The sequence below is a fragment of the Rhinoderma darwinii genome, chromosome 1 (genome assembly GCF_050947455.1).
Source record: "Rhinoderma darwinii isolate aRhiDar2 chromosome 1, aRhiDar2.hap1, whole genome shotgun sequence".
Classification (NCBI taxonomy): Eukaryota; Metazoa; Chordata; class Amphibia; order Anura; family Rhinodermatidae; genus Rhinoderma; species Rhinoderma darwinii.
The window spans coordinates 27,561,013-27,705,191 of NC_134687.1; the positions used below are offsets into that span (position 1 = coordinate 27,561,013).

At 44.9% G+C, this 144,179-nt stretch overlaps 2 protein-coding genes across 7 annotated transcripts in view; both read left to right on the forward strand.

Annotated features, from left to right (window-relative positions):
- Positions 1-48,096: 48,096 nt before the first annotated feature.
- MAEA (macrophage erythroblast attacher, E3 ubiquitin ligase) lies at positions 48,097-112,759 on the forward strand. Of its 3 annotated transcripts, none has more exons than XM_075856800.1 (9): positions 48,097-48,117; positions 60,130-60,312; positions 69,877-70,080; positions 95,907-96,029; positions 99,805-99,881; positions 105,494-105,602; positions 108,507-108,640; positions 110,686-110,881; positions 111,951-112,759. In XM_075856800.1, the coding sequence occupies exons 2-9, from the start codon at positions 60,205-60,207 to the stop codon at positions 112,044-112,046; spliced, it is 1,047 nt and encodes a 348-aa protein (XP_075712915.1). In that variant the 5' UTR covers positions 48,097-48,117; positions 60,130-60,204; the 3' UTR covers positions 112,047-112,759. The 3 variants fall into 3 exon arrangements, with proteins under 3 accessions (XP_075712915.1, XP_075712906.1, XP_075712897.1); XM_075856782.1 differs by lacking the exon at positions 48,097-48,117 and adding an exon at positions 48,944-49,272; XM_075856791.1 differs by lacking the exons at positions 48,097-48,117; positions 95,907-96,029 and adding an exon at positions 48,943-49,272.
- Positions 112,760-122,892: 10,133 nt separating this feature from the next.
- UVSSA (UV stimulated scaffold protein A) overlaps positions 122,893-144,179 on the forward strand; it is a 77,139-nt gene continuing 55,852 nt past the window's right edge. Inside the window, exons 1-6 of one of the 4 annotated variants that reach the window (XM_075856831.1) lie at positions 122,893-122,913; positions 124,667-124,856; positions 127,773-128,103; positions 135,937-136,057; positions 139,148-139,522; positions 142,312-142,421. In XM_075856831.1, the coding sequence (XP_075712946.1) occupies positions 124,759-124,856; positions 127,773-128,103; positions 135,937-136,057; positions 139,148-139,522; positions 142,312-142,421 (1,035 nt within the window). In that variant the 5' untranslated portion in view covers positions 122,893-122,913; positions 124,667-124,758. The other 3 variants (XM_075856812.1, XM_075856838.1, XM_075856821.1) reach the window with 3 other exon arrangements.

The window sequence follows — 144,179 nt, forward strand, 5'->3', positions numbered from 1 at the left end:
TTTTCTGCGGTTTCTACCTTGTCATTACTAACACCTTAGGGCTACATTCACACGCACGTGACCAATCTCGGGTGTGAAAAACTACCGAGGTGCACCCGTGCGGGACACGTTGTCACGCATCCCCTATAGACTAGAGTCTATGGAGGGATATGTGAAGCGCAAAAATATAGGATGTGTCCTATGTTTTCACGCACCCTTCACACGCTCCGTCACATGGGCGACTTCCCTTATGTCTTTGGTAACTATCAATTGTAGCTGCAACTGTTCTTCAATGTTAAAAAATTTCAGAAAACAAAAAGTTTTGTCTTATTATAACACCATGCAAATCCATTTCAGGTATATTTTTGTACAAAAAAAAAAAAGAAGTAAAATATGTTTTCTGGAGTATGACGGAAGGCAGCGCAACCGTAGCAAAGTTACATTGAAGTTAATCATTGTGTTTCCAATTAAGAAGGCGTAATAATTAATAATTTCAGTGATGGTCATCGTCCTGACCATGCAATGTTTTTCCAGCTTCATAATAAACCAAATATGTTTATAATTATTTAACCCTGTAAGGATTGCCAATTTGCTTCTTAAGGCTGGATTCACACGAACGCGACGTTTTGCGCGCGCAAAAATCACTTGCCAGCTCCGTGTGTCATCCGTGTATGATGCGCGGCTGCGTGATTTTCGCGCAGCCGCCATCATAGAGATGAGGCTAGTCGACGCCCGTCACTGTCCAAGGTGCTGAAAGAGCTAACTGATCGGCAGTAACTCTTTCAGCACCCTCGACAGTGAATTCCGATCACCATATCTAGCAACCTGTTAAAAAAAAAAGAGGTTCGTACTTACCGAGAACTTCCCGGCCGTTGCCTTGGTGACGCGTCCTTGGTGACGCGCCTCTCTTGACATCTGGCCCCACCTCCCTGGATGACGCGGCAGTCCATGTGACCGCTGCAGCCTGTGCTTGGCCTGTGATTGGCTGCAGCTGTCACTTGGACTGAATTGTCATCCCGGGAGGTTCATGTATATTGTGATCGGAACTCACTGTCCAGGGTGCTGAAACAGTTTAACTCTTTCAGCACCCTGGACAGTGACTATCTCCTGACGTCGCGTACCGGATATTTTTTGCCGGGTTCGGCCAAAACGAGTTCTCAAAGACACTCCGTTTGGATGTTTGTAAACAGAAAGGCACGTGGTGCTTTTCTGTTTACATTCATCCTTTTGACAGCTGTTGCGCGAATCACGCAGTACGCACGGAAGTGCTTCCGTGCGGCATGCGTGGTTTTCACGCACCCATTGACTTCAATGGGTGCGTGATGCGTTGAAAACGCTGACTCAACGGACATGTCGTGAGTTTTTTGCAACAGACCGACGCAGCGCAAAACTCACGCACATGTCTGCACGGCCCCATAGACTAATATAAGTCCGTGCAACACGCGTGAAAATCACGCGCGTTGCACGCGCGTATTTCCCGTTCGTCTGAATAAAGCCTCAAGGTGATCATTAAGGGGGTTGTCTAGGTTATGCAATAAAAGTGGTTGGTCTTATGACGACAACCCCTGTCCATAAACCCTATTAGGGCATATAGATATCATAAAAAGGGGCACCTTACTCAGGACCCCCTTTTTGAGCCAGAATGGAGTCCGCTCTGGCAGACACGAGATGTTTATTTATTACATGGACAGGGGTTGTCGTAATGCTACATTTTGGTCAGTTTGACCACAGCTTCCCCTGGTAAAATCCGCTGTTTGCTGAGGTTGTCAAGAGCAAGACCCACAACGATCAGCTGATTGCTGCATCGGCGCCCATATGAGAGGGTTTGTCTATGATGAGACAACCCCTTTAATGTCCAATCAGTGGGGGTGCAATGGATATGATCCCACTGTTTGCTGGAACGAAGTAGTATCGGCACTAGGAAAACGCTGTGCTACTCTGTCTTCTGTCGACTCTTCACAGCTTTTCCCGAGGCCGCATGGTAGGCCAATGACTATACAGGAGACCGGCGACTACATCAAGAACATCACTGATCGTGACAATCCTCATAGCACAAAGCTCCAGTTACAGGGGGAACTGTGATAAAAAAAAATATATAAAATAATGGGTATTTTCTGATATTTTGAGGGACATGTTGTAAGAAGTACATGTAAAAATAATAATAATAATAATAATCCTTAATATCTCCGTTTAATCATATCCAAAGCTAACCATGGCGGTTCTCCTAAGACGATGTTATATAATAAATGCCGGATAAAACTGTATATACTATACTCTATTTTAGGATAGCTTTACATTATTTAAAAATATTTAAGAAATACATTTTAATATTTTCACACACTAACAGCTGAAGAATTCTAGAGGAGAGATTTATCGATAGTGTCGCCGGGAGTATGAACTCAGGATTCAGGAATTACACCAAACTTATCAAAATGGTGCATGTGACGTGATGAATTTGGACTCGTTAGGCCATAAAATGATGCACGTCTTTGATAAATTTGGTGCATTTATGACTTCTAGCCACGCCCCTTTTTAAGACTTAAAGCAGATAAAAAAGTGTCCAAAACATATAATATATTTGGCGCACGTCATCTACAGAACTCCATATTTTTTTTCTCCTCCTTTGTGTGGAAAGGTAATAAAAAAAATAAAGCTAAAGTCAAAAACTCTATTCATTGCCACCTGGTGGTTAAAACATGGTAATGGTGCATTCATTACAAGCTGATTTATGTATTTCTATTAACATGACTAAAGAATATATAGCTGACTGTGGCGGTGAATGCAGAGTGTTGTTTTATCAGAAAAAATATTCCCAAAACAAATCCAGCAGAAGTTGACAGAAATGTATTCCCTCCATTGTTGGAGAAAGCGCTGCTTTAGGGTAGATTCTGCACTCAATGGTAACTCCAGCCTAAAGACTCACTTTATACACAGATACTGTGCACTTCTCTAAGATTATTTCTTTATAGAGTACTTAGAATGGTCTCTTGGCAGCATCAATGTTCGCCCTCTAGTGGTGGCTGCAGGCTGGCAGATTATTAACATTTAAATGGGTTCTCCAACCTAGACATTTATGCACTTATGCTCACCCCTGTTCCACTAGGTGAGACGGTTGCTGCTGGCCATGAGTCCCCCCATACAAGTCTTTGGGAGTGCGGCCACCTCTCCATTCAAAATCCACTTTACTTGATGGGACAACAGTCAGGGGACTCCCGTTCTCCTGATAGGTGGGGGTCACAAAGATGTGACCCCCTACCTGTCAGATATTTGTGGCATAACCTTGGGGCTGCATTATACAGAGAGCATTTGGGCATGTTCGTTGTGGACCTAGGGGGCCTCCACCAACTAGGGGTCCTACCTCAAAAATCCTCAAAAAGAGGTGGAGTGGTGGCCACACATTTAGGAGTCACTGTTTCAGCTGGCTGCATAACGCCTATATCCTTCAGTGGAGAGGGCCAAATGCATATATTTAGCTTCAATAATGGGTTAAGGGGGATCCAAGTTCCAGAAGTCGTATGGGGCCCCCCACTAACTTGAATCCAGCTCTCTATATGAATATCCCATAAAGATCATTTGGTCCATGCTGGGAAATCCCTGTCACCTCTCCTGACATGTCTGTTTCAGTCAATAATTGTATTCTCCATGAAAAAAACTATTGTGGAAAAATGTTTCTTAGAGCTCTATGTTGTGCCGTTCCTCTGTTATTCCTCCTTGAAATGTATGACTAAATTGACAACTGGGTGTTACCAGTTGGGGGGGTGTCTATACAGACTGACACTTTCCAGTCAGTGCTGACAGAGTGAGACTGTGTAGGGACACGCCCCCTTGAAAAGTGGAATGGTAACACCCAGTTGTCAATTTATTCATACATTTCCAGGAGAAATAACAGAGGAACAATATAATGCCGTTTTAAGTAAAGGTTCTCACAAATAGTTATTTCATGGGCAATACAAGTATTCACGTAAACAGACAGGTCAGGGAAGATTTAAAGAAAGTGTACAGCTTTGAAAGGGATTGATGTTTTTTTTTATATAAAAAGGTTGATCAGTGTGATTAGTGCAACTTTATAATTAGTTTTTATTATAAATTTGTTTTACTTTTTGAGATACAGCTGCTTTGTATCCTGTATCCATCCTGTGCGCCGCAGGGAATTCTGGGTGAAAACCCGCACTAAACTGTGGTGCAGTGTTTCGTCCCCGGAATGTCCGCTGCTGAAAACTGCAGCACCAGCTATCTTGGCTGCAGCGGCAGTCACATGGGATGACGTTTCATTTCCATTTCATGTAACTGCCGCTACAGCCTGTGATTGGCTGCAGCGGTCACATGGGATGAAGCGTCATCCCAGGAGGCCGCGTTGGAGGAAGAACACAGACTTCTCGGTAATTATCAGGGTTTTTTTTTTTTCTCAATTGCATTTTTTGAGGCAGGATCGCTGCGAACCCGCTGCAAAAAAGCAACAACTGCTATGTGTTGCAGGATTTAGCTCCCCATTGAATTCAATGGGGAAACCCGCAACAAATACGCAGCATTTACGCAAATACAATTAACATGCTGCGGGGTAAAACTCTGCACCGCAGGTCAATTTCTGAGCGTTTTTTTCCGCTCAGTATTTTCACTTTGCTGCTACTGTATTCTGCGTTTTTTCCGTCCTCAATTCCGGAAATCTTAGGTCTGCACATGTTTTCCGCCTCTCTATGTAAATAGGAATATTCCCATTCAAAGCCAGCAAGCAGAGAGCTTGAAAATGGTAAGGAATTAAAAGTTGCAGAACTTTTTATTATAAACTCTCAAAGCAGAGAGATAGAGGTGCCCCACAATAGACCCTGTTCACACCTGCATCATAGGCTCCATTCTGAGCCTCCGTCGCAGCATGCAGCACAATTTTTATCCGGTAAAATCACAGTCAATGGAGAGCGGCGTAGCTAGGTTCTCCAGCACCTGGGGCAAAGATTCAGTTTTTTTCCACTTTTTTTATGTGTAACTCGAGCATAAAACCATTTGTACATTTTACAAGCGATATAGTTCTATATACAACACCAGAACAAGGCTCATTACGTATATAAAGCACCAGAACCAACCACAGTATCACGATGGGTTGTCACGATGGGATGCGTGGACCCACTGGGCCGTACCACCGTAGCGGGATAGCAGCTGGCTAACAGGATATTAAGTCAAAGTCCATAGTTCGGATAAGAGTACCTGTGGTAACTTCAGACAGTAGCGGCGGTAGGCACGGATGGGACTTTGGCAGCTGTCAGACACCAGGCGTGGTGTAACATGGAAGGCGTAGTAAACAGCACAACACAACTCCAACTCTTTACGGCACAGGAACAAGGTAGCACGGGATACAGGATACAGGTAGCAGGAACGGGAACACTGGGAACTGGAAAACACTAAAGGACCATTTGCAAAGACTAACACGGGTAACACAACAATGCTCAGGCAATAAAGGAAGAGGCAGGGCCCTTCTTATAGTCCAGGGTGATCATGGCCTAATTTGGTATATTATTCATGCGCGTGCGCTAGCCCTTCAAGGCTGGGCTCGAGTGCACACCCTATGGGACACTGCAGAGTGAAGCGGAAGGAAGCGCTGGCTGAGGAGGAGATGCGGGCCAGCGCTCACTGATCCATGGCTGCGGCCATCAGTGGGGGAGTGATCCCGATGGACCACGGCCATGAGTGTCACACTCAGTACATAAATACAGCACCATAACCAAGCTCAGTACATATATACAGCACCAGAACAAAGCTCAGTACATAAATACAACACCAGAACAAAGCTCATTACGTATATACAGCACCAGAGTAAACCTCAGTACATATATACAGCCCCAGAACAAAGCTCAGTACATATACACAGTACCAGAACAAAGCTCAGTACATATATACAGCACCAGGACAAAGCTTAGTACATAAATACATCACCAGAACAAAGCTCAATACATATATACAGCACCAGAACAAAGCTCAATATATATATATATATATATATATATATATATATTTATTTTTTTTTGTAAGTTTGCCCATTGTCAAAGTCATGAACAGTCTAGAATTTTTTTTTAGGCTAGGTTAATTTTACCGGTGAGAGATAGATTATATAAAAAAAAAAACAGAAAATCACATAGTCAAAATTATAGATATTTATTTGCATTGTGCACAGAGAAATTAGTATTTGATTCCCTACCAACCATTAAGAGTTCAGCCTCCTCCAGACCAGTTACACGCTCCAAATCAATTTGGTGCCTGCATTAAAGACAGCTGTGTTAAATGGTCACCTGTATAAAAGACTCCTGTCCACAGACTCAATTAATCAGTCTGACTCTAACCTCTACAACATGGGCAAGACCAAAGAGCTTTCTAAGGATGTCAGGGACAAGATCATAGACCTGCACAAGGCTGGAATGGGCTACAAAACCATAAGTACGACGCTGGGTGAGAAGGAGACAACTGTTGGTGCAATAGTAAGAAAATGGAAGACATACAAAATGACTGTCAATCAACATCGATCTGGGGCTCCATGCAAAATCTCACCTCGTGGGTTATCCTTGATCCTGAGGAAGGTGAGAGCTCAGCCGAAAACTACAGGGGGGAACTTGTTAATGATCTCAAGGCAGCTGGGACCACAGTCACCAAGAAAACCATTGGTAACACATTGCGCCATAATGGATTAAAATCCTGCAGTGCCTGCAAGGTCCCCCTGCTCAAGAAGGCACATGTACAGGTCCGTCTGAAGTTTGCAAATGAACATCTGGATGATTCTGAGAGTGATTGGGAGAAGGTGCTGTGGTCAGATGAGACTAAAATTCAGCTCTTTGGCATTAACTCAACTCGCCGTGTTTGGAGGAAGAGAAATGCTGCCTATGACCCAAAGAACACCGTCCCCACTGTCAAGCATGGAGGTGGAAACATTATGTTTTGGGGGTGTTTCTCTGCTAAGGGCACAGGACTACTTCACCGCATCAATGGGAGAATGGATGGAGCAATGTACCGTCAAATCCTGAGTGACAACCTCCTTCCCTCCACCAGGACATCAAAAATAGCTCGTGGCTGGGTCTTCCAGCACGACAATGACCCAAAACATACAGCCAAGGCAACAAAGGAGTGGCTCAAAAAGAAGCACATTAAGGTCATGGAGTGGCCGAGCCAGTCTCCAGACCTTAATCCCATCGAAAACTTATGGAGGGAGCTGAAGATCCGAGTTGCCAAGCGACAGCCTCGAAATCTTAATGATTTACAGATGATCTGCAAAGAGGAGTGGGCCAAAATTCCATCTGACATGTGTGCAAACCTCATCATCAACTACAAAAAACGTCTGACTGCTGTGCTTGCCAACAAGGGTTTTGCCACCAAGTATTAAGTTTTGTATGCCAAAGGGATCAAATACTTATTTCTCTGTGCACAATGCAAATAAATATATATAATTTTGACTATGTGATTTTCTGTTTTTATTTTAATATAATCTATCTCTCACTGGTAAAATTAACCTAGCCTAAAAATTCTAGACTGTTCATGTCTTTGACAGTGGGCAAACTTACCAATTCAGCAAGGGATCAAATACTTATTTCCTTCACTGTATATATATATATATATATATATATATATATATATATATATATATATATATATATATATATATATACACACATACACAGTACCAGAACAAAGCTCAGTCCATATATGCAACACCAGAACAAAGCTCAGTACATAAATACAACACCAGCACAAATTGTAATGACAGGGTAGGGAGACAGACAGGTGAGCCCTAATCTACCCGCCCCTCAGTCCCTGCCTACTTGCAACGACCCGTCCTAAGCGACGGGGTACAACTGGGCGACGGTCCCTACGCTCAGTAAGTGCAAGACAGACAAAACAGACAAGGGTACACAGAAGCTAGGGAAACGGGGCAGCTGCCCACGGAGACACCGTGAGCAACAAGAGTAGTGAACGAGCCGAGTCAAACCAGGAGAGAGCGAGGTACAAAACGCTGAGCAGGAGAGTGGTCAGAAAGCCAAGGTCAATAACAAGCAGAGGATGAGTAGTACAAGCAGCAGCAGCAAGCCAGGAAACAAGCATAGAAGAATCACAGGCAAAGGAGGAACAGGGAAGGCAGGTATAAATAGACAGTGGGCGGGAACTGGCTCCGTCTGGCCAGGCTGTGATAGGCTCTCCCACTCCTAAGCCTGCCATCCTGAGTGGTGGAAGATGGAGTCAGTCTCACAGACATAGGAGCAGGTGCAGACTGATTGCCCACGGGCGTCGACACAGAAGCTGTTTCTGGCAAATCCTTTACACAAATACAGCTCAATTTAGTGCAACCCCTGCCATATAGGTTTGCAGTAAATTGTATACTGCTCCCAGAATGGCCCAAACATTGTTAAGGATATGCTGGGAGATGCTGTTTCACAAAAAAAAATCATACCACCCATCGCTGCAGATTATGCAGTGATTACAGTGCAGATTAGAGGAAAAATAAACATTTACATTAAGTGACTCACAGGTGACATCAGATTCTGGTTGTTATTTTCCTCTTTTCTACTCCATCTGGTCCAGACCTCTATGATGACTTCTCCCCACCACAGCCCATTCCTGCAGTTTGCCGCTCAGATGTCTTCAGCTTCTCACTTTTTAAACATTTCTGCACATATAAACGAAGATAAAGTTCTCATGAAGCCATACACTGCACCTCTAATTATAATAGCTCCATACACTATGTACCACACACACACACACACACACACACACGCACACGCACACGCACACACACACACACACTGTGCCCCCCATAGAGCCCCCTATGGATAGTGCCCTACATAGATCCCCCTGTAGATAGTGACCCCCATAGAGCAACTGTAGATAGTGCCCCACATATAGCCCACCCCTGTAGATAGTGCCCCGCATATAGCTCCCCCTGTATATAGTGCCCAAAATATAGCTACCCCTGTATATAGTGCCCCACATATAGCTCCCCCTGTAGATAGTGTTCCACATATAGCCCACCCCTGTATATAGTGTCCAAAATACAGCCAACCCCTGTAGATAGTGCCCCACATATAGCTCCCCCTGTATATAGTGCCCCAGATATAGCTCCCCCTGTATATTGTGCCCCACATATAGCTCCCCCTGTATATAGTGCCCCACATATAGCTCCCCCTGTAGATAGTGTTCCACATACAGCCCACCCCTGTATATAGTGCCTTACATATAGCTCCCCTATAGTGCTGCACATATAGCCCACCCCTGTATATAACCACCCTGTAGATATAGCCCAACCTTGTATATAGTGTCCAGCGTAAAGGCCACCCCTGTAGATAGTGCCCTACATATATCTCACCCTATAAATAGTGCTCCACATATAGCCTACACTTGTATATAGTGCCTCACATATAGCTAACCCTATAGTGCTCCACATATAGCCCACCCCACCATATATGGCCCCCTATAGATAGAGCCCCCCTGTAGATAATGCCACTTACATTTTTATTAGGATAAAAAAAACAAAAAAAACTTTACATACTCACCTTAATCCCATTCCCGCACCGCCCAGTGGCAATGCAGACCTGCTCTCTTCTGAGCAGGTCTGCTGGGGTTGAACGACGCAAGCGGCGCGATGAATCTTGTATCATTGAAAGGCCCTGATTGACAGGGCAAGTCATTCTGCCCTGCCAATCAGGGCTTTCATAGACACAAGCGGCGTGATGACGTCATCGCATCGCTTGCGTCTATGAAAGGCGCTGATTTGCAGGGCAGAATGACTTGCCCTGTGAATCTGCACCTTTCAATGGCGCATAGAAGTAATCGCACAGCTTGCGTCGTTGAATGGCCAGGCACGGAACGTACCCGGCCATTCATCTCTTATCCATAGGAGGGGGTGGCGGCAGGTGGTTTCAGTGGCGCCGCCGCCCCCTTAGAGAGGCAGCAGGCCGCCGTCATGGACGGTGCGGCCCTGGCGCCCCCACCATCCCACTTAGTTCTGGCTAGGGCACATTTTTAAATCTGGGTTGGTTCTGTTTTCTTTGCTTGTGATATTCCTTGTCTCCATGTGTTTGATCAAGCTACTGACTATACCCTGTACCTTTGACTATTTGCACTTTTTGGAACTAGACCTCGGTTTTCCTCTGGATTACCCTTTGCTTACTGATTTGGACTTTCTGCTCCCGGCTGGTTTTGACCTCTGCAATCCCTGATATCCACTAGCTTTGTGATTTGGACTTTCTGTTTATCCTTGGGCTGTCTTGTTATCTGCTCTGGTATTGCCTGCATTTCACCTCTTATCCAGCACCGAACTCTGTTAAAATAACCTGGGTTCTATGCTGCAAAGTCCAACCTGCCTTGCGGTGGGCTCTGGCGAAAGTCATAGCGTAGCCTTAGATTCTGTTGATCAGAATTTTGATGGATTTCGGGTTGCAGATTTATTTGCACGCTCATTCCTGACAGTCTCCAGCAGCCTTTGGGGAATCGCTCACCTAGCAATTACATAAACTTCCACCCTGGAAATTGCTCAACTGCTGATTCCATAACAGTCATCCCATGTAACAGTTGCAGTAAAGCTGCAGCCCGGTCCTGGTCACTATTTATATATATATATATATATATATATATATATATATATGTCTGAATGCCTCAACTCTAAAAGCTTTATAGCAGTGGCCTTCAGCCTGTGACTCTCCAGCTTTTGCGAAACTACAACTCCCATCATACCTTGACAGCTCAGACAAAGGCTGGAAAGACACAGGTTGAACACCGCTACTCCAACTATTACTCCACAGAGACGATGGCACATACTGCACTCCTCTTTAAGACCGGGTGGGGCGCGCGCGCGCATCCTCCCAGCACGCGTGCCCCACCCCCGCTCTTAAAGGGCCAGCGCGCACCAGGAAAACCTTCTCTAGCCTATACCAGCACTTCCAGGACTTTAAAAGGTACTCTGCCCATCCCTTCCTTGCCTGAGCAATGTTGTGTCTTCCCTACATTTGTCTTGCAAATGGTTCCTGTATCCCGTATCCTGAATCCTGTTTCCCGTATCCAGTATCTGTGTCTAGCTCTAGTGCCTAAGTCGAGTGTCCGAGACGACTTCACCATCTGAGTCCGGTGTCCTAGCCAAGTCCAGCGTCCTAGACGACTGCACTACTCCAGTCCGGTGTCCTAGCCAAGTCCAGTGTCCGAGACGACTGCACTACTTCAGTCCGGTGTCCTAGCCAAGTCCAGTTTCCGAGACGACTGCACTACTCCAGTCCGGTGTCCTAGCCAAGTCCAGTGTCCGAGACGACTGCACTACTTCAGTCCGGTGTCCTAGCCAAGTCCAGTGTCTGAGACGACTGCACTACTCCAGTCCGGTGTCCTAGCCAAGTCCAGTGTCCGAGACGACTGCACTACTCCAGTCCGGCGGTGTCCTAGCCAAGTCCAGTGTCCGAGACGACTGCACTACTTCAGTCCGGTGTCCTAGCCAAGTCCAGTGTCCGAGACGACTGCACTACTCCAGTCCGGTGTCCTAGCCAAGTCCAGTGTCCGAGACGACTGCACTACTCCAGTCTAATGTCGTAGCTGAATTTCATTATCCTGCACAGGCCTGCTCCCCCCTGACTGTCTGGCATAAACCCACTTCTGACCTTCCATGTACTTTATCTTTACTGACTCTCACAGACTCTGTTGATCTGGGTCCACATAGCTGCAAGTTGTTACATTGATATACAGATGCAGGAGGCTCCCAGAGATTTACATGTCAGCATTTCTGAGAACCTGAAACTATAGACACCTGCTCTTTAAAAAGAACAAATAACAAAACCTTTGTTTGACTCTTTGAGTCTGCAGAGCAGTTGTTTTGTAATTCATGGATAGTAAATCACCAGTGACCACAGTGTTTCATCCATGTATCAGACAGGGACCCCACCAAACAGCTCCTCATATCTCAGCTTCCTGGAAGCTCGTTTATGCAACGGGGGGGGGGGGGGGGGAGGGGGGGTAAAATATTGGTGTTAACTGCAGTCACACCTGAATTTTCAGTTTTTAATAGTAAGGTTTCGAGGCCTTGTTCACACTATGCGATTTTACAGTAACTGCACAAAAAATGCCATATGGGAACAAGGCCTAAAGAGCATCAGACCCTCCCACCCATTTAGGTGGTACATTACTGATTTTAACTGGTTTGTACCTCTAATATCAAGTGGTCCAACTTTTACCAAAATTATTTCTAAAATTCACACATTAGTACATCACACAGCTCGGGAGCATGGAAGAAGTGAGAAAAAATCTGTTACTGCTATGCTGAAGGGACTCCGATGCTGAATTTTATAACGGCACTTATGGGGGTACTATAATCATTGTTCTGGTACTTATAGGTGACTATGGGTGACACTCATGAAACCACTGTAGTTGGCATTAAAGGGGGTGCTATATGACACATATGGAAGAACATGGCTATGAACTATGAGGTCATTGTGATTGGAATTTATGGGAAAACTCCAGGCGACACTTTTGGCAACCCTATGGCTGGCACTTGGGGAATAGTGGCTATCTTTTAAGTGAGCACTCAAAAAGAGCAAAGCAAAAACATCTGAATTTATTTAAAAATTTTGAAAACATATCCCTTATTAAAGCCCCCATGAGTGACTCCTCAATGACACATCTACCAATTGCAGTAATAACCCCCACCATCTAAACTGTTACAACAATTTGGGAAACAACAAATACATCCAGTATCTTAATATACCTGGGGCACATAAGGAAAGGGGGCTAAACCGAATATTTGTAGGTGTAAGCTCGACCTTGACCCCATCCCAAATAATGTGGCCACAAATACTTGGTAAATAAGGAACATGAAGTGTTCATTTAGCTGATAACCCATTAATAAAACATCTCCCTGATTCAGCCTTATTTTATTATCTCTTCCTCGGTTCCATTCCTGATGGGTTGGGAGGTTCCTGGGTCATAAATGAAAAAATGTGTCCGTAAATTAGTTTTATTTTTGCAGTATTATTGAGGAAAGTTTTTTCATACAAGTTGTATATTTGCTTTATTGTCTCATAAATAGAAAATACTCCATAATTAAAAAGGAACATAATTTACATCCAATGAATCTAGGCGGCAGCAAGAAAGTCATCTTATTAATGGCCAATGGGATTTTTCAGATGAAGTCAGCAAGTGGCGTGTAAAGCTGATAACACCGATGGTACTTAAAGGGGTTATCCGGTGTCACGATGGGTGTGTGTACTCACTGGGCTGTACTGCCGTAGCGGGATAGCAGCTGGCCAAACAGGATACCAAGGCAAAGTCAATAGTTCGAATAAGGGTACCTGTGGCAATACAGACAGTAGCGATGGCAGGCTCGGATGGGACCTTGGCACCAGACAGACACCAGGCGTGGTGAAATACAGCAGGCGTAGTATACGACACAACACGACTCCAACTCTCTATGGCACAGAAACAAGGTAGCACGGGATACAGGATACAGGTAGCAGGAACAGGAACACTGGGAACTGGAAAACACTAAGGGACCATTTGCAAAGACTAACACAGGTAAATACAACAACGCTCAGGCAATTAAGGAAAGGGCAGGGCCCAGTGGCGTAGCTATAGAGGTCGTAGCGGTCGCAGTTGCGACTGGGCCCCTAAGCCTGGGGGGCCCACGGGCCCCCGTTGCCATACCACATGCTTGTTAAATAAATCTTCTGTGCAGTGAAGCCGGCACTTCCTGGTTACGGTCACATGGTACACTTAGTGTACCATTGGACCGTGTTGTCACGTGACACGTCTTCCAGCCAGTGCAGTGGAAGAGCCGGTGCGGAGGACTCCAGGTGAGCTGCAGTGTCTGTATTGTATTGTATTCTAATGTAATGTATTGTGTTTGCTCGTAATGTATTGTGTTGTGTTGTATTATGTTGGCTTGTAATGTATTGTGTTGCCTTGTAATGTATTGTGCTGTTTGCGGTGGAGAGGGGGGGGCGTTAAATTACAGCCCCCCCTCCTCTTTCCACCGCAAACTGCACAATGCAACACAATACATTACACACTCGAGTCACTCACTGAGGTCCCGGTTCCATTCAATGCTGGAGCAAGGAGCTGACGTCTCCTTGATCCAGCATTCACTGTGCCCTGAGCGGCTCGACGCAGGCTGGCGTGTAGGTGGGTGCTGTGATAGTGGACAGTAGATACGACACCGATGTTGGGTTAACTTTTATTTTACAGTAGACAATCAGAATCGTATCTCTTTCATGGGATGAAACATTGACTTCAGATAACACAGGTCTTCATAACCCGAGGTTAGCCATGAGGTAGCCATGGGCGGGAGGTTGGGACGTGGAAGTGCGCGACTCAATGTCTGTTGCGTTTCCCCGTGTGGGAAAGTCTCTGGTGCACGACTACGGGGTTTGGCTTCTTTGTCCTCGCCCAGGGGAAAAACAAGTCCAGTACCTGTGCTCCTCAGCATCGTCTCCCTCGTCCTTAGGCTGCTTCCAAAGTCTGGCTGCTGCACCTCTGCACGGCTGGACCTTGGCACGGCTGGACCCCGGTACAGCTGGACCGCTGGGCTCCGCACGGCTGGACCTCTGCACGGCTGAACCTCTGCATGGCTGGACCTCTGGACACCGCACGGCTGGACCTCTGCATGGCTGGACCTCTGAACACCGCCCGGCTGGACCTCTGCACGGCTGGACCTCTGGACACCGCACTGCTGGACCTCTGTCTGGCTTAACATCTGCACGGCTGGACCTCTGGGCACCGCATGGCTGGACCTCTGCCCGGCTGGACCTCTGCACGGCTGGACCTCTGGACACCGCACAGCTGGACCTCTGTCCAGCTGAACATCTGCACGGCTGGACCTCTGGGCACCGCACGGCTAGACCTCTGCACGGCTGGACCTCTGCACGGCTGGACCTCTGCACGGCTAGACCTCTGCACGGCTGGACCTCTGCATGGCTGGACCTCTGCACGGCTGGACCTCTGCCCGGCTGGACCTCTGGGCACCGCACGGCTGGAACTCTGCACGGCTGGACCTCTGCCCGTCTGGACCTCTGGGCACCGCACGGCTGGACCTCTGCACGGCTGGACCTCTGCACGGCTGGACCTCTGGGCACCGCACGGCTGGTGCTGGTGCCTGCTGGGCGGCTACTCCTGGTGGCTGCTGGGTAGCTGTTGCTGGGTGGTTAATGTGTACTCACTGCAGCCTCTTCCCTGGACAAACTCGTCCTGCATAGGTCTCCTCCTCCAGCTGTGTCTCTCCTCTTTCTTCTTCCTGCCGCCGCTTCTCTCTGCTGCCGCCCCACTCTTCCGCCGCTTCTCTCTGCCGCCACCGCTTCTCTCCGCCGCCGCCGCTCTGCTCTCCCCTCTCTTCTCCCCCTTCTCCTCCACGTACGGTCGCACGTCACTCTCCTCCTCCTCTCTCCTCGCGCCCTTCTGACCACTTCCGGTCACGCGTCTCTTCTGTCCCGACGCATGCACAAGCGCCTGACAGCCGCCAACGCCATCCCGCTCCGCTCCAGACAGGTAAGTCCAGGGTGGTGCTGACCACCCTTATAGGCGGGATGTAGCGACATCATCGCGCCTGTCTGCGCCGAGTCACTTATAGCACACACCGGAGGAGGTCAAAGATCCTCCACCCGGCGTGGGAACGAGGCTAGGTAAGTAATTATGCAATTTTTTTTATTATGCACATATGGGGGCATTATACTGTATGGGGGGCTGATATTGCGGGGGGGGGGGGCATTAAGCTGCATGGGGTGCTGATATGGCATGGGGGCTGATAAGATGGGGGGCATTATACTGCATGGGGGCTGATATGGGGAATTATACTGTATGGGGGCCTGATATGGGGGGGCATTATACTGCATGGGGCTGATATGGGGGAATTATACTGTATGGGGGGATTATACTGTATGGGTAGCTCATATGGGGGCATTATACTGTATGGGGAGCTCATATGGGGGCATTTTACTGTATGGGGAGCTGATATGGGGGCATTATACTGTATGGGGAGCTCATATGGAGGCATTATACTATATGGGGGGCTGATATGGAGCGGCATTATACTGTATGGGGAGCTCATATGGAGGCCTTATACTGTATGGAGCCTGATATGGGGGGCATTATACTGTATGGGGAGCTGATATGGAGGGGCATTATACTGTATGGGGGGCATTATACTGTATGGGGAGCTCATATGGGGGGGCATTATACTGTATGGGAAGCTCATATGGGGGGCATTGTACTGTATGGAGAGCTGATATGGGGGGCATTTTACTGTATGGGGAGCTGATATGGGGCATTATACTGTATTGGGAGCTGATATGGGGTCATTATACTGTATGGGGAGCTCATATGGGGAGCATTGTACTGTATGGAGAGCTGATATGGGGGGCATTTTACTGTATTGGGAGCTGATATGGGGGCATTATACTGTATTGGGAGCTGATATGGGGGGTATTATACTGTATGGGGGCTGATATGGGGGGCACTATAATGTATGGGGGCAGCTATGTTGGGCATTATACTGTGGGGGCTGATATGGGGAGCATTATACGGTATGGGGCTGTTATGGGGGAGCATTATACGTTATGGGGCATTATACAGTGTGGTGGCAGCTATGGGAGCATTATACTGTGTGGGGGCATTATACTATGGGAGCTGTTGGGCAATGCATCTGGGCATAGGCGCAGGGGTCTGATGATGGTGGTGTTGGGGAGGGGTAGGGGGGCCCAAGCTGAATTCTTGCACCCGGGCCCATGAGCCTTTAGCTACGCCCCTGGCAGGGCCCTTCTTATAGTCCAGGGTGATTATGGGAGCAATCAGTCAATCTAAAACATGTGTTCGCTCTGGTCCATTAAGGCCGGGAATGAGCTGGAGCACGCACACTAGTGGTCCCTAGAGGACAGGACGGCCACATGTGCTGGCATCTCTGGGAGGAAGACGTTTGCAGGATGATAGGAGTCTGCGGTCTGCAACCACGGATGTTATATCTGGGTTATTACAATTGATTGCTTATCCTCTGGATAGGCCACCAATATTAGATCAGTGGGGGTCCTGTTTAAAGGGCAACAGTCCTCATACGAGCGCCACAGCCTCCTCATTGTTTACATGGTTTCCTCCTCGTTCGTACTTTTCACGCACCGTTATATTTGTAGTGACCATGCAAGGTATTGCACCACTGTCCCATTCAAGTGAATGGGACAATGGTTCAATACCTTGCACGGCCGCTACAAATGTAATGGCGTGTGCAAGTACTAACAGAGAGAAGAACCATGTAACCAATGAAGAGGCTGCTGTGCTCCTACGAGCGCTGCGGCCCCCTCAAATAGCTGATCAGCAGGGGGCGTCGACAGTCGGACCCCAACTGTTCTAATATTGATGGCCTATCCTAAAGGTACTTTTGCACTGGCCCATTTTGACAGGTACAACAAGCGCCGATCAACTAGACCCCTCGTTGATCAGTGCTAGTTTGCTCCTTTCACAAGGAGCTATGTATGGGGACGAGAACTCGTTACCACGATCGCTCGTCCCATACATTTCTATCATGTCGACAGCGCATCTCCCTGTTTACACAGGGAGATGTGCTCCCGACAACGATAATATTTTACTTTTTTAAAACGATACGACCAGCAGATGATGGAGCGTTTGCTCGTTCATCTGCTGATCGCTGCCCTTTTTACACAGGACAATTATCAGCAACAAGCGTTATATGATCGCTCGTCTGCCCGATAATCGTTCTCTGTAAAACCCCCTTAAGGGCATAGGACCAACCTCAAGTGGGAACCCCTCTCCCCTAGATCTGTAGAAGTCCCTAATTCTACTCCTCTGAGTGGATCCTGGAATCTTGCATGAAACTGTATTTAGGAGGACATCAACTGATATCACAAGTCCCAGAGGCAGCAGCTTTAGGGTATGTTCACACACAGTACCAAAATACGTCTGAAATTACGGAGCTGTTTTCGGGCGAAAACAGCTCCTGAATTTCAGAAGATTTTGCAAGTACTAGTGTTTTTCGCGGTGTGTTTTTACGGACATTATTGGAGCTGTTTTTCAATGGAGTCAATGAAAAACGGCTCCAAAAACGTCCCAAGAAGTGACATGCACTTTTTTGACGCGGGCGTCTTTTTACGCGCCATCTTTTGACAGCGACGCGTAAAATTACACCTCGTCTCAACAGAACATCATAAAACCCATTGCCACCAATGGGCAGATGTTTGTAGGCGTAATAGAGCCGTTTTTTCAGGCGTAATTCGAGGCGTAAAACGCCCGAATTACGCCTGAAAACTGCGTGTGAACATACCCTTATTGTTCTACAGGCTTTTTAGGATCATGTGCTCTACAGGTGAGCAGATCCATCTGTGCTTGTCTTCAATCTTTATTTGACTATACTGCCCTATATGTACCTATGAATACGCCTTATCTATCACCTTTAATAACGGAAACCATCACACCAGTGTGAACAGAGCCTTAACTATGCTTAGTCTGGGCAGCTACTTGATACTTCTGTCTCCCGGGAGGACAGGGCTCCAAACATATTTTTTACTTTGAAGCATCTGAAATAACATCACGCTTGATTTGCTTTATTATGATCAAAGTTTCTTTCTCAATTTGCTATTGTGCTCAGCAGAAATGCAGCAAAGAATAAAGCAAAATATGTAAGCCCTTGCTGCAAGACGACCGCCATGGTTGGCTAGCTTTGTCTACTTGGTCATAGATAGCTTTTGCAAAGAATTTGTCACAATGTAAAAAAAATACAAATTAAGATAAAACCCAATGTAAAGAAGGTCAAACGTAATATTAAACAAATTGACCATGGCGATCAATCTGGCTGCATTGTGACGTCACTATGATGACATATCACCACAGTTACCAGCAATTGCCTGCCGTGGTCTCAGTGGGACATAAAGCAACGTATAGCTTGTTCCATTTTGGTGCTTTAGGCTGGATTCACACATGCGGTTATTGATTCAGGATTTTTTAGACAAAGCCAGGCGGGGATCAAAAGGAAGGAAAAGACTGATATGTCTCCTTTCTCATGTATCCACTCCTGTGATTGCCTCAAAAAATGACATAAAAACTGCATGTGTGACTCCAGCCTTACTGCTGTTCAATTGTACAGAAAACGCTCATGCACATGGCAATGCTGTGTGAACAGACCCTATACTGTGTTATACAAAGTCCCTATGCGTCTGTATAATGGACCCATAGGCACTCTGTGTTCCACTTTATGGTGCCTCCCTATGTAATCGAGTTAGTACAGCAAAAAGGTGAGGGGATGGCGGCGCTCCTCCGAGACTCTTATGAGGTGGTGAAGTGTAGATAGCTGGCTGCCACCCACTGCAGTCCCTTGGTGCTAAATCCTTAGTACCTGGGACAAGGTGAGAGTCAGAAGGTGAAGAGAAAAAAATGCAGTGTAATTACGGGTATCGGCGCCAGGCTGAAGAGGATCAGGAACGGAGTCAAGTGCATAGGATCTAGGAGATCTTTTATTGACGAAGGGACCAGTCCGGTCCAGAAACGCGTCGTCTACTCAATAAAAGATCTCCTAGATCCTATGCACTTGACTCCGTTCCTGATCCTCTTCAGCCTGGCGCCGATACCCGTAATTACACTGCATTTTTTTCTCTTCACCTTCTGACTCCCTATGTAATCGTATTTTCCCCTAGAAGCAATGCCTACCCACATGAATCCGTACTACTGCGGCCATAGAGAGTCATAATGTGATTCAGTAATAGAGTGGAAGGGATTTTCTGATAATGATCATTCATCACAGGATAGGTCGGTGATAAATGTCTGATCGAAGGGTGTTTGATCGCTGAGACACCAACTGATCCCAAGAACGGGGGTCCCAAAGTGCCCTATGTGAATGGTGTGGTAGGGCGCATGCTCAACCACCGCTCCATTCACTTTCACTTTCACTAAGGCTGCCAGAGATAGTCGAGCGAGGGCTGCTGGCCGCAGATTCCAAGCGAGGACAAGTGGAGGGCCGTGCATCCTGTCGAATGGGAGTTACAGAAACAGCCGAGTAAGCCCTGCTCGGCTGTCTCCGTAACTCTCATACAACAGAATAGAAAGAACAGCGCATATGCGCGGTCTCACTCTACGAGTCTCCGCCTAGAATAGGCAGCTTGTAAAACGGGGGTCTGGTGACCCTCGTTCTCGATATAGGCGCGGGTTCCAGTGCTGAGACCAGAATTTATCAGACATTTATGGCATATCCTGTGGATATGCCATTAATGTCTAAGTTGGGAATAACCCCTTAACCCCTTAATGACCGCCGATTAGCCTTTTCACGGCGGTCATTAATGGGCTTTATTTTACAGCGCCGCTATTCCACGGCGCTGCTGTAGAATAAAGTAAACAGAGCAGGGAGCCGTGAAATCTCCCTGCTCTCGGCTGCCAGAGGTAGCTGAGGGCTGGGGGCGTCCCTGCTCTGCCGGGTGAGATCGATATTAGTATCGATCTCACCCGTTTAAACCCTTCAGATGCGGTGCACAATAGCGTGCACCGCATCTGAGTGGTTTTGGAGAGAGGGAGGGAGCTCCCTCTCATCCCACCGACACCCGGCGATAAAATCTGTGTCTTCTATGGCAGCCGGGGGTCAAATAAAGGCAACCAGGTCTGCCTGGAGCGAATGCCTGCTAGATCATGCCGCAGGCATGACCTAGCAGATGCCTGTCCGTTTTAAACGGACAGGCAGTAATACACTGCAATACAAAAGTATTGCATTGTATTATAATAGCGATCGGAGGATAGTGAGGATAGTGAGGATAGTGAAGTGGGACTAGTAAAAAAGTAAAAAAAAGTTTAATACAGTTAATTTAAAAAAAAAGTGAAAAAAATAAAATGAAAAACCAACTTTTTCCCCTTACAAAATGCTTTACAATTAAAAAAAACTACAATAAAGCAAAAACGTTACACATATTTGGTATCGCCACGTCCGTAACGACCCCGACTATAAAGCTGTTACATTATTTAACCCGCACTGTGAACGCCGTAAAAAATAAAATAAAAAACAATGGAAAAATTGCTGTTTTCTGTTAATCCTGACTTAAAAAAAATGTGATAAAAAGTGATCAAAAAGTCGCATGTACTCTCAAATGGTACCAATAAAAACTGCAAGTCGTCCCGCAAAAAACAAGACCTTATACAGCTATGCCGACGCAAAAATAAAAAAGTTATAGCTCTTCGAATGTGACAATGGAAAAATGTAAAAAATGGCTTGGACATTAGGGCCCAGAATGCAAGCAGGGGGAAGGGGTTAAATTAAGGAAGTCATTGATTTGACGCTGGCTAAACTGAGGTGCAGAGTCTAACGAACATCCCTGCTCTTCTCTCTAGAACTTAACACCTATAATACCTTTTGGACATAAATGTAAGCGTAAAACATAATCCAAACAATAATAACCCGATATATTCTATATATTCCTATATATAGGGTTATTAATCTTCTCTTTAGAACCCCTGCAAGGAGGTATGGTTTTTCCTGGTTGGATTCCCAGGTCGTGTTCCCCAGAGTAGTCAACAGCTGGCAGTAAGTGAGCTGTAGGATTGCAGGAGCGTTGCAGGATTAAAGTTAAACTGAAGCCAGGGATCGTCACCAGGAGATATGTCAGGATGCAACAAACTAGAAGAGAAGATGAAATATTATCCAGAGGACATGCCAGGGGTCAAAACCGGGAGGTCAAAATCCAGAGGCAAGGCAAAGGTCAGGGTCAAAATATAGGTAACAAGCTTAGACAGAATGTACATTATTCAAAGGCAAGAGCATCCAGGCTGATCATCATTTAAAGCAGCCGCGTGATGTCATCAGTGCAGTTCAGTCGTCAAAGAAACCCAACACGGTTGCAGCCACAAGCAGGAGAGTGGCACTGGATCAGGGCGAGGTGAGTAACATATAGACACAAGAGTTGAAAGACAAAATTCGGTCTGCCTGTAGCCACCACTAGAGGGAGCTTCCAGTATACTATTTTATCATCAAGATCAATGTATACACAGTATGCAATAAGCTCTCAAGCTCCTCCTAGTGGTGAAAACAGAATGTTATTATTTAAATCTATGTCTATGCAGGGGATTTGGAGCTCTGTCTCAGAGAAACGGAACTCCAACTGCTAAAATTATAAATTAAAAACTAATTCTGCACAGAAATTTGTATGTTTGTAGATTTAAAAAAATGGTGTTCAAGGTTGGACATTCAATTTAATATCAAGGAATCTGACCTACTGTAAGTATCTAAGATTGTTGTTAAGGATCTGCCAGGCACAGCTTCTGTATCCACGCCCATAGGTAATCAGTCTGCACCTGCTTCTATGTCTGTGAGACTGACTCCATCTTCCACCACTCAGGATGGCAGGCTTAGGAGTAGGAGAGCCTATCACAGCCTGGCCAGACGGAGCTAGCTCCCGCCCTCTGTCTATTTATACCTGCCTTTCCTGTTCCTCCTTGCTTGTGATTCTTCTCTGTTGGTTTCCTGGCCCTGCTGCAGCTTCTTGAACTACTTGTCCCTGCTTCGTATTGACCCTGGCTTACTGACTACTCTCCTGCTCTGCGTTTGGTACCTCGTACACTCCTGGTTTGACTCGGCTTGTTCACTACTCTCCTGCTCTGCGTTTGGCACCTCGTACGTTCCTGGTTTGACTCGGCTCGTTTACTACTCTTGTTGCTCACGGTGTTGCCGTGGGCAACTGCCCCGTTTCCATTTGTTCTGTGTTTCCTTGTCTGGTTGTCTGTCGTGCACTTACTGAGTGTAGGGACCGTCGCCCAGTTGTACCCCGTCGCCTAGGGCGGGTCATTGTAAGTAGGCAGGGACTGAGTTGCGGGTAGATTAGGGCTCACTTGTCTGTTTCCCTATCCCTGTCATTACAATTGTCTTCTCAGATCATACACTTCTGCTTTGTCTTATTGTTTCCATTTATAATATTTAATTTATTCTGCATCCGCGTAACATTCGTCATAATTACTCTAAAGAGACGCATAAAAACAAACACACAGTTACGCCGCACATAGCTTCGCTCTTGTGGCTCTTCCTACAGCTCTGGCCTGGTTTGTAAACTAATCCCACCTTCAGTTTGACGTCTATTGATAACCATTTGTCAGAAACATCGCGGCCAACTGGAAAGGTTTTTACTTAACGGAACAGATGGCCGAGCCTCAGTCATCTGTCTACGGAACCAGCGTGCACTCGAGGCAGAACACAAGAGGGAGCACGTCGAGTCTTTAACCTTTACATACTCAAACTTCACCCGGACATCTTTAATTGCTGATTGTAAACTTGTTAATCTCAGAGGAAGTGGAAAAAAATATTTATATATAGTCTGTGCATTCTTCTTGGCACCCATTCAAGCACAGGATACGACCGTTTTCCTATAAGGGTGGCTATTTGTATATTCTGTATCTAGAATCTATACTTTTTAATTACGCTTCATTAGTGACTGGTATTAGATATGATAGAGAACGTACCAAGGAAGATGAAGGGAGTATGGAGAAGGATGTGGAGTCTCATTCATCTAAAATGTGCATCAGCATGTCCTCTTACAATGGATGTGGATGGATAGCTCTGTATTTTAATATTTTAATTGAAGACCTGTCAGAATATCCCCTACCCTACACAGGGTGTACACATGGGTCTGTAAAAAAAAAAATAATCCTTAAAGGGATTGTCCAGTTTACAAAAACCATTTTTATACACCCTATTAGGGAATTTTTAGTTAAAGGAGTTCTTCGCTTTGGACGATCTCTACTTGTTAGAAGGTCCCTTGACAATAAGCAGATCACAAAGTATCCCCCCTCTGGGACCCCAGCGATTAGCTGTAATCTGTTGGGAAACCTGGCCGTAACTGTTCAGTTTCCCAGCAGCGCCACCGCAGGAGAAATTATGCATTACACAGTCCCCATTCATATCAATTGGTTGTTTGTGTAATGCAAGATAGGGCGGGTCTTCCAAAGTGAGAGACACTCTTTGTAACCTATCCGTGGGATAGGTTATCATTTTCTGATCGCTAGGAGCCGCACCGCTGGAACCCCCACCAATTGCGAGAACGGGGGTCCCGAACCTTATGTTCCACCTCCCTGCTCGACCGTACTGAGGAAGCGACGGGCGCATGCTTGACAGCCACTCTGTTCAAGCTCCTCCTCACTGAGGGGGTGTGCAGATTACAAAGTGTCCCCATGCTGGGACCCCCAGCGATCAGCTCTAATCTGTTGGGGAACCTGGAAGTGTACAGTTTCTTAGCAGCGCCACTAAAGGCAAAATTAAGCATTATATAGATCGTGAGAATAGGGGCCCTGAACGTTCTGTTCCTCCTCACTCCAGGTGCATAGCTAGGGGGGGGGCAGACGGGGCCCCAGGCACAACTAAGAGGGAAGGTGGGGGGGGTGCCAGAGCCGCACCGTCCATGACGGCGGCCTGCTGCCTCTCTGAGGGGGAGGCGGCACCACTGAAACCAGCCGCCGCCAAACCCCTCCCGTTCCGTGCTCGGCCATTCAGCGTCTTTCAATGACTTAAGCGGTGCGATTACATCTTTGCGTCGCTTGCGTCGTTCAACCCCAAAAGAGAGCAAGTCTGCATTGCCACCGGACGGCGTGGGAACGGGATTAAGGTAAGTACGTTAAAAAAAAATGTATCCTAATAAAAATGTGAGTGACATTATCTACAGGAGGGGCTCTATCAATAGGGATTGGCTCTATCTACAGGGGAGCTATATACAAGGATGGGCTATATGTGGAACAATATAGGGGGAGCTATATGTGAGGCACTATATACAGGGGAGGGCTATAAACAGGGGTGGGCTATATGTGGAGCACTATTTATAGGGGGAAATATATGTACAGGGGTTGACTATATGTTGGACAATATATACAGGGGTGGGCTATATCTACAAGGGGGGCTATATACAGAGGTGGGCTATATATGGAGCACTATAGGGGGAGCTATATCTGAGGCACTATATACAGGGGTGGGCTATATGTAAAGCACTAGTTATAGGGGAGATATATGCAGGGCACTATCTACAGGGGTGGGCTATATGTTGGACACTATATACAGGGGTGGGCTCTACGTGGAGCACTATCTACAGGGGGAGCTATATGTGGGTCACTATCTACAGGGGGGCTATATGTGGGGCACTATTTTCAGAGGGAGCTATATGTGGGGCACTATATACAGAGGGGCTATATGTAGGACACTATCTACAGGGGGCTGTATGTGGGGCACTATCTTCAGGGGCTCTATGGGGGTCACTATCTACAGGGGGCTCTATGGGGGGCACTATCGAAAGGGGGCTCTATGGGGGCACTATCTACAAGGGGGCACAGTGTGTGTGTGTGTGTGTGTGTGTGTGTGTGTGTGTGTGTGTGTGTGTGACACAGTGTATGGTGCTATTATAATTAGAGGTGCAGTGTATGGCGCTATAATATTTAGGGGCACAGTGTCTGGCACCATGAGAACTTTATCTTTTCTTATAGGTGCAGAAATGTTTGAAAAGTGAGAAGCTGAAGACATCTGATTTGCAAACTGCAGAAATGGGCTGTGGCCGGGAGAAGTCATCATAGAGGACTGGACCGGATGGAGAAGAAGAGAGAAAAAGAACAACTAGAATCTGACGTCACCTGTGAGTCACTTAATGTAAATGTTTATTCGGCCTCTAATCAGCACTGTAGTCACTGTATGATCTGCAGCGAGATGATGGGTGGTATGATTTTTTTTTTTTGTGAAACAGCAACTCCCAGCCTATCCTTACCATTGTTTGGGCAATGCTGGGAGCTGTATACAATTTAGTGCAAACCTATAAGGCAGCGGCTGTACTAAATTGAGCTGTATTTGTGCTGGTTTTGTATTTATGTACTGAGCTTGGTTCTGGTGTTGTATATAGAACTACAGGGTGGGCCATTTATATGGATACACCTAAATAAAATGGGAATGGTTGGTGATATTAATTTCTTGTTTGTGGCACATTAGTATATGGGAGGGGGGAAACTTTGGTCAACACCCAGCTTGAAAAGTTTCCCCCCTCCCATATACTAATGTGCCACAAACAGGAAGTTAATATCACCAACCGTTCCCATTTTATTTAGGTGTATCCATATAAATGGCCCACCCTGTATATTGCTTGTAAAATGTACAAATGCTTTTATGCTCGAGTTACATAAAAAAAAATGTGGGAAAAATATGACACCTCATTGATTGGTAGAGAAAGCAAACATGGCGAGGGGGAAGGAGATGTCGGTAAAGAGGTTTGGGAGGGCGCCAAACTGGATCTTTGCCTCGGGTGCTGGAGAACCTAGCTACGCCTCTGGCCCGACCACTGCAAGTGAGTAGGACATTAAATGGAGTGGCGGGCGCATGCTCAACAGCCACTCTATTCAAGCTCCTGCTCACTGAGGGGGTGAAGTGAGGAGCATCTCGGGGTTTGGGACACTGGTCTCCCGATCAGTGAGGGTCACAGCAGTGGGGCCCCCAGCAATTGGAAAATTACATTTTGGTTCTGGGAATACCCCTTTAACTCAGAATTCCCTAAAACGGTATATGAAAATTGTTTTTCTAAACAGGGCAACCACTTTAATCTCTTGACCAGAGTGAAAGGAAGTAAAAGAATTGTCTCACTATCTAGAGGACCTATCCTTTCCAGCATTACACAGACAATTCATTAAAGGAACAGTGTCACGAAAAAAAAAATGTTTACATCAGTTTGATTTTAGTGTTTTATTAAAAACTTTTATATTTATTTGTGTGTTTGTGTTTTACTTTTTTTTATTTATGAACTTTTTCTTCCCAATGGGGGCTGACATATTTTTTTCCATTTCTGTATGTGTCGATTAACGACACATACAGACATGGAATACGGCAGCTACAGTCCCATAGTGAATGCGAACGGGGCCCGTTCCATTCACTATGCTGTACGCCGTCTGTGTGGGAACGGCGCATGCGCCGCTCCCACACAGTCCAAGTTGAACTGTGCGCCGTCCGGCGCCATTTTCCTGTAGACCGGAAGTCGCGGCCGGACAGTAAGATTACTACTTCCGGTCGCGGCTTCCGGACCTGTGCACTTGGAGCGGCAGTAGCAGACGGAGCGGACGGACCGGAGGGAGCGGCGGCGACTGGAGCAGGTAAGTTATTTCTATGTATGTTCGTGTTTTACTGTGTGTTTACTAGTGTATGTAAACCTACTACACTGTGTGTTAGCTCAAAAAATGGCGACACACAGTGTAGGAGGTTTGACCGTTCAATCCCCTCGTTTCTCCCGGCACTAGCCAGGATAAAGGAGGGGGGGATTCTGAGAGCTCACTAGAGCGAGTGAGTTTTCCAAAATTTTGCAGCATAAAGGAATGTGGTTGCTTTACCACATGCAATGCTGCAATTTTGGGAATTGCTCCATCTAGTGACCAGCACTGGGAAGTGTTATAAATTAGAATCTAATTTATAATATTTCCTGACTAGTGAAAAAAAGTAAAAAATTAGAACAATGTTTAATCATTTTTACACTAACTGTTCAATTAAAAAAAAAAAAAAAAACTCGCAACACATTCCCTTTAATTCTGCACTATGCAATGCTTAATTTCAGCTGTGGTGGCACTGCAGGGAAATTGAACACTTGCTGACAGATTTCCCTACAGATTAAAGCTGATCGCTGGGACACTTTTTGATCAGCTTATTGTCAAGGGACCCCTTTAACAAGTAAAGATTGTCTGTCTTGTTTTGACAAGAACAAAGTACATCTCTCATCTGTAGGATGTCCATAGGTTACATGCACTGCCCACTGAATTCCATGGGCACCGTCTAATGCTTCATTTAACCCCGCGGCGGCACTGATGGAGGTTTGAACACTTGTCAGATTTCCCTGAAAATAACAGGAGATTCCAGCAGCGGGCCACCCTGTTATCAGCTATTTTCCGGTGGGCCCTTTTAATGCAAACATTTTTTTTTTTTTTTACCAAAGTGGAGAACCCCTTTACTGTCCCGGACATAGGGAAATAGTTTGTAATATATTTGCATATAAGAAAATGTAATCGTTCACCACCACATCCTGCTGGTACTTTGTGTACAGAACACTGGTGGCGGCATGACATCATCAGAGCAATGTCATGTTGTATCACAGAGGCAGCCAATCAGGGCACACCTTATTGGACCATTGTCCTGGTATACCTGGATTAGTCATGTGCCTAAAGGCAGCACTGGGGGAAGGGCACATGCTGAAGGGAATATTTACATATGAATGCTGTTAAGGATCTGCCAGGCACAGCTTCTGTATCCACGCCCATAGGTAATCAGTCTGCACCTGCTTCTATGTCTGTGAGACTGACTCCATCTTCCACCACTCAGGATGGCAGGCTTAGGAGTGGGAGAGCCTATCACAGCCTGGCCAGACGGAGCTAGCTCCCGCCCTCTGTCTATTTAGAGAGTTCCGCAGGAAGAATGGTCTCTGCTTCTATTGTGGGGATGACAAGCATCAAGTGAACAACTGTCCTAGGCGTAAGAATAAGCAGCCGGAAAACTTCCGCGCCTAAGTGATCATCGGGGAGGTCACTTGGGCGCACAGGTATTTCCCGTAAATATGAAACGTAATAAAATCTTGCTTCCCTTTCAGGTCTCTTTTGGTGGTAGGTCTGCTACCGGCAGTGCCTTCGTGGATTCAGGGTCCTCTGCTAATATCATGTCTGTGGAATTTGCTATGTCTCTAGCTATGCCTTTGATTGATTTGCCTAAACCTGTCCCGGTAGTGGGTATCGACTCCACTCCTCTTGCTAATGGTTATTTTACACAGCATACCCCTGTTTTTGAACTCCTTGTTGGCTCCATGCATTTGGAGCAGTGCTCTGTACTGTTGATGCAGGGATTATCGTCCGATTTGGTTTTAGTCCTTCCCTGGTTGCAGTTGCATAATCCCACGTTTGACTGGAATACTGGCGAGATTACCAAATGGGGTAATGAATGTTTGACGTCATGTTTTTCTGTTAATTCTATTTCTCCCCCTGAGGAGGTTAACACGCTACCTGAGTTTGTTCAGGACTTCGCTGATGTTTTCTCTAAGGAGGCCTCCGAAGTGTTACCTCCTCATAGAGAATGCGATTGCGCTATCGAATTGGTACCAGGCTTCCTAAGGGTAGGATATTTAATCTTTCTTGTCCCGAACGTGAAGCCATGAGAGAGTATATCCAGGAATGCCTGGCCAAGGGTTACATTCGCCCCTCTACTTCTCCGGTAGGTGCTGGCTTCTTCTTCGTAGGGAAGAAGGATGGTGGTCTTAGGCCATGCATTGACTACCGTAACTTGAATAAGGTCACTGTAAGGAACCCGTATCCCCTTCCTTTGATTCCTGATCTCTTTAATCAGGTTTAGGGGGCCCAATGGTTCTCTAAGTTTGATCTACGGGGGGCGTATAACCTTATCCGCATCAAAGAGGGGGATGAGTGGAAGACTGCGTTTAACACGCCCGAAGGTCATTTAGAATACCTCGTCATGCCCTTTGGGTTGTGTAATGCCCCCGCGGTCTTCCAGAATTTCATAAATGAGATTTTGAGAGATTACCTGGGGATATTTCTTGTAGTGTACCTTGATGACATACTTGTGTTTTCCAAGGACTGGTCCTCCCACATTGAGCATGTCAGGAAGGTGCTCCAGGTCCTTCGGGAAAACAAACTGTTTGCGAAGACCGAAAAATGTGTGTTTGGGGTGCAGGAGATACCATTTTTGGGTCAAATCCTCACTCCTCATGAATTCCGCATGGACCCCGCCAAGGTGCAGGTTGTGGCGGAATGGGTCCAACCTGCCTCCCTGAAGGCGTTACAGTGCTTCTTGGGGTTCGCTAATTATTACAGGAGATTTATTGCTAACTTCTCGGTCATCGCTAAGCCTCTTACGGACCTCACTCGCAAGGGTGCTGATTTCCTCCACTGGCCTCCTGAGGCTTTCCAGGCTTTTAAGGCCCTTAAGAAGTGCTTTATCTCGGCCCCGGTGTTGGTTCAGCCCAACCAAATGGAGCCATTAATCGTGGAGGTTGACGCATCATAGGTGGGAGTGGGGGCTGTCTTGTCCCAGGGTACCAGGTCCCTCACCCATCTCCGTCCCTGTGCCTACTTCTCCAGGAAGTTTTCGCCCACTGAGAGTAACTATGATATTGGCAACCGCGAACTCTTAGCCATTAAATGGGCATTTGAAGAGTGGTGCCACTTCCTGGAGGGAGCTAGGCACCAGGTAACGGTCCTTACCGACCACAAGAATCTGGTTTTCCTAGAATCGGCCCGGAGGCTAAACCCGAGACAAGCTCGATGGGCGTTATTTTTTACCAGATTACATTTTTTGGTTACCTATAGGTCTGGGTCTAAAAATATTAAGGCTGATGCACTGTCGCGTAGCTTCATGGCCAGCCCTCCTTCGGAGGAAGATCCTGCTTGTATTTTGCCTCCAGGTATAATCATTTCCTCTATTGATTCTGATTTAGTCTCTGAAATTGCTTCTGATCAAGGTTCAGCTCCCGGGAACCTTCCTGAGAACAAGCTGTTTGTTCCCCTGCAATTCCGGCTAAGGGTACTTAGGGAAAATCATGACTCTGCACTATCTGGTCATCCAGGCATCCTGGGTACCAAGCACCTAATTGCCAGAAACTATTGGTGGCCTGGGTTGCCTAAAGACGTTAAGGCCTACGTCGCCGCTTGTGAGGTTTGTGCTAGATCCAAGACTCCCAGGTCCCGACCAGCGGGCTTACTACGTTCTTTGCCCATTCCCCAGAGACCTTGGACCCATATCTCCATGGATTTTATCACCAATTTGCCTCCATCTCAAGGCAAGTCGGTGGTGTGGGTTGTAGTAGACCGCTTCAGTAAGATGTGCCACTTTGTGCCCCTCAAAAAACTACCCAATGCTAAGACCTTGTTTGTCAAACACATCCTGCGTCTTCATGGGGTCCCTGTCAATATTTTTTCTGACAGAGGGGTACAATTTGTTTCTTTGTTTTGGAGAGCCTTCTGTAAAAAGTTGGAGATTGATCTGTCCTTCTCCTCTGCATTCCATCCTGAAACTAATGGCCAAACCGAGAGGACTAATCAGTCTCTAGAACAATATTTAAGCTGTTTTATCTCTGACTGTCAAGATAATTGGGTCTCATTCATTCCCCTTGCCGAATTTTCCCTTAATAACCGGGTCAGTAACTCGTCAGGGGTCTCCCCCTTTTTCTGTAATTTTGGGTTTAATCCACGGTTCTCCTCCGTTTCACCTGGTAGTTCCAACAATCCCGAGGTAGAGGTCGTTCATCGGGAAATGTGCACAGTCTGGGCCCAGGTTCAGAAGAACCTAGAGGCGTCCCAGAGCATACAAAAAACTCAGGCAGATAGAAGACGTTCTGCTAACCTTTTGTTTATGGTCGGGGATCTGGTGTGGCTATCGTCAAAGAGCTTGCGCATTAAAGTCCCGTCCAAGAAGTTTGCTCCCCGGTTTATAGGGCCGTACAAGGTCATTGAAGTCTTCAATCCTGTCTCCTGTCTCCTGTCTCCTTCCGACTGGAGTTGCCCCCCTCTTTTCGAGTACACAATGTGTTTCATGCCTCCCTCCTTAAACGCTGCTCCCCGTCCTTGGCTCCCTCGAGGAAACCTCCTGTCCCCGTTCTCACCCCTGAGGGGGTAGAATTCGAGGTGGCCAAGATTGTGGACAGCAAGATGGTCCAAGGCTCCCTCCAGTACCTGGTCCATTGGAGAGGATACGGGCCTGAGGAGAGGACTTGGGTACCCGCCCGGGATGTTCACGCTGGGGTATTGGTCAGGAGGTTCCACCTTCGTTTCCCCAATAAACCAGGTCCATCTAGAAAGGGTTCGGTGGCCCCTCATAAAAGGGGGGGTACTGTTAAGAATCTGCCAGGCACAGCTTCTGTATCCACGCCCATAAGTAATCATTCTGCACCTGCTTCTACCGTGTTTCCCCGATAGTAAGACACCCCCGATTGTAAGACGTATCGGGGGTTTCAGGGGGGTCGGCTAATATAAGCCGTACCCCGAAAGTAAGACATATGTCTTACTTTCGGGGAAACACGGGGGTATTGCCGCCTCCTGCCCACTTCCGCGCCGCCCCCCTCTCCATACGTCACCGCGCCGTCCCCTGCACTTGTCAATGCCGCCTCCTTAACGCCGAAGGACGGATATATCCGTCCTCAGCAGCTGCTAGTTCGCGCAGGAGGACGGATATATCCGTCCTGTGATGGCGCGGGTACTGAGACTGTACCCACGCGATCAGCGGCAGGAGCACGGCTGTTATACACAGCCTGGCTCCTGCTGCAACTGCCGGAATCGAAGCGCGCGCCGATTCCGGCAGTTTAACCCATTAAATGCCGCTGTCAATAGTGACAGCGGCATTTAATGTGTTTGACAGAGGGGGGAGCTCCCTCTGTCACCCGATCGGCGCCCCCGCAATCAAATCGCGGGTCGCCGTCGGGTTTCCATGACAGCCGGGGGTCTAACAAAGACCCCCAGGTCTGCCTTCAGCATCTGCCTGTTAGGCGATGCCGGAGGCATGACCTAATAGGTTGCCTGTCAGTTTTACACTGACAGGCAATAATGCTTCGGTATACTAAGTATACCAAAGCATTATATATGCGATCGGCACATCGCATAGTGAAGTCCCCTGGTGGGACTAAAAAAAAAAGTAAAACAGTTAAATAAAGTTTGTGAAAAAAATAAAAAAAATAATTCGACAATTTTTTTCCAATATAAGACATACCCCGAAAGTAAGACATAGTGGGGCTTTTGGGGATAAAAAGAAAGTAAGACACTGTCTTACTTTCGGGGAAACACGGTATGTCTGTGAGACTGACTCCATCTTCCACCACTCAGGATGGCAGGCTTAGGAGTGAGAGAGCCTATCACAGCCTGGCCAGACGGAGCTAGCTCCCGCCCTCTGTCTATTTATACCTGCCTTTCCTGTTCCTCCTTGCTTGTGATTCTTCTCTGTTGGTTTCCTGGCCCTGCTGCAGCTTCTTGAACTAATTGTCCCTGCTTCGTATTGACCCTGGCTTACTGACTACTCTTCTCCTCTGCGTTTGGTACCTCGTACACTCCTGGTTTGACTCGGCTCGTTTACTACTCTTGTTGCTCACGGTGTTGCCGTGGGCAACTGCCCCGTTTCCCTTTGTTCTGTGTTTCCTTGTCTGGTTGTCTGTCGTGCACTTACTGAGTGTAGGGACCGTCGCCCAGTTGTACCCCGTGGCCTAGGGCGGGTCGTTGCTAGTAGGCAGGGACTGAGTGGCGGGTAGATTAGGGCTCACTTGTCTGTTTCCCTATCCCTGTCATTACAAATGCAGTGAACAGTGTGTGTTTATGTAAATTCTGTTTTTATATGTTAATTAGGGACTCACTGAGCTGTGATAGTGTGAGGAGGACAAGGGGAACGCTGGTGCTAGTCATGTCACTACGAGGATTAATAGCAGGACGTAGCAATGAACAGAGGAAGTCTCAAACTAAATTATTTCCCTATCACTGGCTTAGTAAAGGGATTTTTGAAGAAAACCCCTTTAATGATTTTCATTTATATGCTTATAGGACTAATGTGATCATTTCCTATCACTGAAAATGTTTCTCGGCCATTATAGATTTATCCTCACAATTAGCAAATACACCAAGGTAATATTAGCAATGATTGGAATACATAGAACTACAGATATGCTTCATGCATGAACCTTTAACGACCCGGGTCCTTGTGAATACAGCCTAAGGCCTGATGTGCAAGGCAGAAACCATGTGTATAGATCCTGTACTGAGGCACGGGGAACCATATGATTTATCCATATGGCACCTTATTAAGCAGAAATTCTCCCCTAGAAGCAGCGGGTATGTTCACATGCTGAGTCAAAATCATGTAAAAATACGGAGCTGTTTTCAAGGGAAAACAGCTCCTGATTTTCAGAAGTTTTTTAAGCCACTCGCGATTTTGGCGGCGTTTTTCACAGCCTTTTATACGGCCGTTTTTGGAGCTGTTTTCTATAGAGTCAATGAACAACAGCTCCAAAAACGACCCAAGAAGTGTCCTGCACTTCTTTTTCGCGGCCGTTTTTTTTGTAATAAAATGGCCCATCAGAACAGAACGCCATTTTTCCCATTCAAATCAATGGGCAGATGTTTGGAGGCGTTCTACTTCCGATTTCTCCGCCGAAAAACGGCTTTGTAAACATACCCTAACACTTATTAGGGCACTGTGGCTGAAATTTATGAAGGCGCTATTGCTAACATTTAGGACGGCACAGTGGTTGACACTTATGAGCGCACTTTGGCTGAGATTTACGAGCGCACTATGGCTGACATTTATGAGCGCACTATGGCTGACATTTATGAGGGCACTATGGCTGACATATATGAGCGCACTATGGTTGACATTTATGAGGGCACTATGGCTGACATATATGAGCGCACTATGGCTGACATTTATGAGGGCACTATGGCTGACATTTATGAGGGCACTATGGCTGACATATATGAGCGCACTATGGTTGACATTTATGAGCGCACTATGGTTGACATTTATGAGCGCACTATGGTTGACACTTATGAGCGCACTATGGTTGACATTTATGAGGGCACTATGGTTGACACTTATGAGCGAACTATGGCTGACATTTATGAGCACACTATGGCTGACATTTATGAGTACGCTATGGCTGACATTTATGAGCGCACTATGGCTGACATTTATGAGTGCACTATGGTTGACATTTATGAGCGCACTATGGTTGACATTTATGAGGGCACTATGGTTGACATATATGAGCGCACTATGGTTGACATTTATGAGGGCACTATGGCTGACATTTATGAGGGCACTATGGTTGACATTTATGAGCGCACTATGGTTGACATTTATGAGGGCACTATGGCTGACATATATGAGCGCACTATGGTTGACATTTATGAGGGCACTATGGCTGACATTTATGAGTGCACTATGGTTGACATTTATGAGCGCACTATGGTTGACATTTATGAGGGCACTATGGCTGACATATATGAGCGCACTATGGTTGACATTTATGAGGGCACTATGGCTGACATTTATGAGTACGCTATGACTGACATTTATGAGCGCACTATGGCTGACATTTATGAGCGCACTATGGTTGACATTTATGAGCGCACTATGGTTGACATTTATGAGGGCACTATGGTTGACACTTATGAGCGAACTATGGCTGACATTTATGAGCGCACTATGGCTGACATTTATGAGTACGCTATGGCTGACATTTATGAGCGCACTATGGCTGACATTTATGAGTGCGCTATGGCTGACATTTATGAGGGCGCTATGGCTGACATTTATGAGGGCACTATGGTTGACATTTATGAGCGAACTATGGCTGACATTTATGAGCGCACTATGGCTGACATTTATGAGTACGCTATGGCTGACATTTATGAGCGCACTATGGCTAACATTTATGAGTGCGCTATGGCTGACATTTATGAGGGCGCTATGGCTGACATTTATGAGGGCACTATGGTTGACATTTATGAGGGCACTATGGTTGACATATATGAGGGCACTATGGTTGACACTTATGAGCGCACTATGGCTGACATTTATGAGCGCACTATGGCTGACATTTATGAGCGCACTATGGTTGACATTTATGAGCGCACTATGGCTGACATTTATGAGGGCACTATGGCTGACACTTATGAGCGCACTATGGCTGACATTTATGAGCGCACTATGGTTGACATTTATGAGGGCACTATGGTTGACATTTATGAGCGCACTATGGTTGACATTTATGAGGGCACTATGGCTGACACTTATGAGGGCACTATGGTTGACATTTATGAGTGCACTATGGTTGACATTTATGAGGGCACTATGGCTGACACTTATGAGCGCACTATGGCTGACATTTATGAGGGCACTATGGCTGACATTTATGAGGGCACTATGGCTGACATTTATGAGCGCACTATGGTTGACATTTATGAGCGCACTATGGTTGACATTTATGAGCGCACTATGGTTGACATTTATGAGGGCACTATGGCTGACACTTATGAGCGCACTATGGCTGACATTTATGAGCGCACTATGGTTGACATTTATGAGGGCACTATGGTTGACATTTATGAGCGCACTATGGTTGACATTTATGAGGGCACTATGGCTGACACTTATGAGGGCACTATGGTTGACATTTATGAGTGCACTATGGTTGACATTTATGAGGGCACTATGGCTGACACTTATGAGCGCACTATGGCTGACATTTATGAGGGCACTATGGCTGACATTTATGAGGGCACTATGGCTGACATTTATGAGCGCACTATGGTTGACATTTATGAGGGCACTATGGTTGACATTTATGAGCGCACTATGGTTGACATTTATGAGCGCACTATGGCTGACATTTATGAGCGCACTATGGCTGACATTTATGAGGGCACTATGGCTGACATTTATGAGGGCACTATGGTTGACACTTATGAGCGAACTATGGCTGACATTTATGAGCGCACTATGGCTGACATTTATGAGGGCACTATGGTTGACACTTATGAGCGAACTATGGCTGACATTTATGAGGGCACTATGGCTGACATTTATGAGGGCACTATGGTTGACACTTATGAGCGAACTATGGCTGACATTTATGAGGGCACTATGGCTGACATTTATGAGCGTGCTATGGCTGACATTTATGAGCGCGCTATGGCTGACATTCATGAGTGCGCTATGGCTGACATTTATGAGGGCGCTATGGCTGACATTTATGAGGGCACTATGGTTAACACTTATGAGCGCACTATGGCTGACATTTATGAGGGCACTATGGCTGACATTTATGAGGGCACTATGGCTGACATTTATGAGCGCACTATGGTTGACATTTATGAGGGCACTATGGTTGACATTTATGAGCACACTATGGTTGATATTTATGAGCGCACTATGGTTGACATTTATGAGCACACTATGGTTGACACTTATGAGCGCACTATGGCTGACACTTATGAGCGCACTATGGCTGACATTTATGAGCGCACTATGGTTGACATTTATGAGGGCACTAAGGTTGACATATATGAGCGCACTATGGTTGACACTTATGAGCGCACTATGGCTGACATTTATGAGGGCAACATGGCTGACATTTATGAGGGCACTATGGCTGACACTTATGAGGGCACTATGGCTGACATTTATGAGTGCGCTATGGCTGACATTTATGAGCGCACTATGGCTGACATTTATGAGCGCACTATGGCTGACATTTATGAGCGCACTATGGCTGACATTTATGAGCGCACTATGGCTGACATTTATGAGGGCACTATGGTTGACATTTATGAGCGCACTATGGCTGACATTTATGAGTGCGCTATGGCTGACATTTATGAGCGCACTATGGTTGACATTTATGAGGGCACTATGGTTGACACTTATGAGCGCACTATGGTTGACACTTACGAGCGCACTATGGCTGACATTTATGAGTGCGCTATGGCTGACATTTATGAGCGCACTATGGTTGACATTTATGAGGGCACTATGGTTGACACTTATGAGCGCACTATGGTTGACACTTACGAGCGCACTATGGCTGACATTTATGAGGGCACTATGGCTGACATTTATGAGCGCACTATGGTTGACACTTACGAGAGTACTATGGCTGACATTTATGAGCGCACTATGGTTGACATTTATGAGCGCACTATGGTTGACATTTATGAGGGCACTATGGCTGACATTTATGAGGGCACTATGGCTGACATTTATGAGGGCACTATGGCTGACATTTATGAGTGCGCTATGGCTGACATTTATGAGCGCACTATGGTTGACATTTATGAGGGCACTATGGTTGACACTTATGAGCGCACTATGGTTGACACTTACGAGCGCACTATGGCTGACATTTATGAGTGCGCTATGGCTGACATTTATGAGCGCACTATGGTTGACATTTATGAGGGCACTATGGTTGACACTTATGAGCGCACTATGGTTGACACTTACGAGCGCACTATGGCTGACATTTATGAGGGCACTATGGCTGACATTTATGAGCGCACTATGGTTGACACTTACGAGCGTACTATGGCTGACATTTATGAGCGCACTATGGTTGACATTTATGAGCGCACTATGGTTGACATTTATGAGGGCACTATGGCTGACATTTATGAGGGCACTATGGCTGACATTTATGAGCGTACTAGGGCTGACATTTATGAAGGCACTATGGCTGACATTTATGAGGGCACTATGGTTGACATTTATGAGCGCACTATGGTTGACACTTATGAGCGCACTATGGTTGACATTTATGAGGGCACTATGGTTGACATTTATGAGCGCACTATGGTTGACATTTATGAGCGCACTATGGCTGACATTTATGAGGGTACTATGGTTGACATTTATGAGCGCACTATGGTTGACATTTATGAGGGCACTATGGCTGACATTTATGAGGGCACTATGGCTGACATTTATGAGGGCACTATGGCTGACATTTATGAGGGCACTATGGTTGACATTTATGAGCGCACTATGGCTGACATTTATGAGGGTAATGTGGCTGTCATTTAACAGAGCACTGTGGGTGACGCATACGATGGCACTATTTCTGGCACTTATGGGGCACTGTGCAGCACTTATGAGGGCACTTGGACTTTCAATTATTAGGGCACTGGGGCTGACAATTATGAGGGCATTTTGGCTAACACATATGAGGGCACTGTTCTTGACATTTAGGGAGCACTGTGCAGCACTTATGAGGGCACTGTTCTTGACATTTAGGGAGCACTGTGCAGCACTGACATTTATGAGCGCACTATGGTTAACATTTATGAGCGCACTGTGATTTACATTTATGAGGGCACTGTGATTTACATTTATGAGGGCACTGTGATTTACATTTATGAGGGCACTGTGGCTGACTCTAATGGGTCACTTTGGCTTACACTTAAGGGGGCAATGTGTACCAGTTATGAGGGCATTGTAAATGACACTTATTGGTCATTGTGCCGCACCTATGCGATCACTATGACTGGCATTGATAGGGACACTATAGCTTGCTTTTATCCCTGATACAAATGGCAATGTCGTGTGCATGGACCTGTTCTGTATTTATGACAGGTCCACGCATCTAGGAGTGCTGCATGCCACCATTTTTTTTCTCAAATTCCTGTAGAAAATTTTTCTCTGTGTCTTTGTGTGAAGCTGGAGTCACCCAGACATGGAGGAGGACCCATTGATTACTATGAGTGCTGTAATCAGGATTCATGTGACACAGATCCCAATCATGATAGCGTGTATGAGGCCTTATACCGCATAGGGCTATGTTGGTGGTGGTGGGGGAGTTGTGCCTATTTTTTAACTCAGGGTAAGCACCTCTCTAGGTCTTATACAGTATATGAAAAGGCCAAGGTCGTTAAAATGTTAGTAGATCAAGGACTAAAGGCCCTTTTACAGCACATGACCGAGATTGGGTCGTGAAAAACAGTCCGTGTGCCGGCCCGACCACGGTACAGGTGAACGGGACTCCTGGCAACATAGACATTTTATGATGCTAGGAGTCTCTGCCTCCCCACAGAACTGCTGTTCCATACTGAACAAAATGATAAAGTACAGAATAGCAGTAGAGACTCCTAGCATCATAAAATGTCTATGATGCCAGGAGTCCCGTTCACCTCTACCGTGGTCGGGCCGGGAAATCCGGCCAACACACGGACCGTTTGTCACGGCCCGTTGTCGGCAGTACGTCTCCCTGTGTAAACATGTAGACGTGGTGCCGACATGATAGACCTGTATTAGGAGTAACGAGCGCTCATCCCCATACTAGCTTCATGTGAAAGGAGCAAAAAAGCGCCGATCAACGAGCTGTCTTGTTGATCGGCGCTCGTTTAGAAGGCCGACGTCGGGCCGTATAATATTACCTTAACACTGGTGTGCTCTCCATAGGTAATAGTTGGGTACACTTCCCATGCTTCTTTTATAGTGACCGATGCAAAGTTGTTAAGGCCAGGATCACACACACAGTTTTGATACAGTTTATGGTGCAGTTTTTGGGTCAGTTTTTTTTAAGCAAAACACAGAAGTGGACACAAAAGAAAGGAGATGCATCAGTATTTTCTTTATACCGTTCCTTCTTTTTGGATCCACTTCTGGCTTTGTGTCCAAATACTGTACCAAAAACTGCATCAAAACTGTGTGTGTGATCCTGGCCTTACTGAGATTGCAGGATGGCAGCGCAGACAATAGGGCCGTGCATTAGGTTTCCTTACCTTGTGATTTTGTATCATATTGTGGATGAATAATTGATCATATTAGACTTCCTTTATTATTTACAGTGTTACGGCCCCGTTCTGTATTTTCCTGCGCTGCGTAGCGACGGTTTTAGGCTGCAGTAGTTAAATAACATATTTCCCTGAATGATAATAAACGTGATGAATGAATGTCAGGCGTGATTTACACTGCAATAATCTGCTCAATTCTGGTGGGAAAATCAGATTGTAAATTGATAAATTGCGACATCTGACTGATCACACAAGAGTTAATTAAGTGCCGTTTTCTTTGTCTTTTATGCAGGAAAGTAAAAGTGAAATGTGCGCTTGTTCTTCAGATAAAAAAATACATTTGGGTTGGAATTAATGACTTTGCACACCATATACAGCTTGTCCCTATTATGTGGTCCCTGTTATTCCTCCCCGTAAGCAGATTTCCAAAATCCCTACTTATGGAGGCTCATATGTCTTAGTATAAGTATATTTTTCTTTATAATCACTCCTGCTTTAATGGATATCATCTCTACATAGCAATCATTAAGAGAAGGCAGAGCTGCAGTGTAAAGCATGGGGGTGGGACTGAGGAAAGAGCCCAAGCAACCAAAACTGATGAAAATTAATACATTCGATACTTCTTGATGGATCCCGTCAAAGATCCAACAACAATATAATAACTATGGAGACAGCCAATCATCTTCCATTGGGGGAAATAAGGGTTGTAGTGGTTGAATTTTAAAGGCGTTGTCCAGATTCTAGTAAAAAAATAAATTAAAAAAAAATCACTTAATGGCCATGATATTACAGTGGACATTAAGGAACCTTATTCCACAGCGCTGCCTTTCTACGGCATTATAGAATAAGTCCTGCATGGGTATCCTGTGCCGCCCTGGAGCGGGTGTGCGGTTGTCTAATGATGGTTTAGCACCCACTGTGCAACAGCCAAGATCGGAGGAATAATTGATCCCTTACGTTTAACACTTTGAACACCACGCTGATTTTAGTGGTCCGTCACTTATGTCTGTGGAGTACTTTTTAAGTACTCAAACAGTGAACGTTGCAGCGCAATGCCGAGCCTTGTGGACAAGTAGTCCGGCGTACGGTACATATAAGCCGGATTTCTTGCCCACAGCATAAACTACCTGACAGGTTCCCTTTAAGTGTTCTAGCAATAGCCGGTGTCATAATAATGTATTAGCATATAAATGTATGCTAATATAAGTTTAGAATAAAGAAACAAAATAGTAATCCTGTAATGGTATTAAAAAAAAAATTTCATAAAAAATATCATAAAATAGTAATTAAGAAAAAGTCCACAAAAATAAAAATACAATAAACACAATTATTTAGTATGAAATAAAGTTGTAAAAGATGTAGCCAAAAATGTAATAAGAAAATAAATTCAAAAAAGTCCACAAAAAGAAAAAAAACAATAAACAGAATTCTAAAGTATAAAACAAAGTTTTTTAAGCATACGTTACATTAAAAAAAAGACAAAAAACTAACACGTATTCAGTATCCGCACAACCATAAAAATCTTAAGAATTAATGTAATAGGTTATTTAGTGTGAACCATGAAAGGAATAAAAATAAACCAAAAAAACAATGATGAAAACACTTAGGGCTTATTCAGACGACCGGGATTTACGTCCGTGCAACGCGCGTGATTTCCACGAGCGTCGCACGGACCTATATTAGTCTATGGGGCAGTGCAGACAGTTGCGGGATTTTTCCGCAGTGTGAGTCCGCTGCGAAAAAGTCACGACATGTCCGTTCTTAGGGCGTATTTCGCGCATCACGCACCCATTGAAGTCAATGGGTACGTGAAAATCACGCGCACCACACGGAAGACGAGCGTGATTCGCGCAACAGCTGTGAAAAGGATGAATGAAAACAGAAAAGCACCACGTGCTCTTCTGTTTACAAACATCCAAACGGAGTGTCATAATGATGGCGGCTGCACGAAAAGCACGCAGCCGCGCATCATACGGGGCTGACACAAGGAGCTGTCAAGTGCCTTTTGCGCGCACAAAAGCCGCGTTTTTTGCGCGCGCAAAACGCACACGCTCATGTGAATCCGGCCTTAGGCCCGAGATTTGCGGCTCGGACGGCCGCGGAGTGTCACCGGCGGGCCGTTGCACATGGCCGTGTGCATTCATTTCAATGAGCATGGACCGACAATTACGGCCGTAATGAGACATGTCCAATCTTTTTGCGGTCCAGGTTCCTGGGCAATGCACGGACCGTGGAAACCACAGTGGTGTGAATGGGCCCATAGAAATGAATGGGACCGCAATTCACCCACAAAAAAAACACACAGAGTTTTGATGCAGTTTTTGGCTCTGTTTTTTGAGCCAAACACAGGAGTGGACACCAAAGAATCAGTCTTTTCTATACACCTTTTCTTTCCTTTCGATCCACTTCTGGCTTTGGCTCAAAAAACTGCACCAAAAACCTGCATCAAAACTCTATGTGTGATTTTACCCTTATGGGAAGCACAAAAATGTATTATCAGGGGTGTACTCATTAAACAGGGAACCAGAGCTAAAAAGGAGAGGACTCAACACAAACGTCCCAGCTTGTTGAGTCCCGGAGGGCTCGCATAGCACTACTTCTCCTTCCCACCAGGACTCCGGATGGCTTTTAGGCCGTTTCAGCTATTTGCTTTGTACTTTACTTATTACTGGCAACCCTGTTAGCCGAATTATTTTCCTCTGATTGCATTTCTCTTCATTGTTGGTTCTTTGTCCCCTTTCCTGATTTTCTTCTTATTTTCTTTAAAAAAAATGTTTTTATAAGAATGCTAAAAATATTATTCCATGTGCATAAAAAAAATGCCTCATACAGCCACGTCATTAAATACATTCAAAAGTTATGGCTGCCGAAATGAGGAAATGCAAATTAATTTACTGTGTCATTTAAGCCCAAACAGACTTGGTCATTAAGGTGTTAAAGTAATTAAAGGATCGCAAAAACCTAAATAAACTCATGTATTCTTGGACATCTTCATTAACCCCTTGGCGATACATGACATAACACGGCCACAAAGGGGGAATATGGAGCGGACTCACAGACAACAAAACCTAACTGTAATGCTTGGGATCAGATATAACTCAGATCCCACAGTTTAACCACTTAGATGCTGCGGTCAATAGCGACCATGGCACCTAAGCGTTACAAAGAAGAGGGCGCCCCTCCGTCACCCCGTCAGTCCTCCCGCAACGCGGTACCGATGGTTTTCATGGCAGCCTGGGGACTAATAAAGGGCCCCAGGTCAGCGAGAGGCAGAGCTTAATAGAAGCCGGTAAAAATTATAATACACTGCAATACATAGGTATCGCAGTGTATTGTACCAGTGATCAAACCATCATTTGTTCAAGACTCCGCGGGAGACTAAAGAAATATCCTGTTCAAGTTTTTTTAAATATACAAAAAAAAAAAATTTAAAAAACGACTTTTTTCTCATGTAAAAATTAAAGAAAATAAACATTAAAAAGTCCGAACTTTACCTTACCTCCAAAATAAAATTGAATAAAAAGTGATCAAATAGCCGCATAACAATGCAAATGGTACCAATAGAAACTGCAAAAAACAAGCCCTCACGCAATTCCATCAACGGAAAAATAATGGCTCTCAGAATATGACAACACAAAACACATTTCTTAACAAATTGTTTTTTCTTTGTTAAAGTAGTAATTCATGAAAAAAAAAACTATATAATTTTGGTATTGTCGTTAAAAACTAAAACTATAACCCACAAAAAACGCACCCAAACCTGCTGACTGGTTCCCTTTTACCAGTTGCAGAGGTCTATGCTCGTCCTAAGTGGCTGGACGTTGATGCATCATGAGGAGCAGGCACGTCATGGTGATCGCGCGGGCACAGAAAGTGTGCCCATGCGATCAGGAGCAGGACATAGCCGCAGCCTTGCTCCAACGGTGGAGATCAGAGAAATCGCTGATCTCCGCCATTAATCCCTTGAATGCAGCGATGAAAGCTGACATTCAGCTGGTATTCAAAGGGAAAATGTGAAGGGGGCTCCCCCTTTGATCACGTCACAGGGAATCCCTGTGACGTAATTGAGGGACATACCATATATGGGCAGACAGCCCAGCGTCTATTGGAGGGACCCCAGGGCTGTCTGACCATATTTCCTGTTAGGGCTTACTTAGGTATGTCCTAACAACTGCCTGGGTACTGTCAGTTCACAGGCTAATGTACTGGCATAAAGATAAATGCCAGTACATTAAAGTTAAAAAATAAAAATCAGAATAAAAAATCTCATTATGGAATAAAAAAAAACTAAAATGAATTAAAAAAAGTAATGTTAAATAAAAGATTCTGTAAAAAGATACACGCAGGTGCACTTTTTTTTCAATAAATAAACTTTATTAAATATAAGTACCAAAACTTTACAAATTACACACATATTTGGTATTGTCACGACCATAACAACCTGCACAATAAATCTACAGCATCACTTATGTTGACCGGTGTATGCTGTAAAAATTATAAATGAAAACTGCTTATTTTCTGCATTTTTGACAAAATAAAAATGTATATAAATGAAACAATAATGTAAATGTTTAAAAAAAAAAATGGCACCTACGTAAAGTACAACTCGTCCCGCAAAAAACAAATTCTCAGACAGCCACATCACTGGGAGCACTGGGATGCAAAGTGGAAAAAATATATAAAAGTCCATCAAGTCCATAAATAGCTGTAAAGGGGTTGTCCGGGCACGGAGCGTTTTTTTTTTTTCTTCTTTATCAAGAATTTTATTAGAAGATAAAACAGAGCATATAAAACATCTCACGAAATTTCAAAAGTTTCAAACTGTAGAAAATGTTACATAGACATATGAACAAATGGTAGGAGGTAGCCTCCCAAACCTCCAAATCAAAAGGTAGTAAATAATAAAATCTAATGGTAAGTAACAGTACCATAACCACAGCAAAAGTAGTGCAATATTTAGGGAAACCAGTCCCAGAAACGAGTATTAAGGACCTGTTTAAGTGTGAATTTCAACACAAAGTTACATAAACACAAGACAACAAAGGGAAACACAAAGGGTATGTAATGGCAGGGGGTAGGGAGACGGACAAGTGAGCCCTAATCTACCCGCCACTCTGTCCCTGCCTACTTGCAACGACCCGCCCTAGGCGACGGGGTACAACTGGGCGGCGGTCCCTGCGCTCAGTAAGTGCACGACAAACATACAAAGGAACACAAGCAAGGAAAAGGGGCCGTTGCCCACGGCAACACCGTGAGCAACCAGAGTGGCGAACGAGCCGAGTCAAGCCAGGAGCGTGCGAGGCACAAAACGAAAAGCAGAAGAGTAGTCGGTAAGCCAGGGTCTGTATGGAGCAGGATCAAAAATAGCAGGAGCTGTAGCTGGGCCAGGAAACCACAAGGAAAGAAACACAAGCACCGAGGGACAGGAAGTGCAGGCTTAAATAGACCGAGGGCGGGAGCTAGCTGAGTCTGGCCAGGTTACGATAGGCTCTCCCACTCCTAAGCCTGCCAGCCTGAATGGTGGAAGCAGGAGTCAGTCTCAGGGATGTATTCTCAGGTGCTGACTGATTAGTTCTGGGAGTTAACCCCGAAGCTGTGCCTGGCAGATCCTTTACAGGGTATGTTCACACGGCAGCCTCCGTTACATCTGAAATTACGGAGCTGTTTTCAGGAGAAAACAGCTCCGTAATTTCAGACGTAATTGCAAGTACTCGCGTTTTGCGAGGCATCTTTGACGGCCGTAATTTGGAGCTGTTCTTCATTGGATTCAATGAAAAACGGCTCAAATTACGTCCAAAGAAGTGTCCTGCACTTCTTTGACGAGGCAGTAATTTTACGCGTCGTCTTTTGACAGCGACGGGTAAAATGACAGGTCGTCTGCACAGTACGTCGGCAAACCCATTCAAATGAATGGGCAGATGTTTGCCGACGTATTGGAGCCGTATTTTCAGGCGTAAATCGAGGCATAATACGCCTCGTTTACGCCTGAAAATAGGTTGTGTGAACCCAGCCAAACGGACTAAAGCACACAAAATTGGCGAAATGAGCGTTCAAAAGAGGCCATCCAACCAGAGAGGCAAGGCAGCACCACCCCAGAATCCGGACCAGACTGACCAAGTTTGAACAAAGATCTCAGATTTACCCCGATCAGCAGACATCAACTCCTCCATTCTCATAATCCCATTAATTTCCGTTACCCATTCCTGTAAAGAAGGCACGGTACTAGACTTCCAATGACGTGGGATTACAGTTCTAGCTGCAGTCACAAAATGCTTAAAGACACCATTTTTGAGGTGTGGGAGTGATCCAGGAACCATGGAAAGCAATCCAATAGAAGGAGATGTAGGAACGTCAGTGTCAAAAAGCTTATTCCCAAGATCAAAAAAATGTTTCCCAAAAGGGACGGAGCTTGGGGCAATCCCACCAAATTTGCAACATGGTTCCAGGAGCCTCCCCATACCTCCAACAATCCGCAGACACATTAGGAAATATCCTATGTAAAAAGGAAGGACAACGGTACCTTCTGGTAAGTATTTTATAGTTTTTCTCCTGAGCAAAACAAGCACGGAGCGTTTTTTCATACTGATGACCTGTCCACAGGATAAGTCATTAGTATATGACCGGTGGGGTACCAACACACGGACCCCGCACCGGTCACCTATTCCGGCTGCCTCCGAGCACCGGATGTTATGCGCTGTATACAGTGTTCGGTGTTGGAAGCAGATGGCTCCGTACACTGCATAGTGGTCGTGCTGCAGTCCTCCAGACGGCCGCTATACTGTGACTTAAGCCTTCTGCTTCCGGGAGGCACATCCGGCACCTAGAGTCAGCCGGAACAGCGGATTGGTGCGGGGTCTGGGTGTCGGACCCCCACTGATCATATACTGATGACCTATCCTGTGGATGAAAAAACCGCCCCGTACCCGGACAAACCCTTTGGGGTTAATTGATACAGGTAGAGATTCGATGTACAATATTTACATCGGAGGGAGGTACAGACACCTTGGCTGAACACAACTTCTCACATTGTAGTGTCGCGTTTCACAATAATAAACAATGGAGTAAAACAGAGCGAGGACACGCGGAGAGACGAGACAAAGCAGCTGGTCCCTCCCGCTGCACAGACAGCGCTATTTCAGTACGGGAATACAGTACGTAGTATATGCACCGGGGTACAATAGGGACGTCATGATATTTAAAGCGGATTTTCACCTTTGAATATTACTTTATGGCATAAATATAATGTATTTGTCTCCTCAATTCCGTGACCACATAAAAGCCTGAAGCTGCAGGCCGACGACCTGCAAACACATTGTAATAATCTTCATCATTTATAGGATATCATTCCAGACCTCAGCTGCTGCAGAACATCATTTTGAACAGGAATCATGATTGAGTAATATGAAAGACCCTCAAAAAGAGGTTTTGCAGCACAGTATAATATAATACAAACCTAGCTGCTGCAGAGCCTCTTTTCCAAGGGAGAAGAGGAGTTTTACGTCACTCGGTGATTTACTGACAGGAAGTTTGTCCAACTCCACAAGAGCTCATATAGTGCCAGCCACAGTGCCAACCCAAATAGCACATGCCCCCCAGGAACAGTGTCAAGCAGAATATCAGCGGAAGAATGCCACACATTTATTAAGAGGAGGTGTTCGCCTCTTAATAAATGCGTCGCATCCGACTCCGTCGAATTTGTTATTAAGACTGGCATATGAAACGCCAGTCTTAATAAATCTGCCGCCGTGTGTTTACTACCTCAGATTACTGCATAGTGTATTAGAGACTACCCAGAATGCCATTCTCTAGAGCCAGCTCTGTACAGACATTGAGCCAGCAAGGGATGTAGTCCGATTTGAGCTCTGAAGCTTGCAGAATTGTGAATGCAGCTCTGCAGTACAACACAAGATAAGTGAAGTAACGTATTCGCTTCAAAGAACATATTCAGCAGTTTGTAGGAAAACATGGTGACCACCAATATGGCGGTTATTACAGCGTTCGCAGAGCTTGTCATCCAACTTTCTCAGACACCTGACTGCCCGATCCGCTTAGGTATCCAGTGATACATCTTGGTCTCCCATATAATTGCATCACTAGGCAAATTTGCTGTTCAGGACCCTGGTAAAGTTGGGTGACGGCCCCTGAAGCTATATTGTGTGACACCCAGCTTTCCCTGGAGCAGCTGTAACTAGGATACCGAATTTTTATCTGAATAGAGGAAAAGTATATTATTTTACTGGTGTTTTGTTATTTATTTTTAACACTTTCCATATTAATAATCAAAATCCAGATACAAAAATAAATCAGTAACCATTGCCCTCCAGTACTGTGCCAGCATTTTTTTTTTCCTGCCCGCCCGCTTGTATATTTTTGTAAAATATAATCGCCACACACTATAAATAGCGAACGTTGTGATTGGCTGTTGAAAGGCCGTCATACGCAGCTGAGCGCACTCTTATTCGTTCCTCTACCTGTCAACATTACATATAACCCCGCCTACTCTCCCAGCCCAGCATCACAAGCAGTGGGGCGGGCCATTTCTAGCAATCCTTGACTCCTATTGGCTGCGATAAATTCCTCCACAGAGCCCTTTTCACTGCCAGCTGCTCTTTGTGCCACGCCCATTTTCATTGTTACGTCACTGAGTTTACCTGGAGTGTCAGAAAGAAGCGCCTCAGATTGGCCAAGGCGTGTCCGCGTTTAGAATCAGCCATTGGCTTTCAGAAATGTCAGTCAGCACAAGGTGGGCGTGGCCAGAAGTGGGACGAGCCGTAGAAGAAGGCGCTGGGGCATTAATTGTTTTGCTGCTGAGCTGTCAAGTTGAACAGTGTTCGTTTTCGTGCGCCCGCCCTGCGCGATTTTTTTTTCTATGATTACTTGTATTTAGTATTATTGCTCTGCCATATTTCTGGCTGGTAATTATTACCCATGATGCCCGGGACTGTGGGCATGTAGCTTTCAGCTAGTGTTGTCAACCCCACCCCCTTCTCCTTTTAATCCAAGATGGCGGTCCAGGAATCAGCTGCTCAGCTCTCAATGGCTCTGAAGGTTCAGGAGTATCCAACTTTAAAGGTGTGTCATGTTGTCTCTCCTGTACAGGGTGCATGGATGTCTGCTGCGTCTCCTAGGTGCCCCCATCTCAGGGCTGGGCATAACAAGGGGGCATGCATTGGTGATTTCACTGCTTACCTTGGCGCTTCGTGCGCCATTTTTTTTAACGCCTTGCAATGATTATAATAGGATAAGACTATACGCTACAAATACGGTCTGGTGCGCGGAGGTCTGACCTGTCATTTATGAGCATTGGTATAAAGAAATGGCGTATTGCTCTGATTAACATTTTAGCCACGCCTCTTTTATGGAGGGGCGCTGACGGGAGGTGGTGACGGCCCCTGCGCCGCTTTATGGGGCATGACGGTTGATGCGGTCCTTGAATTGCAGGTCATTGTCCGATAATTGGCGCTTGTGATGATGACCCATGTGTCTATGGCCATAAAAGGATTGCGTCCTATTGGTTAAACATCTTTGGCGCGTCTTTTAGTTATGTTCTGGCTATATGTCAGACCGTCAGATGATCCAGGCCCCGAAACGCGTCACATGTTTTCACCGGATGGCGGTTTTCGCTGTTTTCTAACGTTGTTGGTTTTGGAGTCTCTGATACCCCATCACGTAAGAGGGGTTCACTGATTTTATGTATAGTGAAAAGTTACAATGTTCTTTGCGTCTTAAACTTTGGCCATTTTAAAAGCCTCTGCTTGTTGTCAGTGAATGAAAAAATTTTTTTTTCCCCTTGAGACCTAATACTTCTCACAGCTGGGGCTTTGCTACAATTGTATCCAGCCTAGACAATCCTCTGAGCTCCAGACTGATACTGTACTGGTACATTGTAGCAAATTATCAGGGCGAGGGATTAGTGCTGCTCGTGTGTTTGTCTCGCAGAATATTGTCAAGAACGGACACAATTGTAGCAAACCCTCAGCTGTGAGAAGTATTTTAAGTTCATTCACTGATGACGTTTAGAGATCTTGAGAATGGTGAAGAATGGAAATGTTGTAGCAGAACGGTTTGCTATATATCATATATGAGGGGGTCGTCTCAGGATAGATGTGGTGGGGGAGGGGGACCGATTGCTTTTGTAGTGCCACGGCTGCTTCATTCAAGTGATTGTACAGTGGTCACCGTGGTTGGACCACCTCCAATCAAAAATGGGTGACTTAGCGATATGCTGCCAATTCCTATCCTGGGACAACCCCCTTTAAAATACATGTGGATAGAGGAGGGTCCCCCGTTTTTTAATGTGGTGAAGATGTTTATGATGCCCATGGTGGTCTGTAGGTTAAGAAGACCTCTCTCACTACTGGGAAGTTTGGCGGATCCTGGAGGTTTGGGAGATCCTTGCTGTTCCTGGAGGTTTGGGAGATCCATTACTTCTCTAGGGGTTTGGAAGGTCCTCTGGTGGTGTGGGAGATCCTCGGTAGTCTTGGGAGATCCCTGGTAGTCCTGAGGTTTTGGGAGAACCCTGGTGATCATGGAGCGTTTGCAGATCCCTAGGGGTCTAGGAGATCTCTGTAGAAGTCTGATAGGTCCTGAGAGGTTTTGGAGTTCCCCGTCTGTCCTGGAATTTTGGCAGATCCTTGGAGATCTGGGAGGTCCCCTGATTGTCTTGGAGGTTTGTCCGATATCTGGAGGTCTGAGAGGACACTTGAGGCTTTAGGTGTTCCTTGGCTCATATGTTTAGGAGATCTCTGTTGGGGATGAGAGTTCTCATATTGTCATGGAGGTTTTGGCAAATTCCTGGAGCGTTGGCGGATTCCTAGGCATCTAGGAGATCTCCAGAAACAAGAGATTTGGGGGGTTCCAAGGTTGTCTTGGGATTTTGCCAGATCCTTGTCGATTTGGGAGGTCCCCCGAGGTTTGAGAGTTCCCGGATTGCCTTGGAGGTTTGTCAGAAGGTCTGAGACGTCACCGGAGGTTTTAGGTGTTCCTTGGCACATACGTTTTGGGAGATTCCAGGAAGGTCCCCAGAGGGTGAGTGTTCTCATATTGTTGTGGAGGTTTGGCAGATCTCCAGTTGTGACTCCATGCCTGCAAGTACCTACAAAGCCCTGAAGTTCAATGAAGTCTTGTTAGTGGTTTGGCTTCTCGAGGTTGGTCCTCGCCGTGCTACCTTTGCATGATGAGGACCAACTGGATACTCTGGCCTAAACCTGCGACAACCGCAGTAGTCCCAGGGACACGGTGTGGTAAACTTCATGGACTTGTCTTAATGGGTCAACTTTGGAGAATTTAGGAATTGCAAGCAATTAAATCTCAGGAAAATGAGTCCCCGGCAGCTGCTCACCAGTTCTCCCAGTAAGTGGCAGCTGTTTACTGCGCCTATGATCTCGAAATGCAGAGTATCTGTCAGAACATTGCACCAACCCCTCTCCTGTCACTGTCGTCAGTACACCGATGCTGCGATCCCCTATTAATTACCCCGTGCCTCCTAAAGGGAGCGCTTCTGGTCATAGAAGTGTTCTAGGTAATCGCTCATAAGGCAATTGCCTAAAATACAAGCAATGATTCGCCAATCTGACAGTGTAATGCGCAGAGAGCTGGACGGATGTGTCGGTGCAGTGTTATTATAGTGATTGGTGGTGTGCCAGCAGCGGGTATCTGTGTGCTGGATGCTGTAGAGGTTTATGGAGGATCGGGTTATTCTCAGCCCTCGTGGTGACGTCACGTCCTCCCTGCAGAACTGAGGTTTGACTCATCCCCTGGAATGTGCAGCTGCTGGAAAACATCTGAGCTCATAGAAAAGTTTTATAAAGTTTATATCCGCCTTGTGATCCGAAGTGTAACTCTAGCGGGTGTAGAACCACAAGTCCCAGCATGGTCCACAACAGCTGGTGAAATGTCACATGCCCTGTCTCTACCTTGTTTCATGGGGGTCGCAGCGGGGGCCTGCCTCGCTGCCCAGGGGTCGCAGCGGGGGCCTGCCTCGCTGCCCAGGGGTCGCAGCGGGGGCCTGCCTCGCTGCCCAGGGGTCGCAGCGGTTGCCCACTCTCTCCTTTCCGTAGCATGCAGTTACAGTAGGACTCCCTTCACCCCTTTTCCCACTTATCACCGCAAGGCTTCACCCACCTCTTCCAATGCGCTCACTATTAGGCTATGTTCACACGGGGTCTTTTGCCGAGTTTTTTGACGCGGAAACCGCGCCGCAAAACTCGGCAGAAACAGCCCGAGAACGCCTCCCATTGATTTCAATGGGAGGCGTCGGCGTCTTTTTCCCGCGAGCAGTAAAACTGCCTCGCGGGAAAAAGAAGCGACATGCCCTATCTTCGGGCGCTTCCGCCTCCGACCTCCCATTGACTTCAATGGGAGGCAGGAGAAAGCGTGTTTTATGCCTGCGGCGCTCAATGGCCGCGGGCGAAAAACGGCGCGATAATTGCTGTTCACACGGAGTATTTTGGGGGAGGAATATCTGCCTCAAAATTCCGTTTGGAACTTTGAGGCAGATATTCCTCCCCCAAAATACTCCGTGTGAACATAGCCTAACTTGCACTCCCTCGGTGCGCCCCCTGTTGGTGGGAAGCTACATATGAGTAGCCTATCTCTGTCTGCTGTATATAGCTTCCTGAATCAACAAAGACCAATGCAGAAGGAGCACGCAGCAATGTAGTTCTGACAGAGGCGGTGTACTTACTCTTCCCTGCTGGACCGGTCTGTGATGGTCGGTGACCAAATCCAGCTCCTGCTGTGGCGAACCTGACCCGTCCATTCTTTACATGGATGGTATTTTGTTTGAATAGCCGCCATGTAATACTACGTTTCACCTGCAGCGATCAATGTGTGTCCAGACGCAACTTGCCGATCGATCGCTGGGGATTCAAGAAGCCGGACTGCAGCGATCAGCTGGTGGCCAGACTGGCTTCTAGTTAATCCTTTGAAAATGGGGTGTCTGTCTGATCCAACCTCTTTAATTGATATTACTATTATAGCAGGTTATGATTATTGTTTTTACTATTCCTTCCTATTATAATTATTCATTTCTGAGTCCTTCAAGTTGTCTTCTCACGTTGGACAAAACTAGAGAATCGTCACTAGTGATCTGATGTTCCTCTCTGCCCTGTGTGCGTTCAGGAGCTGACTGCGCTGACCTTGTCGCGGGCAGCGGTCTCCGCAGAAGCGGTCACAGACCCCCTCACCGCTCTGTCTCTTGTCTGAGATGGATGCAGGAACAGGAAGCGCACGTGTTACTTCCTGCCAGCAGATGGCGCATTGCAACGGATCAGTATGTGACTTTGTGAAAGGGGTATTGCTTGGACCATGTGACCGGGTTAAAAAAATAAAATAAAATATATATATATATATATGTCTCCCTAGATCCCTAGTTTTTTTTGCAACAGCTCTCCACTAAAACTAATAGTGCGGGGGGCCCTATTAAGGCATGTATACAGGGGTTGTTGTGAGTAGTCAACCCTTTTTACTATGCAATCTTGCTTTTTGTTTTTTCTTTTTTTTTTCCTACCTTTTTTCTCCCGATAGTCTCTGTGTCCGTTTTAGTTTGAGGCTACATGGACTCCTTCTTCTTCTCTTTTAAGCCAGGCGCGCACACACACTTATTGGGGTCACCAGAAACCCTTGGGCTTCTGCTCTAGGTGTTGGGGATATAGTGGACATGTTGGGGTTTTTCGTGTACAGTCATATTGTATGTCCTAGAAATAATTGTCTTCAGAGTAGGCTAGTAGACACGATCCCTCATCCATCGATGAGGATAGATGGGGGTGGACAAAGTACTGTAGACTTTCTAAATCACTCGGTAAGCCGTCCATTAGAATTAAAGGCGTTCTTCGCTTAGGGCAATTCCTTTTTCCTTTAAGGTCCTTTGAAAATAAGCTGATCACAAGGTGTCCCCCTGCTGAGACCTCCAGCGATCAGTCGTAATCTGTTTGGATAAACTTGCCAGTGAGTGTTTAGTTTCCCTGCAGCGCCACCACAGGGGAAATTAAGAATTACACAGTGCTTCTTTAAATGACTGGGCTGTCTGTATAATGCCGGACAGGACAGGTCCTCGAGTAGAAACTCTTTGTAACTGCTCTCCACTCTGGCCAAGAGATGAGGATCCTGAACAGAGGACCCCCCCCCCCCCTCTATTAACTCAGAATTCCCTAATAGGTCATATAAAAATGGGTTTTCTAAACTGGACAACCCCTCTAATTTAAAACCAAAAACCAACCCAAAAACTCTTTGCACTTTATCTACCTGGTTGTTGAGATTTGACCAGCGCTGGAGATATGGACCTTGGAAGCTAGTCTGATCCCTCCGGACGCCATATTGATTTTTCCTTAGTAGCCAGTCGGTAAGAACTTCCGAAAACATCAATAGAGAACAACCCAAACTTGGGGTCTGTTCACACCGCGTTTGAATACTTCCGGTGTATGCCTCCGACCCAGTTTGTACCCAAATAAATTTAGTGCCCTCTGTAGATAGTGCCACACAGGCCCCCCCCTCCCAGGTAGTGCCACACAGCTCCTGACGTCACTGTCTATATATGGACAGTGTCGTCAGGGGCAACCCCAGATCCATAGTCCCGGGCGGAGCACTATTAGCACTCTGCCTGGGAGTGGCGTAGCTAAAGGCTCATGGACCCTGGTGCAAGAACTCAGCTTAGGCCCCCCCCCCCCTACCCAACACCACCAGACCCCTGTGCATGCCTTTGCCCAGCTGCCTTGCCCGACAGACCCCATGAGTGCCCCCCCATAGCTGCCCCATACAGTATAATGCACCCCTTAGCTGCCCGATACAGTATAATGCCCCCTCCCATACCTAGTATAATGCCCCCATATGTACCTAATAGAAAAATAACAACATAATCACTTACCTACCGACATGTGGAGGGTCCTTCTCCTCCTCTGCACTGTCCTGTGAGTGACTCGTCGCAGACAGGCGATAGTGACGTGACTACATCGCGCCTGCCTGTGCCGATCTGCTCACGGCCATATATGGACAGCTATGTCAGGGGCTTTCCCAGAGACGGAGTCTCGGAGCAGAGTCGCTAGTGCTCTGCCTGGGACTCCTCTCCTGCTTAAATCACTGTCCATATGGACAGTGATGCCTTAACAACGGCAGCGTCCGCACCCGGCGGTCGAGTGGGCTTCGGCACTTGCCCGGGTTTGCCGGGTGCTGACGCCAGCCCTGGTCATAGTAATGAAAGTGAATGTGGCCACGACATGACGGTTGCAAGAAATCCATCAAGTTTGATTCCTTGCGACCGCAATGTGCTGGTTGCGGGAGCCTGCGGGTCGCAATGTGGCCACTTATTAAACAGGGTGTGTCTTTTCGTAGTCTGATACTGTCAGCACTGATTGGACAGTGTCAGACTTGGTAGGAACATGACCTATTCAATAGGGGAGTGGTAAATCCCATTTATTCATACATTTCCAGGAGGAATAACAGAGAAACAGCACATTCTGCAGAGATTTTCATTGCTCATATTGGTCCCTGTCCCCTTTGAAGATCACAATTTAAATTCCAAATTAACCAGTCAGGATGTTTTTGGAGTGTGGGAAGAAGCCTACGCAAACACGGAGAGAAAATACAATCTTTATGCAGATGTTGTCCTTGGCCGGATTCAAACCCAGGACCCCAGTGTTAACCAGTGTGAATTGTTTCATAGGGAATACAAGAAACTACTAAATTAAATATGTCCGGAGAGGGGACAGGTCCAATCGAGGCCTCCTGCACACAGGATTTTTTTTTTATACTGTATGAAAAAAATGCCAGCGTTCTTTTAAATGTGACTTTTTGAAATCAAAAACTTTATTGCCAACTACCTGGTCCTCTACTCTAACCACTGGATGTCTATGAATTAAGAAACTTAGCAGTCGCTTGCATAATTTCCGTGAAACCCTAGCTTCCCTGGTCGCCACAAGAAGCGAGGGCACCACGGTGTTAAAATCCACAAGCAAAACTCTCGCATAGTAACGACCCCAAATCAACATGTTTTTTATAACGGTATACACAGCCGATGGTACCACATCCACTGTGGAGCTTCTCGATGTGCCAATTGTAGGCCGTCGTCTTTACCAGCTGATACCTTGTTAATAAGCGACAGGAGCAGATTGTCTGAGCATTTCATCACTACAAGTTTCCGGGCGACGGGGTTCATTGTTACCACAGATGCCTTTTTTTTCTTTGGTTTTCCCATCCGGGGCAATCATGGCATATCCGCAGGATATGCCATAAATGTCAGATGCGGGGTTCCACCTCTGGGTCCCGCATCTATCTCTAGAACGGGGCCCCCTAAATGACATTCTACCTCTCTTGGTTCCTGCTGACCCCCGGCCACTTCCTAATTACATGGTCGGAAATTACAAAAACGCTGAGCTACTCGGTTTACGTAACTCCCATAGAAGTGAACAGCATTTACAGAAACCGCGTAGCTCAGAGAGTTACAGTTTTCCTGGTTACGTGGTCGGAAATTACGATGTGGCCCGGGAGGCAGCGGGAGCCGAGAAAGTTAGAACGTCGTTTAGGTGGCCTCGTTCTATAGATAGGTGGGAGCCGCTTCTGACATTTAGGGCATATCCTGTGGATACGCCATAAATGTCCCAGATGGGGAAACCCCTTTAAGGTTATGGAACCACTGACTAACTCGGATTGATTAAAAATTATTGTAAAAACTGGTGCTAGATCTTGTGCACACAAATAGACATTTGGTTGAAATATTATCCACCCCAAGAGCACTCTCCCCTGCTACCGTAATAGTAACAAAAATAAATTCATGCGGTAGATGGTAAGGACGACGTTTGATGGTCACCGCATACGTCAGACACTATGGCCACGTTACACGCCTCCATCTTTCCACGCGGTCACTTCCAAACAGGTTAAAACCATCAATCTGTATCGCACAGCCTGGAATTTCCTCGTGCAACCACGTCGCGGTAAAGTAAATCTCTCTGAATGGCGATGCGCGCCTGCAGGTCGTCCAGTTTATTAGGCAAAAACTGTACATTTTCCAGAAAAATACTAGAATCGGTGGCCAATATAATCTGCATCTCAGTCTTATATTGCCTCTTCTTTTCCTCTTTCTGCTTCGTCCCCAGGCTGCTTCCCCCGCCATCTTTCTTTGCATGCCCATCCACTGTCTCTCCAGCTGTACTCAAACTTTCCACCAGCCACCAAGACCCTTTAGTCTCCTCCTTATGGCATGCGTATTCCCAGACTTGATGGAAGAAGTCCTGTTGCAGCCCCTCCTTTTGTTTTAGGCACCTGCCCCAATACGGTCACCATCCCATTCCTGCCCGGTCCAAGGCCCCTGTGCGAGCCACACTCCAGTTTCCTGGGCCCCCAGAGTCCTCCCCGGGCCTCCACCTAATCCAATGTCTGACCATGGATCTCCAAGATCTGCAAGTGGGTGTAAGCTCACAGCTCCCTCAAGCATCCTCCTCCGTAACAATCCTATAGAGAACCCTAACCCAAAAAACGCCATACTAGAGCATTCTTCGTGTTCATAAAAATGCCACTGACCCCAAAAACCAAAACGCTATGTTCTAAACTAAGATTTGGCTGTAGCGTTTTACCCCCCAAAAAAAAACAGCTGCGCAATATGTCTCTGAAAACGCCTCATGGTGCTGGGTGTGAAACCGGCCGAAAGGGGATTTAGTATGAACTGTGTGGGCGTTAACCTTTTAAAGAGGACCTAGATCATATAAGTTGAACCGGTGAAACATGTCCACCAGGGATGTGACAGACTACAGGCCTAGGTTCAATCAAGCAGGTCTCCGCACGATGATGGGAGAAGTGGGGGGGTTTCTCTCGCTATCACTGACTGCTAGGGAATGCTGAGGGAGGGAGGAGGATCTCCTAGGTGATTAACAGGTTAGCCCCATGAGAGTTTGGCCTCGTTCACATCACGTTCTGGCCTACCATCAGAGGTATACGTCGGGTAGACTCCCGACGTATACCTCCGACGATGGGCCAAAACATATCCCACTGTATAGGATAAAGTGGGATACGTCACCTGGGGACTATCCCTGGGAAAACTCCTGAAGTCATTGTCCATATATGTACAGTGGCACCAGGAGCTTAGCCTGAGTACCTGGGTCGGGTAATCTAGTAGCGCTCTGCTTCGGCACAGTGACGTCTTTACAAAGCCAGATTCCGCTCCTGAATGGAAACTGTGACATCACTGTCCATATATGCGCTACCTGATGCTCTGCCCGGGGACTCCGACCCTGAGGAAGTTCCTCGATGTATACCTGTGACAGACATCATACATTGACATCCAACGTCCATAGTCTCCCATGTTAAAAATGTATAGCGCTTGGTATACTACTTGGATGATTGAGCCCTATGAACACGTTTATCGTGTACGTTGGGAGCTTTTCCGACATACATGATAAACTTAGGGCAATAACGTGATGTGAATGGGGCCTTAATATGGTGGGCAGTGAAGGCTGTCAGACTACTACTTCCTGTCCCAGTAACGAAGGGTAGGAGAAGGCTGGAGCACAAACCGCTAATCTTACAAGAGAGAGCGCCTGCACACGGTTAGTAGTATTAAAGGGGTTTTCTGCTTTAGACCATTTCTACTTGTTCGGGCATGTGATGTAAACTAGGCCTATGTTTAGTGCATGTGTTGGTTAAAGGGGTTTTCTCACCTTGGACATTTATGACACATCCACATCCAATAGATGCAGGTCCCACCTCTGGGACCCGCACCTATCTCTGGAACGGGACACCATAAACCCTGTTCTACCTTGCTCGACTCCCTCTGCGTCCCGGCCACTTCCTGGTTAGGTGGTCAGGGGTTATGGAAACAGGCGAGCGGTCGCTGTTTCCGTAACTCCTTTAAAGGCTATGTACACTTTTTTTTTTTTTTTTTTTTTTTTTTTTTTGTGTTTTTTTTTAATGCGTCAGTCAGTGTGTTTTGATATAACTTTATAAATCATTTTTATTAAAAATTGTTTACTTCTTGAGATACAGCTGCTTTGTATTCTCTAAACAGAGCAGCTGCACCTAGCGCTAAATCCTGTTCTCGTCAGGTCCACGGGACTGATGGGTTTAGTGTCAGCGGGTCCTGCGTTTCTTTTACTCGCAGGATTGAGCTGCTATCCATTACATCAAAGTTCATAACTTAGATGTGATCGATTACATGTGGCTCCTGCATGTCAAGCCGCTGTCACTGCACCCGTCAGGTCCACAGACTGACGGATTCAGGTATCGGAGAACGATACAGCTGCTCTGTATAGAGAATACAAAGCATCTGTATATACAGTGAAAATAATTTTGAATTAAAAAAAATTCTAATGTTATGCCAAACACACTGACCTGATTTAATAAAAGAAAAAAAATTGCCATGCAAAGGTGTACAAAGCCTTTAACCTTGGCCCGATGGAGGCCAAAGGAGTGTCCTTTTGGTCTGTTAACAATATGCTGGTCACAAAGTGTCATCGTCCGTCCCCCCCCCCCCCCCCCGCGGGGGCGACCCCCAGCGATCAGCTGTTGGGGAACCTGGCTGTTAGTGTTCTATTTCCCTGCAGTGCCACCACAGGAGAAATTAAGCATTACACAGTGTCTATTCATGGTGTGTTGTCTGTGTAATACAGGACAGGTCCTCCAGAGAGACACTTTTTGTAACCGCTGTCAACTCTGAACAAGAGATGAGGATCCTAAACAGCAGACCCCCTCTATTAACTCAAAATTCCCTAATTGGGTGTATGAAAATGGGTTTTCTAAACTAGACTACCCTTTTAATAGCAAAAAGCAACATTGGTTTTATACGTCGCATAAATCAATGTTTATAGAGAGAAATGAGAACTTCTGTACGCCACATTGATTATGCTGGACCTTAAAATTCTCCAGTATCTCTCATGTCCCTTCTTTCCTATTACCTGAAATCTATCCTCCTAGATTAAGTAATGCCGGACTTTTATTTTCTTTCAGGTACCTTATGAGACTCTGAACAAGCGCTTCCGGGCAGCACAGAAGAACATTGATCGAGAGACGAGCCACGTCACCATGGTGGTGGCCGAGCTGGAGAAGACCTTGAGCAGTTGTCCTGCTGTAGACTCTGTGGTCAGCCTGCTGGACGGGGTGGTGGAGAAACTAAGTGTTCTCAAGAGAAAGGTAAACCTGCATCCTATCCCACACCAAGTATCTTTTTACATATATTGACATCTAGGGTATTTTTTGTTGGCAGACCCCTAGCTGAAAGGCTGCTATGAGGGGAAACAAGAATCCGACAGACCTGATTTGAATTTTTGTGATCCTGTTCATAAGCGGCACCAGAGAGATCCTGAAGCCACTTATCCACCTAACGTGCACGTGTGTCACATACAGCACATGTGCGACGTTTTCTGCCACGTGTGAACCAATCCTGAAGATCTTGCTTGTATTGTCTTCTTCCTCATTCTCTTTTAAAGGGGTCCTCTAGATGTACTGAATGGACATAACACATAACCGTTTTGTACTTATTACCTCACTGTCTCTTACTTTTCTATTGCATTGCTCGAGGGATGTTTTCTCTTATAGTATCTACTCTCGTGTTCACAAACAATATGCAGATGAAATATTAAATTGGCGTTACTTGAAGTAATTTCTTACACTGCATCTATGATGAGACGTGCGTTGTCAGTGATTATCCGCGCGTCAAGGTAATATCCAACGCTTTGACAATAAGGACGAGTATATGTAGAAGGTGTACACACAGTAGCAATGTTATTTTATTTTTTTTTGTTTTTTTTTTAGATCTCCAGTTTCCCTGATCAGTGTCATTGTTGGGTCATCCATAACTGTGCCATCTAGAATAAGGCCAGCCAGCCATAGTGTCCTTTTTGTGTGGGCCAGCTACAGCATCAGGCACTTTACTGCATAATGGTGCGATCTGTCCATGGTACCCCCCTAACAGCACCAGTCAGTTTATAGTGACCCATAACAGTGCCAGCCAGTCACCCATCTAATGGCTTTACTACCCCAAGTCTGAAGACTCTTGGGGAAGTTTATCTTTACCAGGATTATAGCTGGTGGGTCACTTAGTTTTGAGCTGGGGGAAGCCACTACTGTAGCCATGCCAGTAGTTCCACCGCTAGTGGTAATATATACACCATTCAGCTGGAATGTTATTACCACTGACAGGTGACGTGAGTAACGGAACATTGATTAACGGGTGGGATATATTAGGCAGTAAGTGATCAGTCAGTTCCAGATGTTGATGTGTTGGAATCAGGAAAAATGGGCAAGTGTAAGAATCTGAGCGACTGACGGGCGAAATTGTAATGTCCAGACAACTGGGTCAGAGCATCTTCAAAACGCCAGATCTTGTGTGATGATCCCGGTACGCAGAGGTTAGTACCTACTAAAAGTGGTACAAGGAAGGACAACTGGTAAAACGGCAACGTGTGTGTGTGTGTACTCGCTAGTATGTGCACAGCACACAGCCCTTCTGCCAATCGGAGAGTTAGGCGCTGTACTAGTCTCCGTGCCAGTTCTAGGTTTTGTCCCCCCAATTTTTGAAGGTTCTATCCTGAGATTGATATCTTTTATTTTCTTAACCTCTAATATTGTCCTGGCTTGTTGGACTGACTACTCTTCTACACCACATTCTACAATACGGCAGATCCTCCTAAACAACGGTACTGAATCCTTGGCTCGTCTACCTATTCTCCGGAGTTATCCACTACGGTACTGCATTCCCGTCTCTGCTCAACCTCCATTGGACCAGGTGTACTTCCCCAATTGACTGTAAAAAGTACCTATACTTTCACCCCCCCCCCCTTAAAACCAATAGTACAAGCAAAGAAACTTTGTAATATATCTTATTACAGAAAATAGCCTCTTTCTTCACTTATCAGTTACTCCTCCTTCACCCATAGAGTGGAGACCATTCTAAGCACCTCTAAGCGATCAGGTTATATGCTGCTTATAGAAATCTACAGGGAGGAGAGAGGTACTGAAGGGAGACTAAGGAGAGAGACACACACACAGATGTTGCTGCAGCTTCTATTAAGTGTTCTATCTCACCCTACAGCTGGATTCACGGCTACACTGCTCTTTACTACTGTATAATGTCCCCATGCTGAAACTGCTACTCTGTGTGATCGAGATAGGGGAGCAGGACTCCTCTCTCTAGCTGCTATGATGTCACCCATACACAGCACAATCTCCTTACCCTCTGGAGCTGACTTCAGGGAACACTGACAATTAGAGTCTACAAAAAGGGGAAAACTGCTTTAAAATGCAGGATACGAGTCATATGATGGTCAGAAATACACACTCATGACAGCTTATTCTGATAAATCACCTGAAGGTTATAGGTACGCTTTAATAGAAAAGTACCACGTCGTCTTCTTGCCCAGAAACAGGTTACCAAATAAAAAAAATAAAAAAAGGTTCGGCTCTCCAATTTGCGGTTGCGATCAAATGTTGTTCGACCTAAATTCATAGGAGTGTTTCGGACATACGCCCATCTATTTAGGCTTAGCGCACATAGTAGTGCTGAACATGTTACCAGGCATATCTATTTTCGGAATCCGTTGGGTCAGAGCAGTCAGACATCCCCAATCAGACTTGTTTGGCTTATCTACTAGCCATATAAGTACTTAGTGTGGAAAAAATATTTTAAAAGGGGGGGTTGTCCCATGTGGACTGTACCCTAATAGGACATACTTGATCCCGCCCCACCAACACCACTATTACCCAGACCAGCAAGCTGCTGCAAAGAGTGGCTTCAATCTGGAGGACTCGCTCCGACCATGTTTTACAATCCCCTTGCAATGCCTACCCGATCTGCTGATCCTGGGGGTGCCTTGTTTGCCCAGTTGAGACAACCCCTTAAAGAAACTTCTTTCTAATCATTAGGACAATTCACAGAGCTGCATTTTCTGTGCGCCTTTGCCCTTTAAATACATTATACATGTAATTTTATAGGATTTATGTTTTGTCTTTTATTCACGAGGTCCTCGCTCTCCCGTTCTGACATTACTAGGCAGCGCTACTACTTTACACCATCTGAAGCGGCCAAACTTCCAGTTAATAACGTGTGACCGCCATCCGGGCGCAGTGAATGAAAGAGACACCAAATCCATCACTCTGATTTACATGTATTCTGGTCCAAGCATGTTTGCTTTTCAATCCAGCAGCTCGGAGACGTTGATGAATTGGTCTGTGAGAGAGAGCGTCCGCTTTCATCCGACGGCTGCTGACTATCTTTGTCTTTACAGTTCACACCGTTTTATTGAATTGTCTTGGAGGGTATTTTTTTTTTTTCACCCTGTAAATTACCAATGTGTCTCGCAAATAAAATCCTCATGACCCCAATGCTTTCTAGAATGACTTGCTGATGACTTTACGTAGATATTGGAAATGGGAACCAGGCCCAGACTTGTCGGAACTAGGTTACTGCCTGCCTAATGGTCACACTGCTATATATTCTATAATATATATATATGTCGGAGCGTAGTGTTTGGTTTGATGATAACATATTAACCCTTAAAGGGAATCTTTTATATTGATCTGAAATATTGCAGATTACACAATGGCAACTGAGCCCTCACAATTGGGAAACACTTTCTGTCCCTTTTCAGCTTGTGCTGCGTGCACTATCATGATCACAGGGCAGCATTACAATGCAAGCTTAACAGCGCTATTATTAAGGCCGAATTCAAACTAAGGGTATGTGCACACACACTAATTACGTCCGTAATTGACGGACGTATTTCGGCCGCAAGTACCGGACCGAACACAGTGCAGGACAACTGTCCCGTACTGAAAACATGATTACATAAGTATGATGCTAGGAGCCCGGCTCCCTGCACTGTGTTCGGTCCGGTACTTGCGGCCGAAATACGTCCGTCAATTACGGACGTAATTAGTGTGTGTGCACATACCCTAACGTGGAGAAACATAGACGTCCGTTTTTCATGTCCAATTTGCCCCCGTGCTGGTCCCGTTTTCACGAATCCCCATAGACTTGAGTCTATCGAGGGATCCATGAAAACACGACGTGTTCTAGTTTTCAACAGACCCTTCACACGGACTGTTAAGACAACAGCCCCGCTGAAATACATGCGTACGTGTTGCGGACGTTGTCTTAACGGTCGTCACACGGACATATACTACAGTGGTCTGAATTCGGCCTAAAATTGGAGGCAAATAACCTAGTTCTGCCATATATAAAGCGCACCTCCTCCTCATCGCTGCTCTCGCTATGTGTGAGTGGTGCTTGTGCAGCAATTGTTCCTTGTGAGAATTATCTCTGTAGCGGGAGGCAAAATGCAGTCCGAGACGGTGACACACAGGTTCTTTTCCAAACAGGTGCTTAGCCTGTCCTTTTTATTTTGTTGCAAAATACTAAATGAAACACGTCCAGCCTGTACATTCTGGCACAAAACACAAGTTTAACCTCTGCTCGGCTGAGTACTAACTGAACAGGCTCACTATACGAGTGGTAGAACAACAACCATCGAAACCAGACCAAAATCCATGTGTTACCTCACACCACAAGCCAACGTCTAGCAGCCCTCAGTATATGTAACGGTCTCTAGACAGACGGGCCCTGTCCTCACGGTCCCGCTAAGTGCACAGACTGCAGACCTCGTATAGCTCCGTGATTAGCTGAACTGCAACACCTGAACCGCAGAGAACCTGTACTTGGACTTAAAATCAGCCCTGGCATTTGTAAGCACACCGGTCCACCGCAGGCCCATTCACACACACACACACACACACACACACACACACACCTCTTGGGGTATGTTCACACACTAGACTAAAAATGTTTGAAAACCGCTCCTGATTTTCAGACTTTTTTTTTTATTTTTTTATTTTTTTTTAGTTGGCCGTTTTCTACGGAATCAATAGCGCAGTCGACGGAAACGGTGACAAACGTAAACCATTAGCAATGTTTCCGTCACCACTGATATCAATGGTGATGCAAACGGAGGCAGTGGTTTCCGTTTGACTTTCCGTTGCGGGGTTCCACGACAGAACCCCTGAAGGAAAGCGAACGCTGATGTGAACCGGCCATAACTGCATGGTGGCAGTTCAAGTGGTTAAAACTACCTGACAGGTTCCTATTAAATATACAATGAATTGAAAACAATTCCATCTTCCCTGTAATTTTGTTATTATAAATGTATTCTATATAATTACAGCACCAGAACCAAGCTCAGTACATATATACAGCATCAAAACCAAGCTCAGTACATAAATACAGCACCAGAACAGAGCTCCGTACATATATACATCTCCAGAATGAAGCTCCGTACATAAATACAGCTCAATTTAGTGCAACCCCTGGCGTATAGGTTTGTATGGCGTAAAACTACAGCTCCCAGCATGGCCCGAACAATGGTAAGGATATGCTGGGAGTTGCGGTTTCACACAAAAAAATATCATACCACCTATCATCTCGCTGCAGATCATACAGTGACTACAGTTCTGATTAGAGGCAGAATAAACATTTACGTTAAGTGACTGACTCATCTAGTTTGTTCGTTTTCTCTTTTCTTCCCCATCCGGTCCAGACCTCTATGATGACTTCTCCCAGCCACTGCCCATTTCTGCAGTTTGCCGCTCACATGTCTTCAGCTTCTCACTATTCAAACACTTCTGCAACTATAATCGAAGCTAAAATTCTCATGGTGACACACACCCCTAAATATAGTAGTTCCATACACTGCACCGCTAATTATAATGGCACCATACACTGTCACACACACACACACACACACTGCTCCCGGTAGATTGTGCCCCACGTATAGCCCCCCCCTGTATATGGTGTCCCACGTATAGCCCCCCCCTGTATATGGTGTCCCACATATAGCCCCCCCCTGTATATGGTGTTCCACGTATAGCCTCCCCTGTAGATGATGCCACTCACACTTTTAAGTGGAAAAAGCAACAGCTTTACATACTTGCCTTGATCCCGTTCCCACGACGTCTTGTGGCAATGCAGGCCTACTCTCTCTTCTGAGCAGGTCTGCTGCGGCTGAACGACGGCGCTGATTGGCAGGGCAGAATAACTTGCCCCGCCAATTGGCGCCTTTCAACAATGGAAGTGGTGCGATGACATCATTGTGCTGCTAGCATCGTTAAAAGGCGCTGATTGGCGGGGCAAGTCATTCTGCCCTGTCAAGCCTCGTCATTGTAAGGCAGGTACAATTAGTGCAGGAGGGGTTGGTGGCGGCTGGTTTCAGTGGCGCCGCCCCCTCAGAAAGGCAGCAGGCCGCCGCCACGAATTGTTTGGGTGGCCAGCAGGCGGCCCACTGTTCGAGCTGCAAGATGGCCAGTCTGGTCCTGCTGGCCAGGAAGGGAATTATCAACCCCACTGCCAACCTGCCTATCATTCCATAAAAATACAGGCCTGAAATTAGGAATTACCAAACTACTTCTTGCTAAGGAAACTCTGTGTTCCTGGATTCCTTCCATCTCACCCAGCTTTCCTTGGATCAGGTAGATCCTTCTTGGAGCCTACTACACATATGAGAGGAGTCCGGTAAAATACAGCAAACCCCCATCACTATTCCTCTCACTGACTCACATCTCGTTCTGTATGGCACAAGTGTGGCATAGGTCCAGTGAGCGGGTGACGCATGTGTATCTGGAGTCCAGCATGTGAGTGACGCATGTGTCCATAGTGTGTGTGGCGTGTGTGCAGCATGCGTACATTTTCAGACATCTTACAGCTGGTTAGTCGTGCATGTTCGGTACGGGTGGCATGTGTGCTGCATGCATTTAGAGAGTGGGTGGCGCATGGGTACAGTGTTTGGCTCTTGTGCATTCTTTTTTTCTTATTTATGAAGAATATAACTTTTTTTTTTTTTTTTTTTTTTTCGGGTTTTGTTGGCATTGAAGGGAGGAGGAGGGGCACAAACCCAATCTACTGGCACAGGGGGCCTGTGCTGTTCGTGTCTGTCCCTGGTTAAGCTCATTGAGTTTAATTTTTCAATCCAACATATGGAACACCACATTCCTTATCCAGGAGTTACATTTTACCACTTCCCTGGAATCCATAGTTAAATAAACTTCCCTTCCCTTAAAAATAAATTAATGGCAAACCGAGTCAAGAAGTATGTCCCAACGCTTTTATGGGTAGGTAGGATTAATGATAAAGATGGTAACTCTGCCCCGTATACTATCCCTGTTTCATACCCAAATTCACTTTAGACCACTTTCAACGTTGCATTTCTAGTTTTATTTCGGCCAATAGAGGTCCGCGGATTAAGGGAGCTGTTCTGTATTATCATGAATGATTAGGTGGACGATCTCCTCCCCATGGACTGTAGTCTCCGCAGATACCTCTGTCCCCGGGGTCAAGATTAACACTTGTAGAATATTTTCACTGCCCCTTCCTCATTTGATGTAGTCGTGAGGACCTATGGCACCAGGCTTGTCTGTAGCCAGTCCACTAACTCACAGCACTCTCCTCCTTTGGAGACGTGTGAAATTGAAATCTGGATTATCCTTGACCGTAATCCCTGGCCCTGATTTTCACCCAAGTCTGGATATCTGCTCTTTTGAGGAGTGTCAAGCAACAATCTGACAACTCCAGTATCCATTTACTTCAGGGACTAGACTAAATACTATACAACAATTTACTGAAAAAGATGAACCTCGTGTTTCTGGAAATACTGAGCGGTAAAAATGCTCAAATTGACCTGCGGTGCAGAGTTTTATTCCGCAGTAGCCAATTGTATTTGTGTAAACGCTGCTTATTTGTTGCGGGTTTACCTCATTGAATTTAATGCGGAAGTAAATCCCGCAACAAATAGCGATTTCGCCGGAAAAAAAGTAACTCCAGAAAAAAAAAAAAATCTCATACCTACCCAAAAGACTGTGTTCCTCCTTCCAGCGCGGCCTCCTGAGATGACGCTTCATACCATGTGACCGCTGCAGCCTGTGAATGGCTGCAGCGGTCTCCTAGGATGAAACGTCATCCCTGGAGGCCGGCTAAGTGCTGCAGTTTTCCACGGCGGACATTCTGGGTGAAAAACTGCACCACAGTTTGCTGTGTTTTTTTTGCCTGGAATTCCCTGCGGCACACAGGGTGGATACATTGTGGGCTATTACGCAGCGTATCCGCTCCGTGTGAACTCTGCCTTACAGAGAGGACTGAACTCCATGATTTATACTACATTTAACCAACCCCCTAAAGATGATGGCTCCCTTTCATGAGAAAATGAACGTCTGACCTACAAACCGCTGGCACCATTGTTGTACCACTATTACAAAGGGCAGCCGTCAGGTCAGTCTAACGGATACTTCATAGAACTCACCTGGTTCCCAGTTCCTCCACCACATATACCCAACTACTTCACCATTCTGTTTCCGTGGTTGGCATTCCATTACACATATGGTGGACACGTCCTAAGGTTAAAAAGCTATGGGACCAAATGCATAGATCACTAGCCAAACTGTTCGCTTGTACAATTCCCATTTCCCCTGTAGTGTTTTCATTGGGTGATAACCCTCCGCGACTTATAAAACCGATTTTATAAGTTGATTTCAATCTGTATTTATGGCTACTCGTATTCATCTAGCTTCTCATCCTCTCTCTTCCAGAGGTTAACAACATCATTCTATGTGAAAAAAATACATACTGTTCGGACAGATACTATGCCAGCCTTTTCTACCACCTGACAACCTTGGATCGATTACTTGAACTTCCCAGGTCCCTGATGTGCTGTTTTTACATCTTGACTTTCATTTTGGAGCAAGTATTGTGTCCATGTAGAATTCAACAGGATTTAAGAATATGTTGGACTCTCCTGACTTCCAGTATATGAGAATTCCTCATGACCTTTCCCCTTCCGCATCGATTCCTCCCTTCACTTGGGACAAAAAATTCAATATTCTGCCCTAGTTTTCTACCTAAATACCATGGCTAATGTTGAGTGGCCAGTTGGTTCCCTTAGCCCCCATAGTCGGAAAATGTTGTGTTCTGTACAATAAAGATCCAGGCTCGTCCAGTTGTCACTTTTCATTTGTATATAAGGTGTTTTTTATGTATGAATGTCGGAACTGTATGTAGGGGTACCAGTTCTGCTTCTGGTCAATGAAAAAGATGGCAGACAAAAGGGGTGACCATATATTGATTGGCTGGGTTGACTGTAATAGCCGGCAGCATCACCCCCGAGTGGAGTCGAAGGGATGTGGCAATTTGAATAGTGCTGTAGCACTTTATTTTAGCAGATGGTGGGACCTCAGGGCCCGGGCATCTGCTGATTTATTATCTTCTGACATGAGATATAATTACAAAATTGTGCACATTAACTTTAAACTTGAGCTGAAGACCTCGGTAATCCGAGAGAGACTGGTTGCTCGGGATGTGCGGCATGACGTCGTCATATAAAAGGCAGTTGCTAGGCAGACTATATCCCTAGTAACTAGACCGTCAGTTGGATCGGCACTGGTCGGATAATGGGGCGGGGAAAAGCAGCGTGACTGCAGGCCCCCCCCATGCCATTCACTATCTCAGGTTCTATTATTAATCCGGTTTTTCGGGAAATTGATTTAGATGGAAAATCCCTTTAAATCATTGAAGTTCCGAGAGATAGCGAAGGAGAAATAGAGGTCAACCTTTTGCAAGCAAGCAGTGCTGCGGAACGTGAAATTACCACACTGGGTGGACTGCAAACTGTATTTCTATTTCATTATTCCATCTCTTAACTGGTTATGTCGGTCTCCTTCCAGGCCGTGGAGTCCATCCAGGCAGAGGACGAGAGCGCCAAGTTGTGCAAGAGACGGATCGAACACTTGAAGGAGCACAGCAGCGACCAGGCGGCTGCCGTTAATATGTGGAAGAAGAAGCGCATGGACCGTATGATGGTGGAGCACCTTCTGCGCTGCGGCTACTATAACACAGCGGTGAAGCTGGCCAGGCAAAGCGGTATAGAGGTGAGCGCTTCCTCAAAGACCAAAAACAAACCCGAAGGAAGGACCATTTTACTGTGTGTGTAATATAGGTATAAGCTACATAAAAAGTGGCATAACATTTTAGAAATACATTGCGTTACTTTTCCTGATTTACAGCCTGTATTATACTTCAGAGCTGTATTCACAATTCTTTTGGTTGTTATTGGAAACTAGCTAAGTTCCTATAATGCAGTGGGACAGTTAGTTTGTCCTACATCGCTTTGTCTGATTATAAGGACTACACTTCCCATAATGCAAATCACCAGAGCAAGTTCTATGCAGGCATTGAGCCACTGTAGCAAGATGTGCTGGGAGATTTCAGTGCTGAAGCCTGCAGAATTGTGAATGCAGCTCTGGACTGTCACACAGGCGGTTTGGTATTGGTATTTGGTATTGGCGGTTTGGTTTTACATTCTGCATCATCTCTTTTACAATTTTTTTTTAATTTAGGAATTTGGTTCAGCATTTGACCGAACCCGTCCATAGCTATATGGGAGAACAGAGGTGTTTTATATTTGGCAGAGGTTTATTAGTTTCCCCTGAAACGGCAGTTCGCTGATTACAGATTTAACCCCTTCGGAGACAGGGTTTTTCGAACATTATGCACCTCTGGTAGCCTGACCAATTTTCCCAATTTTCACCTGTACAAATAAAACCTAAATTACAAAGTAAAAAATCCTATTAAACAAACATACCTGTATTTTTTCTGAAAGTAGACACCTGCCACATTTGTCAAAATGCCATTCAGCGCTTTTTGCACACCGGCACCGTCATGCAATTTTGTATCCAATTGCAATTTGACGTAAAAATGTATATTTGTGGCTCAAACAGACAATTTGGTGCAACGCACATCCTAGGCATAAATGTTATGTATGAACTCTGCACATATTGAACTTTTATTTCTATGTCTACATGTGCACATCTTAATATAATCGCCCGAATTAAAGTGGCCAAAAATTTGTTTTTAAGCTGTAAATATTAAAGTAACAACCTATAAAATACATTCTTTACACACCTTAAAAAGTAAATGCACCCCCAAACCCTATATATTTCTTAAAAGCAGACAACCTGTTGATTGCAATTGTCTTGGCATCCTATTGGCAGCCATGTCCACCTTCACGTAACTTGTGACAAACCGGAATTTTTTATTTTTTTTTAACGCTTTATAACATACGTTTACACCGAAAACTCACATACAAGCAGAAGATTACACCCACAAACCATGTGAAAATAATGTAAATGTAAAATGCGAACTCAAGCAGACCCCTTATGATACATACCACACGTCTATGTTAACTGGTGCATGTGTTAACCCCCTTCCCGCTTTGGCCACTTTTGACCTTCCTGACAGAGCCTCATTTTTCAAATCTGACATGTTTCACTTTATGTGGTAATAACTTGGGAATTCTTTTAACTATCCAAGCGATTCTGAGATTGTTTTCTCGTGACACATTGGACTTCATGTTCCTGGCAAAATTTGCTCGATACATTCAGTATTTAATTGTTAAAAATGGCAAAATTTATCGAAAAATGGCAAAAATTAGCATTTTTCTCAATTTAAATGTATCTGCTTGTAAGACAGGCAGTTATACCACACAAAATTGTTGCTAATTAACATCCCCCATATGTCTACTTTAGATTGACATCGTTTTTTGAACATCCTTTTATTTTTCTAGGACGTTACAAGGCTTAGAACTTTAGCAGCAATTTCTCAAATTTTCAAGAAAATTTCAAAAGGCTATTTTTACAGGGGCTAATTCAGTTGTGAAGTGGCTTTTAGGGCCTTATATATTAGAAACCCCCAATAAGTCACCCCATTTTAAAAACGTCTCCTCTCAAAGTATTTAAAACAGCATTTCGAAAGTTTCTTAACCCTTTAGACGTTTCACAGGAATTAAAGCAAAGTAGATGTGAAATTGACAAATTGAATTTTTATTTTTTTGTGCAGAAATAGATTTTTAATCCACTTTATTTTTTGTAACACAAAGTTTTACCAGAGAAACGCAATCATTTATTGCCCAGGTTCTGCAGTTTTAGGAAACATCCCGCATGGGGCCTTTAGTGTTCTACTGGACTGAAGCAAAGGAGTACCTAGAGGATTTTGGGCCTCCATTTTATTAGAATATATTTTAGACACCATGTCCGGCTCTTGCGGTGCCAAAACAGTGGAAATCCCCCAAAAGTTACCCCATTTGGGAAACTACACCCCTTAAGGAAATGTATCTAGGGGCATAGTGACCATTTTGACTCCACAGGTTTATTGCCAAAATTATTGGCAGTAGGCCGTGAAATTAAAATCTAAATTTTTATTTTATTTTTTCAAAGAAAATGTAGGTTTAGCTAATTTTTTTTCTGATTTCCACAAGGACTAAAGGAGAAAAAGCACCACAACATTTGTAAAGCAATTTCTTCTGAGTAAAACAATACCCCACATGGGGTAATAAACGGATGTTTGGACACACGGCAGGGCTTAGAAGGGAAGGAGCGCCATTTGGCCTTTGGATGTCAAATTTAGGAAGAATGGTTCTGGAGGCCATGTTGCATTTGCAAAGCCCCTCAGGGGTCAAAACATTAAACGCCCAAAAAGTGACTCCATTTAGGAAACTGCACCCCTTGAGGAATTAATCTAGTGGTATAGTGATCATTTTGACCACACAGATGTTTCAAAGATTTTATTAGGCTTGGGCAGTGAAAATAAAAAATACAAATCCTTTTTCTTCAAGAAGACGTTGCTTTAGCTCAAAATGTTTCATTTTCTTAACAAATATAGGAAAAGAAAAAACAACATTTTTAAAGCAATTTTGCCTGAATACTGCAATAGGGCTCCGAAGTAAAGGAACGCCATTAGGCTTTTGGAGTGCGGATTTTGCAGGATTGGTTTCTGGTCGCTATGTCAAATTTGCAAAGCCCCTGTGGGGCCAAAACCGTGGAAACCCCAAGAAGTGACCACATCTTGCAAACTACGCTCCTCAAGGTATTCACCTAGGGGTGTAGTGAAAATGGTATTTTTTCCATCGCTATTCCAATATGTGGTGCCCACATAACAAGACAGCTCTCTTATTATGCTGTTTCCTGGTTTCCGAAACACCCCACATGGGGCATTAGTCTTTTTCCTGGACATTCGACCAGGCTCAGGAGTGAGAGAGTACCATGCGAAATTGAGGCCTAATTTGGCGATTTACAAAGTATTGGTTCACAATTGCAGAGGCCATGTTGTGAGAACCATAACTTTTTTTACATTCTTTTTCGTCGATGGAGCTGTATGAAGGCTTGTGTTTTTGCGAGACGAGCTATAGGTACCGTTTTTGGATACATGCGACTCTTTGATCACTTTTTATTCCAATTTTTGTAGGGCATTACATAGTTACATAGTTACATTGTTTGTACGGTTGAAAAAAGACACATGTCCATCAAGTTCAACCAAAGAATGCGAAAAGGGAATGTAGAAATTTCTACACATAGGAGCTGATATTTTTTTGTTCTAGGACATTATCAAAGCCTTTTTTAAAGCCATCTCCTGTCCCTGCTGTGACGGCTCCTGCGGTGACTATTCCATAGATTCACAGTTCTCACAGTAAGGCCTTATTCACACGGACGTGTACATTTTGCGCACGCAAAAGGTACGTGTGGCATCATTATGACACTGTTTTTATGTTTTCAAACAGAAAAGCACGTGGTGCTTTTCTGTTTTCATTCATTTATTTTACTACTGTAGCGCGCGGCACCTGGAAGTGCTTCCGTGTGCCGTGCGCGATTTGCACGCACCGATTGACTTCAATGGGTGCGTGCTGCGCGAAACACGGCGCATATACGCTGCGTGAAATTCACTGACCGTCTGAACGGCCCCATTCACTTACATAGTTCCATGCGACGCGCGTAAAAATCATGAGCGTATCTCGGACGTATAACACGTTTGTGTGAATAAGGCCTAAAGAAGGCTTGTCGCCTTGCAGGTTGAACCTTTTTTTTTCTCCAGACGGAGGGAGCGCCCCCTTTGTTTTTTGAGGGGGTTTTACATGGAACAGGATTTGACCATATTTTTTGTATGTGCGATTAATATATTTATATAAATTAATCATGTCCCCCCTTAGTCGTCTCTTTTCAAGGCTAAATAGGTTTCGTTCTTTTCGTCTTTCCTCATAACTTAGATTCTCCATGCCCCTTATTAGCTTTGTTGCTCTTCTTTGTATTTTTCATCCTTTCTATGAACTGGAGCCCAGAACTGAACTGCATATTCTAGATGAGGCCGCACTAATGCTTTGTAAAGTGGTAATATTACATCCCTGTCCCGCGAGTCCATGCCTCTTTTAATACACGACAATATCCTGCTGGCCTTTGAAGCAGCTGATTGACATTGCATGCTGTTGTTTAGTTTATGATCTACAAGTACACCCAGATCCTTCTCAACAAGTGACTCCCCCAGTGCAGCTCCCCCTAGGACATATGATTTATGCAGGTTGTTGGTACCCAGATGCATAACTTTACATTTATCTACATTAAACTTCATCTGCCAAGTGGATGCCCAAACACTTAGTTTGTTTAAATCTGCCTGTAATTCACGAACTTCTTCCATAGACTGAACTATATTGCATAGCTTGGTGTCATCTGCAAAAATAGAAATAGTGCTATTAATCCCATCCTCTATATCATTAATAAATAAGTTGAATAATAGTGGTCCCAGCACAGAACCCTGGGGTACACCACTTATAACCGGGGACCATTCAGAGAAGGAATCATTGACCACAACCCTCTGGATACGGTCCTTGAGCCAATTCTCAATCCAATTACAAACTAGACTTTCTAAACCTATAGTCCTTAATTTACCCATTAGACGTCTATGAGGGACAGTGTGAGATGCCTTTGCAAAGTCCAAAAACACTATATCCACAGCGGCCCCTCTGTCTAGGCTTCTGCTCACCCCTTATATAAACACTATATTCACAGCGGCCCCTCTGTCTAGACTTCTGCTCACCTCTTCATAAAAACAGATCAGGTTGGTTTCACAACTTCTGTCCTTAGTAAAACCGTGCTGGCTGTCACTTTTATATTACCATTTTTTGTCACATAATCCTGTATATAATTCCTCAACAGCCCCTCAAGCATTTTCCCCACGATGGATGTTAAGCTTACTGGTCTATAATTACCCGGGGAAGACCTAGAGCCCTTTTTGAAAATGGGCACCACATTTGCGCTGCGCCAGTCCCTTGGCACTATACCACTCACTAGAGAATCTCTGAATATAAGAGGGGGACAGAAATAACTGAACTAAGCGCTTTAAGAACTCTAGGGTGTAACCCATCTGGTCCCGGGGCCTTGTGCACATTTATTTTATTTAATTTAGCTTGGACCATCTCTACATTCATCCAATTCATTATATCAACTGATGTATTAACAGCACTGGCACCGGCTACATCAGCTGCTCTTTCTTCTGTTGTATATACAGAGCTAAAGAACCCATTTAGTAACTCTGCCTTCTCTTGATCCCCTGTGATCAACTCCCCATTACCACTATCTAAGTGTCCTACATGTTCAGACCTTGGCTTTTTTTTGCATTTATACGTTTTTACAGATTTTATTTTTTTTAAGCTCCTTATAATTTACAAAGGCTACAGCTGTACCCTCAGATTTGTATTTTTTAAATGCCCTTTTTTTGTCATGTATTGCCCCTTTCACAGAAGGTGTAAGCCATGTGGGGTTTAATTTGAGTCGTTTATACTTATTACCTGTAGGAATAAATTTTGCACTATAATTACCCGAAGTAGATTTGAAAATCTCCCATTTATCATTTGTCCCATTATTTGACATTCGTTCTTCCCAGTCTATATCCTGAATTGCAGCCTTCATCCTGGGGAAATTGGCTTTCTTAAAATTAAATGTTTTTGCCCTCCCGGCCTGCGTTTGTTTTTTACAGTATAGGTAAAATGTAACTATATTGTGATCACTGTTACCGAGGTTTTCACGAACATTGACATTCCCAACAAGATCTGCATTATTAGAAATGACCAGATCCAACAGAGCTTCACCTCTAGTCGGGTCTTCCACAAACTGGCCCATAAAATTTTCCTGCAACAGGTTGAGGAAATGTCTCCCCAAGTTAATCAATAAATTATATGTACTCCAAAATGGTGCTATAAAAAAAATACAACTTGTCCCGCAAAACACAAGTCCTTTATATAGCTGATATATGTTGACGCAAAAATAAAAGTTATATCTCTTGGAATGCGACGATGTAAAAAATAGCTTTGTCATTAAGGTTTTAAATAGGCTGGTCATTAAGGGGACAAATCCATTTTAGTTAGTCCCCCAATGATAATTTGATCACTGGGTGCTGGGACCCCAGCAATCTGCTATAATCTTATGGTATTACGTGGTGCAGGTTGAACTCCATCCTAGTGTAATGCATAATGAATATTGGTGTATTAGGACAAATTTGCGTAAATATTACGCTGCTGGACCAGCGCAGAAATCCGCACCCTAATCCGCAACAAAATCTGCATGTGTTACATGCAGATTTTGGCGCAGGTGTAGCCACTGGTTACACCGATTGCATTGCAAAGTCCGCAGCGTGTCTAGAATCTGTTGCAGGTTTTCTTTACAATGTAAGTGAATTGGGTTTGTTACTGTACTTTGTTTACCAAAATACCAAATATGCTATGTGTGAACCCGGCCTTAGTCGACTACACGTTTCTGTCCAGAGTCATCCAGCAAAAAAAAAATATACGTTTAACAGATGCCATTGTATCCTAAAGGTGACGGATGCCACTGTATGGCATCCATCGCTGGCCTCCGTTAAACGTACATTTTGGTAAGCTCCAGTGATGTGACACTACATATAGGGACCGTTATCACTGGAGCTTCCCCAGGCGGAGGTGACTGTTCAGCCTGGGAGAAGACAAGCCACAGCCCCGATGTAGTGTTAAGTGATCCAGGCAGCACATCCAAAGGAACAAAAAAATGTTTCACCTGTGCCACAGCCCCTGTTAGAAGTTCTGGGTACACTTGACACCAAGGAGAATTGGGTACCAATCTTCCAGGACCGAGAGAAGGTGCTGGGATCTTGTCACCCAACATTACTCTGATAGGACAGAGGGAGTTAGGGGCACGGTCGCTGTGGTAGGGGCAGCAGCAGTATGGAAAAGCACTGGTGCTGGAGAGCTGAGCCTCTGTCTGGGACAAACGTCTCCCCCACCACAGCGTCCGTGCCCCCTCCCAGCAACCTCCCTCCCTCCCTCTGTCCTGTTCCCTGTGCTGCCCCTCAGCCAAGAAGAAGAGCTGAGCCAAACTGTGCAGCGCCGCCATATGTGGCCAGTTAAGTTACTGGAGCTTCCCTTGTCGAAGGTTAAAAGCAGCCGGGCTACCCAGCCACTTTGGAGGTTTTGCCTGGACACAAGCGACTTATCCCACTGTACACCTACACAGTGGTTTATGTTGCAACTTTCCATTGGAGGTATATATATATATATCTCTGAAGTCCTCCTGACATATACCTCCGATAGAAGGCTGAAAATGCATTGTGAAAGTGGCTTATTTGACAAAAGAAATGGTAATGTCCAGTTGTCAATTTATTTATATTTCCAGGAGGAATGACAGAGGAACATTATTATTAATGTGGGATACAAGTATTTACTAAAACAGACATGAGTAGAGGACAGATACTCTTTCAAAATGTCACAACTCCTCTTGTAACAAGCCATGCTCCTGTGTACGCCGGACGCTATCCATACCGGTTTCATTCCATTCACTGACTGCACCTTTTTTTTTAAATATTCGCTTGCAAATCTTTGCATCCTTTTTCATTGTAAGTTTATGTAGCCTTAAAAGCCGCTCCTGGTTGTATTGCCGTTCACCAGAAAAACCAACCAGGCCAAGAGAAGAAAATGAAAGGAGCCCCCGGGAAGCTGGCCGCACATTACCGTGACACTTGTGCGCCAATGTGCTCCTGCTTTTACCTCCTAAAAATGAACGCGGCACAGATTTCCAGAATCTGAATAAATGTCTTTTGCATACAAAGCTCCTGACGCTGCGCACTTCCACGTTCACGCCACCAGTTCCATTTACACGGAATTATCAGATTTTCGTTTTTTTCCAAGAAAATAATGAGACGAGAGGTTGTACATCAACAGGTGCCGACAGGAAAATCTGTGCTAATCAGATATGACTATTGAGGTAATTTGCTAATGGTTTTCAGCTCTCTAATGAGGTGATAAACAGCGGCGAGTCAGAGGAATAGAAGCGGCCGTAACAAATGATTTTGATAGAACGGGCTATAAAGACGGCTCATCAGAGTAAGCTTGTTAGACTGAGGAATGATCCGACTTTCATATCGTTATAACCTTGGATTTCACAACTGGAATCAAACACAGAATATTTGATCAGATCCGGCTCCGAACTTCCAGTCTTCACCAGTTATTTTACATTCATCACATGATTTTTGCATATTCCTCAACCATGAGCACAAGTGTCATCACGCAGCATATGTTGTCATGTAGGCCTAGCCCAAAGTTGGACAGAATACTGCAGACGTTGGCAGCCAGTTAGACCACTCAAGCTGCAAAGTAAAATTTTTAGGGGACCGGCAGTGAGCAGACCATAGACCTTAAGGGTATGTTCACAGGCTTAAAGAGACTGTCACCACATTATACGTGCCCTATCTCCTACATGATGTGATCGGCGCTATAATGTAGGTGACAGCAGTGCTTTTTAATTAGAAAAACGATCTATTTTCACCATGTTATGAGCGATTTTAGCTTTATGCTAATTAGTTTCTTAATGCCCAACTGGGCGTGTTTTTACTTTAGACCAAGTGGGCGTTGTGGAGAGAAGTGTATGACTCTGACCAATCAGCGTCCTATATTTCTCTCCATTCATGTACTCAGCACATAGTGATCTTGCTAGATCAGTATGTGCAGTCACTTACTTACACATTAACGTTACTGAAGTGTTTAGACAGTGAATAGACATTCCTTCCAGCCAGGACGCGATGTCTATTCAGAATCCCAACACTTCGTTAACGTTTGTATTTGACTTACAGCACAGCAAAGTGTAATCTCGCGAGATCACGCTGTATATGACAGTTTACAGCGAGATTACACTTGGCTGTGCTTGAAGTCCCACACAAACGTTACCGAAGTATTGGGATTGTGAATAGACATCATGTGCTGGCTGGAGGCAATGTCTGTTCACTGTCAAGACACTTCAGTAACGTTAATGTGTAAGTAAGTGACAGCACATACCGATCTAGCAAGATCAATATGTGCTGAGTACATGAATGGAGAGAAGTGTATGACGCTGATTGGTTAGCGTCATACACTCCTCTGTACAACGCCCACTTAGTCAAAAAGTTAAAACATTCCCAGTTGGGCATTAAGAAACTAATTAGGATAAAGCTAAAATCGCTCATAACATGGTGAAAATGGACCTCTTTTCTAAATAAAAAGTACTGCTGTCCCCTACATTATAGCGCCGATCTCCTTATGTAGAAGATAGGCCACTTATAATGTGGTGATAGAGTCTCTTTAATAAAATGCAGCTGAAAATACGGAGCTTTTTTCAGCGTTTTTTTTACGACCGTTTTTGGAGCTGTTTTTCTATTGTCAATGAAAAACGGCTCAAGAAGTGACATGCACTCCTTTTTTACGGGGCGTCTTTCTCTGCGCCGTTATCTGAAAATGAGGCGTAAAATAACGCCCCGTCGGAACAGAATGCTGTATTTCCCATTGATATCAATGGGCAGATGTTTGTAGGCGTTTTGCTTCCGATTTCTCAGCCGTTTTTCGGGATGTTTACAGCCCAAAAAAACGGCTGAATGTAGCTCCTGTGAACATACCCTAAAGGAGATTTTAAAAACCTATTTTCATACACCCCATTAGGGAATTCTTTGGTATTCCCAAAACCAGAATTGATGACGTAGGTTATAATTTTCCGATTGCTGGGATCCCCACCAATCGTGAAACAGGGTTCCCCCTAACCCCCAGATCCTCCTCACTACCCTCTCCGCAGTGAGAAGGAGCTTGAAAGGAGTGGCTGGTCGAGCATGTGTCTGTCACCTCCATTCACGGTCTATGAGAAAAATCTGTATTTGGCTGTTTCCATTATTCCCGTAGACTTTAAATGTAGCGGCAGCACACATGCTCGACTTCTGCTCCTTTCAGTGTCCCCACCTCACTGCAGAATCTGGGGGTTCGGAACCCCCGTACTCCCGATTGGAAAATGATCCCCTATCCTGCGGTGGTATGATTTTGGTAATACCTCTTTAATAGGTGGAGGTCCTCTGGCCAAGAGATGAGAATCCTGAACAAAGGGGAGAGTGGTTACAAAGAGCTTCTCACGATCATCACGATCTGGAGGACCTGTCCTGCATTACACAGACAACTGATTGATATGAATGAGTAATACTTAATTTCACCTGTGGTGGTGCTGCAGGGAAGTAGAACACTTACTGCCAGGTTCCCCCACAGATTAAATCTGATTGCTTGGGTTGATCACTTTTCTGATCAGCTTATTGTCAATGATCCCTTCTAACAAAAATGGATTGTACAAAGCAAAAACCCTTTAAATAGAATACAATCAAAAATGCTAGACGCCAGCATCAATTTTCTAGGGGCATTGCCATCAAGCTCCTGGAATTTACGCCCTGGCATGGCCATAGAAAAAGATGAAGAAAATGTATCACTTGGCTGGACAAGTACCGGTCTAGAAGCCAGCAACGTTCGGCTTTAGGGCCAAGTCCACTCTGCAATCGGGGATGTACTTGGAAATCTCAACCTTCAGATATGCTCCGTGGAAGCTTTCTGGGCATCATAACCATCGTAAACCGAAAGGCGGCTTACTGAAAATGACAATCGGGGAAAATCTACCGCTATGAATTAACACTTTCTATGGTTTGTATTGCATTTGTCAAATTTCTACCATCTCTGTGTTGTGATTGTTACTTTGGTAGATTTTTACGCAGTACTTGTACATTCTTTGTTCTGCCACGACGTCTCTATGGGGTTCACGACAAGTCAATTTAACAACTTTTTTTATTTTATTTTTTTTTCATGTTATTTGTTTCTCTTCAGCTACTAAGATGATGAAATTTGGGATTTGGATCATTTTTTTTTTTTTCCAGACAGATTTTTTTTTTTGTGCAGTGTAGGAGTTAAGATTCCTTTTAGTAATATCAAGTTGTTTAGGTCTAAGGGCAGCAAAACATCTCCACACCATTACACTACTACCACCACCATGTGTGACAGGCGGTATGATGAGGTTACTGGGGGATTGCTGGATTTGCTTTAACCAAAACAAAATAGGGTCGGTGTTGTCCAGAGTTTCACATCCGTCTCCTCGATCTGCAGGACATTATCTCAAATGGGTTAGGGAGCTCATGAACAATAGAGAAGTCAGCCGTACCCTGCCGACTGTCTGATGTATATTCTATTGGCCGAGTGAGTGTTTGGCCGATAGATATCTAAAGTGTATCTAAAGCTAGGTTCAAACGAGCATGTTACATCCGTAAATGACGGAACGTATTTCGGCCGCAAGTCCCGGACCGAACACACTGCATCATAGTTATGTACGACGCTAGGAGTCCCTGCCTCGCTGTGGAACAACTGTCCCATACTGTAATCATGTTTTCAGTACAGGACAGTAGTTCCACGGAGAGGCAGGGACTCCTAGTGTCGTACATAACTATGATGCTAGGAGCCCGGCTCCCTGCAGTGTGTTCGGTCCGGGACTTGCGGCCGAAATACGTTCCGTCCTTTACGGACGTAATGACCTCGTGTGAACCCAGCCTTACTGTGAAACAAACATTGATGTTACACTTGGATATCATTGGTCTTCACCTTCTACTCTTTCATAAGTCCCATTTTTTTTTGCCTGTCTTTCTTATTTGGAGAGTCATGAACACCTTTCTTGGGTAAGGCTAAAGAGGCATCGGATCATTGGATGTTCCTCTGGGATCTTATGTGACATTCTGGATGAATTCTGCAGCACCCATGGAGTCATTTTAACAAGCTGAAATTTTTTTTGTTTTAATCCTACAATGTCTAATTCTTAAACCGGATTTCCATTTTGGTCCATAGAATCTGGCTGTGTATGGGGTCTATTTTCTTAACATAATTTTATAGAGGATGAAAAAGTTTCATTATTCAAGATAAATAACACGTTTAGGGTGGCTTCACACGCAGGTCAACTAAAGTTTCACAAAACTTCTGACATGTCAGAAATTTTGATTGGCGGGGGTCCGAGCAGTAAGACCCCCATCGATCATTAAAACAAAGCTGCAGAAGCTCTTGTGTGAGCACTGAGCCGCTTTGGTTTCTCATCCGCTTTTCTCAGAAAGCCGATGTAACTGTGTACAGACTCAATAGAAAGTCTATGGGCCTATACACAGTTACATAGGCTTTCCGAGAAAAGCCGATCAGAAACTAAACTCGCCTGAGCTTCTGCCGCTTCGTTTTAAGCGATCGGTGGGGGTCTCATTGCTCGGAACCTCACCAGGACACGTCCTATTTTCTCACGGACCCTTCACAATGGCCGTTTGAACGGTCACATTGAATTATATAGGTCCATGTGAAACAACGGCCGTGTCACGGACCTTTAACACGTTCGTGTGAATAAGGCCTTATAAAGTGGAATATTTTGAAAGATGGCTTCATCTGGTGTAAATGCTGCATATTAACTGATGCTCTTTTTATGCTAAGTGACCTACACGCTTTTTTTTTTTTTTTTTTTTTTTGTTCCTACTTTTATGATATCCCTGAAACTAAAACAATAATTTTGAGCATGTAGGTTGCTTGTATGGGTGCTGGTACAAGGTTTTGACATCTACGAAGAATTTGAAAGTTGAACTTCACTGCATTTTACCCCAAAATTACAATTTTCCAGATCTAAAAAAGATTATTCAGTGATGGAGATGGTCTCCAACTACAGCTATGTTTAAAATAAATCTTTCCTCCTCAAATCTTTAATCTCTACCACTGACCACTTAAATGGGTTCATCCTATGACTAAAAAAGGATGGTCAAGGTACATTCTGTTGAATCTCCTATCACGACTCTTTAGGTGTACAGATCAAACAATCTAAAGCTGACAATACCTATACTTTCATCAATATGTACCCATAGGTAATCCATCATAGCATTACAGATGCACGTATCGCACCAGAACTGATGGACGATGTCGTCCTGTAATTGTCACATAACCTTACAGGTGTGATGTCACAAGTAGGATGTGTCATCACCGCTGTTTTTCTTACTGAACAGCAAGGAGCTGAATCAGGATCATGATGTGGGACAATATTGTTTTTTTCACTTTTCTTGTCCCCAGAAAACCTCAAGACTGTAATTTGATCTAGATTGGGGTTATTTTCTTTTTGAAGTCCTTGGCTTTGCCTATATTTGAATTTTCTGGACCAAACCATAGAGGCAAATGGGCCCAAAACCCAATTCTGGTGAACATTGAGTCATGACCCTATAAGTAATGGTTTGGTATGGTAAATGATGGACTAGTAAAATGTTGTTATAGTAAAGATACCATTAATTTTTATCGGTATTTCCTTACTTTGTATTTACCCCATGGCCAGTTGTGCCTTCTTAGTAAACACTGTCCAGTCTACAGGGACCTGCAGGCAAATTACAAACCCTCTTTCCAGTAGTAGTTGCCCAAGGAAAACCATGACTGAGGACTAGGAGAATTAGGCCCCGTGCACACGACCAGAATTTTTACCCGAAATTCCGAATCTGTAATTACCATCCATTCGTTTCTATTGCCCATGGACACATTTCCACATATTTACAGGAAGGTGTCAGGGCCGTAGAAAGCATTCGCCAAAAATAGGACACGTCCTATTATTTGATTTTTATGGAGCGTGCTTCCATACTTTATAATGGGTGCACGGCCCGCATATGCGGGTAACTGTCCGAGGCCGACTGTGCCCGTAATCGCAAACCGTGATTACTGCTACGGCCGTGTGCAGGGGGGCCTTACTGGTCATACATTAACTGCCGGAGGAAGCTGACAGCTGTCATCGTAAATGTCCCGGTCTTCATGCATATTCAATATAAGAAATTATGTATTCTCTTAAGGTGATCTTACCTAAATCTAAAAACGAATGAAAGGACAAAGAAAACAGTCTGTAAGATGTCCTTCAAGCTCTTGAAATAACTAAACAGTCCTATGGAAATCCTGAAGAGAAAATTGGGATTCATCATTGCCTTATCCCCCTGTCTTCGGCTGTCACCGCTGTTCTTGGGCATGATGGCCAAGGTAGAACATCCATTCATGAAAATACAAGATGTCTACTTTTCAGTTACCTGAAGAATGTCTTCCATGCGTTGGCAGACTTTCTTTATATCTTTACATACTGCGCCATGTTTTGTGCTGCCTGATTGTCAAGAGTCTTTGGTCGGGATCGATCGAATGTCAGTGGTGGACTCTAAGACACCCTTGATGTTCTCACACAAATAACGACAAGAAAATGTAGCCTATCTATTGTTTTTTCTCAACATAATCTGGATTGGAGGAGAACTCGCTCTACCGGGGCTGTGGAGTTGGTAAGCCAAACTTCCGACTCCTCTATTTCTACTTTCCTGTAAGACATATTGATCCCGATGGTTGGCCGAGAGACCTTCTAGCTGTTGGGTACCACGTCTTTTGGAAATCTTGAGCTCCTGTAGGTCTTCGGTAGGGTTTTATTTAAAGCTCTTCCCCTTTATTTGGGGCTGGCCACCTCATTAAGGCAGTAAAAATCAAAGTCAAAACTGGTCATAAAGCTCGGCAGAAACTTGAATTACAAAAAAACGTCTCCTTCCGTCATTACTTTTCCACTTTGAAAACAAAAATCACTGAGAACATATTTTTTATTTTTAATGGGAATATGAAAAGCATATGCAAATCGCATCCTCCCATTATTTCACATTGCTTCACTAAAATGAGCAAAGTGCTAACCAACTAATTGATACCCTTGTCTGTGTGTTTTGTGTCTCGGTGTAAATGGTTTTATCTTTGCAAAAATCTGTCATTTAATCCCTTTCATGCAGCCCCTCATTACAGATCTCGTTACGTGATGAATAATTCCTGCGTGTGTATTATTTAGTTTTGCTGGAAGCATTCTATTCTGCATGAAAAAGAGAACATTTCTGCGAGGGCCCCAGAGGGCAGCTCAAACACTGTTAGACAACGCTGCAATTAGCAGAAATCAAAGTAAATATTGCCCGTAAAATCAAATGCTATTAAATAACCACTAAGTCTTTCACAAACGCTGGCCCTCTACGCTTTGCTGGCAAATTTTTGAAGGTGACTTTTGAAGACTTGGCCTCCTTTATCTTCAAAGCTAGGCGTTGAGGAGTTGGTTTATTTTGATCCTGCACCTCGGGATAGATGGAGGTATATCTTACATAAAAATTGGTGCCCCTTTTTAGCCGGAAATATCCTCCAGAGTTGAGGGGAATGTAGTCTGCCCATCAAGAAACCATATATTCTCTTACAACTTACAACTTTCTATAGACTTCTCATTTACAAACTGGAAAATGCTATAAACTGAATTGGTTTAGTGACCCGTTTGCATGGCAACCTTGGAGAATTTGGAATTTCCCACTGCTATATTTTTAGATTGCTCCCACTTGCAGAGGGAAATTTTTGATAAGTTGTATACTTTTTCTTTAAAGGGGTTGTTCATTTTGAAAGGGGTGTTCCTGTCTCAGACATTTATGGCTTATCCACAAGGATACGAGTTGGCCAGGACTACGGAAACCGCTGAGCTCTTGGAGTTACACTGTTTCCGTAACGCCTATAGGAGTGAACGTGAGTTATGGAAACTGCGCAGGTCGCTGTGCTACGCGGTTTTGATAACCCCTATTCAATATGGGAGTTACGGAAATTGCATAGTTCAGTGAGCTCGACTGTTTCTGTACCTCCGGCCTCCTCGTTACTCTGTGGCTGGAGAACAGCGGGAGACGGTAGGACGGGGGTCAGGGCACCTCGTTTCACAGATAGGTGCGGGTCCCAGATTTTGGGCCCACATGTATCAGATATTTATGGCATATCCTTTGTTTATGCCATAGATGTCCGAGATGGGAATAAACCTTTTATGTATTAACTTTCTTCATTAGATTACGCAGAACTCAACAATTATTCACATGGAATCACTTTAAAAAAAAAACAAACGGTGGTTTCTAGATATTGAAGTTACATACTTGTTATGCCTGCCCTGGTGTTCTTTTGATTCCCTCATGTCTACCTAGTACGTTCACTGCCGAATTGCAGACGCTATGATTCTCTCCTCCAGCCTTGGATGCGGGCAGTGGGACTGGGCATGTGTGACTACTGACATATTAAGTGGCTGCATTAGCTGTTTTTTTTAATGTTTTTTTGGGGGTTTGTTTTAACATAGGGGCCTGTGGGTGACTGATGCCACTGTATGGCATCCTTCACTAGTATATGTCAGGGAGCTTCCTGGGGGCCAGAGTCCCTGGAAGAGCATCAGGTAGCGCTCGGCCCGGGGAATAAGGCCCTGGGGAAGCCCCTGATGTCATTGTTCATATATAGACAGTGATGTCAGAGGCTTTCAACTACGTAGTCCCCAGCCAGAGCATCAGAATTGCTCTGGCCAGGGACTCTGGGTCTGGAGAAACCTCTGATGTCACTGCCCATACATAGACACTGATGTCATTAGCTTCGCCGGGCGTAGCGCTTTGCCCGGGGAGGGGGGATTCGGGTGACATATACCACTGTATGACTATACAGTAGGATACGTCGCCACCTTCCGTCAGAGGTATACAGCTACAACTGACCAGAAGGAAACAACGCGATGTGAATGGGGCTTTAGTTTGACTAGATGCCTATTCGAATCTGTTAGATATAGAGCTTTTGGAATCCTCTGAAGCTCATATTAGTTCCGTCTCCTACTACTCAGCCCTGTTCATGTCTGGAATAACACGGGACATGTTTCGCCTTGTTAAAATATTCTAAACCATTTGATATAATTCTGTTGCAGTTGTCGGGTATTAATTATCTGCTGCTTGGAAACTGCATGGACATTGATAAAAATATATTCTTATGCTTTTTCGCAGACTTATAAAAAAAACTTCTATGAGAAGGACTTGGGATTTCTTTGTTTTTTAGGGGGTTTTAGGTTTTATTTTTTAAGTAATTTATTTGAAAAATTAAGGAAAATCGTATTTACGCAATTAGAGTAAGACCAAATAAATGTAAATACAAAGCACTTGTGAGCAGTGGTACATCATTGCTGAATATTTGTGGTTGCTTCCACAAGTGTTTTCATTTATGCTGCTCGCTATTTATCGAAGTTGTAATGATTTGGTATCCATGAATCCCCTCTGTTAAAAGGTTCATGCATTTTATAAATTGCTGGTTCTCTGCTCCTTTCCTTGACTTAAAGGCTACGGAAACCTTTGGACTGATATTTTTTTTTTTATTCATTTCCTTTTAATGCAAAATTAAGTAACTTTCTAAATAGTCTTAAATTTGTTGCTGTAAAGTTTGTGGAACGTTTGTCTGTAGCTGGTGTCCTGCAAGTTGTGACTAAAATCTGACCGCACTTCTCTTGTCAGCCTGACCTCATCTAACCCCCCCCCCCCCCCCTGCCTTGTCTCGGTTTAAGAGATATAGCAGGGAGGGAGAGGAGGTTGTACACAGCAAATCCGAGTGTGGAGAGGGGGGAAAGCAGCCAAGTGTTCAGGGAGGGCAGACCAGACAGGCTGTACGGAGTGTGGGAGTTTATATAGGGAGGAAAGCACAGGGGTAGGTAGGGGGAATCACACAGGCTGTGTGTGATTGTAAAGAGAAATGTGAGATACCACAGACAATCTGCAGGGTGAGGGGGAATCGCACGATCCTTAGTATTACAACTTTTCTGCACAAAGGAGAAGAGATCCATCATGGGCTGTAGAAATCAGTACAGGGATGTAGCTGTGCTGATCCATGAGAACTATAGAAGGAAGCAGCATCCTGGACACACAGACCTCACATGTATTACTGGGAGGGACACGTCCACACAAGAAAAGTCTGAAACTAGGCACCAGTTGCACACTTCATATTAGGGGGTCTGAAAAGAATTGAAGATTATATCCTGAAACTCAGTGCAACTTTTATAACTCCAGGTAAACGCTGACTCCATATAAATTGAGTTTTTTTTTGCCATGTCAAAGGTGTCCATAGCCTTTAACTGGTACTAGTTGAACCACCTGTTCTATTCTCTGGCAGATCCATTGCATTAATCCATGTTGACCAGTCACGTCCTTGGCACTTGTTTCCTGTGATGTTTGCTGTTTGCTTCTGCTTGCACCACAGATGGCCTGGCAGCCAAGTCTTGCAACCACCATGAATTATGACATTAATTGTATCGCAGAATTATTTAGACATTGTATAGCACGATTATTAAATGACTATGTATGGAGCTGTTATTTAGTAACTGTGTGTTGGTATTATGTGAGCACTGTATGGTGGTATTTGCTAAGGTGTTGTGTTAAACCGCTACTTACACACTGTACTGGATATTATTTTTGCAGTATGTGGTGCTGGCAGCACTTTAAAGGGGTTTTCCCATAATCAATATTCATCACCTAACCACAGAATAGGTTATAAATATCTGATCGGTGGGGGTCCGATCGCTGCCTGACCAGCAGCCCCATAGAAATTAATGGAGCAGTGATCAAGCACTACCTCTCCTCCATTCTTATGGGGTTCCCAGGAACGGCAAAGTAAGCCTGTTCTCCTGATCGGTGGGGGTCCCAGTTGTTGGACCCCCACCAATCAGATATTTATCCCCTATCCTGTGGATGGGTGATAAATATTGATCATGGGGCAGCTCCTTTAATCGAGTTTGTCATTTAGGTAACTCTTGGAGTGTTATTTAGCCAACCTATGGCACTATTTGGGTACCGTACTGTATGGCACATTTAATTAGGCGCTGTATGTTTATCTGTACCCTGTATGACCGTACACCATGTAAAGAGGGGACATCCCACCGTACAGCTGTCCCTGGAATCCCAAGTTTTTGAATTGAGGGGGAATCCTTTTCAATCTGCAATACCTGCCTGCTGTTGTCATACGGACCTTGGTGCATTTCGCAGTGCCGTGGAAATAAATGTCATGCATTATCCTTGTAATATTGTTAGACCCAGTAGAATCAGTGTGTCTAGACCCTGTGACGAAGCAAGAAACGTTCAGTCCCATGTTCCTGCAGAGAGCAGACATCAAGTGATCTAAAAAAATTGGGGGGGGGGGGGGGTCCTGAAAGTAAATAAGGGGGGGGGGGGCATTCTAAATGCCAGATAATACTTCTCAATACACCTATAACACACAACGCTCTCTTGTTTCTGCGTGTTTTACCTCTTCATTTTGTATATTCTCACCCTGAAGCACATAATCTTCTAATGTTTTCTGATGACCGAGTCGGCGAAAACCTAAAAAAGCTTATGTAACGTAGAGAGGCAGTCTATTGTAAAGCTGATACAATGTCCTGTGACCACTTTTGTATGTATGTAGCTTTATCTAGTGATCGTGTGGTCACCCAGGCCGGGAGTTAAAGGATTACTGAGGTACCTTAGTCAGCGGAAATCACTCCTGGAGATTTCCTTGCAGAGGAATAAACATAGATTTTGCAGAGGTATGTCATACTAATTAAACTATCTATAGTTTATTGGAGTGGAGTTACCCTTAAAGGGGTTGTCCCAATATTAACATTTCTTACCTAGCCACAGGATAAGTCACTGGGGAATCCCACCGATCACTAGAACAGGTGTCCCAAACCCCCCATTCCTCAACTGCACCCCCCCCCCCCAAGTGAGGAGGAACTTGGATGGAGCAGCGGTCGAGCAACGTTTATGGGGTATGACAAAAAGAGGCGGGCGATGTACTGTACTCTACCTCTGTCCGTCCGATAGACTTTGAATAGATCGGCGCCACGCATTCTCGACCCTGCTGCTCCATTCAAAGTTCTCCTCACTGCGGTCGTGCAGTGATGAGGAGCAGGGAGGGTTTGGAACCCCTGTTTTAGTGATTGGTGGGGGTACCAGCTGTCAGACATTTATCTTTTATCCTGTGGATAGGTGATGAATGTCGATCTTGGGACAACTCCTTTAAAGAGGCGTTACTGGGAAAGTAGACATGACATATACATGCTATTGGTTCTTTTCTGTACCTGTACTTCGCTACCTCTCAACTAAGAATGGGGAATAAAACCCCATTATGGTTTCAGTATCGCTTAGGCTCTCCGTAACCAGACCCCCACCACTCTCACTGTTTGGGATACCCCTTTGAACCTAAAAATACTACGTTAGTTTAACAATGTCTGATTTATCGGAGACCACCAATACTAATCGCCTGCGCCAATGTGATATTTACTGAGTGTTTTGGGGCATTACACTGCTATGGCCATTTACCATGTTCAGAACTTCTAATAATTCTGCGTTGCGTCTTTGTTCACCCCGGGGCTGTTCCGGATAACTCTGATACGCTGAATGTTTCAATTGTACGGTTTTCAGTCCTGTGCCGTCGGAAATGCATCCACTTTAAATGTCCTGGAACAAGCTCATTTTTATGTTCATACAAACATTCTCCGGCCCGGATTATTGTGTTTGCAGTACATTGAATTGTGCAGCTCCCCACAGAGGGGCTTTTCTCCCCTTCCCTGGAAGAATGAACTGTCACAGCATGACATATTTATGCAGCTCCAAATAATCTCTGTGGATGCCAATTCAGAATAAATCAGGTTCATCGCTTCCTTCAAGACGCCGCCGCGCTTCCCTACAGCGGAGATTCAAGAAACACTGAACCCGTCAGCTGGCAGCATTTAATGCATTTGAAAAACTCCTTCAATCATCTGTACATCCGGATTTCTCCAAGGTGGTTTGCGGGCAGCCATATTGTTTTTGCTAAACTGATGTTCAGGCCAAAGGCCCAACCCACACATATAGACTATTGCATTAAGTCAATACTATAAAATTATTTATTTCTATTGTACCATTTTTGCGCAGGAGTGATCTGACAAGTAGAACCGGTCCGCTGCGGGGAAATCTAGTTCCTTGCAAGTGCACCTGCTCGGCTGTAAGCAGAATACAGACCTCTGTCTATGGCTACCTGTATTCTGCCTATTGTGTGGCTGAAAATGGTGGACAAGGAGGGCTATTCACTTTAAGGCTGGGCTCGCTAGTGATCATACTAATGTCTATTGGTCATCTGAGATCCCACACTACGGGTTTGTTTTTTTATGGTATTTCGTATGCACCTTTTTAAAGGCTATAGCAAACCTTTGAAAGTGATTATATGTAAAAATCAGGACCCGCTGACACTGAACCCGTTAGTTCCGCGGATCTGACGGATTCAGGTCTTTGTGAACGATACAGCTGCTCTGTATACAGGATACAAAGCAGCTGTATCTCCAAAAATGCGCATTTTTTTATTTTTTTTTTAATAAAAACTCATTTGAAAAGATGCACCAGTAAGGGCGGATTTACACGAACGTGTGCGTTTTGCGCGCGCAAAAGGCACTTGACCGCTCCGTGTGGCAGCAGAGTACGATGCGTGGCTGCGTGCTTTTCGAGCAGCCGCCATCCTGATACTATGTTTGTAAAGCTTGTGGTGCTTTTCTATTTTCGTTCATACTTTTTACAGCTGTTGCGCGAAACACGCGCGTCACACCGAAGTGCTTCCGTGTGGTGCGCGTGATTTTCACGCACCCATTGACTTCAATGGGTGCGTGATGCGCGAAAAACGCAGAAATATAGGACATGTCGTGAGTTTTACGCAGCGGACCAACGCTGCGCAAAAATCACGGACTGTCTGCACAGGCCCATAGACTAACATAGGTCCGTGCGTCGCGTTTTATATGTGGAGGATGGAACAGAGAAATGGTGTTCTGTACTACAGAAGTATATTCGGAAAATGCTCCATGTGATTTATTGCACGGTAGATGCACCTTTTAAGAAACAATCCCGTAAGTTTATGTTGTGACTGCTCCTTCTGCTGTGAACCTCCCAGAAATGAATCGCTGACCGACTATAGAGCGTCGTTACAGTTTACTGTTGTAGTAGCGGTGAGTGCTACTTAGAGAATAGAGGCGGCAGTAATGCATCTATCGTATGGGACACGATCCCGGTTTGCCCTCTGCATGGTAGTCAGACTTACTAGAGCTCCCATGGATGCCCCAGGTACATTAAAAACCTGCAGCAATAAAAAAAAATAATTCTTATTTTATATCACATAGTTTGAATATCCCAAAGAGGACCTCATGTGTATACCACACAAAATAAATAATACAAATATATATATTTTTTCCGTGATTGTTTGTCGTCACAGCCCGTTTACAGGCTCAGCGCCGTACACCTTTTTAGTGTCTGTTCCTGGGACTGCAGTTCCGGTCCTATTGAAGTGATTCCTTTTTAAATCAATGCTCATTCTGGCCTTAGACATGTAGTGGGCCGTTCTTCAGTGATTGACAGCCTTCCCTGTAAATGCAGAGATAGCTGTCAATCAGTGATTATGACCGCCCACTGGACTCCTAAGCTCCGAATGAGCAGCAGTTTAAATTAATAAATTACAAGTTATACTGAGTCTATAGCTAGCACGCGCCCACAGATTGTTCTGCATTTTCAATGTTGACCGCTTCGCTTTAAAGGATATGCTGCTAACTTCTCGGTGTCCGATACCACAAGAAGCCTTCAGAGATCTTGTGGAGTCCATGGCTCGACAAGTCAGAGCTTTTTCAGTGGCACGACAATATTAGGCCGGTATTAGACTAAAGAAGACCAACTAATTTCTAGAGGTCTCCCTAAGACAACCCCGTTTATTTTGAAGACCGTCTAACGATCAGCTGATTGCCACAGCTCCAGCATCAGAAACCACCAGAAATAGGTTTTCTTGTCAGGGGGAAGCTGCAGCCTGCCTTGCGTGCCAACCATGAAATACATGGACAGTCAGGTGTGCCGTATCGAGAGTTCAATGATGTCCGTGTGCCCAAATATGGCCTAGAAAGAGGGGTTTTCTTAATGAGACCACCACTTTACGGCAAGTGAAAAAACAAAAACCAACAAAATGAGAAACTCATTTTCATAATTTGACAGTGGATTTTTGAAGTTAAAAAAGAAGTTCCAAAAAGGTCATATTTCTTTGCACTTTACACAAGTTACCGCTAATAAAGCTGAGAAATACCTTTTGTCATGAAAAAAAGGTGTAAAAAATATTTTTAAATGAAAAAAATAACAAAAAGTTGGGGCAAAAACCTGTTTGTTAATGGGTTAAGCAATCCTTCCAGTACAACAGTTGGAGAATTTGATCCCTCAGACCTGAAAATGTTGTCCATCCCTGGTCTAGAATGAGGATATTTTTGATTGTTGTGATTTCCGGAGCTTTTGTTGCCCATTGTCTTCACCACCACAGGGTCTCGTGTGCTCAGCACTTGATTTTTGACAAGTTTAGAAGCCGTGCAGAATCTACAATGACTCCCCTGTTTATTATGGGTTGTTGCTGTAGCTTTGCAGTTTTTCTTTTTCCCATTACGGAATTTGAGATCTTTGCCAAACCCGAGTAAGTGGCGTGATATTTCCTGTCTGTAGACATTTTCTTCCGTTTTAACAGCTGTTCTTTATATTGACTTCATTTTTCTTGGAGGTGGGCTGCTATTAATCTCAGAAGATCACCCCTACAATGTTCTTCCTTGTGTCTTTGCTAAATGAAACATCACAGCATTGTAGTTTAAAGAAAAATTGCAGTAAAAAATTACAAATCGTGGAGTTTACTGTTACCATTTTCCACTCCTAATTGCTACAATGTAGAAACCATACTGTAACCGCAAATACAGGGAGCACCAAGCCTTTACAATGTATAGGAAATAAACATTCGGGCAGCACAGGTGGTACTGTTTGGTGCCCTGGCAGATAAGGGTCCCAAACTCACCTGTGGGCTGTTACCCACCCGGTACCCCCAAGTTGCTGCATTGGAGCTTTGTATTTTACTTCTAACATAAAAGGACTATTAAACCTGGTTCCTGACATGGTGCCATTTTCTATTAGTATTTTGTTCCTCCTCCCCAATGAACCCACTAAATTTACTGGTAAGTGGTGACATTTTTGGTATGGAATTCCATTTCTGAGGAATTTTTTACCTTTTCCAGATTTTTGATTGGAGCTGCAGCAATACTATAGATCGAAGGACTGTTCACATTGCAGTAAAACCAGCCCTGCATGGATACGTTGCTCTAGTGTTTTACAATGGTCTTCGAACTAGCAGGAGAAAAGCAAACCATCGCTTAGAACTGGGAAATTGTTCCGTGTCTAGGACCGGCATAAAAGCTGCAATAAAATCAAGGAAATAACGAGAAAATGATTACCTCTCAGGTTATTTTTTTTTCTTTATATCCTATTCCCATTTAAGGAGTATTGGTAAATCTACTGGAGGAATGTGACCACAGATATGTGGTGACCTTTAGAGGCTCTCCTGGGCATTGCCAGCCATCACCGTGCCTATTCTTTGGCAAAACATCCTAACTGGCAGATGCACATACGGGATTTTACACATTCAGGAAAAAGTGGATTTTCTAGCACAAACTCCCCTGAGCCTTTTACAATATGTATATTATAAACTACATGACTAAAAGTATATGGATAGCTTTCATTATCATCCTTGAGCATTAATCCCATAAGAAAGCAGCCAAGGTGTTTGGGGTTCAGGGTGTTTAAAAAAAATAAAAAATCTTTAATATATTTTACCATCTGAATTCTTCCTCTGATGTGTTGGTCCAGTGTTAACAGGCCACAATTAGTTATTTTTTGTCTGAAGTGATGTAAAACATCTTTCAAATATTGTGGCGAATTCGGAGTCCAGTGGCTGAAACGATCGGGCTGGAGGGTGCAAACCACAAGAGTAGTTAAGTGACATTCCAGGTTTGGTACACAGATCAAGCGCAATAGGCAGTAACATAAGGCAGAGACATGGTCAGAAAACAGTCCAGGTTCGGCGCACAGATAAACGGCAATAAATAGTAATGTAAGGCAGAGACGTGGTCAGGAAACAGTCCATGTTCAGTAAACTGATAAACAGCAATTGGTAGTAGTGTGAGGCAGAGAGGAAGTAGACCACAAGCCCGAAGCTCAATAGTCTGGCAACCAGATACTGCAAGATCCAGGATTATATCAGAGCCACAATGGTGAATTCAATCAAGGCAAGGAATCCATAGAGTCAGGAATTGAGAGAAACGAAACCTTGAATCCAACACTGGAGCTGTCCACCGCACCAGTGGCTCAAAGAGAAGAGGTAGTTCCTGGGACACAGGCCCGAATTCCTGCAACATCTAATAGCCCCTGGGGGACGTTGCGTCGCTATTTACAAAACCTCTAGTGGTCTTGTCCAAACTACGAATCAAAGGATACTGATGGCGTAGGATAAACCGAAATTGGACAGTAGTCCTGAATCTATTTTTAGATGGACCCTATTGACTTTATAGGGGTTCCGGTGTTTTTAACTGCAAGAATAGTGCTGCACACTGCGTGACACGTGGTCAAAAATATCGGAAAGCCTGATTCAATCCCTAACTGAACTACCTTTTGTGTAAGTGTGAACTGAGCCTTTTACATTAGAGTTGACAGGGCAGGAATTAAAGCAACATATGACTGTCAAAGTCACTGAGCCCCTTAATACTACACTTTCTACTGTTAAAGGTTGTCTATGTAGATTGCTGGGCTGTGTGCTGGATTTTATGTTTCTGTTAGCAATGGGTGTGGCTGACCTGGTCAAACCCACTTATTAGTAATGATGAATGAATTATGCAGTGTATTAAAATAATGACGACATTTACTATCCATGTTGTAGGACCTAGTAAATATAGAAATGTTCCTGACTGCAAAAGAAGTGGAGGAATCCCTGGAAAGACAAGAAACCATGACCTGCCTGGCCTGGTGCCATGATAACAAGTCTAGACTTAGGAAAATGAAGGTACAGTATGTCACGGTTCATTTACTATAAAGGGCTGTGTATAGACCACAAGGGTTGTCAGAGGCTTGGACTTTGGATCAAGGGTGTAACTCCTATGGGTATAACTATGTTAAAGGAGCCTCTGAGATGAGGGCCAGATACCATATTACCACCATTGAAAAGCGGGAGAGAAATAGAGTTTGCGATGGCGGGGGCAGGTGTTTGGTATCAATACGTCAGATCATTGGGAGGCCTATTCGGGGTGAAGACCATTTGGTTGTCATGGTGGAGTGGGGCCTTTTGCTCTAAGGCCCCATTCTTACTTGTAATACCTGTGCTGCGGACCATCACGACTTGAGGAAATGCATGGAACAAGCCATAAGCGGCCTCTTCTATACATAACCTGTGAGTGCAAACTGTGGCAAATACTAAGCTGCAAAACTAAGTGGGGTTTTGCAAATGGAAATTTTCAATATCCCGCAGTGAGGATCAAGCCGAGATGACTCATCAGATCAGCGTATATTGCGTGAGGCACTTAACACAAAATGTCACTGCTACAGATTTTCATTTTACTGGGAAAAGTGTGAAATTGATTTAAAGGGATATTCCCATCTAAGACCTTTATGGCATATCCACGGGATATGCCATAAATGTCTGATAGATGCGGGTCCTAGTTCTGGGAGCTTCAACTATTTGGAGAACTCCCGTCCCGCCTGTTGAGGTGGCTACAGCATCCAGGCAGGGAATGTGGATCTGCCATAAATGTCTTTGACGGAAATAACCCTTTAATGTAATTATTCGGCTCCAAACTCTGCCACCCTTCACGTACAACATACTGCAAGCAGCATGATCTAGATGGTACATATAGGTCAGGTGGGGGGTCATGTAATATTGATGTATGCGGGTTATGAACTTTGTTCTCTGCCAGCCAGGGTGATTGACTTTAAATGGAATCTGTCACCAGACAGACTCCTATAATAAAGAGCATCTACAAGATGCCGATCATAAATGATGCACCTGATGAACGGCACCTCGAAAGGTAGTTCTGGCAATGTTCAAAAACCTTGTTCTGTATTATAAAAACAGTGCCTACCGAAGGAATTGGTGGAGAAAGTATCCGGCACACCAATTTGAAAAAGGTAATTTCTTTATTTTGTTTTTAATTCCAGTGGCGGAGTGCAACGTTTCGGTCAATATGACCTTCTTCAGGCACTGAGCCATGCTGGGAGTTCTGCTTAGACGAGCGCATGTTGTGTTAATAGCGGCTTGCCGCTTTGTAATGGCGCGCCACTGGCATTAAAAACAAAAAACAAAGAAATTACCTTTTTTCAAATTGGTGTTCCGGATACTTTCTTTTATACTCCTCATTTGGGTTGGGCCCCTATCCGTGCAAAACCACTTCCACCCAGTATCTGGTGCTATCTGAACCTATACAGGAATTGGTGGAGAAGCTCCATGTGGTTGCAGCTGCGACTCCTCTTTTTTGTACAAAAAAAAAATAACCTGGAGTTTTTACCTCCGTAAAGAGAGCGCCCCCTGTGTGAAAATAGTAATGGAAAATATAATAACTCTTATTAGGCTTTGCAAAAAGATGACCCAGGATTTACCTAGCTTTCCAAGACCCGGAAATGGCAAAGCTTACCTAGTAATGCAGCATAATAGGAGCTGGAAAATATCCCTGTATGACTAGCCAGATTTGCAATTCAGTCTGGAAGAGTTTGGTAACTGGCCCTGGGATTGGGCTGGGGGCTTGGTAATGGTGGCCATTTTTACTGTCGCCCAGCTTTCTCAGGACAGGAATATATTTATACAACTTGTAATAATTTGACAGAAAAGGACAAATCCTCGACTTTGGTTTACATTTCTGGGGGAAATGTTCTTTAACATCCTTCATCTGATGTGTGTCCCGTGCGCTCTGCTCTGTCACCCTCGCTGCATCCTTCGTCACACTTGGCAGAACCCGTTATGATCTGGAATGGATTAAACTCTCCCTGAGCAAAACGAGTTTAAAGTGGAATTAAACTTCTTTTCTAGCTCATTAGGCCGGATCCACACACTACAGGACTGCGGTGTACAGTAATTAATACATTATGATGGTAGGCGGCTGGAGAAGGCTTCACAGTACATTTCTCTTCAGGGTCCTATTGTCATGTTGTCTGCGTTCTGGGGAGAAGACGCAGATAAAGTTGTCTGTCCGTTCTGCAGGGTTTAGTTTTTCGTCTTTCTTGAGCACATTTGGCAATTTTCTTTAGTTTCTGAAGAGGCTCTGAACCGGTGTCCTCAACCTTCTTGGGCTCACACATGTCAAATTTTGGCTATGCATAATAAAGTTAGAAAGATAAGAAAATAGACTAGGGTAGGCATTAATGGGTGAGGTCTCATTGGGTCACTTTAAGGGGAACAACGTCAAAAAATAAAAAATGAATAATGTACTATAAAAAAAACCATAATTAAAAACATAAATCCCAAAGACGCGTGCTACGAGCATGTCATGGCTTCACATCTACAGTCATACAGAACCGCATCCGGTATTCTACATGACAGGATCATAGTGCCTCATAGTGTCTCTTGCTGTTATTTTACCGTATTTCCCATTTAAAGGAAACTTCCAGATGCCACCACATTTACTGATTAGGACTTATATGTCAAAAATAAAATAAAAAAATAAAAAATATTCATATGATACAGTTTTCTGGAGTGGTGTAAAGCCGCCGACACTGGACTCTGGAGCAGCGTATTCTCTGGAGTGATGAATCACGTCTCACTATCTGATGGCGAAATCTGGGTTTGGCGGATGCCGGGAGAACGCTACCTACAGCAATACATAGTGATTACTGTAACATTTAGTGTCTGGGGGGATAATGGTCTGTGACTTATCAGATTTTGGTCCAAAATTTCCAGTGAAAGCTACAATTGTGTAAAATGTCTTTGTATGCACTTTGTGGTAACTGTTTGGGGATCGGCACTTTCTTGTCACGGTATGACTGCGCCCCTGTACACACAGCGATTTCCATGAAGACATGGTGTGAGGTGTTTGGTTGTGGAGGAACTGATCCTAACCCCATCCAACGCCTTTGGGACGAATTGATACGTCTATTGTGAGTCAGACCTGACAAACGATCTTCTGGATTTATGGGCACAAATTCCTACGGGCACTCTAAAATCTTGTAAGAAGAAGAGTGGAGACTGTTACAGCTATAAATTAAAGTTCCAAACTTCGTATTAACACCCATGGTTTTGGAATGGTATGTCCAACCAGGTCATATAGGGGTGATGGCTCACATTCTTTAGGTCAGATGGCGTATTTATAATGAGGTTTTGACTCCATGCTACCCTTTGGTCCCATATTGGTCATAGAAGTCTTAATTTTATGCCTTGATGCACAGATTGGTCTGACAATCTGGTCTCATAGGGGGAGATTACAAACACTTCAGATGAGCGATGTTTAGGGACAGGATGGACAGTGTCGGTGGGGCATCTGATCATGGACGCCTTCAGTTATTAGAAGTTGGCTGCTACACATATGGATTTCTGGTGCCCACTGGAAGGGAGTTGAGTGATGACTTCACTGTCTTCTACTCAGTCCTACAGGCAAGATTGAAGGTCTATCTCGTTTCTCCATGTTGTGCATATTTCTTGAGGTTAATGACCTCTCATGGATCGTGGCTTATCATTGGTTTGCAGTCTAGTCACCAAGTGCTAGTGATAACTAATGATGTCTTGAGTGTGGAAGGAAAGTTTTCCTGAACTGGTTTGAACTTTATAAGTAATTTCTCACTTTGTCTTCCTTCTCCAGAGCTGCCTGGAATTCAGCCTGAGGATCCAGGAGTTCATTGAACTAATTCGACAAAACAAAAGACTGGATGCTGTTAGGTAAGAACTGTCGTCCTCACATCTGGAAAGTGCTGGAAAGAGTTTTATTGGGGGGGGGGGGGGGAGATATATGGTAAACGAGATACTAGGCCTTAATGGACCATGTGGTGAAATGCAGGGATAATTATCATCTCGTCAATGCCGTTCCCAGGCCTGGAAAACACTGTCCTCGTAGTAAATGTAATAAATCCAGTGAATATATTGTATCCTATCTCTGATACATGTGGCCTGACGATAGAGCTCTATGGACACATTTATCATATACATTGGGAGCTTTCCCGACGTACATGCCAATCATGAACAAAAAACGTTGTGAATAGGGTCTAAAAAAAAGTGTTGATAAATGTGGCCCGATGTTCTCTTCACTCCTGGTGGTCAGTGGAAGGGTCCTCTTGTAGACCGTATGCAGTAAAGCCATTCATAACAGTGCAATATTAGAATATCAAGTCCCTACACAATGAGCTTCCAAAGAAGGAGGTTGACTACTTTGCTAGGAAACCATATAGAGTGCGACCGATGAAATACGATAAGACTGTTTATTAGAACGAAACGATGCAGCCATTTGCCGACGTTTGTGCGTTCATGATATCTTTGGTGTACGGCTGTGGAGTGGAGTTGGGCTTTAGGGGGCTTTATCACCTTTTTGTTTTAAGTTTACGATCTGCTTAATGCATTCCTGCAGATTATAAAGTGTGTATGGTACCTGCAGGACAAGCAGTAATCCTTTGCGGGAGTCATCGTGTTCCTGTTCTCTATTGGATTGCCGGTCTTGTGCAGGCTGGAGTTTGTGTTAAATTAAAGGAACACTCCAGCACAAACTGATGCACTTTTTTAGTGCTATCGCAGGGCCTCAGGGGGCGGTGAAAGATAGAAGTCTTCAGGCCCTCCACTGGGTATAACAGTTTATCAGTTTTTCCTGAAGTGTTCCCATCACAAAGTGATTTGTGGGGTTTCAACCTTTGGGACCCCCAATGATCCTGAGAATCCTGTATATTACTTCACAATGGCGCTCCCGGACTACGACTCTGCATATGACTGCAACATTGCCCCATTCAAGTAGTCGGCCGGGAGTGCTGCTGTGTAAAGTAAAAAACGTTATGGAGCTGCAGCGCTCCTAAGATCGGTGGGCGTCCTGGCAGTTGGACCTCCATTGATCATATCCTAGCGATCTGCCATGACTTTCTATGACAAGGTTATTCGTGTAGACTCCAATGCTTCAAGACGCCACGCTCTATAATGGGAGCATGGCCCGCAAATGCGGGTGTCTGTCCGCGGCCGTCCATAGCTGTAATCGCGGACCCGGATTACGGCTACGGCCGTGTGCAGGTAGCCGAAGAGCGTTTAAAAAGCTGGTCAGTAGTTTGTAGACTCTCCTCTTGTGTGTATCGGCAGGATTTTGGAATCTGTCATGACGTCACAGCATTGTTGTAAATGTCTCGACTCGGAGAGTTCGCTCCATTATGTCCAGATAATTGTAACTAGGTCAGTTGTCACATTCTTGAGTCCGGTCTGATTATCCACGGGCTTTAAGCGCGGCTGATATTTGTTTGGACACAGCTGGAGCTTTAAAAATATTTGAAAGCTTTGGTCGTGTCCTGCTGAGGTGTCTCACAGGCGACGTCCAGGCTTTTAACACACAATTGATACCAGTCTTAAAATCCGAAATGTATTTTTATTTAATAACCCAATTCCGGCATGAGGCAGCTTTACATATGATATGTGCCTGCTAAGTAGCACTTTGAGGGATGACTATAAAAAGCTTATTTGAAAGCATACAGCCATGAGCCCAAATGACTGCAAACGTTAAGTAACATCAAATTGCAATTTATAGTATATGCGCTTGAACTTGATAGCACTCTTCAGCTATTTCTTACAAAAAATGCGGCAGAAGAAGCCAAGGCTACATTTCAGGTTCTTAAAATGTTCATGTTCTTTTCCTGAGATTCTCAAGGATCCTTTTTATATTTTGAAACCGCTTTCCCAGTGACCATGGGCAGATGAGGCCTCCTGTTTAAGAACACTCGTTGTTACCGTACAGAGTGTTACTGTCTTGGCCCTCTATCAAATCCATCACCAGTCGTCCCATTATTTTTGGTGGGTTGCAATCCACTTATTTCGAGTTCTAGGGATCATTAAATGCAATCGGGTAGACCGTAGGAGGCACTTTTTTTTATTTTACTGTAAAGGTGATGACCCCTTTGCCTACCGGGCCGATGTGATATGTCCACCATGGGGACCAAGGTTGTGGGGTGCGGAGACCCCCACAATTGTTACAATTAAGATGCAGAATTGCTCTGTTTTACACTGTGCCCCTTCGGCTATAGTAGACCTTTTTGGCTCTCTCCAAGGAGAACCATGTACGGGCTATAGAAAGTATCGTAGCCAAGCTTCATTCTACCGATCAGTGAAGGTCTCAGCGCCCCGACCCCCACCAATCTATTACATGTCAAGAGTTTTTTAGAATGACATGCACATTTTTTTAAGTCCATTTTGCTTTTAGAGCTCCCAAATAAGTAACGAAGATATTTTGTATTATTATTATTATGATAAACAAGAACTGAGGCTTATTCTAGTACAGAAACTGGAATTGAGGGCATCGTAATATCCTAAGAGACCTCGGTCCCTGTTTTATTTTAAAATGTTCTGTGAGTAAACTGACCTGATATATTGGTACAGCTCGGTATTCTCCTCTTCTGCGACTACGTTTTTTGAGAAATATCCATAAGGGCTTTGTAGGGTATTTACTGCCTCCGGATTGATTAATATTGATGGTAATAAGTTCGCAACACCTATCGTGATATTTTTCTCCTTCTTCAATTCTGGTCTGTCCCGTTTTTCTTTCCAAATGCAAGTCTTCTATATGTGTCGCTGACCGCATCCATATTCCTCCCTGCAGTGCTGGTGCTTGTAAAGATTAGGCAAACGGAAGGAGCTTCCACTGTCTTAACTTTGAGAAGGGGTTTTCTTTTATTTTATTTTTTTCACCCTTCAACTTATCCAAAAATCAGGGAAAACCAACATTTTTTATGGACAAATGAGAAAACCATAATGAATCAAGAAGAAAGTCCATGTATATCCTATGGGTTTCTATTTTTACAGACATTGGTAAAAGTCTACATTTCAACAGACCGCCAAGGAATTTACGGATGGTTGGCAACCATCCTCCGTGATCTTTTTGCAATGTAGACCAAGCAAGCCCCCACCCTTTGTCAGTTCTCATAAGATCGGGAGAGTAGGAGGAGATGGACCCGTTTTCTCTGCCAGGTCCTTACTGGGATTCTCTACAGGATTGTTTGATTCAGGAGCTTCCAAACGGAGAAATGGGTTTAAGACGGTGGTGGCGGTATAGTTAAGGGAAGGAGTGCTATAGGTATGAAGAATCGATATGCAGTCTTTCCAGATTTTTGCCGACTAGGTCGTTGGCTAACAACTAATTGTTTGCGGAGGTAGGTTATGTTCACACATTGCATTTCCGTTGTGGAATTTCGGTTTGGTACAGCACAATATGAATGGGATTCTGGGCATACAGCGCAAATATCGCAGATTTCATTCGCTGCTATACAAAGTGTAAAATGTGCAGGTTTTTAGACCGGTTTCAGGGTGTCAATTTTTTACGCTGTGTGTGAACCCGGCATTACAGACTCGTTTGGAATATTGTTAGGGTAAGGCCAGACACGGTGGATATTCAAGAAAAGCTAACATGGACCTTGTTGTTCTGCCTTTGATGGACAAGCACCATTCTACAAGTGGGAAAGACGCTCAGAGTTTAGATCCTGGTGTGAATGTTGTGCATTTGGAAAATAAGTTCTAGTAAAAAGCCCTAGCCGCCCATCGCAGGCTGTGGAGAGTGTTATGATAGTGATTAATGCAGCCTAAAAAAATACATTAACAAATTAAGCACATCCAAAAAAGCAAAACTGAGAACTCGTGTTCTCTCTGTGGGCTGTGATTTCTTTCTATGTCATCCAGTTATGCCCCTGACCTGTTCTTCTTACTACTGAGTTACAGCAGCCATTTTAGCCACCATGGAGCTTACATGTAGTCACAGAGTCACCCAGGCTTCAATGAAGTACATAGTCCCTTCTCTCTCCTCCCCTGTCCCCTCTTAATTTGACACTGAATTCAATGCAGCACCTGATCTATTGGCAGCTTGGGAGTTAAAAACTAAAAAATCATGTATGACCTCTACATTTTTTCACAATATTTTGTCCGAAGAACATTTCCACATAAAGCTTGTAACAATAAAAGGAAAGGAGATCCATCCTATGGGTATATTCACACGCGTTGGATTTGCTGTGAATAATCCAGCCCAGATTCTGCAGGGAATTCCGACCGATAGTCCGCACCAAAATGGGTTTAATTTGATGGAGATTTTTAACCGGATTTGCCGTGCAGAAGATGAGAAAAAAATTTAAAATGATACTCTCCTCCCCAGCGACATGTCCCCGCTCCCCTGTCTGGTCTCTGTGCTGTCGCCCTCTTGGATCTGGGATGACATTTCGTCACATGTGGGTGTTGCAGTCTTTGATTGGCTGCAGCGGTCACATGGGACAAAACGTCATCCCAGGAGGCCGGCAGCACAAGCATCAGATGGAGGAACAGTGAAGCAGCGCTCTGAAAATCCATAGGAGGGGAGTATGATATATTGTTTCTTTTTTTATTTGAAAATGGAGATGGGGTCTTTTTATTTCCCTACCTGTGATTTTTGCTATGGATTCGCCGCTTTTCCACAGCAAAAAAACGCGGCAATTAGTATTCGTTGCAGGTTTTTACTTTCTCAATGGGGACAATTTGCAACAAATACACAAACGTTCTGCAGCAGAAATTGACTAAATGCTGTGGACTAAAAAATCTGCACTGCAGGTCAATTACTGCATGGAAATTTACTGCAGTGTGTAGATGATATCTGAAAGTCAAATCCACTGTAATACGCCGCAAATTCCGAAAATCCACAATAACACTACATGTGGACTTACCTGAACAGGGTTCTCTGCCTAGGACTCCTTTCCTTACAGTAGAATCCCCCAAAATAAGATGATCACAGGGTGTCCGGGCTGATCAATGCACTGTCCATGCAATGCACAGACGTGCTGGGCCCTCCAGAGAGATTTTCTGTCCTGGATAATTGATGGAGTTTCTAAATGAGAAACTCCCCTCTATTAACTAAGAATTAGGGCATTTGAAAATGGGTTTTGTAGACCAGGCGACCCCTTTTGGTTTTGTAGCGCTGCTATAGGGAAAATATGACGAGTCCTATAGTCCTCTTTCAGCTCCCATTGAATAAATTGTATACGCCTGGCTTCAGTGTGTGCCCCCTAGTGGCAGCCAATGTATCTGCGTATTAAAGAACTCAACCTGAAAACCCTTTTACAATCTAGTATTAATTGAATCTGTAAATTTATATAATGATGATGACAAATCCTGACAAGCCGCTGTTTTTTTCTGTCATGAAAGGTGAATGTCCTGGAGATGTGACGCATATTTCTTACCATCGTACTTCTGACTTCTCCAGCGGAACTCTAAGCTGTTTATTGCTGAACAGAAGTCGCCGGTGGTTTATAATGAAAGGTTTCATAGCTCTGGTTTATTAATTCTTACCTCCTTCCCTCCAGACATGCAAGAAAACATTTTAGTCAGGCAGAAGGAAGTCAGTTGGATGAAGTGCGACAAGTGATGGGGATGCTGGCCTTTCCTTCAGACACGCACATCTCTCCTTACAAGGTAAGCACGATCTGGACTAGAATGAGATAAGTCGGCCAAAACGGCGATTTTGGCTGACCATCGTTCACAATGACTGACCGCAGACCTCTGTCCGCTGAAAATGGGATTACTTAGGTTGAAATAAGACACCGGTCCATCAAGTTCAACCTTTCTCTATCAATTACCCATCATTCCTTACTTGAGTAATTATAACCCACAATGCTATTTGTCAGTGAATAATCCCCTGGCCTTTTATTTTAAATGCTGACCTAGTATCTGCCGTTACTACCACTTTGGGTAGGACATTCCATCGTTTGACTACACTAACTGTAAAGAACCCTTTCCTATGTTGATGTCTGAAACGTCTTTCTTCTACACGCCATGAATGTCCCCTGGTCTTTAGCAGAGTCCCGCATTGCAGCCCATCCTTGTCTTAAGTGTTTAAAGGGATTTTCTTTTCACAAACCACCCCTTGGGAGCGACTTCCGGCACCTCCGGTGAACAGCCTCGGCGGATTGAGCCTCGGCCAATAACACATTTTTCCTGTAGTAAATGGTGGTCATTTAGATGATACATGGACGACTTGTGTCCTCCAGAGCAGGGGCAGCTCTTAGAGTTCTGGCTGATAGAGGGGGTCCTGAACAGAGGACCCTCCTCTATGATGTTCATATGACCTAATGAGGCAAGAACTCAGGGGTTGTCTTCATAACTATTTATTATCTAAAATAAGTTTGGATACAGCTTGGGAACAACCCGATTGCCTTCTCCTATGTCATGGACCTCTCAGAAGTTGACATCAGATTGGATCTCCAATCATTTATGATACTAAGCGGCTGTGGTGAACACCTGAACATCTTTGGTTGTGTTTTGTAGAGATTCCTTTCTATCGGACTCAAGTAGATTAGTCATTTATCGTCAAATATGAGAAATTAAGTTTTACAGAAATTGTCACAAATAGAATATCATTATCTCGGTGAACATCAGTGATTTAGGACAACCACACAGTACATCGTCGAAATGCTACAGGAAATGTTTTTTTTTTTTTTCTTTCCCTCCGTTTGTAAAGTAAAAGTAATTCTCTTACCGGTGGCGTTATTGTAAAGTTATCGGCTCCGTTGTGCGCCGCCGTTAGATCAAGTGTCTCTATGCAAAACTATAACTTATCCTGAGGTTTGGGGATAGCCCTGATGTTAATTTTCTGATCGCTAAGGGCACCGCCGATCCTGAACCCCCAGATCCTCCTCTGCACCCCCCACAGTGAGGAGAAGCTTGAATGGAGCGACGGTCGAGCATGCACCCGCCACTCCTTTCATTGTCTTATGAGAATGACCGAAACAGCTGAGTGCTGAACTCTGCTGTTTCCGTCAGTCCCATAGTCTTTGAATGGAGCGGCGTGTGCATGCTCTACCGCTGCTCTTTTCAAGCTCCTCCTCACGGAGACCAGACAGTGATTAGGAATAGGGCATGTGGGACCCCTATTCTCACGACCGGGGGATATCCCCACTTTCCTCTCTGGATAATAGTTGAGGGTCATGAGCAGGGGACTCCTTTTATATTCACTCAGAATTTTGGTTTTAATACCGCATTGATTTAATTATTTAATGCCATCAGTAATGGTCACGGATTTTCCCTCCATGGGACATACAGAAAACATGACCCGTTGGGGATTCTTGAGGACTGGAAATTGAGAATCACTGATTTGAGGAATGTATTGGGTTTGAGCTGTATTAGATGGTGATTTTCGGATGATATTCTCCTCTAAGCTTGATGTAACACTGGTGCAATAAAATAGATAAAGATATAATGCAATATTTTTTAAACTGCACAAGATCAACATAACCAAGTGCCCCGCAAACGCGCTATAACCGTACCCAACAATTCACATTCTCCCCGGGGAGAGCTGAGACCACAGGGGGCTGTATTGGGGATATGCTCACAACATAAAGGTGATGATCTAGGACAGGAATTCAGATTGCACAGGAAATGTTTTCTCTGAGGTGCATTTGACCTCCTGACTCTTCATCCAGTCCCTGCAGATCACTCGGTAGGTGGGATAGTGGTAAATTACAGGTTCTCTCCGCTAAGCTGTAATCATCATGTAAGACTATTCCTAGGATTTACTGTCATCTGCCGCCCCTCACCAGAAACTGATCTCCATGTAGTTGATGTGTTTCTTTGATAAGGTCTCCTCTCTGCTTGGAATGATCCTAATGGGGTTTTCTGCTTTAGATCTCCCCTTTTTGAAATGCCTCATAAAAAGGGAGAAGGGGGTTGTGATCAGGACCCGTCCTATTGGTCAGAGCATAGCACTGCTGCAAAGAGTGACATTACACGGATACATTACACAGACTACCCATTGCTTTCACTGGATGTTGTATAATGCTTAAAGAGGGTCTCCGCTTTGGACAATCCCTGCTTGTCAAGGGACCCTTCTAATGATAAGCTGATTACAATGTGTCTTACTGCTGGAAACCCCAGCGATCAGCTCTTGTGTGGGGAAACTTGGCAGTAACCGTTACATTTCCCTGCAGCGCTACCCTAGGACAAATTAAGCATTACACCGTGTCCATTCGAATCAATAAATAGTCTGTTATGCAGGACAGGAAAGTTCCTCCAGAGACAGACACTCTTTGTAACTGTTCTCCACTCAGGCCAAAGGTAAGGACCCTAAACAAATGTTTTTCTATGGGTTTTCTAAACTGATAAACACCTTTAACTGAAGTGACTGCTCGGTGCTGAACCCACTAATTTTCATATATCTGTATAGTGACTTGTATGGTAAACACTTCTATTCACAGAATGACCGTCATGGTTTTTATCATTATAAGGATACTATTATTTGGTCGTTATAAGAATACGATGTGGTAGTAGTGACTGTCATGGGGTAAAACATCTTAATAACTATACATTAATTTTTGTTTATAGGATCTCCTGGACCCTGCCCGATGGCGCATGCTTATCCAACAGTTCCGCTATGACAACTATAGACTACATCAGCTGGGAAATAACTCTGTTTTTACCATAACTCTACAAGCCGGCCTCTCTGCCATCAAAACACCGTATCCTTTACAGACCCCAGAGACCTGTTGTATGCAACCTCACAAAGTCTTCATAGGATTTCAACTTATTTTCATAGATATTGCAGCTGGATTTCCCTGGGTCTGTGCTGCATGCTCTGCAGAAACTATAGACATTATAGACCATGTTCGCATTGAGTTTTTACCAGGGCTGTGGAGTCAGTAAGCCAAACATCGGTCTCCACTTATTTTTCCGTTGTCCGACTCAGGCTCTGACTTTGTCTCCCTCATAAATGGCTCATGTATCATAAGCCTGGTAGTCTGCTCCGTTAAAAAACTTGTAAGGGGGGTTTGGGGGTGAGCACCCAGAGAGCGGGGGGGGGGAGTGGCATTGTTGTATGTCTGTCCCCTCTTACTCCTTGCGTCCTTCACCTTCATTGGTTGTCTTTCTTCTCTCCTCCTGACTCGGTCTGGCTGTTCTCCTTCCTGTAGTTCTGTACAGCAGCGTTCAGCTTTTCCGAGAAAGCCAGGCTAAGAGGGTGGAGGACCGCAGCACCAGCTGAGTGGATTGATTTGCCGTCAAGGAGGGAAGGGGATATAGGAGTAGGTAAGACGGTTGGACAGAGTGGAAGATAAGTAGAGGACCCTACAGCACAGTCCTCAGTGCAGCCCGATCACTGAGGGCTCCCATCTACTCAGGAGGTAGGGGGCCCACTCATGAATCTTTTACGTCTGGCCCACCAAAGGCCCTACATCCGGCAGTGAACGATCTCCTCTGATCTTCAGAGGAGGAACTTTACTACTGAGCATGGGCACCACAGATTCGGAAATTTTATCAAAGGGCCTTGGAACAGCAAAATTAAGATTCTTCGTCTTGGGCCGCTTTCATATGGCAGTATTTTGGTCAGTACAAAACAAGGAGTAGGTCCAAAACGCAAGAGGTACAAATCTTTCCATTAGACCTTTTTTTTGTTTTATTTTTCCCATTCCTTCCAAATACAGAAGCTAAATACTGCTATTAAATGAATACAATATTGATAATATATTAATTTTATTTATTTTAAATCAGGCCTATAAAATAATCTTTGCAATGAATATGCATTTAAAAAAAAAAAATGTCCCCTGCAGCATTCTTGCTTTTTTTTTCTTGTTTTTGTCATCTCCTATGGAAGCGACCACTTGGATCCACAGGTCCTGCATATGCAATCTATAGCTCCCTCAAGAATACACACATATATAACGTACTAATTTGTTCAGCAGGAGTGGGTTCATATTGGGGTTTCAGACAGACCAGCCCATGGTAATAAATTCTCATTTCTATAGACCGGGAACCTCTGGGGATCAAGGATTCCTAGATAAGATGAAATATGAAGGGACAAGAGTGACTGCAGGTTGTCTGTGATTTATTTATTTTTTTCTAAACCGCGCCACTCCTTTCCATGGATTGTGTCGTCTCCTTTTTTTTTTTTTCCTCCGTTTGATCATGTGACTCTTACTCTGACCACCCAAATCCTACAGCGTCTGCTGCGTGGACCGCAAGTCAGTCTCTCAATGCAAGCTTATAAGACTCGCATCCAGCGATCTGATTTACTGATCGCTAGAACAGGAGTCCCGAACACTCCAATCCTCCTCACTGCACCCACCACGGTGAGGAGGAGCTTAAATGGAGCAGCGATCGAGCATGCACTCGCTGCTCCATTCAATGTCTATGAGAATGACGGAAACAGCTGAGCGCATGCTCTACTGCTGCTCCATTCAGTGTTCTCCTTACCGTGGTCGGGCAGTGAGGAGGAACGGATCATCCGGTGGTGCATTTACTTGAATGTGGCTGAGATGCAAGAATGACGCTGTTTTGGGAAAAGTAGATTTTCTAATCTCCTACAACTTATTTTTATAAACCGGTTTTTGGCTAATTGGTATTCCTGTTTGCGAAACAAAATCTGCTGTGTGTGTCTGTACACTAAAGTGGGGGATGCGGCAGATGAAAAATGACAAAAAAGGGTGAGGGGCCGGCAGAAGGTACAGAACTAGATAAATGTTGTCATAATACCAGTTATTCTGGTTCTCCTTAACCACATCCCAAACAGACAGTGCTACAAAGAGGATGGGACTTCCAAAAACCCGGATTGCCCAGTGTGCAGCAAGTCCCTGAATAATCTAGCTCAGCCACTTCCAATGGCACACTGTGCCAACTCCAGACTTGTGTGTAAGATTTCTGGGGACGTCATGAATGAAAACAACCCTCCTATGATGCTGCCTAATGGATATGTGTACGGATACAATGTGAGTGCTCCAGTTCTCTTATTATATGTCTACGAGTGTAGTAGATATTTATTATTAGTAGGACATGACATAAATATGATTGGTGAGGGTCCCACCATCCATAGACTATAAAGGGCCCGACCATGTGTTTTTCTGACGAATGTGGTCTATCAGAGCCATGGGACGCGGCACTTTATTTTAGTAATTGTAAGGATCCCCCAATTATGCATTTATGGCGTAGGTGAGGTGAGAGAGCCCCTTATAACAACTGTTACCACTGTAAAAAAATAAATTAAAAAAAATACTAGTTTAACTGTCACTGTCTTCTTATTTTACACCTTTAGGCCAGTTTCACATAAGCGAAATACAGGTGCATTTCTGTGCCCGTACTGTGGCCGCAAATCCCGGCCCGCCGCAGGTCTGGTGACCCGAACTAGCAGCATCATAGGGACCTATGATGTTTGTTCGGGTCACCAGACTCCCGGTCGGGGCTTTTCGGCCACAGTACGGGCACAGAAATGTAGTTGTATTTTGCTTGTGTAAAACTGGCCGTAGAGTGGGATCCCATGAAAGAAGAAAACCTTTCGTAAAAGTCTCTCTAGTGCTACCGTAAGGTAACTATCCGGTTAACGTTCAACCCACTAAAGGGCTTGTCTGGTTTCAGCAAATGAATGTTATTTTTTGGATGTGTGGATAACCCCTTTCAAAGAGCGTTGAAACATGACTTGGGTTATCAGCCAAACCGGAGACGACATCTGTAAACATCACTGTCTTGGAGTTGTTGCTCCTCGTCAGCGCAGAGTAGGGTACTGATTGGCTGGGTGAGATGCCATGTGTACTGCCTCTCGGAAGGTCCTGATTCTCCCTCTGTACCACCTTTATGTGGCATTAGAGAGTCCATTTTCTTCCTTCTGGTAGAGCGCTATTTTGCTAAATTTTCACTTAGAGAAATACCCTAAAGGTTCCCCAGCGGCCACATCTCCGCAAGCAGGATCTGTATCTTTCATAAAGTAAAAAAAGCTGTAATAAATGTCTTCTAATGACTTAACACTGACTGATCATTTTATTTGTTTCTTCCCCCTTTCATCAGTCTCTTCTTTCTATTCGCCAAGATGACAAAGTGACTTGCCCAAGAACCAAAGAAGTCTTCAACTTCTCCCAAGCCGAGAAAGTCTACATTATGTAGAAGTCATCTATGTGCCTCCCAAATGCTGCTGAAGATTTTACGGAGGGGGGAGATTCAGCATTCAGCAGTATCACGCGCACAACTGGCAGATGGGGACATCGTGCGCCCTATTCCGTGTTTGCATTTATTCTCTTTTATTGCGACCAAAAATTATAAACAAGCAACAACAATAGGTAACCAGTTACACCAACAACAAAAAAGTGCAAAAACAGAAATAAAAAATTTGTACTTTTAGGAAAATAAACCCGTTTGATTGTGAGCGTTTTTTTTTTTTGTAACACAACTCAAGACTGAAGCGTCTGAAGCCTCCAGGCTAAGGGTTATATCATTCTTCGCCCTTTCTTACTACACGACCCCTCGAGTAGTAAAGCCTTCAAGGGTTGCGTTCGTTCTGTGTTAGGTCTTGGGATCATATCCGTACTGCTGCCTTATTCTTCGCTTTCAGAATGTTTTACTTACATGGAAACCCATAAGACAGTCCTTCCTTCCTGTGTTGGATCTCTCTACCACTCCCGGGACCTATGTTTTTAAGAAGCTAACCATGAGCCACCAGGAAAAGCCACGGTTCTGTTTTTAGCAGCACAGGATTCATCTCCATCCACCGTAGAAGAACATTTTAGTCTTTAGGAACCAGTGCTGTAGAAATTTGTATTTAGTGCTTATTTTTGCATGTCGGTGTGCATTAGCTAATAAAAAAAGATTGTAAATTTGAATCCCGTTAAGAGAATGGTGTTTTTATTTCTTTTTATGTTCCACGGAGAAAACTAATGTAGGTTTGGAGCGGTGCCGAGGTTTAATTGCGCTTGGTGTAGATTGCTGCATTAAGTTAGAACACTTGCTGTCCACTTCTTGCCAGGATTGTAAGATTGGGATCGTCCAGTCATGTCCAAGGGTCACATTAAGGGGCTGAAGAAAAAAATTTTGTGTTTAAGAGTCGTTTTTTTTTTAATATTATTAATGCAAGGAAACCAAGTGGGAAAACTTTTTGTTTTTGTTCGCAATGATAAAACCTAAAATATCCAATGTTTTTTTTGGTGTTATATTACATAGGTTAAAATGACATTAACATTCCAGGCATACACTAAACGTATCCGTAGGATCTGACAAAGGCCAAAAGGGTGTCCTTTTGGCATACGTCGGGGTGGTATGCGTCAGAGTATTGAGTAGCGTAGTTATTCACTCACGTCAATACAGAGCCATCCTGCAAAAATTTGTATGCGTTCCTATTTATTTTTTATATATAATGGGAGTCTATGGGCGACGCATGCCGCTGTAGTGGCAAACGTCAGGAGTGTTTCTCAATGTATGCCTGCAATGTACATTGCAAACAGTGTGAACAGAGCCTAAGATAAAGGGGAAATCCAGCTTCAGTCCTCTTCCCACATGTTGATGTAAATTAACATTTTGACAGATTTCCTATGGGGTTTGGCTGCTCAGCCCCTTTATATTACAAGCTGAGGAGGTAATTTTCTTACATATGTTTGTAATGTGTCAGAAAATGAGGGAGGCTGTACGCTCTCCCCTAAATGTCAGACATCGCAAAGAATTATTATTTTTTTATTTTTTTTTAATCGTTCTTAATTATAATCCCATCATCTCCTGTGCCCATCTTCATCCCCCCTCGCCCCCCGATGAGTAATGCATCTTGACCTGTGTGTGGGAAGGGACATCTCTGAGCACTTTTTGGGGCCGGAAAATATATATAATTTTTTTTCTTTTTAAGGCTCTGTTTACTCCTTCTTTATTATAGTAATAGGAGCCGTAACATATCCACCTGGTATGGAAAGCACAGATAAATTCTTAACCTAGCTCAAAGGGGTTTTGATTGGCTATGCCATAGACGTCTCTTCAATGGTGGTCCAACCTCCGGGATCTCCACTGATCCCAAGAATGGGTTGCCTAGTCGCACATTCCTGGAAGAGGGATGCCCTTTCCCAGCCACACTCCATTTAAGTTAATGGAAGGTGCAGATCTAGTTGAGTTTCTTGGCAGTTTCCATAATTCCCATTCACTATAATGGAGGATGACCACACACGCGATCATTAACAATAATTATGTCCATTAAACTATGGTAAATACAAACCGTTTCAGCTATGTAAGTAATGCATTAGTCAGCATAGTATTCTTAATTATTCATAATGTTTGTTGGATGTTTGTGGTAAGTCCTACAACTGTAGAGGGTTGGAGAGTTCCGAGTCTTTAAATCTAAAGAGCCATACTTGAAAACACGGCCTGAGTTCATGATGACCAAAGTCATCCAAGGTGAAGTTAAGTGTAGGGTATCTGGGGAATGAGTAAGAAGGATCTACCAACTAGGGGAACGTTCTACCCGGGATCTTGACCCGTTGATGGTGCATGTCCTCATTCAGGAGAGTTGAACTTGCATCTTGGGTGCCTAACCTCAATGGTCATCTTGGGTCCCCCTGCTGGTATTTCCATCCTGTTAGCTGAGAGTAGAGACATACAGCCCTCATAGATGGCCGTTGACCCTCTGGTTGCTCTATGCTGCTACTCTGAGTGCGTATACTTGGGATGGTCAGTTTATCTTTCAGGGGCATTGGCTTCCATGGCCCAGGAGCCACTCTGTGGCAAGTTGTCACACTGGCCATTACTCCTCTAGAATAAGCCCCTGAAGCCTGCTCCTCTTTACTCAGTGGTTTGGCAGATTCCACAACCTGCCTTCTCCAAACACGCAGAAGGTGTTCTCAGTGAAACACTTATGTCGTGCCGATAGCCCTTTGACTTTCTGGTCAGGACGTAGAAATAAAAAGTTTACGAAGTGTTAAGCTAGGTCAAAGTCCGTCAAAGGGCTCGTGCACACATCAGTTATTTTCTTCGGTATGCGATCTGTTTTGTTTTTTTTGTTTAACGGATAGCATACCGACCCATTCATTTCTATGGGGCAATGCAGACATCCATTTATTTATTTTTTGCAGATCCGTGTGCCCGACCTGCAAACCTCCGAGCGGGTCCATCCGTGCGCAGTCCATGTTTTGCAGCCGTATAAAAGGACAAGGATGTGTGCATGAGGCCTAAGCCAGGCATTAATCGGAGGCTCAGGTTGCTGCTCTGTCACTCACCCATGATTTACACTATAGCTCGGTCTTATCAGATTGGCTGCTGTGTATAAGCACAAGCCCAGCAGAAAGTCAGTGCGTGTTGAGCTGATATCCATTACAGCAAGGATAGAATAATTAATAAACTACACACAACTAAACCGACAGTGAGAAATAATTACTGGGTACTGCCCCACATTTACAAAGGGAAATGAGCCCGAGTAAGAGGAGAGTCTGGACATCTGCTTAAGGTATTTTATTGGCTCATGTCGGGTTTAATTGCTGGGTCCGTATGATTCGCTCCTTGAGGTCAGCCAAGAAGTAAAGTCCCAAGGGTGTTGCCTACAGATTTGAGGAAAAGAAATTCATGAGAACAAATTTTTTCTAGAGATTTGAAGAGTTTCGTTTTCCGTTAAATTCAGTTTTGGTGCCACCTACTGGGATTGAGAATTCCTTTTGTGAAATTCTAGTCAATAACCAAACCTATGTTTTCAGTTTCCATTTAACACCCTTGACATTACTCTCTTCTCTAGGCCTTACTACTTTTTTTACTGAAGTCGACCATGCATGTGTTTGCTTTCGATCCCATCAGCGTTCCATTACTTTTTCCCTATAGGGATACTTTATGCTAACTGCGACATATCTACGATGATTGGAATTATTCTTCTATGGTCTCTGCAAATATCTGGCCGCTGCACAGTACCCTGTGAGCAACTTATTGTTTAGGGACTATTCTGAGTCTGGGTTCACGTCAGTTGTCTCCAACGAATTGTTTGAGCCAGACAGAAATGATGACCAGGTCGTACGCTCTGCACCTGTCTGGTATCCATAAGCAGAAATTAGAAACGTTGCATGCGACATTTCTGTTTCTGGCTCATGGAGATACCTGGCTGAAAAATCGATACCAGCGGACTCCAAACTGACCACATAGTGTCATCAGTTTTCCTCTAGCACTCCTATACTACACTGCAGGGAAAAAAATATTGGGGGGGTCGGACATACACTATATGGAGAGAAGTATTGGGACACCTACACATTACACCTACGGAAGCTTTTATGACATCCCGTTCTAAATTGCTTCTTGTGAATGGAGCTAATGAGGTATTAACATGGAGTAAAACCGCTTCACTTTTCCTGGGAGGCTTTCTACAAGATCTTGGAGTTTGTCTGTAGAAATGTTTGACCGTTCATCCAGAAGAGTATTTTCGAGGTCAGACACTGATGTTGGGGACGGGGCCGGGCTCACAATCTCTGTTCTAGTTCATCCCACAGGTGTTGAATGAAGTTGAGGTCAGGGCTCTGTGCGGGAAGTCAAGTTCTTCCACATCAAAACTCACCCAACAATGTCTCATGCACTGGGGCGCAGTCATGTTGGAACAGGAAAGGGCCGAACCCCAAACAGTTCCCAAAAAGTTGGAAGCTACAATTGTCCAAAATGTCTTGGTATGCTGAAGCATTAAGATTTCCCTTCACTAGAACGGAGGGGCCGACCTCTGAAAAACCAAACCCCATAGCATTACCCCTCCTCCACCAAACTTTACAGCTGGCACAATGCAGTCAGGCAGGTAACGTTCTCCTGGCATTCACCAAACTCATCCGTCAGACTCCAGATAGAGAAGCGTCACTCCACAGAACACGTTTCCGCTGCTCCAGAGTCCAGTGATGGCGGCTTTACACCCCTCCATCCGACGCTTGGCATTGTGCTTGGTGATGTAAGGCTGGCATGCAGTTGCTCGGCCCCCATGCCATGAAGCTCCTAGGCAGGTTTTTGCTGCGGATGTTCATGTCGGAGGAGGTTTGGCTCTGCCGTTATTGAGTCAGCAGAGCGTTGGCGACTCTTATGCACTTGCTCCTCAGCATTTGGCGCCCCCGCTCTGTAATTTAACGTGGTCTCTACTTCGTGGCTGAGTTGCTGCGGTGCATAAACGCTTCAACTTTAAAATAAAACCACTCACAGTTGATGGTGGAATATCTAGGAGGAAAGAAATTTCATGAACTGACTTGATACAACGGTGGCGTCCTATTACAGGACCACGCTGGAATTCAGTGATCTCTTTAGAACAACCCGTTCTATCACAAATGTTTGTAAAGGCGGCTGCATGGCGAGTGCTGGATGTTATACACCTGTGGGAATGGGACTCAATGGAACACCTGAATTCAATGTGAGGTGTGTCTCAATTCTATTGCCCATATAGTTTGTGTGAGGGACCTAACACAAGGGGACTGCCCAAAGCAGACAACTGCTTTAACCCTGCAAATGTCCATATGGTGAGACCACAACAAACTGCAACAGTGGTAGGATGCAAGTACGCAAAAATGGGAGGGCCCTCACACCCAATCCAAGATACAAAATAGTACCAAAGGCAATAGAATCCCTTTCAATAATCCATGTTGTAACGGCCGCGGACCGTCGTTCCTACTCACACCTTGACGGCCATGGCCTTGTGAGTGCCGCACAGCATCTCCTCCTTACGAGACGCCAGCAGTCAGTTCTGCTCCACTCTGCAGTGTCCCGTAGTGCGCGCGCGTGCATGTATTGTAAAAAGGGTTCTGCCCTTTCACTCCTTGCATGAGACTTGTAGTTTTCCCATGTTCGTATTGCAAATGGCCCCTTAGTGTTATCCTGCTCCCAGTGTTCCTGTGCCCTACTACCTGTTTCACTTATCCCGTGCTGTGTTTAGTTCCTGAGCCTGTCTAGTGTTGGAGTCGTGTTGTGCCGCCTGCTGTTATACACCACGTCTGGTGTGATCTGCCACTCGTGGTATCATCCGCGTGTCTGGCGCAACCTGCCACACCTGCTGGTATACTACACACTTGGTGCCATCTGCCATTCCTGGTACCATCCGCCACGTCTGGCGCAACCTGCCACATCTAGCCCCATCCGTGCCAGAGCCTCTGCTATTGTCTGGACTATCTCAGGTACCCTTGTGCTACGAACTCTTGGTATAAGACTTTGCATAGACTGTGACTTGGCCAGCTGCCTCTCTGCTATGGCGGAGCAACCTAGTGGGTCCACATACCCCTAGATTGTGACACGTTTTTTTGTGCCCAAGTCATCATACAGAACATAAGCAAAGTTTCGACCCATTTGCGTCTTTCTCAACCTCCTTTAAAGGCCCTGTTACATGGGCCAATGATCGGTTGAACGAGTGCTCATATGAACGCTCAGTCCGAGCAAATGCTTGTTCATCGGCTGATCGCATCTCTTATTCGAACCAAAAAATGGTTGCTAGTCGGCATCACATATCCACGGATCAATGTTTTGTTTCGCCGATCGGCACTTGTTTTTAGGGTCATTCTCCTCTGGACATAGATAAGGGTACATTAGATAATTGAAAGATTTTCCAGACCCACAGCTACAACCCATATTGTATTTTAAGAATGATTGTCACAATCTTGCCCCTGCCATCCACATACCCCCCCCCCCCTCCTTGCCCTGGAGCTCTTCCCCATTAACAACAATAATCAGACAAGGAACAGGACCATTCCGGATATGGGTTTTTTGTAACACATGATGTTTAGCACACACTGCCCGGGAAAGAGATAGCATCAGCTATACAGCGGTTACATAATAAAGTGCGCCGTTATTCACAAATGACTGCAGTAAAAGTAAAATAATCAATAGATCTCCTCCGCGTAGAGAGCGCTCATTTACTGTTTCCGAGCTTTTCCTCTTTATTTAGCGCTCCCACCGCTGCAGTCCCTGCTGAATATTGACTTTCTCACATTGACCATATATCTCCGGTTGAGCACTTCACAGTCCACCTGACTGCACTAAACACGTCTCTCCGCACAATAATCACTTGTTACATGGCTAGAGCGCAATCAATCAGAAACCCACAGAGGTGGTCATGAGACAAGTATCCGAGCGGCCGCAATACAACTCACTTATGGCCAGAACGTAGTCGTTACTTATTCAAAATAACAAGTTACTTAGCAAATATTAGCTTGATAGTCCTCCTGTCCCTCTGAGCGGCTTGTTTTTGTCATAACCATACCCTAAAGCCTCGTTCACACTAGGTCAGTGGTTTTTCGGCACAACCACACCACAAAATCCCTGTTAATATGGCAGATGGTTAATAATTGGTAGCTCCAGTATTAAGCCTTTGAGGACCAGAGGAATAATTTTTTTTCCCACAGCCACAGTTTACTATTTTTGGCCGGAAAGTGAAAAAAAAATTTCTATTTAGTTCCCATTTTGGGACAAATATGAAATTGCTTTCACACTGTGTTTGCAGTGTCTGTTTGTTGTATGCACAGGGAAAGCCCCCACCGCATATGTCAAACATATCTACAGGTCACCTTACACCCGACGGAGGCCAAAATACTGACCCATTGGCCTCCATTGGATTGGTATAGGTCAGTAAACCTTTCTTCTGATGTATGGAATAGCAAGCACTGCAGAGTTATTCAATACAGAGACATCCAGCACGAAGACCCAGCAATCGCTAAAATAAAGCGGCAGAAATGCTCGTGTGAGAGCTCAGCCGCTTCGTGCTTTTTCCGGAAATCAATGTATCGGAGTACGGGCTCAATAGAAAGTCTATGAGCCCGTACTCCGATACATCGGCTTTCCGGTAAAAGCCGAACAGAAACGAAGCGGCTGAGCGCTCACACGAACACTTCTGCCGCTTTGTTTTAGCGATTGCTGGGTCTTCGTGCTCGGTCCCCCACCAATCAAAACTTCTGATATGTCATTACTTGTTGAACGTTTAGTTACCCTTTCACATTGGAGTCTATGGGCGCAGGATTGCATCCATCAGAGATATATATATATTTATTTGTACATGTTTGTTTAACATTCACGCCATATATCTCGGGATTTGTCGGGTTTGTCCATATAGCGTTGCCACTGGGCTAGTAAACCACAGGTCCAGGCTTTATTAACCTTTTTTTACCCTGCTATAGCAAGTGTCAGTAATTTTGCATAATAACAGTGCGTGCGCAGTCAGGTTTCTTCCTATTTGGATTGGATGCTTCTCCTTTGCTGGACCAACTACTCCTAAGAACGTCAATAGCGTCAGGACTAGGTCAAGTGTGAGATTTGAGCCAGCAGGAGATCGTTGCCATGACGGTATACTAAGTCTGCTGCAATGTTTAGTTAGGTGGTCAAAGTATCATCCATATGAATCACGGGACCCCAGGTTTCCGAGCAGAACATTGCCCAGAGCATCACACTGCCTTTGCCAGCTTGTCTTCTTCCCATAGTGCATCCTGGTGCCATCTCTTCCCCAGGTAAGTGATGTATACGGCCGTCCACATGATATAAAAAAAAATGTGATCCATCAGATCAGGCCGCCTTCTTCCATTATTCCATGGTCCAGTTCTGGTGCTCATGTGCCCATTGTAGACGCTTTCGGCGATGCGCTTTCTATTATAGCCTGCAGTAACTTTTTCAGCAATTTGTGTGCTACAGTAACTCTTTTGTGGGACAAGACCAGATGGGCTAGCCTTCACTCCCCACGCACCTCAATAAACCTTTGGTGACCATGACCCTATCCCTGTCTCACCAATTGTCCTTTCTTGGACCACTTTTGTTAGGTGCTAACCCCTGCATACCGGGAACACCCCAGAAGACCGGCCGTTTTGGAGATGATCTGACCCAGTCGTCTAGGCATCACGATTTGGCCCTTGTCTCTGTCACTCAGATTCTTACACTTGCCCATTTCTCCTGCTTCCAACACATCAACTTCAAGAACTGACTGATCACTTGCTGTATAATTTTTTTTTTTCCAGGGACACTTAGGGTGTGGCTTATCTGGTGGGTGTGTCTAATAGTGCGTGGTTTATATGGTAGGTGTGGCTAATGGGCGTGGCTTTCTTCCCAGAATTTCTGCATACAAATAAACAAACAAAAATTTCTGACAAGTTGTTGTTTGGCTGACAGCTACCATGGTGGCCGCTATATCTCTCTGGTTGTATACAGGCAGGTGATGTCTCACTTTATCACTAGGGCTAGGCGATATGTGCTGACCACTACCAGCATACATAGTGCCACACTCAGTGCCCCTTGTAGATGGTGCCCCATACTGCCCCCAGTAGACAGTGCTACACACTGCTCCCTGCAGATATTACCACATACTGCTTCTGTAGATAATGTCACATAGCCCCTTTTTAGATCGTGCCACACAGCCCTCTATTGATAGTCCCACAGTGCCCCCTGTAGATAGTCCCACAATGCCCCCTTTTTAGATAGTGCCACATTGCACTCTGTAGATAGTGCCACATTGCACTCTGTAGATAGTGCCACATTGCACTCTGTAGATAGTGCCATACACAGACCCCTGTAGATAGTGCCACACACATTCTGTAGATAGTGCCACACCCCCCCTGTAGATAGTGCCAAACACTCCCCCCTTTGTAGATGGTGCCACACACTCCCCCATTGTAGATAGTGCCACACACTCCCCCCATTGTAGATAGTGGCACACACTCCCCCCATTGTAGATAGTGCCACACACTCCCCCCATTGTAGATAGTGCCACACACTCCCCCCATTGTAGATGGTGCCACACATTCCCCCCATTGTAGATGGTGCCACACATTCCCCCCATTGTAGATAGTGCCACACACTCCCCCCATTGTAGATAGTGCCACACACTCCCCCCATTGTAGATGGTGCCACACATTCCCCCCATTGTAGATGGTGCCACACACTCCCCCCATTGTAGATGGTGCTACACATTCCCCCCATTGTAGATGGTGCCACACATTCCCCCCATTGTAGATAGTGCCACACACTCCCCCCATTGTAGATAGTGCCACACACTCCCCCCATTGTAGATGGTGCCACACACTCCCCCCATTGTAGATGGTGCCACACACTCCCCCCATTGTAGATGGTGCCACACACTCCCCCCATTGTAGATAGTGCCACACACTCCTCCCTTTGTAGATAGTGCCACACACTCCCCCCATTGTAGATAGTGCCACACACTCCTCCCTTTGTAGATAGTGCCACATACTCCTCCCTTTGTAGATAGTGCCACACTCCTCCCTTTGTAGATAGTGCCACACAGACCTCTTTAGTGCCCGGGTGTCCCTCAAACAAAAAACAAAACCTTATACTCACCTAACCCCGTTTCCACAATGAATGGAGCTCCACAGCCTTCTCAGTCCTGCAGCTTATGTGTCGCAGAGACAGGATCCCTGCGTAGGACCGCGCGATCCAGTGACGTCATTGCGTCGGTATTCTATCCCAGCGTTTTATAGGCTGCAGACCTAACGTGGCCTGTGGCATAGTGGATGGCAGAGCAGGGAGCAGGCTGCCTGCTCTGCCATAGTATTTAATTGTATCTGTGTCCTGAGGATGCAGATACAATTGAATACGGTAGTCGCCAGTTCAAATTGCCTGGCCACGGTCCGAGACAGTAATTTGCCGGGATTGTCTCTGTAAATTCGGGACAGTCCCGGCAAATTCTGGTGAGGCGTCATTGTAACCAGATCATCAATGTCATTCACTTCACTTGTCAGTGGTTTTATGTATTTTATCAGTAACAGTAAAGAAATTCGTTTGAAGGACAAAATCAGTAAAACGCAGGGGGATTGTCTACAGTAAAAAGTTACAGCGTTGCCCATGGCAACCATATTTCAGCTGTCATGTTGCTAGTCTAAAATACAAAATGAAAGCACTGATCTTATTGGCAACGCAGTTTTGTTATAGGTAATTTTTATAAATAAAGTTCTTCGAGTTTGACTTGAATTCATGGCGCTAGGCAGCGTACAATGTGTACGTATCACCATGACAACACGTAACCACACCCACCTGAAGCGCCGCTACTACCACGCTCTCGCTTTGTTAACGTGTTGACGTCAGTGTTTACATCGGAATGGGCGGGGCTAGGGCGTACGTTCTGTGTTGTGTGTCATGTCCGGGTGAGTGGAGTCTGTACAGTGTTCCGTACAGTTGAGCTGCGGGCAGGTATGTGGGGGAGAGACATGGCCGGATATGCGGCTCCTATACTAGAAACATGACTATATAGTGTACTGTGTATATAGAGAGTCTGTACGCTGCTGGGGATTGGCTAATAATAGGCTGGAGGGGGATGGGGAGTATGAATGTCTTATACGAGTGTTCTGCATCATGATTAAGTAGTAATGATTACAAAAATAAGCCCCTCCCCCAAGTAATATAAACTCTATAATATACTTGTCGCTGTAGGACGTGACGTCTCTATGTTATCTATTATCAGAATGACATCACAGCTGTCTCGGTCATGTGACAATAATATGGATGACGTAATCACAGCAGAAATCGCCCATAGAAGTGAATGGCGAGTGCGGCCACCTCCATATTCATTCTCCGCCTGGCTGTGGCGACTGCCTCATTATGCAATGAGGCGGGATGGGTTTGGGTGACCCCCGTTTTGGAGATAGATGCGGGTTACAGCTCTGGGACCAGCACCTATCAGACGCTTCCTTCTGTTAGGCTCCGCCTGCTTTTTTGACAGGTGGCGAGAACTGGAGAACCAAAAGTACATTTTTTTGCGACGTTTAGACGGTTTACGACAGAAAACTGGCGTAGAAACGTTGTGAACTTTCCCCCTTTGTGTATTCTTTCCTTCCTGTTTTCATAATTTCTTGCTGTCAGTGAATGGGAACTTTCTTGTTGGCTTCCAGAGGTTGAAGACCTGTACAGACCTAATTCTTCTCATACATAAAAAAAACCAATCTTTCTCCTCCTCTGATAGTTTGTTACAATGTATCAGTGCAGATAATATATATCACGCCTGTTTAGCTCGCAGGTCTGTAGAAATTTTCAGCCTCCGGACCAAATTTAAAGGGGTTTTCCCCGCACCTATCTCTAGAACGGGGCCCCCTGACCCCTGTCTTACCTTCTCTTGCTCTCTGGGCATCGGGTTACGAGGTGATCGAGAGTATGGAAACAGCGTAGTATGGAAAAGCTGGGCTATTTCCATGCTCCCGACTCCGTGACCAGGGACCAGCAACAGCCGGAGAAGGTAGGATGGGGTCAGGGGGCCCCGTTCTAGAGACAGGTGTGGAACCCGCATCTATCGGACATTTATGGCATATCCTGTTTACATACCACTAATGTCCGAGATGGGAAACCCCTTTAAGAAATGTCTCTGATGGATATTAACAGATTGGTATAATCCCTTCCCGCGGCCTGACGGAATAGTAAATTACATTTGACCCATTACGTCGAGGTGATCGCACCGCCGCGTCCTCACATGATCACCTTAATGATCGCCGGCGGGAGGACAGCTGTAGTACGCGGCTGCACTCCCGCCGCAACTTCCGGTATCCTAGAAAATTCCTATCCCAGCATTTAACCTGTTCAATGCTGTGATCAAGACTGATTGCCGCACTATAGAAGGGGGGATCTCACCCTTGTACCTGTGATCGCCGGGACTTGCGTCGCTATGGAGACAGCCTAAGACCAGACAAAGGCCCCCATGGCTGTCTCTTGTAAATGCCTGTATGGGCCGACCAGTGGTAGTTCTATTCACATATGGTGTCAGTATATTGTAATAACAAGTGTAAAATAATTTTATATACTATTCTATGAACTTCCGGTAATCCAAATATTCTGCCACCCATCAGATCTCATTGATGCCGGATGAGAGGAATTGTTCTGAACTCGGGTACGAGGCTTCTGCTGCTTTACCGTCTTATTTCTGCCTAGACCTGTGAGGATGGAGCCGACACTTGAGGAGTTGGTGGAGTCGCTGACGACGTCGGGTGAACCTCAACTCAACCTGGTAAAGCTCAAGCAGTTGAAGAAGATTTGCCGGTATGTTTTCTTTTGCCGAAAATGAACCCCTTAGGCCTTATTCACACGAACGTTGAATATGTCCGTGTGATTTCCGTTAAAACAACGGCCGCCATACATGTATTTCAATGGGGCCGTTCACAGGGCCGTTGTTTCAACAGACCGTGTGAAGGGTCCATTGACAGATAAAACATGTCCTATTGTCTTCGGTTTTCATGGATCCCTCCATAGACTCAAGTCAGTTTCCACAAAAGTGAAAAACGGCCGTTTTTCACGTCAGAGTTTCCCCACGTTCGTGTGAATAAGCCCTTAGAATGTATAACGGGTTCCTCTAACCTCCGAGCTGCACAGAGCCGTAATACAGCCCCATAGACCTCTATAGGACCTTGCTGCACCTCTATGTGTCTCTGATTTCCTCCGCTGTCTATGAAGTATGACTCTTATTTTACATTCTGAATGTCTTTTGCCCATGAATGTTGTTCCTTGACCCCGTGTGTATGGGCCATATCAACATCTTCAGTCTGTCTTCAAACACCCTGTGGAATTCGTTTGGCGACCTTACAGGATGATTCTGCCTTTAATTTATCCCTTAAAGAGGCTCTGTCACCAGATTATAACTTGACTATCTCCTACATAATCTGATCAGCGCTGTAATGTAGATAACAGCAGTGGTTTTTATTTTGAAAAACGATCATTTTTGAGCAAGTTATGAGCTAGTTTAGATTTAGGCTAATAAGTTTCTTAAAGGGAATGTGTCGCTAGAATTTTTTTTTTTTAGTTAAACATTTCGTATATACATGATTAGACATTGTTCTAATTTTTTTAATTTTTTTCACAAGTCAGGAAATATTATAAATTAGATTCTAATTTATAACATTTCCATGTGCTGGTCACTAGAGGGAGCAATTCCCAAAATTGCAGCATTGGCATGTGGTAAAGCAACCTCATTGCTTTATGCTGCAAAATTGGAGAAGACACATTCGCTCTAGTGTCCTCAAACAATCCCCCCTCACTTATCCTGGCTAGTGCCAGGAGAAAGGAGGGGGTTGAATGTTCAAACCTCCTACACTGTGTGCCGCCATTTTTTGAGCGAATGCACAGTGTAGTAGGCTTACATACACTGGTAATCACACAGTAAAACACGAACATACACAAACATAACTTACCTGCTCCTGCCGCCGCCGCCGCTCCCTCCGGTCCGTCCGCTCGCTTCTGAACACATGTCCGGAAGCCGCGACCGGAAGTCGTCATCTTACTGTCTGGCCGCAGCTTCCGGTCCACAAGAAAATGGCGCCGGATGTCGCTCGGCCGAGGACCTTCCATTTGGACTATGTGGGAGCGGCGCATGCGCCGTTCCCAAACAGACGGCGTACAGCATAGTGGATGGAACGGCTCCCGTTCACATTCTCTATGGGGATGTATATGCCGTATTCCATCTCTGTATGTGTCGTTAATTGACACACAGATGAAAAAAAAATGGCAGCCCCATAGTGAGAAAAAGTTAGAGAAAAATAAAAAGAAAAAAACTAAAAAGAAAAAAAAATATTTTTTTTTTTAAATAAAACGCTAAAAGCAAATTGATATAAACATTTTTTTTTCCGCGACACCCGTCCTTTAATAGGCAACGGGGCGTGTTTTTACGTTTTACGAACTGGCCGTTGTACAGAGGAGTGTATGACGCTGACCAATCAGTGACCAATCAGTGACCAATCAGTGTCCACTCTTCTCATTGTTCCAGCCCAGCATGATCCGCAGCACAGTGTGATTGTGCAGTGAAAGAAGCTGGGCTGGAACAATGAGAAGTGTATGACACTGATTGGTCACTGATTGGTCAGCCTCATACACTCCTCTGTACAACACCCAGTTGGTAAAAAGTAAAAACACGCCCAGTTGTCCATTGAGAGTCATTAGCATAAATCTAAACTAGCTCATAACTTGCTCAAAAATGATTGTTTTTCAAAGTAAAAACCACTGCTGTTATCTACATTACAGCGCCAATCAGATTATGTAGGAGATAGGCCACTTATAATCTGGTGACAAAGCCTCTTTAAGAAAACATGGTAACTCACTCTGCTATGCTGTTTCTGTATCTCCTGTTAACTTCTTTGGGGGTTACGGTCAGCTGTTTCCAGATCCTGACCACCTTCACCACCTGGAGGCAGCGGCCACCTCACTTTCCAGATACAGGATCGGGGGGCCCCTGTTTTTGAGATAGGTGGGACCCGCATCTATCAGACTTTTATGGTATATCCTGTGGATATGAACCGGATTGAGACAATACTGACAAAAGCACAGAGCATTTCAGGAAATGATTGTAGGGATTATGCAATGACCTAAGGAAATGATAGAAATATGATTCAACATTTCTACCACAAAGAGATGATGATGCAGGAAGAAATCTCCGCCACCAGCTAATGTCAGGGCAAATCAGAGTGATTGTCCATAAAAACAACCCAGCTTATTTGATCTTTATTTCATTGCAATTAGTCCTGTGTGTTGTTTGATCGCACCCCAAGACCTAAAAATGTTACCAAATCCAAAGATAATCTTCATCTGAACAAATTTCCCAGCATTCCCTGCTGGCTCAATGTCCGCACAGAGCTTGATTCAGTGAATGGGAAGTGTCATCTTTATACCACTGTACAGTAATCTGGTTTAGGAAACCCCTCTGCATAATAGAAGCTCAGCTAAGCTTTCAGGGGCGTGTCTGTCAACAAGCTTGTTGACAGTTTCCAATAGTAACCAGCAGAATTATGAATGCAGCTTTGGACTATAAAACAGGCTGGAACTACAGACCAAGATAAGTCATGTCACTTTTTATGTAGAGTGTATGAACCCAGAAAGGCTCAAGCATCAATAACCCGTATTTAAAGGTGAACCTTTTAGATGTACCTTTGTTTGAAAATCACCCCTCTAACATTTCCATTTATTTTGCAGGTCTTCGGATGAACATATTAGACATGTGTATCACCTGCTGATGACACAGCTGAACCAGGATCATGCCGAGATCCGCTTCTCCGCCTTCCAGATAGTCGGCGAGCTGTTCAGTCGATCGCATCTGTTCAGGACGCTGCTCATCTCCAACTTTCAGGAGTTCTTGGAGCTCACCGTAGAGACGGACTACGACCAGCCGCTGCCTCCTCCCAAAGAAGTGGCGCAGAAACTCAAAATTTTAGCCATTAAGACTGTTCAAGAATGGGATGAGAAATTTGGGGAAGCCTACAAGAAGTTGTCCTTGGGTTACCACTTTTTGAAACAGAACAAAAAGGTAAGAGCCCCTGAAGGGTCTCTATATGTTCTAGTATAAAATGTTACCTGCTGTCCATTCCTCCTACTACCCTATTGCTATCTCCTAACCGCCCAGACATTTTTATTGGTTGTAGCTGGACTGACCCTTTTTCTAATCTGAATATAATATGTTGAATTAGTGATAAATAAATCTTTAAAGGTAAACTCCACCCTTTATCATGCCTTCAGGTCCAGTATTCTGTGCTGATTCATTTCCTAATATATCATCCCCTGCACAGACATAGAGTTAAAGTGTTTCCCGAGCTTAGGAAAAACACAAAAAAGTACCTACATGTGTCTGAATGGTTAACAGATAATGCCACCAAAGCTCAGAGGTAGTTATTTCATCATGGGCTGCCCAGCATGTGAAACACGATCCCTCCAGAGAAAGGGAGGGGGGAGAGCATGGAGCAGTGAAACACGATCCCTCCAGAGAAAGGGAGGGGGGAGGGAATGGAGCAGTACAGATAAGAGGCATTTGATGTGTGAAGTCCCGAGCCCTGCATTCGGCTGTAGACATTGAATGGAACGGCAGGCACATGCGCGACCACCACTCCACCCTGCGATGGTGCAGTGGGGAAGATTTGGGGGCTCAGGTCCCCTGTTTTAGTGATCATTCCGGGTCCCAGTGGTGGGGACCCCAGCGATTTATAAATTTATTACTTACCCTGTGAATAAGTGATAAATGTTCTTAATAGGAAAGCCCCTTTAAAGGGCTACTAAAGTTTTCAAAAACTTTTGTCGTCATAGTGACATGTCAGAAGTTTTGATCGATGGGGGTCCGAGCACTGAGACCCCCACTGATCGCTAAAGCCAAGTGGCACAGCTCTCACCCAAGCGCTTCTGCCACTTAGTTTTAATGATCGATGGAGGTCTCAGTGCTCGGACCCCGACCGATCAAAAATTCTGACGTGTCACTATGACATGTCAATCGTTTTTTTTGTTTTTTTTTATTCTTTATTTAAGAAATGTTTTAAATAAACAAGCAGAAAGGGACAAAAATAAGAAAGGGGTAAGGCTATGTTCACACGGAGTTTTTTGCAGGAGGAAAATTCCTCCTGCAAAAACTGCTCCAGACGGTTTTTGCACAGTGGTTTGACAAAAACTCGTCGAGGCGTTTTTTTCCTTTTTCTGACTAATTGAAATGTGGTTTTGGAGGCGGAAACCGCCTCAAGATGGGTCATGACGCTTCTTTTTACCGCGACACGTTTTTTTTACTCGCGGTAAAAAAACTCGTCCAACTCCCATTGAAATCAATGGGAGGCATTTTCGGGCGGTTTTTAAGGAGTTTTTCGGCGCGGTTTCTGCATCAAAAAACTCTGTGTGAACAGGGCCTTACAGTCCAAAATAAAATAAGTTCACATTGAGATACAAAATATGAAGGGCAGGCAATCATAACAGTACAGGACAGGTCACCTGGCACAGCAGACGACCGATATTATCAGTAGGAGCATTAAGATATTATAACAAGTCATGTCCCATCATGGAGCATAGTCATGTGGAATACAAAAAGGGAACAAAAAAAAACCAAAACACATTAAATATATATATACACGTCTTTCTCAATGAATTAAAATATCAAAAAGTAAATTTTTTTCAGTAATTCAATTCAAAAAGTGTCTCTCATATATTCTATAGATTCATTACACACAGAGGGATCTATTTCCAGCATTTTTTTTCTTTTAATGTTGATGATTATGGTAACAGGTAATGAAAACCCCAAATTTAGTGTCTCAGAAAATTAGAATATTATATAAGCCCAATTTAAAAATTATTTTTAATACCGAAATGTTGGACTACTGAAAAGTCTGTACAGTATCTGCCCTCAATACTTGGTCGGGGCTCCGACTCTGCATGAATTACTGCATCAATGCGGCGTGGCATGGAGGCGATCAGCCTGTGGCACTGCTGAGGTGTTATCAATGCGGCGTGGCATGGAGGGGGATCAGCCTGTGGCACTGCTGAGGTGTTATCAATGCGGCGTGGCATGGAGGTGATCAGCCTGTGGCACTGCTGAGGTGTTATCAATGCGGTGTGGCATGGAGGCGATCAGCCTGTGGCACTGCTGAGGTGTTATCAATGCGGTGTGGCATGGAGGCGATCAGCCTGTGGCACTGCTGAGGTGTTATTAATGCGGCGTGGCATGGGGCGATCGGCCTGTAGCACTGCTGTGGTGTTATCAATGCGGCGTGGCATGGAGGTGATCAGCCTGTAGCACTGCTGAGGTGTTATCAATGCTGCGTGGCATGGAGGCGATCAGCCTGTGGCACTGCTGAGGTGTTATCAATGCGGCGTGGCATGGTGGCGATCAGCCTGTAGCACTGCTGAGGTGTTATCAATGCGGCGTGGCATGGAGGTGATCAGCCTGTAGCACTGCTGAGGTGTTATCAATGCGGCGTGGCATGGTGGCGATCAGCCTGTAGCACTGCTGAGGTGTTATCAATGCGGTGTGGCATGGAGGCGATCAGCCTGTGGCACTGCTGAGGTGTTATCAATGCGGTGTGGCATGGAGGCGATCAGCCTGTGGCACTGCTGAGGTGTTATCAATGCGGTGTGGCATGGAGGCGATCAGCCTGTGGCACTGCTGAGGTGTTATCAATGCGGCGTTAATTTATGATAGAGCGTATGATTTAGACCGTTCAGCAGGAGTAGGAGAAATATTCAACTCTCTCTTCCAGCTAAACGCATAAGAGGGTTTTGTCTCTTATTGTAAATCCAAAAGACAATTATATATCGTAGCTATCACCTTCGGTGTTATAGAGCCAGAAGAGAGTGGATGTTCAAAGGGGGTAAGATCTCTATGTAAGTTCAGAACTCGCCAGACCCTACAATAATAATGCTTTAGTTGAAAGTAGTCCCATCGCGTTCTGGAGTTTTCCGCAACTAAATCCTCATAGTGTTTCAATTGTCCATGAGACATAACCTGCTGAAATGTCAAGGTTTCCCCCGTTTGGGATCTAGCCAAAAAAGAGGGACCCAAACCCGGAGGGAAGTCCATGTTACCTACAATCAGTGTCAAAGGCCCATCTCTTGAAAAAAGTTTCACTTTAGAAAGATACATCTTGTATGCCGTAATCACACTCCCAATAACGTATGGCAAAGCCAAGACATTGGACCTGGACCAAGCAGCGCCTGGTGACCATGGCAGAGCTGTCAAGGGTAAGTCCGATTGGGCATTCTCCAGTTGGAGACACAACTTTTGTGCGTTATTTTGTGAGTTGATCTCGCTGTAGAGTGTGTAGCAAAGGTAGGTAATTGAGAGCATAAGTGTTTTTGAGATCCACCGGAATCATAATACCCAGGTATTTAAGCGCGTTTTGTTGCCAAGTAAAGGAATAGGAAGATCTAAGAGACTGCACAAGGTGAGTATCCAAAGAGATTCAGAGCGCTACTTTTGGAGAGATTCATTTTAAAATTACTATAGTGGCTATATTCCTTAATAGTGGAGGCAAGGAGCGCAGTGGAGGCAAAGCAAGGAGCGCAGGCAAGGAGGTAATGGGCTGGGAAATATACAGAAGGACCTCATCTGCAAATGCTGAGCAATTGACCTGATGTCGGCCAACTTCTAAGCCTTTAATATCAGGGTCATTTCACTCAGGAGGTGTTCCATCACTAAGGCATAAAGCATCGGCGATCGTTGGCAGCCTTGGCGCGTGCTATTGCTGATGGTGAAGGTAGAGGATAAAGTGTTATTTACATAAACTTTTGCCCTGGGTCCAGAGTAAAGAGCTTGAATGCGTTGTAGCATCACCTGGCCCAATCCCAGCTGTATTACTGACGCTTCCATGAATCCCCAGTCCACCCGGTCAAAGGCTTTCTCGGCGGCGTCCAAGGAGTGCAACATACACGGAGCAGAATGTTGCTTGGCATAGTTGATAAGAGAAAAAGATTTAAGCGTGTTATCACGATCCTCTCCAGAGGGGACAAAACCCCACCTGATCCAAGTGGACTAGGGAGTCGAGCAAGCCACCCAATCTATTCGCTATTAATTTTGCATAAATCTTGGCATCAGTGTTTATTAGAGAGATGGGACGATAGCTTGCGCATTGCTGGGGATCTTTTCCATCTTTGGCTATGACAATGATGTGGGCAAATAAGAATGCCGGAGGGGTCAGAGTAGCTTGAGACAAGGCATTTAGGGCCCTAAGTAAGACTGGAGCAATGTCGTCATCGAGGGATTTATAGAAGCCTGCCGTAAACCCGTCTGGGCCCCGACTTTTACCCGACGTGGGATTGTGGATAGGTAGATGGGTAGGGAAGGCAGCGCCGTATCATGGATACATTGGGTGAGAGAGCGAGCCTGTAGGGAAAGGGGATTTGTAGTGTGCGGGGGAGGGGGGTTGTAGAGAGATCCATCGTACAGTAGGAAAGCCTCCGCTATTTTATCAGTCACATGTACCACATTTCCTGCATCATTTTTGATTGATGGGATATCTGATGCCGCGGGCTTTTCTCGCAAAGCTAATGCTAGAAGTTTATCCGGTTTGTCGCCCCATTTGTAAAACGGACGGGATCATAATTGCCGGATACGGTCGTGTGTTTTATTAGGCGAGTTTTGGATGTCTTGACGTATGAGTGTAAGTTTCTGAAGCGCGTCAGGTCGTAATGCACGTTTATGCTGCGCCTCTAAGAAATGGAGCCCCGAGAGCAGAGACTGCAGCTTAGCACTCTCTTCTTTCTTTAGTCTGGAGCCATGCTTAACCCGTATACCTCGCAACACATTTTAAAGCTTCCCATCTTATAGGTGGGGAAATGGCATCCGATACATGGTCCTGCTGAAAGTGTGTTATCGCTTGTTAGAGTTCTGACTTGCACATTGCGTCCTGTAGGAGCGACGACATAAGTCTCCAAGTAGAAGATTGTTTAGAATCTGGCTAAAGTTTCAATGCACCGAAAACTGGCGCACGATCCGACAATAAAATGTTACCTATATCCGCTGTAGAGACCTGCGCGAGCAGTCTATGTTGCGTAAAAATGTAGTGGATCCTACTATAGGAGGCGTTCACGTGTGAGTAGAAGGTGAAGTCTCTGTCCTCCGGGGGTGTCCAGCGCCAAATATCACACAATTGCATCTCTCGTAGGGCTTTACGGAATCTATTGAGTTTGTTGTATACAAGTCTCGAGGGCCTCGTAGATGTATCCAAAGAAGGGTTAATAGGGAGATTTAAGTCTCCACAGAGTATGAGGCCTCCTTGTGTAAAGGAGTGTAGTTCTTCCAGGACTCTAACTAGGAAGGCAATCTGATTTACGTTTGGGGCATAAATATTGGCTATAGTATAAATATGTGAACCAATTTCACACGTCACAAAAATAAAACGGGCTTCAGCACGTTACATGGAAGTGATTTATGGAATAGGATAGAAACTCCTTCTGTTTTGCCATTGGGGTTAGTACCATGGTGGGCAGAAGTATAATAGCGATTTTTCACATTTGGAAAGTGGTCCGTGTGAAAGTGGGTTTCCTGCAAGCAGACTATAAGGGCTCTATGTTTATGCAAGGAGAGGAGTAGAGAATCTGAGACCGCTTTTGGGGTGTATTGAATCCATGGACATTAAAGGATACAAGAGACAATTATTCCATCTGAGAAGATCTTGGAAGATGTCCGCTACGAATGGGGAAAAGAAGGAACTACGCAAAATACAATAAGATATCCGATAAGAAAATGATATAGAACAAATCAAAAAAGACAGAAAGTCTGTCGGTAGTATACACTAGTAAGGAAGCGCGTACGTGCTAATTCGACACAAAAAGTTAGTGTAACCTATGGGGGGGTCGAGAAAGACCCAGTCAATGCGCGACTACACAGATCAGTAAGGACCGGGTTTTAAATAGAATGCTTAAATGCAACAGAATACAACGGGAGTGCATCGGTTCCAAAGTTTCTTTCAAGAAAGCTACCCATCTCGGGAGTGCCAGAATTTAGATCTCCAGCATCTGCAAGAAAGTAGGGAGATCCTCAGGTGTGGAGAGAACTGCAACTTTAGTTCCCATTATCACATGTAGAGCAAAAGGTAAACCCCAGTGGTAGAGGATATCGCGAGATTGACGTATAGAAAGCAGTGGCTTTCAGGTCGCTCTCTGTCTGAGAGTTCGCCTTGACAAATCCGGAAATAAAGATATTTTAGCGCCATCAAAGTCAATGGTCTCGAGAGGCCTTGCTCCCTGCATTATTTTTTCCTTGACCGCAAAATAGTGTATACGGCATATTACGTCACACCGTTTGGTTGGATCAGCGCTACGTTCTCGTACATTGTTGAATATGCCTTTGAGAGTAGCAAGAAGATCAGAAGAGCGTGTCGCTCCTGGAAGACCTCTAATCCTTATATTATTCCTTCTATTTCTATTCTCCAGGTCATCGTGTTGAGAAATAAGAAGGCGTTGCTGAATAGAATGAGTCGTAGTTGTGCGCTGTAGTTCTTGCACAGTAGCAGTGATCGAGGATCTGAAATCCTTCAAATCCTCAACTCTGTCACTTAAATTATGAACATCCAATTTGACTTGTTAGGTCCTGTCGCCAGCCTTTTTTGAGATCAGTATCCAGCTTATCCATATCGTGTGGTTGGCAAGAGGGCTAATAGGGCCTGCAGTTCTGTGCGGCCTTTTAAGGTATTGACTGCCTCCTCAGGTGGAGGTAAGTCACGAGTAAGACCATCTCTGGAAGAGGACCTCTGGTGTCTCCCAAAGTGCTGGGGTAATGCCTTGTCAGATTTATCTTTCCGAATGGTGGGGGGTATTGCCTCATCATTTGAGGAAGAGTCCTGTAGTTTGGGGCAATCGGGTTAATGGCAATGCTTTCTGCAAGGTGGAATACGCCTAGAAAAGAGATCTTTTAATCGGTGGGCTAAGCCCTTCATGTGAGCCCCCATGGGGTGACGGAGCAGGGGAGAGCATGTGGTGCGAGTAGTCACTGTAGGAGTTATGCTGCGAATCAGCAGACCTAGGATCGAAAGGCGTCACAGCCCTGCACGAGGTAATACCATCTCCCAGCACCATAATGTCCACTTGCCGACCATGAGTTGATTGCCACGGGGTAGGAATGTTCCAAGTAGGTGTAGTCGTGTCCTCCAAAATGGGTGAAGGGGAGACCGTGTCCCGGGTGGAGATTTTCTTACCGCGTCCATCAGTTTCTGTTTCACTGTGGATGGAGTCCCCCAAGGATTCCCCGATGCTGCTCAAGGAGGGCGAGATGGCGCCTGCTGGACCGTGTCCACACCCGGCTCACTGTCGAACGGCGTCTCTTGAAGCGGTTGAAAAAAGTTGCTAATAGGCACATCCGATGCCACACTCGTCTGGGAGCTTTTGAGGGAGCTTCTGGTCTAAGTCTTCCCCATGGTTAGTGGAAATATATCCCGTTTTGTCAGAACCCAATCCGGAGCTCTCCTTAAGTGTTTCTGTTCGCCAGCGTGACAAGCCATGCGCCCAGTTTTTTAAACGTTTAGTTACCCTTTAAGTGATAAAATGCTGGCTGCTTTCAGCCACCACTAGAGGGCGCTTATTGCATACTGCTTTATCATTGTGTTCAATGTGTGAATGGTATGTAAGCTCCCTCTAGTTGTGGCTGCTCCAGAAAAAAAACTAAAAAATAACTCTGTGTGGGGAATTTGGAGAACCGAACAATATAAAGATATATTAAGAAATGAATCCCCTCCAAATTTTGGTAATCTTGCTGATTTACAGACCGTATAAGAAGGGGCAGAAAGATGGGAGTAACACCCCTTAAGTTACTGCATTATGTGATAAGTTCTTGTATAGCACCAGCATAAACCTGATCCTTACATTGTATCTGAACGGCTCTTCTGTGGATACATTTCAGGTGGATTTCCAGGATTTGAGGTCCAGGACGGTAGCGGAGAGAAAGCGAGAAGAAGAAAAGCAGAAACGCTTAGAAAATATTTATAAGGAGAAAGCCAAAAAAGCAAAGACTGAGATGGAGGGTGAGTGATCGGAGTGTGAATTCTCTCCTATATTAGCTTCTTTGTTTAAAGGGGGAAGGGGGGGGGGAGGTCAAAAAGCTGGTGGCAGGGGGTCAGCAATCCTTTGCACCAGGCCGAATTAGGTTCTGTGCACATCACGTTTGTGCCCTACATTTATCGTGTATGTTGCGAATTCTCCCGACTTGCATGATGATCATGTCCATAAGGCTCTATTAGCCCGATGGAGACCAAAAGAGTGTATTAAATGTATACGTCCGGCGTCTCCTGACATCATTGTCTATATATAGACTGTAATGTCAGGAGCTTCCCATTGCCACTGTACCCAGGCAGAGCGTTGGAATCATCGCCTTTGGCCCTGGGGAAGCTCTAGATATGGACCGTGACACCAGGAGACGTCTCCCTGCCCCGCTGCTTACTCTTGTAGGCATGGCCGGCATTAGGGTCGTCAAACTGGGCAACTGCCCAGGGCTCACATCCTCTCCGGACCCCTTGCCGACTATAGCAGCTGCTATGGGGCCCACGCTGCCCGGCACGTAACATTTATATGCCAGGCGCCATAGGCCTCCTCATGCCTGGTGGCGTTGCTAGCACCGTCCTCAATACGCAGATACAATTGAATAGTATAGGCTGCAGGCCACGTTAGGCCTATAGCCTATAAGACGCTGCAAAGGAGTCCCTGCCCAGGTTCGCGTGATGACGTCATTGCATCACGCTGACCTACGCAAGGATCCCGTCTGAGATAGTGGATCGCTCCATTGGTCGCGGGAACGGGACTAGGTAAGTACAATTTTTTTGTTGGGTGGGGGACTGGCGGTGTGGTGCTATCTACTAGGGGGGGGGCTGTGTGGTGCTATCTTCTAGGGGGGGGCTGTGTGGTGCTATCTACTAGGGGGGGGCCGTGTGGTGCGATCTACTAGAGGGGACAGTGTGGTGCTATCTAGTAGAGGGGGCTGTGTGGTGCGATCTACTAGACGGGGCTGTGTGGTGCGATCTACTAGAGGGAGCTGTGTGGTGCGATCTACTAGAGGGGGCTGTGTGGTGCGATCTACTAGAGGGGGCTGTGTGGTGCGATCTACTAGAGGGGGCTGTGTGGTGCGATCTACTAGAGGGGGCTGTGTGGTGCGATTTACTAGGGGGGGCTGTGTGGTGCTATCTACTAGAGGGGACAGTGTGGTGCGATCTACTAGAGGGGACAGTGTGGTGCGATCTACTAGAGGGGGCTGTGTGGTGCGATCTACTAGAGGGGGCTGTGTGGTGCGATCTACTAGAGGGGGCTGTGTGGTGCGATCTACTAGAGGGGGCTGTGTGGTGCGATCTACTAGGGCGGGCTGTGTGGTGCGATCTACTAGAGGGGGCTGTGTGGTGCTATCTACTAGAGGGGACAGTGTGGTGCGATCTACTAGAGGGGGCTGTGTGGTGCGATCTACTAGAGGGGGCTGTGTGGTGCGATCTACTAGGGCGGGCTGTGTGGTGCGATCTACTAGAGGGGGCTGTGTGGTGCGATCTACTAGAGGGGGCTGTGTGGTGCGATCTACTAGAGGGGGCTGTGTGGTGCGATCTACTAGGGCGGGCTGTGTGGTGCGATCTACTAGAGGGGGCTGTGTGGTGCGATCTACTAGGGTGGGCTGTGTAGTGCATTCAATAGGGGGGCTTTGTGTGGCACTATACAGGGGGTGGGCTGCATGGCACTATCCACAAGGGGGGGGGGCTGTGTGTGGCACTTATTATTGTGGGGTGTAAAGAGGGCACTATTATAGAATGTGGCACTGATGGGGCATTATTTCCATCTGGGGCACTACAGATGGTGAGGTTCTTGTAGAGGGTGGGGAGGTGCTAGAAAAGCGAGAAGCCAAACATGTTTGTGTGGCAAATTGTGCAGAGGCGATTCGTAGTTGGGAGAAGGCGTCAGGGCAATCTGGGCAAGATGAAGAAGAAAAGGAAAAGTGAGCGACTCCAATCTGGGCATATCCACAGGAATTTACAAAAATGTCTGAGATGCTGGTGCCAGCTCTGGGACCTGCACTTGGGACTGCAGAATCCAGACGGAGACCGGTAGAGAGAGGGTCACGCGACTGTTTCCATAACTCCCATTGAACAGAATGGAGAGCGCTGCGCGCATGGGCGACCCGCTCTTCACTGGTCTCCGCCTGGATTCTGCAGACAGTTCTAGATAATAGTTGCAGGTCCCACATTTTTGTCATTCCCTGTGGATATGTCATAAACGTCTAAGATGGGAACTCCTTTAAGTTATATGGTCTGCAGAGCGCTTGTTTTGGACTGGCATCTGCCACTATATGGTCTCTATGTACTGGTAATATTGGTCTTTGGTTTACTACACACGTTTTACTACACAAGAGTGGCCGCATTATTTCTATATAGCTTACGGGTGGGCCCCAAGAATTCTTTCCTCTGGTGGGCCCAAGGTAGTCCAGTCTGACGGTGATCATAGTATTATATTAATGCTTTTGCATCTCTAGGTGCAATATTCGGGGGGGGGGGGGGGGGCAGCATTTTTTTTAAAGCCTGAGAGCAGGATGAAACGTTTTATCTCTTGATTCTGTGTTCAGGGGTGGGAGGGGAAGCTGCAAGTGAGAGCAAAAAGAAAGATCACAGCCTGTCACTGTCTTCTCTCCGACCTCTACTTCCTCCAGCGATCCCAGGGGGGGGGGGGGGGGGGGGGGATACAGGAACTTTTCTTCATTTTACCACCCCTATTACCAATCATAGAAGATATGTCACATTTAAAGGGAGGGGGTGTATTTGATCTTTTGTTGCTAAGCCTCTGCTTGGGCAAGACTTTTCGCCACAAACATGAATTTTTATATATTTGTTTTTTTTTTACTAAATAATCTGCTTTAATGCAAAATTGCAAGCAGGTGCCCATGGGTGCTGGGTGGCAATAGTTGTCTACTTGACAAAATATATGGATATAGGGGTATAATATCCTTTAAACTAGACACCAAATTAAAAAGGACATTCCACATGTAAGTCCCTCATGCTCCTACCCAATTGCTAACTTTACAAAAACCGTCACATTTTCTTCACCCCCATGATGATGTACAATATATACATTTGTTTTCGGTCTATTAGAAATGCTGGAGGACATCCAGTCCTGCCTCACAGAGATGGAGAACTGCTTCAACTTGTTGCTGCCCAATCTTGAAGAATTCAGTCTGGTCAATGATGAAGTAGATGAAAGAGACTGCGTATTGAGGAAAAACGACTCTCTTAAACCGAGCGTCCCGACACCCTCGCCCTTACGTGAAGCCGACGACGAACGACCGTGTTGCAGCAAGGACTTGCCCAAGCTTGCTGCACCCGACGCCAATCAAAATCCAAAAGGAGAGGGCAAGATGGAAAGCTCAGATGAGTCTGACAACGACTTTGAACCTGTAGAAGAGTCTTTCATCCGAGACCATGGACTGGGGTCTCACAAGTATACACTCAACATTGAAATATCAACAGGTGACTCTTTAGCCTTGTGATTATAGGGGATACGTTAGTAAAGTCCATAGAATTCCCGTCATTTGGCATCCAGGAGGGGAGGGGGATGCAGCTGCAGTTCTTCCTAACTCTGTCAGTGACCTGCATGCTATAAAGAGGAAAGTGACGATACATCTGATGTCTGGAGAGAAATATGCATTTTCAGAGGCAATTCAGATAGAAAAAGATCCCAAAATCTTAGGTTAGACCCACAATTTCTGGCCGCACTACATTTAATACACATCTCCAGCCGCCTGAGGAAGATTTTGTGCTTTGTCTTTTCTAACTTATTAGGTATTCATTCTGGGACTTTGATATTGATGGTATATTCTTAGGGTACTTTTACACCAGTCAATTTTGGGCGTAAAAACGAGCGCCGATTAACGAGACAGCTTTTTGATCGGCGCTCGTTTGCTCCTTTCATAAGAAGCTATGTCTTGGGACGAGCGCTTACTACAACTCTCGCTCGTCTTCATACATTTCTGTCATGTCGGTAGCACGTCTCCATGTTGACACAGAGAGATGTGCTGTCGACCATGATAATATTTATCGCTGCATAAACAACACAATCAGACGATGAACGAGCGTTTCCCCATTCATCGGTTGATCATTGCCCTGTTTACACACGATGATTGGGAACGAGCATTCATATGAACGCTCGTTTGCCTGATAATTGACCCATGTAATATGGCCCTTAGAATAGGCCATTAAACCGTCTCTGTCACCACATAAGTGCCCTGTCTCCTACATAATGTGATCGGCGCTGTAATGTAGGTGACAGCTGTGCTTTTTATTTAGAAAAAACGATCTATTTTCACCATGTTATCACGTATTTTAGATTTATGCTAATGAGTTTCTTAATGGACAACTGGGCGTTTTTTTAGCTGAGAAATGTATGACGCTGACCAATCAGTGACCAGTCAGCATCATACACTTCTCTCCATTCATTTACACAGCAGCGATGTGCAGCCACATACACAGAGATTAACGTTAATCAAGTGTCCTGATAATGAATACACATGACCTCCAGCCTGGACGTCACGTGTATTCAGAATCCTGACACTTCTGACTCTTTTCTGTGAGATTCCAGCAAGCCACTCGTAATCTCGCGAGATTACGAGGTAAACGAGATTTCGTTTCCCTTGCTGGAAATCTCAAAGAATAGAGTCAGAAGTGTCAGGATTCTGAATACACATGACGTCCAGGCTGGATTTCATGTGTATTCATTATCAGGACACTGCAGTAACATGAATCTCTGTGTATGTGGCTGCACATCACTGCTGTGTAAATGAATGGAGAGGAGTGTATGACGCTGACTGGTCACTGATTGGTCAGCGTCATACACGTAAACACGCTCAGTTAAAAACACAATACACGCCCAGTTGGACATAGCGAAAAAAACACACCCAGTTGTCCATTCCAAACCTCATTTGCATAAATATAAAGTAGCTCATAACTTGGCCAAAAATGAACGTTTTAAAAAAAACAAAAAACTTTACGGTTATCTACATTGCAGCGCCGATCACATGCAATAGGAGATAGGGATTTCAGAATCTGGTGACAGAGCCTCTTTAACGTTACTGAAGTGTCTTGACAGTGAATAGACATCGCTTTCAGCCAGGACGTGATGTCTATTCACAATCCCGACACTTCGGTAACGTTTGTGTGTCACTTACTCACACAGCACATCGAGATCACGCTGTGCTGTCATTTACAGCATGATCTCGTGAGATTACGCTTGCTGTGCTGTAAGTCCCACACAAACGTTACCGAAGTGTCGGGATTGTGAATAAACATCACGTCCTGGCTGGAAGCGATATCTATTCACTGTCAGGACACTTCAGTAAAGTTAATGTGTGAGTAAGTGACAGCACATCATGATCTAGAAAGATCACTATGTGCTGAGTACATGAATGGAGAGAAGTGTCTGACGCTGATTGGTCACTGATTGGTCACTGATTGGTCAGCGTCATACACTCCTCTGTACAACGCCCACTTGGTCAAAAAGTAAAAACACGCCCAGTTGTCTATTAAGAAACTCATTAGCATAAATCTAAAATAGGTCATAACTCCGTCAAAATTGATTGTTTTTCTAAATAAAAAACTGCTGTTATCTACATTACAGCGCCGATCACTTTATGTAGAAGATAGGCCACTTATAATGTGGTGACAGAGATCAGATCGGTGGGGGTCCGACTTTACTGATCTGAGTGAAGCAGACTGCAGCCCTTAAACCAGGCACATCGCCGTACATTTCATAGTGGCTGTGTGTTCTGGCAGCTATCTGCAGCTCAGTCCCGTTCAAGTGAATGGGACTGCGCTGCAATACCAGGCAGAGCCACTACCATATGTACGGCGCTGTGCCTGGTAAACAAAGAAGGGAAAGAGCAACTCGTCAGACCACAGCAGCCCCTTCGTCAGCTGATTAGTGGGGGTGCCAGGAGTCAGACGCCCCCCAATCTAGGATAGGCCATCAATATCAAAGTCCCGGAAAATCACCAAGATGAACAGAGACGTTCAATAGTGGTCACCTTTGACTAAATCAAAACAGGCATGGGGATAAGAGGACGCCATACTCCTCTCGCTTATCTCCAGGGGATCAGTCGGGTAAAAATCTAGTTTTTTGAATTCTCTGATAAATGTCTCATGTCTAAGTCCAGGTCTATATATCTAGGTCCAGGTCTTATAAATCATCAGGTCTACACATGGACGGTTATTGTCTTATAGGACTTTGGGCTGGAGGTAACTGTTTATTTCTCCATTTCTCATAGATATGAAAGTCAATGAGAATGACGATAATACAGACGTTCTAAACAGCTTAACGGATGCCTGTAAGATAGCAAAGAACAAGTACTGGCCGGCAGTTCAGTCCTGGATACAGGTACGAAACGCGTGTCTTGTCTTATCCTCCTCTTTGTCTTCACTATTCTTTCTTTATAGATAGGATTGTCCTCTTTCCTGACATGTCAATTTTAGTAAACACTTGTATTTCCTGTAAAATAACAATTCTTTAGCTTCTTTTCTTAGAACTCTGGATTGGTGCCATTCCTCTGTTATTCCTCCTGGATATGTATGAATAAATTGACAAATGAGCGTTGTCATTCTCCTTTTTAACAGGGTGTGTCCTTTCACGGTCTGTACTGATTGGTTATTGTCAGACTGTGCAGGGCCACCCCTTACTGACAAGGGGAATAGTTCCGTCCAGTTGTCAGAATATTCATAGATTCCCAGGAGGACAAACAGAGGAACGGCACAATGTAGAGTTCTAAGAAAAGACGATCCAGAATTGTTATTTCACAAGGAATACGAGTATTTATTAAAACAGACGTGTCAGGAGGGGGGACAGATCTTCTTTAAAGGGGTATTCCGGACAGAGTCTGTTCCGATAACAAAGAGAGAGAATCCTAAGCGTAGCAAGCCCAGCATCTCCTCTGAGCGGGTGACTTGTAATGATAAGTAGTGATTAGGGGACTCCCGTTCTCGATGGATCTGTCATAAATGGTTGAAATAACTCTCTGAATGGGTTTTCCAGTTTAATTTAAAAAAAAGTTAAATCTTTTAATGGAAAGTTCAGCAACATTGTAATAATACACAATATTGGCAAAAGTATGTGGACACCCTCCCTATTATTGAGGTCAGATGTGTCAGCCACACCTATTACAAACCGGTGCATAAAATCAAGCACACAGCCATGCGATCTCCATAGACAAGCATTGCTAGTGGTATGGGACATACTAAAGAGCTCAGTGGCTTTACACGTGGCACTGTCATAGGGTGCCACCTTTACCACACGTCCGTTTCTGAATATTTTGACCCGATCGTCTCCCCTATAAGTGCTAATATTGTGACGTGGAGGCGTCTAGGAGTAACAGCAGCCCAGTCACTGAGTGGTAGACCATAAAGATTCACAAGATCCACCTATCCTCTGTTATATCACTCACCACAGAGATCCACACCGCCCCTGATAGTGACATTACCACAAGAGCCGTGCATGTGGAGCTTCATGAAAAGGGTTTCTATAGTCGCTGCCCTCATGTCTAAGATCACCATGCACCATGCCCATGTTATAGCTGCAGAGGGGGGACCAACTCTATATTAATGTCTATGGATTTAGAACGGGAGGTCCAACAAGCCCATGTCGGTGTGATAGGTGTCCACATTCTTTTGGCCACGTAGTGTATTTTGTGTTTCAATTCTTTGCCATCTTCAAGATTTCCGTTTGCTGTTGGTGATTAAAAATGTTGTTTACACCAAGAAGCCGAAAACCTTATACTTATTACAGCTGACCGTTTGTTACAATTGTATCTAGTCTAGACAACACATCAACAGCAGTCCTGATAGTCCTCTACAATGTATCAGTCTGGAGTCCAGGCCATTCAGCTCACAGAGGATTGTCTAGACTGGATACAACTCTAGCAATCTGTGAGCTGTGAAGCCCTGTTCACACAGAGAAAATTCTGCCTGGAAAAAAATCCGCTCCGGTTTTTTTTTTAAAGTGGTTTTGCATCACAGATATTTTTTGACGCAAATTTTGCCGTGTTTTTTGCCGCGTTTTTTTTTTTTTACGTCTTCAACAGACAAAGGGAAAAGCGCTGCGGCCGTTCGTGGCATTTATTTTTTTTTCCATCTCCCATCGAGG

Bases quoted from the DNA above. Each gene is read 5' to 3' on its own strand.
- MAEA (XM_075856782.1), top strand. From the start codon at position 49,204: ATGGCGGTCCAGGAATCAGCTGCTCAGCTCTCAATGGCTCTGAAGGTT. The intron at 99,882-105,493 runs GTAAGAACTGTC...CCTTCCCTCCAG, and splicing joins AAAAGACTGGATGCTGTTAG to ACATGCAAGAAAACATTTTA. The intron at 108,641-110,685 runs GTATCCTTTACA...CATCCCAAACAG, and splicing joins CTCTCTGCCATCAAAACACC to ACAGTGCTACAAAGAGGATG.